This window comes from Cyclopterus lumpus, chromosome 11 (genome assembly GCF_009769545.1).
Source record: "Cyclopterus lumpus isolate fCycLum1 chromosome 11, fCycLum1.pri, whole genome shotgun sequence".
In the NCBI taxonomy this organism is placed as follows: domain Eukaryota; kingdom Metazoa; phylum Chordata; class Actinopteri; order Perciformes; family Cyclopteridae; genus Cyclopterus; species Cyclopterus lumpus.
The window spans coordinates 4112023-4256201 of NC_046976.1; the positions used below are offsets into that span (position 1 = coordinate 4112023).

Here is a 144179-nt window from a genome sequence, read left to right on the forward strand (position 1 = left end):
GCATTGGATTTAACCTGGATGATGGCTTGTGATACATCTATACATCTGAAGACAGTGGAGATGGTTGTGGACTTCAGGAAGAACACAGCCCCACCCGCCCCCATCACCCTGTGGGACTCCCTCGTCAACGCTGTGGAGTCTTTCCTCTTCATGGGCTCCATCATAACCCAGGACCTCAAATGGGAGCTGAACATCAGCTCCAACACTAAGAAGGCTTAGCAGAGGATGTTCTTCCTGAGGTAGCTGAAGAAATTCAACCTACCAAAGACAATGATTGTGCACTTCTACACTTCCATCATTGAGTCTATCCTCTGCGCCTCCATCACCGTCTGGTACGCTGCAGCCGGTAACAAGGACAAGGGCCGACTGCAGCATATCTGCCGAGAGGCTGATTGGATGCAATCTGCCGTCCCTTCAGGACTTGTTCGCTTCAAGGACCTTGAACCTAATTGGTAATTGCTGCATCGCCGTTGCGTTGTATCTTTCGGTGTTATTTGGTCTACTACAACAAAAAGGCAACAATATGTTGAGCACAAGAAAACACACAGTGAAAGGGTTAAAGTTGTAAGACGAATACACGGACAACTCCCAGATTGTCTAACACTAGTTAGCACTGGTTCAGTGGCTCCCTGTTCTAGTTCTGGATGTACTTCGAGACTTCCAGACCTGCAGCAGTGTATGCGTATGGGTGAGAAATCTAAGGTAAGCGTATATTTTTAAACTGTAAGCCTCCAGAACGGCTTCAATCCTCAGCGGGCACCAATCAGCCGGAACCTTCTGGCCAGACCATCATCGTTGTCTGTGCGAACACACGTCTGCTGATGTAAAGTGTCGCGTGCATATTCACGACGTGAGATATTCTACAGCAACGTTCGTTTTGTCTTTGTTGTACTGAATCCAGAGCTTCTGAGTCCACTGCAACCAGAAGCTGCTCCGACATTATTTACATTTTAAAAACCACAAAGAGGTCTAATGCTGCGTTCACACCAAAAGCGTTGCGAATATTTGCTTTACTCGCACGACAAGTTGTGGTTTATTTGCGTCATTCGTGCCTTAGAGGGGCGTGGCTTATCTCCGTGGCTTTACTCCGTGGAAACAGTTATCTTTTCCGCCATCCACCATGGAAGAAATAACCACTATTTTTACATTACATGTCATTTAGCTGACGCTTTTATCCAGAGCGACTTACAATAAGTACATTAAACCACGAGTCCAAACTCAGAACAACAAGAATCAAGAAAGTACAATTTCTTCAATAAAGTTAAACTACAAAGTGCTATCAGTAAGGGACATTTAAGTGCTACCAAAGTGCTACTACGGCGCTACCTTCCCTATTCAAGGTATAGTCGAAAAAGATGTGTTTTTAGTTTGCAACGGAAGATGTAGAGACTTTCTGCTGTCCTGATGTCAATGGGGAGCTCGTTCCACCAATGAGGAGCCAGAACAGCAAACAGTCGTGACTTTGTGGAGTGTTTAGCTCGAAGTGACGGAGCTACATGCCGATTGGCAGAAGCCGAGCGAAGTGAACGAGGTGGGGAGTCCTGGATGTGAGGTTAGACCATGTCCTGGATGTGAGGTTTGACCATGTCCTGGATGTGAGGGTAGACCATGTCCTGGATGTGAGGGTAGACCATGTCCTGGATGTGAGGTTAGACCATGTCCTGGATGTAAGGTTTGACCATGTCCTGGATGTGAGGGTAGACCATGTCCTGGATGTGAGGTTAGACCATGTCCTGGATGTGAGGTTAGACCATGTCCTGGATGTAAGGTTTGACCATGTCCTGGATGTGAGGGTAGACCATGTCCTGGATGTGAGGTTAGACCATGTCCTGGATGTGAGGGTAGACCATGTCCTGGATGTGAGGTTTGACCATGTCCTGGATGTGAGGGTAGACCATGTCCTGGATGTGAGGTTAGACCATGTCCTGGATGTGAGGTTTGACCATGTCCTGGATGTGAGGGTAGACCATGTCCTGGATGTGAGGTTAGACCATGTCCTGGATGTGAGGGTAGACCATGTCCTGGATGTGAGGTTAGACCATGTCCTGGATGTAGACCGGACCCGATTTGTTCGCAGCTGGCACGCAAGTACCAATGTTTTGAAGCGGATGCGGGCGGCCACCGGTAACCAGTGAAGGTCGCGGAGGAGCGGAGTAGTGTGGGTAAATTTCGGAGGTTAAAGACCAGTCGAGCAGCTGCATTCTGGATGAGCTGTAGAGGTCGAATGGCATTAGCAGGTAGACCTGCCAGGAGGGAGTTGCAATAGTCCAGCCGTGAGATGACCAGAGCCTGGACCAGAACCTGTGCCGCCTTCTGAGTGAGAAGGGGTCGTATTCTCCTGATGTTGTACAGCATGTACCTACAGGAGCGTGTTATTGCGGTAATGTTGGCAGTCAGGGAGAGTCCACAACGTTATACTTGTTGTGGACATCCCACAAACGTCGGAACATTAAATCATGTTTGGGTTCATATCATCATCCGTGGGCTCACACAGCTCGGTGAACTACATCTCTATAACTCTATAGCGCTACTAGAGCAGCAGCAGCCAGTTAGATTCACCAACGGCACGACGTCAGTGATGACGGGCGGAGCGTCTCAACGCTGATTGGCTTTCGCAACTCAGCGTTGGGCAAATAATTTAGCGTAATTCGCAACGCTTTTGGTGTGAACGCTGCATTAGAGAGTTTACAAATGTGCTAATGCTAATGAACTGTACAGCCGGACTGGGCGTCCTCTTTAAAAGCTTCCACTGAGTCATCTTATATCTGCAGCCCTGTGTTGAAATGAAGCAGCGGCGCCAACAAACATATTTGTTCAGCCTGCTCATCACCTTGAACAACACCGCATGACAGCGTTTCAGTTTACAGGCAAAGTGAAAATTAATACAGATTGGTATCGGGTAACTTTTTTTTTTTATAGGCATACATCTTTTCACGATAAGGCCGAAGCACGAGAATACAATGTGACACCACTTTGACTGGAAAGGTTTGCATGTAATTTAAATGAGGGCAGAGTGCAAGCAGCGATGTAAGATGGATATGAGTTGGTGTGAGATGGAGCGACACGGCCGATATGTTGTTGAGGAGTTTAGTTGTTTTCCTGTCGGGCAACAAAACAAAAAACTTGACTAGTCAATCAAAAATAAAGATTTAATGTTATTTATCAAGCCAAAACAACAAACATCCACTGGTTTTATAAATGTATTTATTTATTTTTACATCCACTGTTTTTTAAAATTTATTTATTTTTCTTAATATTTTCTTAATTATTTTATATCAATGTGAACAAGATGCATTCTGAAGACGCTCTTATGGGCTCTGATAATAATAATATCATATTATAGTCAAATTAAACCATTGGATAACATAAACTATTTGTCATTAAACTAAACATAATGGTTTGTTGCAGCCCTCATGTAGGTCCTGGGACAGGGATGTCGTATGTGTACAGATTGTAAAGCCCTCTGAGGCTAATTTGTGATATTGGGCTATACAAAATAAACTGAATTGAAATGAATGTAGAATACAATACAGTTGTGACATGGAGGGCAAACCCAGATGAATATACAGTGGGGCTTTGTCTTGTTTTAAATTGTACCCAAGTTTCAGTTTGCTGCCAAAGCCGATCCCGCATTGGGTTTTCTTAAAACACAGCTCTCCCTCTTAAAGCAGACGGGAGTCTAAAACTTCATTGCATGGGCTCGACCCTTATCTTCATACGGATCAACACCTGCGCTGCGGAAACCAACCTTGTGGATGTGAAGGACAAGTGGCCGGTAAGCGACGAGGGCGAGGGATTGAGACCACGCCGTCTGTACAGTAGGTCAGTCTGTGAACCGGCTCACCTGTCGCTATCTTTAACCGGATTAGCAGCAGAAGGATCTCGAAGGATCTCGGCTCAGCTCTTTACTGTAACAGTCGAGGCTGCCGGTTCCCATGAAAACTCGACTGGAATACAAGTCTCTCTTGTCTTGTCTCTAGAATTTGCACAATTTCAGGTCAGGGACGTCAAAGAGACACACAAGTCTCTGCCTCGAAGGTCACCCACTGGGTGATTTAAAGGGACGCTCTCTAGACGCCGAGGAGCTTATCAAACCGCTGCGACGTAAATAGAAACAAGCCGGACAACCTGAGTCGTCCTAAGAGCCGTGTGATCCTGATTGTGAATTGTTGAGTCACACATTGCGTGGACAGAGAGGTGAACTTCCCCTAAATATCCCAGTATTGTGAAAAAAGGTGGGGAAAATGGGGAATTTATGAAGAGTAAAACGGCATTATATATATATATATACTGTATGTATATATTTATATATATATATATATTTGAACTACAAACTTGAAACGATGAGCAGTAGGTACTATATTTTTATAGGTTCTGTGTGCCGGTTTATTTCCCAGCACACGGTTAATGTTTCACTTTACAGCTTTCAACTCTGACTCAGCCTCTTGAGAGATGCTCGCTAAAAGGAGTCGGACAAGAGAAGTGCATTCGCAAATCCCTTTGTCGCTCTCTGCGTCAACCATTTATCTTCAGAGTACAAAGACGTGAGTTTGTCAAAAAGAAGAAGAAGACCGCCACTGACCCACTTTGGATACCACAAAAAGAAAGCGACGCTCAATGCACTGAAAGATGAGAGGAAGGGAGGTTCAGGCCACACTATTAAACTATGTGACGGCTTCATTTCGGGCGGTAATGAGGACACCGCGCTTTGCTTGGATTATAGCGGAGGCATCTGGCCAGTCTACTCTCAAGGACAGAGCAGGATGGAAAATATAATATTTTAAAATAGAGTTCCCTCTTACTTGCATGTAATTCTCATGCTTTTTTATTTTTATTTTACAAGTCAGAAAAGACAGTAATGACACACATTACATCACACTTAAAGAGCAGATCATAATCTCTCTGCTAGAAATGTCCTCATCTGCCAATTCCTTCATCATAGCTTATTGTGCGAGTGCATAAGAGGGGTCTGTATATGTGTGTGTGTGTGTGTGTGTCTGTGTCTGTGTGTGTGTGTGTGTGTGTGTGTGTGTATGCGCGTGCAAACAGGCTTTTGTAACCGCAGGATGAGTTTGAATGTCCATCACACACGCGTTGTGCTGGGAAAGTTACACAACACCTCTCATGGCCGTACGGACATGACGCCCTACTGGGGGGGATTAGGGGCGTGAGGTGGGATACTGGGAGTTTAGGGCAAACTCAGACTAATGTATCTGTCTCATACATCGCTCGTACTTAAGGCTGTTAATCTGTAAATAAAGGCTTTTCACAGAATGTTACCTCATTTCCTCTTATGTATAGGGGACGGTAGTTGGCTAGTTTGGAAGTGTGGTGAACATCGTGTGGATGGATGAAAGCAGGTTGTGTTATACATGCTAACGTTTCATATTTACACTGCTAACAGACATTATTTAGCATGACGAAGACTAGGTAGCTCAGGCGTTTGCGAAAGTTGGTTCCAAGATCTTGTGTAGAGGGTGTTGCTGAGACAGAGAACGGTCCCGAACAAAGGACTTAAATGTTCTCCGGATCTTTCCTTCAGAAAAATGCAATTTTAGTGTCAGAATGTTAGGAAGATGTCTATTCTGTGAAAGAAAGACTCCAATATTTACTTTGGTGACTATGGAGCAAATTAATCTGTCAAAATTTGTGTTCACGTTCACTTCTCCAATCGGCATTAGTAGACTCTCAAAGGGGCGTGGCCTCTTTAATGGTAGCATGGCCACCTTAAGCCAATCAGCACACAGCACAAAGTGGAGCTAAGGTTTTGGATTTGTTTTGTAGCTGGTTGGTCGGAAGTACTGGACAACTTTTTGTCCTGATGATGGCACTAGATGAAAAGTTATGGTGTCGCCAAAGTTATTACAAGTCATCCCCGTCAACATGAGCGTCTTGGCAATCCATCCAACTGTTGGTGAGATGTTTTAGTCGGGACCAAAGTGGTGGACTGAGATACCGCTGGTGTGGCTAACAATTTTATACAAAGGTGAATAACCTTGTCAACACATCACTATAGGATAATTGTAACATAAGCTTTCATTTGCTTTACGTTTATAGTAATCATAGACGGTCATTACAGGGGAGAAGGAATACCTTTAAACCCCCATTAAAAAAAGTGTATTCATAATTCTGTGAAACAACATATTTATTAATCACTTTAAGGCGATTTGCTCAGTAACGTCTTGAAAATGTCCAACAGGCTTCATTAGTTGAGTGAGCTAAGAGCTACGAATCAATCGTGATTTAACATTCGTAGGAGGATTTGTCGTCTTTGAATAGTTGAATGTTTTTGAGTTTTTGCCAGATTAATTTATAACCGGGCTGAAGCTAATGATTATTTTCATTATCGATCAAGATTTCTCCAAAAGTCCAAAACCCCATAGTTTTCAGTTTACTGTTGTGCGCGATTGGAATTTGTGCTTTAAAAAAACAAAAATGTCCGATTGATTGTCTTCTTCTGTCAATCTTAAAAACTATCAATAATGAATCCAGTGAGTTCTGCAGAGAGGAGGGATCTGTTTTTTTTTTAGACAGCACCTTTTTCTTTCTTTTGTCATTTTTCCCCAAATAAGTCGGGACTGTTTTTTGCAGGTGTGTTTGACAGGACTACTTCTTCCAACAACAGGAAGTAGAAACGCTGCCAAGGAGCCGACGTTGGCCCTCCGAGTGTTTGAGAGGAATGTTAAACAACGAAGTGGCGCGTCACCGCGCAGGGCGTTTTGAAGCCAGGTGGACAGCTTCATGTCCTTCTGGGCATGAGGCGACGTCGCTGCAGCTGGACTTCAGAGAGCCGACGTTTTGAGGAGGACGAGGGAGCAGGTGCAGGCCTGAAGCAGCAAGTGGTGATGACGAATCACTGCACGTTTCCCCGGGAACATTTACATAATGTGTGTGTGTGTGTGTGTGTGTGAGACTTCCAATGATACGGAGCCACAGGAAGTGGTAACATGTGATCCATCCTTACTTTTAGATCTTCATTTTCTCTTTCACTATTTCCACAGGAAATGTTGGGGAATTCCTTTGAATTGTGTTTCGTCAAAATTAGAATTTCAGTGTCAGGATACGGCGGATTCAAGACCATATTTCTTTTTACATTCGGCAGTGTTTTTTAAATTTTTTTATTAGCACTGAAATGATTAGTTTATCAACATAAAACAGCAACTCTTTTGATAGCCAATGACTCACTTATTACACATGCTTGATCTAGCTTCTCCAATGTGAGTTTTTGCTGCTTTTCTCTGTTTCATATCTCTGTTGATTGGGATATAAAAACAAACTGTAAAGGTTTGTACTCAGTTTGGAAACTGGTGGGCATTTTGTGGTATTTCTGACATTTTATAGACAAAACAATTAATTGATTCAATGGGAAATACTCAGCAGCTTGATCAATAATAAAAAATCACCACACACATACACACCCAAGCAACCATATTTAAATTTAGCATAAATTAAATGGTATAAAATTGGAAAAGGTAAGACGTAAATATCTGATCAAAGAATATATGACCTTATAAAGCACTCGATGTTAATTTCCAAAACTAAGACGCTTCAGTACTATCTATACGGTGTGATTCCATTTCCGGCTCCATTCAACAATTTGTTTGCATTGATTGATTTTAAATGTCCCATAGGTGTGAATGTGAGAGTGAATGGTTGTATGTCCCTACATGTGCCCTCGATGGACTGGCGGCCTGTCCAGGGTGTCCCCTGCCTTCGCCCTATGTCAGCTGGGATAGGCTCCAGCGCCCCCGCGACCCTAATGAGGATAAGCGGTATTGAAAATGGATGGATGGATGGATGGATGATTGATTTTATCACTAAAATGAAGCCAGACAAAAATGTTGCCATTGTACATTTCGGCAAACAACAAATTCATTCAATGTCGACCTTTTTGCACAAAGCAACACAATAAAATGTTATGCAAAAAATTAGTACATGTCAGAGAAATGAAACATCGAGCTAATGTAGCTTGAATTTTGAGTTGTAAGCATGCGGCAAAGTCTTTTTGCCTTTTGAGGGAGACTCCTCTGGTTACAATAAATAAGTTTGCTTGTATAGAAGTCTATATAAAATTACTCTACTTCTCTCTTGATTTATTCCCTCAGTAAACATGAGTTTATCTCAATCTCTAGTTTAAGGTATTCTTCAATACAGCACGATATTCATTTAGTAAATTATGGTCCATTTAGAGTCAAATAGACCATACAACAGTATGCTTTAGGGCGGGGCTACAAGGTGATTGACAGGTCTCTACCACAGCTTTGTCTGGGAGTTGTCTGTTCTTCTTTGAACTTTAACCCTGTGTGTTTTCAGTTCATCAAACTAAAATTGTAACATGTTGGTCTTAAAAATATTCAGCAGTCGGTTGTACTTAGCTCCAACCTCTTGTGTCACTTCGGGTTGCAACAAACCAAGATGGCAACGACCACATCCCCAACTCAAGGCTTCAAAATGTTGTTAAAGACTAAACTGTAGATGGAGCCAGCACAAAAATACAATAATATATAATATATATATATATAATATATAAATATAAATATAATAATATAAATATAATAAATAAATAAAAATAGCCCCTGTGAGGTTGCATACTGCTGCTTAAACGCTTGTAATAGCATCACGTAATCAATAAGTCTCGGGTGTGTGTAAATATAAACTGACAGTGTGACAACAATCCCCTCAGATAAATCTGCTAAAGCACTCCTTCATTATCCACAAGGGGAAAACCCTCTGACACCGACCCGGATCAATGTCCTAAACACAAACTCTCTGTTTCCTGAAACCACACGGCTCGTCTCATGTGGCGCTACAAAAGAGAGCATGTGCAGTCACATTGCTGAACCCACAGTTCCAGATGACGGAGGAGTTGCACATTCTCGCCGCAGAATGGGCCTCTTGTTTGCCAACGTCATGTACATCCCATGATGGGATCTTTTGTTTTAATGTGCCGCTCACAGGTTCAGAAGACAGCCGGAAGGGAAAAATGAACTTTTGAGGAAATATTCTCATTGCTTTTCGGGGGAAATGAGGTTGGAGTCGATGATGTGAGGGTCTGCAGTCGCTCGCTGCGCCAGCAGCAAACAAAAGCAGGTAAACCAGCCGCGGTATGCAAAAGAGCAACAGGGACAAACGGAGCGCGACTCACTCTGGGTTCTCACTGACGGGCTTCATTTGAATGTATGAAAAGACCTCCAGCGTAGTCTTGTTCAGGCTTCGGCCAAACAGGAAATGCTGCGTTAGGCTCGACCTGCTTTGCATTTCGGCCTCGTACACGTTCAATTGAGCGTCTGCGTCCATCCACCTGACAGATGCTGTTTGTCTCAGACTCAACTTTATTGTCCCCGAAGGGGAAACCAAGAAAATACACAGACTTGAGCATAAGAAACACAAATCTGAATAAAATACACAACACACATAGGTGCAATACAAATATATAAAAAGTTCACATCAGAAAATGTGCATTAAGGTGAGAAAATAACCAACCTAATGACTTATTTGCATAATTGTTGGCTTTGTTTAAATGCCAATATTTTGAATGGATTAGACAAGATGAACTGGCCCAGGACAAAGGGAGAGCAGACCATAGATACACAGGTAAGGGCACAGGTGGAAACAATCATGGCAGAGGCAGCCAATCAGACCAGAGGAAAAACACACAGGGGGAGGAGCAAGTTGCCTGAAACGAGAGGAAAGTTAACTTTCAAAATAAAACAGGAAATCACGAGACAACATGGACACAAGACAAAACTGACTAAATTAACTTAACAGCGTTTCTTGGACATGACACTGACTCATTGTGCGTGTGGGGATTTGAACCAAATAGCATCATGGCTACCCATACTGTCCATATCTACATCATGGGTTGTTTAACTGTTACAGAGACCAGAATATTCACTTAATGTTTTGTGTTTTTTTCCCCACTAGTGTACCTGCTGTTTTGTGCGCAGGCAGGTGGTCGGAGCTCTTTGTTGTGCTTAGTTGTCTCGTATTTCTTTGAAAATCTGAATATCAAAGTCCTGACTGGCCGACCTGTTTTGTTGCTGACAAAGGCCGTCTGATCAACATCCAACCTGCTCTGACCCGCCAGAGGTTTTAGATCCTCTTACACAATGTATTCACATCACATTGTGCGGCTCCAGTGTTTTACTTAACTTAAACTGACATTCAGCGAGCAGGTATGTTAACAGAACGGATCAAAACACGCTTTGTGGGGAAATGAGGACAGACCTGGGGTCAGAACCTGCAGGATCTGCTTGAGGCCCGCGCCGTATTGCTGGAAAACCAGAACCAGGACTGCAGGTAGCAGACTGCCAGATGCCTGCTGCAGTAAAATGAAAAGGGACCGCCAGACTCATCACAAAATAGAAGTTCCTCGTAGTAACTTGAAGTAAACGTACCGATGCCGTTGCATTTGGATTGAAAACACATTTCCACTTCAATGGGATCACAACGCGTCTCTGACAACCTCACAATCCGTCCTCCATGTGTACCTTCATGTGGTGACGCATGTACATCTGAAACGTGACCCCGACAGCTTCAAAAGGGGAAACCACGAGTGAAATCTTTAACAATGTGTTTTATAAACGTCTTTGTTTTTATGTGAAAGCTTGATATGAAAAAATATAAGTGCCAAACACATTTCTAAAAGGGCAACATCTCCTCGTGAAATACAGAAGTATGAAGTAACATAACACTTATATATACCAGCTATGGCTGTAACCCATAGATATGTAAACTAGAGAATAATAATGCGTCAGTCCAAAACACAGCCAAGTAGAAAGGCCCATCACTGTTTTTTAAGTTCATTGGTCCATCGTGAGCTGGAAAATCTACATAAGCACTATTTCCTTTCTCCGACACCCTTTGAGTTATGTTCCCGGTTTCTCACATTAATAAATAACGTCCGTTTAGTTTGATGACTGCTGCACATTCGGCTCTGCGTTTACGATTAACTGATGCAGTCGTCACAGTGGAAGAGATGCTGCTGCTGCTGAGCTCAGGAAAGTTTCAGCGACAGTCACGCTTACATAACGCGGAGAATCGCTTTGGGCAAAGAACTTTATATGTACGCAAATTTGGATTTAGTTTTTTAGTTTTTAGACATTGGACTCATTACATTTTGGTGACTCTAAAATAAAGGAACAATAAGTTGAGGGGGGGAAGAAATGCAACAGTCCAACGAGGAAATGACAACCAAGTACTTCAAATGTGAGTAGTTATATGACCAAACAGTTCAATAATCATGACCCATTAATCCGGATTTAGTTTTGAGTCTCCTGATTACTTTTTGTTCTTTAATTTCCCCCCCTCTGTCACTCTTCATCTGCCTCAGACGTCACTGGGCTTGATTGCCAGTGTTTCTCTTACATAAAGCACAAGGCCAGCAGCGGCAGCAGAGAAAACACAAAATCCTTGCGAAAGACGAAAGCTCTTTATCTTCTTTCGGTTGAGTTGATGCGCGGCTGCCATCGGTTGGCCCGAGGCGTCGCAGTCAGTGAACGTGGCGGCTTTCATTTCTGCATAACCGCCGGTGTTTTCTTTACATCTCTGAGCCTTTTCATTTCTCTCTGAGTCGCTCACACAGGAAGGGGTCTGATGCTCAGACGATGGGGTTGCATAAGAAGTGTTTTTACTTATTTATTTCCTCTCTGAACTGAACTCCGCCGGTCTGCAACTGGGTTAACGCTGCGGCAGCCGGACTGGACGGAGTCATGCAGTGGGAGGAGATCGGAGATCTGATCTCAGAGCAGCAAGTTGTCCCCAACAGCTTTGACGTGACATTAAAACTGACACTTTTGGAGTTTTCAAACGCACATTAGTCATTAGCACATTATACATTAGTATAGTCGATTAATCAATTAACTTGGATAAATATTCGAGACATTTTTCCAATTCCAACTTCTCAAAATTTAAGGATTTGCTGCATGTTGTTATATATTAAAAATGTTATTGAATATCTTTGGGTTTACATAAGTCAGTTTATTTTAATGTTGTTCTGTGTTTAACAGAAAGATTAATTGATAACAAAATTTTTTGGCCAGATAAGTAAATATAATAATAATGATTTAAGTTGGCTTCAGCCTGAAACAGTTTGAGTATTTGTTTTAAAGTATTTTCTTTTATCATAGAAATACCCCCCCCCCCCCCCCAGCTAATAATTAGAAAGCGTTGTGGTTCTCATGGAGGTCCGAGGTTCTCATGGAGGTCCGAGGTTCTCATGCAGGTCTGAGGTTCTCATGGAGGTCCGAGGTTCTCATGCAGGTCTGAGGTTCTCATGGAGGTCCGTGTAACAGTTCAGCTCCACACCTTCTTTCTGTTAATAGTTGTTTTCTTTATCGGTTTGTCTATTAACTCTCTTGTCATTTCAGACCCGGTCATTCACACCTGATCATCCTTCATTCCCTTCACCTGGTTCTCACGCCCATCTCACCTGCAACCCATTCCCTCGTTAGTCACTCACTACTTAGGTTCCCTCACTTGCACTTGTCCTCTGCCAGATTGTCTTGTGTTTTGAGACCAAGTTCTCCAGTGTGTATTGGTCATATTCTGTTCAGTAAAGGACTATTTCTTACTACCTCCGTTTCGTCCATTGTGCTTGGGTCCCTGGTCTTCGATCCGTGACATTACAATATGGCCGTTAGATTGGGGGTGGAATCCAGATGACAGGCTGGCTGTGGCCCCGATTAGTGTACAGAACTCCCTCCAGAATACGGACGTGAACTGAGGACCCCGGTCAGAGACTATGTCCGTGGGTAGGCCGTGAAGCCGGAAGACATGATGCAGAACCAACTCCGCAGTCTCCTTGGCCGAGGGGAGCTTGGGCAAGGGCACAAAGTGGGCCATCTTGCTGAGCCGATCGACCACTGTTAGGATGGTGGTGTGCTTGTTGGACAGTGGGAGGCCGGTAACAAAGTCCAGGGAGATGTGCGACCAGGGCCTATGGGGCACCGACAGTGGTTGCAGGAAACCAGCGGGAGCCTGATGGGATGGTTTGTGCTGGTTGCAGACAGGACAGGCGTTGACGAATTCCCGGGTGTCCTTCTCCAGAGTCGCCCACCAGAACCTCTGCTGTAAAGCATCCCTAGTACGCTGGCTCCCAGGATGGCAAGTGAGTCTGGAGCTATGGGCCCACTGGAGGACCTCGGACCTCAGGGTCTGGGGAACGAACAGGCGGTCAGGGGGACAGGAACTCGGGCCGGGCTGGGACTCCAGGGCAGCCTTGACTCTTTCCTCTATCTCCCAGGTGATAGCAGCAACCAAGACGGGGGCAGGAAGGATATTGTCATTGCAAGGGGTGGAATCCCCCTTGTCCACAAACTGGCGGGACAGGGCGTCCGGCTTGACGTTATGAGTACCGGGCCTGTAACAGGGGGAAAAGTTAAACCGGGTAAAAAACAGAGACCATCTGGCTTGCCGAGAGTTCAGTCTCTTGGCGGACTGCATATATTCAAGGTTCTTGTGATCAGTCCAACACAAAAATGGCAGACTGGTCCCCTCCAGCCAGTGGCGCCACTCCTCAAGGGCCAGCTTAACGGCAAGCAGCTCTCGGTTACCAACATCGTAGTTCCTCTCAGCAGGTGAGAGCCGCCTAGAAAAGAAGGCACATGGGCGGAGCTTCTGGTCACTGGCAGCCCGCTGAGAAAGGATGGCCCCCACCCCTACCTCGGAGGCGTCCACCTCAACAACAAACTGTCTCTCTGGGTCGGGGACCTGAAGGATAGGGGCAGAGGTAAACCGGGCTTTAAGGGTCTGGAAGGCCTCCTCAGCCGAGGGTGACCACTGGAACTGCACCTTGGATGAGGTGAGTGCTGTGAGTGGGGCAGCCACGGTGCTGTAGCCACGGATAAATCTCCGATAGAAATTGTCGAACCCCAGGAATCGTTGTAGCTGCTTCCGTGAGTCTGGAATGGGCCAGGACGTCACCGCTGACACCTTGGCAGGATCCATCTGCACGATCCCCTGTCCAACGATGTAACCCAGGAAGGGGACAGAAGAGGCGTTGAATTCACACTTCTCGGCCTTAACGAACAGAGAATTCCTCAGACGTTGAAGGACGGCCTGGACATGGTGAATGTGCTCCTCTCGGGACTTCGAGAAAATAAGAATGTCGTCTAGGTAGACGAACACCTGCTTGTTTAACATGTCTCTCAGCACATCATTCACCAGGGCCTGGAAGACGGCTGGGGCATTGGTCAGACCGAAGGGCATAACAAGGTATTCATAATGCCCAGTGGGGGTGTTAAAAGCTGTCTTCCACTCATCCCCCTCTCGGATACGGACCAAGTGGTAGGCGTTACGCAGGTCTAGCTTTGTGAAGATGGTTGCCCCCCGGAGCAACTCAAAGGCAGAAGAGATGAGTGGGAGTGGGTAGCGGTTCTTGATCGTGATGTCATTGAGGCCCCTGTAGTCAATGCAAGGCCTAAGTGACTTGTCCTTCTTCCCAACAAAGAAGAACCCCGCACCGGCAGGTGAAGAAGAGGGACGGATGATCCCAGCAGCTAGAGAGGAACCGATGTACGTCTCCATGGCCTCTCTCTCAGGTGCAGATAAGGAATACAGGCGGCCCCTGGGTGGGGTAGTGCCTGGTTGCAGGTTAATGGCACAGTCGTAGGACCGATGTGGAGGCAGAGATGAGGCCCTGACCTTACTGAACACCTCCCGATAGTCATGGTATTCCGTAGGCACTCCTGACAAGTCCAACGCAGAGCTGGGGCAAGCGGGCCGCTGAAGTGCAGAAGCCCGTTTCAGGCAGATCAGGTGACAGGATGCACTCCACCCCAGGATGGCCCCTGTGGCCCAGTCAATGTGAGGGTTATGGCGGCGGAGCCAGGGGTGCCCCAGGATTAGTGGATGCTGGGGTGACCGCAGGATAAGAAACTTAATGGTCTCATAGTGGTTACCGGACAGAAGCATGCGCACTGGCGTGGTCTGGTGAGTCACTGTCCCTAGGAGGTGGCCGTCCAGAGCGTTGGCTGGAACAGGACAAGGGCAGCTGTACCTGCTCGATACCCAGCTGACGGACTAGGTCCTCATCAATGAAGTTGTCGTCAGCGCCAGAGTCAATGAATGTAGCGAGGGTCTGTGATCCATTCGCGAGCAGCAGCTGAGCGTGGAAAAGGGGTCTCTGGTGGGGAGAGAGTCTTGTGGTTCGGCTCACCAGTATCTCCCCTGCTACGGGTGAGCCACGCCCTTTTACTGGACACCGGGATATGAAGTGGCCAGCCCGGCCGCAGTACAGGCAAAGACCTCCCTGCCGCCGACGCTCCCGCTCCTCCCGGGTGAGACTGGTGCGCCCTACTTTCATGGGTTCAACCTCCCCTGGTTGGGACCCCAAGGTGAAGCTGGTGGCTGCTGGAGAAGTTCGACGCTGGGTGAAAACACGACGATCTGTCTCCCCCTTGCGTCGCTCCTGTCGCCTTGCCTGGATGCGTCTGTCCACTCGGGAAGTCAATTCTACCAAGCCATCCAAGTTGGCAGACAAATCAAAAGAGATCAGTTCATCCTTAACATAATCCGCTAGTCCCGTCAAAAACACCTCACACTGGTCTGCTTCGGAAGAGGGTTACAATACCTGGTTGACTGGGAGGGCTACGGTCCAGAGGAGAGATGCTGGGTCCCGGCCCGACACATCCTGGATGCCCCTCTCATAAGAGCGTTTCACCGCAGCCACCCTGATCAGCCCGCTAAGGGCTCTGGGCCCAAGGGGGCTACCGAGCCAGACGCTGTTTCCTCTCTCCCATTGGCAGCAGCAGACATTGGGGAGGATGAGGAGCCATCTTCTGATCTGGAGAACTCACCTGCCGATGAGGAGAGGGCGGAGATGTCTGAGGAGTATTAGTCCCCCCCCAGATCCCCTCTGCCCACCCGGTGTGGCAATTGTTTTGGGACGCCTGGAGCCGTCCCTTAGAGGGGGGATTCTGTAACAGTTCAGCTCCACACCTTCTTTCTGTTAATAGTTGTTTTCTTTATCGGTTTGTCTATTAACTCTCTTGTCATTTCAGACCCGGTCATTCACACCTGATCATCCTTCATTCCCTTCACCTGGTTCTCACGCCCATCTCACCTGCAACCCATTCCCTCGTTAGTCACTCACTACTTAGGTTCCCTCACTTGTCCTCTGCCAGATTGTCTTGTGTTTTGAGACCAAGTTCTCCAGTGTGTATTGGTCATATTCTGTTCAGTAAAGGACTATTTCTTACTACCTCCGTTTCGTCCATTGTGCTTGGGTCCCTGGTCTTCGATCCGTGACAGTCCGAGGTTCTCATGGAGGTCCGAGGTTCTCATGAAGGTCTGAGGTTCTCATGGAGGTCTGAGGGCCCGCTGCCGCTCTAATTGGACGTTAGCTCAAAGCGCTGCTGTGGGCTGATGCACATATTGTCAGCATGTAATTGGCCCACAGTGAGGCTGGAAGCTGTGGGTTTCTTTCTGTGATATGAAGGTCAGCCAGAAAATGGAGCAATAAAGAGAAATAAAACGGCAGCGTCGGCATACAGAGAATAAACGGAGTGATCTGTATTTGGCATCTTCTTTAGAGTGTGATACGGTTATGGATGAAGTCGTAAATACTGTGATATTTGTTCCCCTATAAAACCCAGGCCTCTGTCCTAATCCCACAGGGAGTCTTCTCATGGAGGGTTTTAACAGCAGATTACAGCCTAAGGCTCTCTGCTACATGATGCTGGATTTTGATTTATTTGATTTTTCTGTTTTTTTAAAAAAAAATATTTTTTACAGACGTCATGAAACGCCCAGATGGAAAACAGAAATAATAAAAACAGAAAACCAAAGCCGACAAGGTCAGGGACAGATGATGTGTCTCTCAGACTTCACCTCATGCAGGTAGCAAAGATGATAAAACACGATAAATAAATCTATACGCTGATTTACAATGCACACGTCACAAATAGTCTGAGAAAGTTATGTCGTTATGTTATTTAATTTGTGTAATCCTGGCACGTACACCCAGCTGTGCACGTTTTGTCCTTTAGTTCGACGGTTGATGTGAACGCAATTCTGTGTTCATTCAAGAGATGTTTTAATAATGTTATTTTACATGTTTTATCCATCGTATCACTTTAATTGTTCCTATTGGGTTTCTACTGAAGAAAGATGATCCTAAACATGTATTTCGTCAGAGTCTGTCACGGATCGAAGACCAGGGACAGATAGGTTACAGAGTCGGTCTGGAGATGGCTGACTTTTTAGACTTATAGTGGCAGATTTTGATTTTCACTATGAAACCCAATCTCCAGTCAGAAGGAGTCCTGCGCCGGGTTTATCCTGCACCCAAAATTCATCATCGGTGCAAACGAGCCGTAGTCGCTCTCTGGTAGGAGGTGTCAGCGGCGTCTGTCTGGACCGTGACTCACTTCCTCCGGACAGCTGACGGAGGAGAGCTTAAGGCTTCCAAGTATTCAGTGACGGTGATGCACCAAGACAGACGTGACACTTTAAGGTGGTTTTCAGTGACGGCCCCGATTCAGCCATGAAGTGAAAGAAAGACTCGACCCAAAATCGCTTTATTCAGCTTTTGAACCACACAAAGCATGTTATGGTTCTGATTTATATATTTTTGAAGGCTATACAAAACTTCCCTCAAACATGAGAGCTGTGTTCAGGGTCTTTGAAGAGATACAGAGGTCATCATTGTTACCCTGCTCTCTATTATCCATATTTTATTTTTACAGATATGCCTCATAGATCTATTTGATGATAAATTACAGTGCGATTGGAATGATATGTGAAGGTTCAGGTTGAGCTGAAAACAAAACCGTGAGCGAGGCGTTGGATCGCTGATTAATACACAAGACTGCTTTATTCACCCCAATATGAATAATACGTTTTACGATGTTTATTAGGAATATTTGTTTTGACGCAGAGGCATTAAGATACAGCGTAATGTAACACAACCTTTGGGAAGCCATCGCCATGTTGTCAGCAGTCTGAAAACCTCCTTTAATTTGCAGTTATTTGAGTAAATAGTGTGATCAGTACGCAAACTGAATACGGCGGTGTGCACTCCCACAATGCAATGCACAACGGGGAATATGGGGGAGCTACACACAGCTGGAACAAATGAAATAAACCAAACAACGTATCTTGACCCCGTTTTTTTTTTATGATACCTGCCGAAAAGTGTGTGGGGGGGGGGGGGGGGCAGGTATGAAAGAGCTCCGTCATTCGGGGAGGGCTTGAGTCTGATGCAGTATTGGAAAGTGTTATGAAAGAGGGCGCATCATCCCAAGGTCACCAGGCCGAGCCCCCGTCCCGAGAGCCCACCTCGGCCTGAGCTGAACACCTGAAGCCACTCTGTGAGCAAAAGAAGGCGTCGGAAGTAGAAATAAGTATCAGCGTCAACATATAGAATAGAATACAACTTATTTAAAGGAACAATTATTGCAGGAGGGCCTACTTCAGGAAAATATGTTTCATTGTATTATAATTATTGCAATAAAGAGACTATTACTTTAATGTTGCAGCTGGTAAAAGTGGAGCTCATTGGTGGACAAGTCTTAATCTATAATAGTACATAATAATCATGGTTTATTTGATGGTTATACTTTGTATTATTAATTACATCTACAAAGTAATTCAAGTTATCGACTAAACTTAGTGGAGTAAAACGTACAATATTTGCCCCTGAAATGTAGTGTGTGTGTGTGTGTGTGTGGGGGGGGGGGGATGTTAATGTCATAGTTTTACTTAATGTACTCGGATATTTTCCACGACGGCTGAGCTGAACATCTCTGCTTAATGCGAGACCTATTCTCAAGAGACAAGAAGCCAGATTTAAGAATCCTCGTTTTGGACGCTCCGTTGCCGAGATTTAAGATTAGGATTTTCATTATTCATGGCGATTGTGTAATCTTGTCCCATATCCAAAAACTGCACAGGCTTATTAATATATTAATACTCCGCGCTCCTCTCTCAGCTCTGCCGATCAGTGCCTCTTTGACACACGCCAGACGCAGAGACTCGGAGATCCCACGTGGCGCAGAACCACTTGATCGAATGTTCTTCGGACAATTTGGTTTTAATTCGTCCAAAGTGAACGTCTGCAGAGAGCATCTCTCTCTGTCTCTCTCCCCCTGCAGAGAGCCCCCCCCTCAGCCCTGCCTCTCATGTTCCTTGTTATGTAACCGTACCAGCAGAGTAATTGAATCATCCGTGTACTGCTGCACGACGTCGCTGGCCAAAAAGCTCTGGCATGATTTCCAGTGTTAAATGCCTGCTAAGTGTTGTAACCTCAGTCAATTATTGACGTACTACTGATTACTCTGTGTGTGGTGCCCCCCCTCCCCCACCCAGAGACACAATTAGTTAACAATATGTGGTGAATTGCTTCCAGTGGGTGGTGGATGTTCCCAAGGTCACAGTAAAAAGATGAATTGAATGCTCAGTGTGATTGGTTTAAAGCATGAGAGCGGTTTTAAACGTAGCCAATGAGGAGGACGCGGTCTCTCACGGTTGCTACTGGAGATGATGGTTTAGATCAATCTGTCATAAGTCAGTTGTACTAACTCTAATTTTTCACTTGCGAAGCATATTTCATCGTACTATTCAATCATACTCCGCTGTTACGGTTGCCATTTTCTTTTTTTTCTCCAATCTCACTCACTTGTCACTCCCGGCTCCCTTACGGTCTCGTATCGTGCCTAACTTTAGAGGATCATAACATATCGGGTATGCAATTAATCTGCAGACACTCGGGTTTAAATAAGTCCACACGTTTTCATGGATGTCAGTTTTAGAGGCACGACAAAGGCTGAAATGTTGCCCGCACCAGACGAGGTGAGGCTTGTTTTTAGCTGAGAAAGTCTTTTGCTACTGAAACAGATATTGATCACTTGAGGCCCCTTTAGAGGAGTCGGGAGTCAATCACAGTATAAAACAGTTGTGAATAACCTCAACCACGCGAGATCATCGAACACACATTCAGAAATGAGCACACAAAAATATTCGGCTGACGGGTCCAGACGTATGTGGGATTAGCTGCGGACAGACAGAACCTCTTCTGTCCTCTTTCAAAGTTTGAAAGATTTATTTCTTTTTTTAAAGATATTTTTGCAGTGAACAAAAAATGCCGTTGCTTCTCGTGCATCAAACATTGAAAGGCTCGAGGTAGAATATTGAAAGTAGTTATTATGTTTGTGGAGCGGTTATAGCCCCCATAAAACTGAAATACGTTAGTTTCCTGTGGAGATTCACTTACTGGGTCAAGGATGATGGGGAATTAGTTGTTTTTTTAAAAACAGACTTTGTGTGAAGACAAGAGGTCGAGCAGGTCGAGGGGGTCAATCACAGCTGCATTACGCAACTGCTTCACGTCTTTCTCAATTTTCTTTGTTAAAGATTCACAAAGGTCACCGGGTCATACGAGGAGGCCGGCAGGAAAGGAGCACTGTGGGAAAGTTTCAAGGCGTCTCGTTATTGATCTTTCAGACACCTCGCTGCGTGTCCCGACAAATGTTCTCAAATCTCACCTCGTTCGTTCTCCCAGAGGAATGCTCTTGTTTTAATGCCAAGAATGGGCTTCTGCGAATACTCCTGCTTTCCTCAAAGCCCAGGGATTCCTCAGATAAGACAGTTGGCTATTCTTCCGAAACAATGCCCAGTTTGTCCTCTGGGCCCCACGCCGTTTGTTCGGCCACCGAGGGAGGAAATCTTTCCACTCTGTGGCTTCCCCCGGAGAAAGCAGCTTTCTCCTTGTCTGGTTTTATAGACACAGGTGGAAGTGGGTCACCGCAGTACGCGTGACAGCGGTTTTATTATTGAGAACAACAATGCATCTGCGGTGGGGACGTTAACCCTCACACGGATTTCTTGCGAGTCAAAGCGAGTGGATTTATTTGGGCCAAGATGGTGCTCTCGTTTAGCATGTGTGCATCTTATTCGTGTCACCGCCTCCCGGTTCTGACATCAATGCAGAGTTTTGCATAAACGGAGACGACGCTGCTGTCAAGAGTTCCCGAAGCAAAGTTTTTGATTTTCTCTTTGATGTCACAAAATTGGACCCCGTGCTTAATTTAAACCGTGCATTCCTCATTTACAGGCATCACAGCCCGTCAATGTCTTTATTTAAATAGCACCGTGTCTTCGGTTGTTACGCCTGGTTTTGGTGCTGCTTTGCCGAACAAAGGAAAAGCACGTGGGAGAAAACAGTGATGAGCATGTTGTCTCTGCATGGATTCTAAATAACTTATTAAAAGCTTTTTAGGTCAGGCCTCAATATGCTCAGCCAATCTAAGTTCATCTGCAGGCCTGACCTGAGCTGACCTGACGGACACCACGATGATCCTTCTCCTGCTGGAACTCAACTCCTGCACGGACAATGACCACAGTGGTAATATCGAATGTCATGTTTGTAGACACGTGAGTCAAAGTGTACACGAGCAGGAGTTTTTTTTGTGTGCAATCAGACCAGAGTGATTATGGCCTGCACTTTGTAATTATCTCTCTAAAAGGAGTCTGCTGTTCTTGTGCTTGATTCAAATTACTAACCTAAGTATGTACCCATCCATACATCTGCCTGTCTGTCTGTCTGTCTGTCTGTCTGTCGGTCTGTCTGCCTGTTGGTCTGTCTGTCTGTCTACCTGTCTGTCTGTCTATATTTAAATTTAGCGACATTGCAAACTAAACATTTCCTGCCGCTTCAAATTAAAAGCACGAAAAGATACTTGTGAAACATGGGGGGGCTTTTATTGTGAAGCAGTCACGGTGCTCCTGGCAGGGATTGCTCATCAAAAACGCGGTTACGAAACAAGTCGGCAGCCTTTTGATTGCTTTGTTTTGACATCACAACTAAAGCTACCCGTGCCGTGTGCAGCATGAAGTCACATTGCAGGTGCAATTCTTCTTCTTTAATGAAATGGGACCAGTTTGTTTGGCTGTGCTGTAAACAGACACACCAGTTGCTCTTTCAATTCAATTCAATTCAGTTTATTTTGTATAGCCCAATATCACAAATTACAAATTTGCCTCAGAGGGCTTTACAATCTGTACACATACGACATCCCTGACCTTTGACCTCACATCGGATCAGGAAAAACTCCCCCAAAATAACCTTTCACAGGGAAAAAAGGGATACAAGCGGCCGAAATGAGCTTCCTCCGTAGGGTGGCCGGGCTCAGCCTTAGAGATAGGGTAAGGAGCTTGGACATCAGGGGGGAGCTTGGAGTCGAGTCGCTGCTCCTTCGTGTCGAAAGGAGTCAGCTGAGGTGGTTCGGGCATCTAGTCAGGATGCCTCCTGGACGCCTCCCATTAGAGGTTTTCCGGGCACGTCCAACTGGTAGGAGGCCCCGGGGAAGACCGAGGACACGCTGGAGGGATTATATCTCCCGGCTGGCCTTGGAACGCCTCGGGATCCCCCAGAATGAGCTGGAAAGTGCTGCGGGTGAGAGGGAGGCCTGGGTCGGCCTGCTGAACCTGCTGCCACCGCGACCCGACCCCGGATAAGCGGGTGATAATGGATGGATGGATGGATGGGGAAAAAAGGGAAGAAACCTTCAGAGCAACAGAGGAGGATCCCTCTCTCCGGATGGACAGAAGCAATAGATGTCATGTGTACAGAATGAACAGCATTACAAAGTTACATAAACACATTACATGAATATGACAATGTATGAATGGACCTCTAATCCATGAAACAGAAGGAGGTAGAGAGGAGGGGGCGGGGCATCAGCAGGGCCAATGCGGGACCGGCCCACCAGGCATCAGACACCTCCAGGTCCAATGGACCCTATGAGACGTGAAGTCACAATGACTCCGGGGAGGAAGCAGAGTTAATAAGGTGCAATGGAGAGATGTAAATTCATCCATAAGGAGAGAGAGAAGAGGAGATAGGTGCTCAGTGTATCCTAAAACATCCCCCAGCAGCCTATAAGCCTATAGCAGCATATCAAGGGGCTCGGCCAGGGCACACCTGATTCAGCCCTAACTATAAGCACTATTAAAGAGGAAAGTCTTAAGTCTATTCTTGAATGAGGTGACTGTGTCTGCCTCCCGGACTGAAAGTGGAAGCTGGTTCCATAAAAGAGGAGCTTGATAACTGAAGGCTCTTGCTCCCATCCTACTTTTTAGGACTCTAGGAACCACAAGTAGCCCCGCATTTAGTGAGCGCAGCTCTCTAGTGGGGCAATATGGTACTACAAGCTCATTAAGATATGATGGTGCATCACCAATCAAGGCTTTGTAGGTGAGCAGAAGAATTTTAAATGTGATTCTTGATTTTACAGGGAGCGAGTGCAGAGCAGCTAATACAGGAGTCATGTGATCTCTTTTCTTAGTTTTTGTGAGTACACGAGCTGCAGCATTCTGGATCAACTGGAGGGACTTAAGAGACTTATTAGAGCAGCCTGATAATAAGGAGTTGCAGTAATCTAGTCTGGAAGTAACAAACGCGTGAACCAGCTTTTCTGCATCTTTTTGAGACAAGATGTGCCTGATTTTTGAAATGTTACGTAGATGAAAAATTGCAATCCTTGAGATTTGCTTAACGTGGGAGTTAAAGGAAAAGTCTCGGTCAAAGATAACGCCGAGATTCTTTACAGTGGTGTTGGATGCCAGGTCAGTGCCATCTACAGAAACCACATCACCAGATAATTGATCTCTGAGGTGTTCAGGGCCCAGTAAAATGACTTCAGTTTTGTCTGAGTTTAACATCAGGAAGTTGCAGGTCATCCATGTGTTTATGTCTTTAAGACATTCTTGAATTTTAGCGAGCTGGTTGGTCTCCTCTGGTTTGATCGATAGATATAATTGAGTATCGTCTGCATAGCAATGAAAGTTTATGCAGTGTTTCCTGATAATATTGCCCAAAGGAAGCATATATAAGGTAAATAAAATTGGTCCAAGCACAGAACCTTGTGGAACTCCATGATTAAAATTGAGATCGATCTGATAAATAGGATTTAAACCAACTTAGTGCGGTACCTGAAATGCCAATCGACTGATCCAGTCTCTGTAATAGGATGTCGTGATCAATGGTGTCGAACGCAGCACTAAGGTCTAACAAGACCAGTACGGAGATGAGTCCTTTATCTGATGCAATTAGGAGGTCATTTGTAATTTTCACCAGTGCTGTCTCTGTGCTGTGGTGTTTTCTAAATCCTGACTGAAACTCCTCAAATAAACTATTCTGATGTAGGAAGTCGCACTCTTGTGTTGTATTTCTGAGTAACAATCTTAACGGTGTACAACTTTTGAACAGACAGCTAGTTTTTCTTTCGGTATTTTTAGTCATACAAAACCTCCTGCCTCCGTGATAATAGCAGCTCTTACTTCTTCAACCTGGGAAGGATATGTAGATGCAAGTGGCTTCTCCTTTGTCGCTCGGTAGCAAGCAGCTGGTTCACTTAACCAGACCAGAAATCAAAGGGTCCTCCGCTTCCACCGCCGCCTCCCGCCTTTCAAGTTTGCTGTGTGCAGCCTCGGGTCGGGATAAAAGAGCATCCTGCATCTTTCACAAGTACTGCCTTAATCACTGCTGCATCGCTGCTGCACGTCCCGGTGTCGGCCGGATGCAACGGGATGGGAGCGAGTTTATGCAAATGAAGAAGATCCCGTAACTATACATCCAAGGAGGCTCCAAACATAGCTTGGCTTCTCCAGGCAGCACATCAGCCAGCGGCGTGAAACGTGTGAAATACCTGCAGGCACCTGTGCCACACGCCCAACTTCAAAGTGTGAACGCCATTGCCGAGTCTCTGATTGCATGGGACATGTTTACTGGGACGCTGTAATAGTTGGAATAATCGGAGCAGATTCATGTCTGCTGTGAATCATGCAGTCATGAATATTTAAATGGGAGGCACAGCTTCTATTTCCAGACAAGCTTAATAAATACATTCAATAGGTGCTTTGTGAGATTGGGGAGCATTTCTATGAAGTGGTGCAGGGTTGCCGTGTTTTTGTGGGCCAACCCTGGAATTTTGCAATGCAATGGCTCCCTGAGCAAAAAGTCAATGGGATTTCTCCATTGGATTTTATTATTATTGCAGAAAATAAGCTCTGTGGCTAACAAGAGTTTTGGATACTTGCATGTTTTGATAATCTTCACAAATAAACAACACTATATATGATTTTTTAAACAATTGTCAGAAATAAAAAAGTTTTTAAAAAATCTGTGAAGGCTGACCATGCGGTGTGATGACGTTTTGTAGTCTCATTTAGCCTCTTGTTAGCATCTGCTTTTTGAAGACACTTAAAAGAGTGGTATTTACCGGTGTATTTTATCGTTGATCAAAACATTAAAATATCTTATCCTTGCATAAACGAGGGAGCCCAACGTTCAAAATGCGGACTAATTTCTGGGTTTCAGGTCTCGTTCTTGCAGCACTCTATTGCCTCCACACTGCTCTCAACATGGCGACGGTTGAGTCGGCTAGCTAACAGCGCTAACTAGCTGTTGTATCGATTGTATTACTGTAAATACAGGATTTTATTTTCATGTAAACAGCAACAATGTTTGTTTTGAGCCATAATGGTTCCAGTTTGTAGTTATTGTCGCCAAGTGGAAGATATTGTAGCGGTTGGAAATGTCTCCTAACTCTCCAAATATTTAAACAAGAAGGGTGACATGAGTTCTTTTTTACCACTTGGCTGTTAGTATTTACGGTCCTTATGATGTGAACATGAACGCAACATCACACCAGTCTTTCCTGTGAGCAAATCAAGGCGTATCTGTCAACTCTCGCTGAGTGATTCGCTTCGGTGAGACGGTTGAATACTTGGATGAACATGGACGTTTTTCCTTAAATATTTTGTGTAAAACAGGAGGGAATGATCATCGAGGCCCTCGTGCCTTTTAAGCAGGCCGGTCAACGGGCTGATCATGAGAGCGGAAGGTCGCTGATCTGAATCATGGGAACCAGAGGGCTGATCACTCGTGAACCGCCTCGACTCCTTATCTCACTAAATCATATGACAGAAGCAGAGACTCGAGAGGTTTACACTTTTACAGCATTCCTGACCTAGTTTATACGGACACACACACACACACACACACACACACACACACACACACACACACACACACACATACACTCAAGTGCAGGTACTTAAAAAGCTTTTTGTGAGCATGTGGATGATGATCTGCTTGACCTCCCAACACATATTCTGTGTCCTATTGAGCTTCTCAGGTCTTTTAACGATAACAAAGCTGAAATGCTGAAATCAGAGAATTCTTAAATAGAATATTCATCTATCCATCTCTCTCAATTCCATTCAATTCAATTTAATACAATAAATTCAGTTCAATTTAATTTAATTTAATTTAATTATATGGGACTTTAAAGTTTCCAAACAAAATGCATTTTTGAAAACAGAATGTTATAACTTGCTTAAATATATAATAAATAAATAGGCATTTATTTATTTTTAAAGCATTTTTTCTACTGGTGTTTCTGCCCATGAGAGCAGTTAGGTGAGAGCATTCCTGCACAGAGCCATGTGGAATGGAATTATGGGATATCCGATGAGAGACTTATATAATACAGTCGCCCGGCCTGTAACCTTTCTTTGCTTTATTAACTGTTCAGACACATGGGACTTTTTTCTTTAGATTATTGTGGGATAAGACCAAAGTTAATCTCCTTTATGAATGTTAAAGTGTGTTGTTTTCAGACATAAAAAATAAAAAATGTACACCACATTTCAAGATGTTAGTCAAAGCTCTGGTCGTTGCCCTTTGGGCCCCAGAGTTAGCACGTAGGAGTACTTGAGGCTCTTAAGTAAGAATTTAAAAATGAAAATTCCTGGGAGTGAAAACAAACTGTATGGTGTTGGTCTGTTAAGTCCCTTTTAGAGAAAAGATTCAGAATTCAGAGATGCCTCGAAGCTGGCATCAATAATACAGGTCTGATGACGGCAGTACTAGTCAGTCTACCAATTTGCTTCACACTGAAATCTCTCTACCGCTTCTGGATCAATTGCTATTTGTTACTGATATTCATGGTCCTCAGAGGATGAACCCTGCTGACTTTGGTGACCCTCTGACTTTTTTCAGGCGCCACCAGCAGGTCATATTCCTTTCACTTATCCAGTGATACAGTATATCTGAACATCTGTGTGATGAATCGACACAACATTTTGTCCAGATATTCATGGATCTCAGAGGATGAATCTTGAACATTGATGGTCTCTAATGCCACAATGAGGTTGACATTCATGGTTTTGAGTTAAATGTCTTGACAACTATTGGAAGCATTTACCACTAAACTTGTAATAACTTCCCCAAACATTTCATCAGATCAAATATATATTAACTTGTCCAATATTTTTTCCCTGACTACTTTAAAAACTAGTGATATTCCCATCAGCCTCAGTTGTACTTTGTTGAGTATTAATTAGTTAGTGCGTAAAAGTTATATTAGGTAGTTTTTTTAAGGCTGATATTTTCAGACCAAGGTCACTTGTAGCCAATATTTTGTCTTATCTTTTATTAGACTATTTGCGTGTTGAAAAATAACAGATCTTCAGTATCTCCAAATCATTTCTGTCCTTGTACCTTTGAAAAGCCTTTGTAACTAAATTTAGATGATCACGGGACACTGAAACTTTAGGATCAATCAAATGTGAAAATACGTTTCACTGCACATTATGTACCTGTAGCCAGGGAGGAAGATTCAACATGACAGTAAGTGCTTCTCTCTTAACAGCTGGGAGTGGGTGTCGGTTGGATTTCGGATTCATCCTCTGTGTGCCTTATTGGGATTAGCCAAACCTCTGTGCATAATTCTGCAGGATAATCTCGAGGAAAAAAAACATCAGTCAGAAAGAAAAGAAATGCTGCAACTCGCTCAGACTACAAGATAGCAAATGTGGAGTGGGAATATGAAGGGGACTGGTGAGAAAGTGCACAGGGGATTTCACTTAAATCTGACTTCATGAATGAATAAGCGGATTAATGGATGAAGAAGGGTATAATAACGTTCCCGACAAGAAAATAGTTTATTAGGTGAGCCCACTTGAATGACGGACACCATTATTCAGTAAACTAAGGGGCATCAGTGACATTCATACAAATACAACTACCCTACATTATTCTCTCTTTCAGCAGATAATGAAAAAGGGCACTTCAGAGGTCTGGACATAATGCGGAAAACACTGCAGAAAAATACAGAATTAGATATTTCGAATGCAAAGTCCATCCATCCATCCATCCATCCATCCATTATCAACCGCTTATCCGGGGTCGGGTCGCGGTGGCAGCAGGTTCAGCAGGCCGACCCAGGCCTCCCTCTCACCCGCAACACTTTCCAGCTCATTCTGGGGGATCCCGAGGCGTTCCAAGGCCAGCCGGGAGATATAATCCCTCCAGCGTGTCCTCGGTCTTCCCCGGGGCCTCCTACCAGTTGGACGTGCCCGGAAAACCTCTAATGGGAGGCGTCCAGGAGGCATCCTGACTAGATGCCCGAACCACCTCAGCTGACTTCTTTGGACACAAAGGATCAGCGACTTGACTCCAAGCTCCCCCCTGATGTCCGAGCTCCTTACCCTATCTCTAAGGCTGAGCCCGGCCACCCTACGGAGGAAGCTCATTTCGGCCGCTTGTATCCGAATTCGAATGCAAAGTAAAAAAGAGAAATAATGAAATAGATGGAAACGGAGAAAGGAGTCGAGTCGAGGATGTAAAGTGCTCGGTAGATGGTCGTGGTGTTGAAACAAAGTGCAGTGTCTTCAAATATGTTCCCAATGCATAAAGAGTAGAGATCAGTTTAGTACACAGCTCTACAGTAAAGAACAGTCTCCCAACACAATCTAGGTTTGAGTCTCAGTTGCAAGTTCTCTTTTATGGCAAAAAGTATTTTTATAGCCTTCTCTCTTCCCGGCAAAGTAGTCTCACATCGAGTTGGGCTCATTTTGTGTAACCAGCATTAAAGCAAGAAAGCATGGTTGAACTAGTTAGGTAGCTAAAGTAACTAGCGAGCCGTTAAATGAGTCAAATTGAACAACGTAATGCTACATCCACACACTTGTCACATTGTAGGAAAGCACATTGCTATCGCCGAGCAAACAACAACTTTGTTTGTACCATTTTCTTTAACCAGTATTCCATGAAAGCATGGCCAAATCCGCTAGTAGTCTTTAGCCCTCCGCTAGTTAGCATGCTCATTTGTAGCGGTGCAGCAGCTGTGACAGTCTAGGAGGTTAGCCGAAGGCTGAGCTATACTATTAGCGAAATTTTACATCCATCCAAACAATGCTTTGCCGATATTGTAGCTCGCTATAGCTCCCGGATCGCAGTTTATCATCTCAAATGTATGTGGTATCGATTCTGGCACCCGACAACACGGCAAGAGGACATTTTACTCTTTCTCTTTTGTCTCCAGTCCGTCTTTTGTTTGGCCTCGAGCTGACACCGTGATGTCTTGCCTTTGTTGGAGAGCAGACTGTACAGAGCTCACAGGGAATGAGAAAGGTAGTTTGACATTTTGTGTCTGCTTTTCTGATTGGCATGTAGCTATACATCCCACTCTGTTGACCAAGAAATGGTCCGTCAAAAAAACATGTTTTTACATCAATTTCTGTCCCCGGACAAAACATAACAAATAAGCTAATTTTGTTGCCTTGAACAGAGCCAGGTGGTAAGCTACGCTAAGTTAACTGGTTCCTGCCTGTAGCTTTGTCTTCATCATACAAACGTGAATTATATCAAACTTCTCATACTGGAAAATAATAAAGACAATGGTAAGCTGTTGTTTTAACTAAATACAGCATCAGGAGCTTGACTCTTAGTCAGTTTTTGTCTGTGAAATAATCATCTACTTTTATCTCACGAGTGACCTCAACCTCTAATGATATTAAGGACATTTGCGACACCTTCTCTATGTACAACTGAGTGAACGCTACACCATCACCAGATCTCAATAACAGCTGGAGGCGCGGCTACACAAACAAATTGAAATCAGGGAAAGTAAAACCCGGAGATATAAAACTTAAAGAGATTAAAGCGCTGATTTGTACCGACTGTACCGAGAGAAACTGACACAGTCTGTACTGATGGTGCAGAATATAAGCTCTTCGCAGCACATAAAGGCTTAATGCAGAAAAAAAAGAGCCACGTTGGAGGTTGTCTTTTAAAATGTGGCGGTCTTCAGGGCCTGGGTGTGTTTTCTTGTAGCCCAGTGAGTGTTTTTTTTGTCACAAGTGTTTCCGACATAAATATCAAAGTGAGCCGAGCGCTTCCCGGCAGCGCCGTGGAGGATTCCTGCAGATACGCTCTTTCCCCGACTCTGGCCCAAGTGTGTCCGGCTAATTATAGCAACTCGCCGCCCAGGACGGCTTCACACATCTGGTGTTATGTGCCTTTTGTCACTCCTCCGTTTGTGACGGGATCCCGCTGAACAAAGTTCACTAAGAGACAACACCTTGTTTTTTGTTATTTAATCTGGGCTCTCTGCTGTTTTTGCAGTGGAATGTGGCAGAAGGTCACGCAGCTTTACGCTCTATTTCAATGAAAATCACATCGCATCTCTAAGCTGTCAACGTTTATAGGAGTCGTGTGTGTGTTTGTGTGCGTATGAAGCTCGTAGCAGAGCTGCTGGGGGGTGTTGGGAGACGAAGGGCTGCAGTTCAGCTCGGGCCAGCAGACAGATGCAGTTGGATTCGGCCAACAGATGATAGACTTGAGGACAGATCCCTGCAGCCGTGCCCCTCTTTTCTCAATGAGAGCTGTAATCACCAAACCTGCCAGGAGGTCAGAGTTTGTGACGGCCTCATTGATCCGCTGCTGTCAGCTGATTCGTCTGCGGTGGGTAGTTTCCACCCGGCGTTTTCCACACAGCCGTTTGAAATACAATCTGCACAATCAGCGGCATGGGGTCCAACGCGCAGCGTCACACGTTATGTAACGTAACAGTTGATTTGATTTACCTCGTGATGACTGACGACGAGGGGGCCACACAATGACACGTCACCGTGGTTGCGAGCTGTTCACCTGACCGTGGTCTCACACTGCCGTCGCCCTTTTGGTTGGAAGTCAAGAATAACAGAATCGACTCAGGGAAGAAAACGGAGGCATGGGGGGGCGAATCAGTTGGAGGAGGGGGAGTTTCGCACAATACTTCTCAGATTGTAGTGACATAAATTGTGAAATGAAATCCCTCAAGGTTAAATCAGGGCAAACTACATTTCAGCCCTTCAACCAGAGAGAAAAGGATCAAGTAGAATGTCTCAAACATGTCTCCGGGCTTTTTGGCACGCCGTCCGAAGGCTCAGTCAAACAAGCATTTAGCTACATTGTAGACCAAAATCAATTCATTTGATTAGGCCAAAGTATATTGTCTGACCGTGAACCTGATAAGTCTTTGGACATATCTTTTATTGGGGGTGGTGCCAAATACGATACCAAGGTTCTCCATGGCCAGAATCACAAAAGAAACGGCGACCATATCTAATGATTAAAAGCAGTTCACGAACTATCACGGGTCATGATTTCTAAGTCTCAAGTCAGAGTGATGGTAGTTCAGCTACTACTCCTCTACCTGAGACAACAATGTGAATAACTCCATCATTGTCTGGCTGATGGAGCACAGCAGGCCTCAGGTCAGTATTTATAGACATTTGGAGAGCGCAATATCGAAGTAACTATCGTATTCTCTTTTTTAATAACATCCATTTTTTTGACTTCTGCTCCTCTGAATGAGAAGCCCGGTGTAGATCAGACAAATGCCCGGGCGCCATTAGCAGCTGGACTCCTGGCTTCGGTTGGAGCGACACCACCCACAGGTAGGCCGGGAAACAAACAGGCAATTATGAGCGGCAGATCAGCATGTTTGGTCCCCGGACCTCCTCCCTCTAACCTGGCCTGCTGTCAAGCTGCTCGCTCTCAGCACCCCCCCCCCCCCCCCCCCCCCCCCCCGCCTCTGCCTCCTCGCATCTACTTCACAATTACTGGCTGTCTGGCGGAGCGATAATCACTGCAGCAATCAAATCAGGCTCCAGATCCGCTCCTGTGTTTCTGCTCCAGTGTCTGCTGCTGCAGAACGGGATGTCAGAGTGTGTTTCGAGGGCCTTATCGGTCTTCTCCTCCCTCTGCTGCTCCATCCCCCAGGATGTCATTGAATGTGTTTATGTAACTCTGTAACGCTGTTCATTCTGTACACATGACATCTATTGCTTCTGTCCATCCGGGGAGAGGGATCCTCCTCTGTTGCTCTCCTGAAGGTTTCTTCCCCTTTTTCCCCGTGAAAGGGTTTTTTCTATTATTTGGGAGTTGTTCCTGATCCGATGTGAGGTCCTGGGACAGGGAAGTCGTATGTGTAGAGATTGTAAAGCCCTCCGAAGCAAATTCGTAATTTGTGATATTGGGCTGTATAAAATAAACTAAATTGAATTGAATTGAATTGATACAGCCAATAAACACCACTGGGAAAGGGTCGAGGCCGGTCCACACTGTCGCGCAACGCCGCAGAAATATTCAAATCCACAGTACAGAAATACTCAAGTACCATGGAAGTACTAATATTAATGCAAATAGTCAAGCTTCATGTGAAATAGATCCAGTCCGAGGCGAGGAAAGGCTCTTTTTCCAGCGTGTATCTAAGTGAGGAAGTAATTTTCCATCAGCTGAGATGAAATCTTATTATTACTGTGCCGGAACTAAAAACCCTTTTAAATCGTATTTGCCTTGCAGATAAACAGCGTGGCCCTCAAAGTGGAAGAGAACCAAAGGTGATAACTAACACTCCTCGTAAACTCTTCGCGTGTCGCTGGTATTTTTATGATTTTGTACTTCACGGGGCAAACCGGAGACACAATAAAAATGTGACCATAAAGCAATCAACGCCTCCCGCGTCGGGGAAGGAGCCTGTTTCCAAACATGTTCGAGTCGACCAACGATACAACTCATTGAAGTGCTCGTATCACCATATGCTGTTGATGAAATACCCCTTTCTGGCCTCGTTAGCTCGAGAACAAAATCCTTTGATCCACTTGAGCTGCTCGGGACACCAAGACTCTGACTAAGAGTTGATTCATCTCCACTCCCTAAAAAGAAAAGAACCGGTTGCATGTGCATTTGCCCCGGGGCGAACGCGGAGAAGCGAGAGCGTTTGCAGAGTCACGAAGCCGGAACACTGCGTCATGTGATCAGGCTATTAGAGAGGAATCTGGCCTCCCTAAATGATGTGGACGTAATCCCCGGTGCCATCGAGTGTGAAAGACGCATGCGAGGCCTGTGGGGGTGGGGTGAGACAGAGGGTATGAGGTGATTATGGTGGCACACATGAGGAGGGGGGGGGAGGGGGGAGTGTCAGTGACAAAGAAAGCCGAGAGGCTGAGTCACGGTGAAGAACATCCTGCGTGAGACGAGCGCAGTGAGGCCTGACGAGGCTGAAAATCGTATAATTGAAAACTTCTTAAGAGTATGATGCATCTGCTGGAGTACTACTACTACTACTACTACACACACACACACACACACACACACACACCAACACACACACATAGGCCATTCTTGGTCTCTGTGTCTGTTGTCATTCCAGGTTGTTGTTTCCAGCGGTATGGGGGAAGTACTCAGATGTACTTTTACTTCAGTAAAAGTTGCAAAACTGCTCTGAAACTACTCTGAAACTAGTACAAGTCCTGCATTCAGAAAGTACTGCAGCAGATTCCCTCCGGATAAATAAAGTGTTACCTTAGAGTATCAAAAGTAAAAGTCCTCATTATGCAGAATGGTGTCATGTCAGAGAGATATGATATAATATTATTCTGCTCTTATCACGAGCAAACAAAAGTAGGTTATCATTGTGGAGCCACTTTCAGATGCTTTTGTATACTACTGGGGAGATTAATGTTGGGGTACCGCTTCATATCACACACCATGTGTTTTTAATGTAAATAGCAATTCATACATTCATTTGAACTTAAAGGAAATACTCAATTATAGTACATGTACCTCAACATTGTAGTTAAATGCAGTGCTTTAGTAAATGTACTTAGCTACAGATTTCTTACCTCCTAAACTCCGAATCGCATTGTTTTGCTTTTCTCTTGTACTACATACAGCTGCTGCCCTTACACAGAATGTAGTGTTGCATGTGGTATGCATTCATGGGACGTGTGCTACTTCCTTGAACTTTGACCCTCATGCTCATATATTTGCTGCGCTAAAGGATTGTGGGTCAGAATAGCCAGAAAAACGTGATGGCCTGCAGAGTGCAAAACGCCACCGACATTCTGGTGTGTTTGTCCGTGCTGCATCTGACCTCCTATGTCCCGGGACTGCTGGTGAAAGTATTCACTTTCCCATCAGTAAAAACTGCTGAATCCTCGTTCCACGTCTTGCTTTCCCAGAAACCTCTGCTAGCTTTATGAAGATGTTTAAAGGTGACATTTAAAGTGGCACGCTTCCTATTAATGTTAATGTTGCAGCCCGTAGAGTCGGAGGTCATTTTGGTTCATGGCATTCATAATTCGTGATTTTCCCGGACCACTTGTATAAAGTATTTGCCTTCGTTTCTGCGATCAGGGATCAGGTGAAAAGGATTACGGGGCTCATTAAAAACCCCGGAGTCCGAATCAAACCCGCAAAGCCTCTCGGGCCGCCGCCTGGTTTCGTAAGAGCTTCAGCTCCTGAAGCAGCCTCGCATCGCCTCTGCTCGTGTTCCCGCGGCATCGGGACTCAGTCCACTGGGCCTCCTTGGATCACAACACAGACAAATACATAGTTTAAGGAAATATGAATATGTTGTTTGCCTGTTTGATGATTGCTTAGTAGTTTGAGTCATTTTTCAAGTAGAAATATCAAACATTTACAAGTTCCAGATTCTTCAATGTAAAGATTTCCTGCTTTTGCCTTTTTTCTTCTTCATTGTAAATTCAATACTTTTTGCACTATAAATTAGACTAAATTGAAGATTTCCTGTTTGGGGTCTGAGAACTTGTGATTTTTCTCTATTTTCTGACGTTTTCTACACAAAAATATTGTATGGATTATTTTATTATATTAACTACAGCATCTCTAGGGCGATGTGGCGCCTTCTGGATTGCAGCGACGTCGGTCAGCTGATACAACACACACACACACTCACAAGCTTGGTTAAGGCATTTTTCACATGCCGACTAAGTGGGATCTAATGCCGCTTACAGAACTTAAGTCTTTAAGTGTTAGGACCAACCAGACTCCTCTCTCTCTCGGCTGCTGGTCACCTTGATGCAGATCAGGGAGCAGTGACGTGGTCACCAAACAAACCGGGAGGGTGGATCACAGATCTGGTCCGGTGGTGTGGACAGCTGCCTGCGATCGGGCCGATCCTCTGACGTCCGCCGCTAGTCTGATTCACACGGAATTGATTGACCTCTCGGTCGCCCCTCAGCAAGGCCTCTGTAGTTGTTGCTACGCTTTGATTCCCAATCGGACACACGTTCACGTTCTGTAGAGATTTGATAGATTATTCATGTAAACACACCGATGGGTGTAGCTTTAACCTCGTTGGCCTCGAGATTTAGAGTGAACTAAAATACTGAATTGGATCAGGGGTTGACCCCCATGTTAGCGATGGCCCGGCCTCGGTGTCCTCAGCAGTAGCTGCTTGTTATGACACCACGACTGATATGAAAGTCATCTCACTTTTGGAGAAGCTTTTTGTTTTAAGAATCTGCCCAGAGGCTGAGATGTGCGGTGGAGCTCAATGTTCATGTTGGTTTTGCTTTGTAGGCCGCTGTTCCTATTGTTGGTGGTACCAGGCACGTGGTGGAAATACGAACTGGATGGCACACCGTGTTGGCAAAAAGGATAACCCAGCCTTTTCTTATTAACAGCTGCAACAGAGCCGGATTTGTTTTTAATAAGAGACACGGACTTTGCTGTAAACGTCTCCCGGGTCACGGCAAAAGAAAGAATAAAGGCCCAGGGAGGAGCAGCTGAAACGACTCGTGTTTTGGTCCAAACACAGATTCAGATTGTGCGTTTTCTTCATCAGCATGCGAAACACGTTGTCAGCTGGGCATCGCTGCAGTCAAACAAAGCTGAAATTCATCGCGGACGTCTGCCGATGGTGCGGGCCACGGTGGGAGGCCCGGGCAGGAGTCTGCTCCTCTATGGCGTGTATTGTTGCTCGCAGTCTGAGTCATCCACCACGAGCAGCCTCCTCGTGGACGCTCCCGACTCCCACCAGCATCGGCTGTCCACTGGGTTGTAACAGCCTCCTCCTACATGCAGTGGAGACGGTCTGTGGCGGCTTCAACCCACTTTATATACACCGTGTGGATGCATTTTACAACCAATTTGGTTAAATGTGTCCCCCCCCCAAAAAAATGTCTCTATTTGATAAGAAATGTTTTATAAATGAGCTGTAGTGTCCACTTTTCCATTCAGAAAATCATTGAAATGTCCAGTATGAGGAAATTCAGATTCAAACACACTACCGACATTCTTTGGTACTTTATTGCCCCCTGGTGGGAGACCCCATGAACTGCCGTAAAACCTCTGAGAACGTCATATAGACAGACTAGTTAGGAAGGAGGAAACGAGGAAGGAAACCTTGTGAAACAGGTTTTTAATGTGACGAAATGCTTGTTGGGAACAGAGTGTGGAGCTCTGCTTTGAAGGCTTTAAATACAATATATATATATATATATATATATATATATATATATATATATATATATATATATATATACGTATATTCTACATTATAGCTGTGTGACATATATAACCTTGTTGGGAAAACTGGATGTAATACAAGCCCAAGCATTAAGATATGTAGTGGAGCTTTTGAGCCTAGAAATGGGGGTAAATGCCATTGGAGTGGAGGAGACTGCAGGTCATGCATGACGTATTGGGGACATAACAACCATCTGACAAATGCTATTGAGCCATGCTGGGAACATGATAAAAAAAAAAGATAACTATGACTATGACAAGTCCCTTGTCATAACAAGGTGACTTGTTGTGTGCGAGGTGATGGCCATAGTTATTGCCTTACAACGGGCAGAGGACATCAGGCCACAGAGAGCGGGAATTGTATGAGATCACGTGCAGCGTTCATGAGTTTTAAATGTTGCCACTCCAGGGGATTTATTGTATGAAATACTACAGTCAAGTATTCAGCATCCATTAATGTGTCTGTGTGTTTGTTTTGTGTCCCTGTTGGAGTACAACGTCAATCAGTCAGAAGCTAAAGTGGTGATTACAGGACAAATCTAAAAAGCTACGGCACAACGACTGGAACAAAGGGGAGTAAAGGAAGATGTCTTTTTTTAATGAACCCTTGGTTGGGAAGGCAGGATCAAGTGGACGAGATAGGAAAGAGGAGAGGATCCTAACTATAAGGAATGGTCTTAACAATTCCTTCTATTCTATTGGATGGCAAAATACTGGAAAGTGTGCATTTTGTGAAGAAGAAGAAACTATTGTATTGCTCTGTCAAACATCAGTAAAGTACTAAAGAAACGTTCTCGTGACACTTCTTCTCTTATTGAGGGTGAACAGGACTAATGCGAGTCAGTGGTTTCCTTTAGTTTGGTTCATAGTTGTAAGTTCACCCTTTGGCCACCAGTGGGTGGCGGTAATGCACCCGAAAGCGGTTGGCCAACCAACAGTAAAAGCAAAAGAAGAAGGAGAAGAATAAGCCCTCGCGCGTCGCCCTTAAATACGTCACATCCGGGGAGATAGTTCACTTGAGCAGGCGGCAGACGCATCGAGAGGTAAAGTACTTGATAATTATCCGGCTCCATCCGACCCACATTTACACATGTGTGACGTTTGAGACCTCTTGAAACTTACTTTGAAGCGTGGAGTCGTGAAGAAACGGCGACATTGTTGATGAAGTGGTGTTTTAACGGGCTAAAGTCCGGAGGGGACACGCGGCCGGTGGACTTCTGCGAGCTGAACTCAGGTTTTAACAGTCGTTGTTTATTTTCTATTCTTAACAGACTGAAGAAATGTGCGTAACGTCCAACATCAAGATGTCGAGGTAAGAACCGAAGAAAGCATTTAGAGCCCAGCCCGTAGGCATGCGTTGCGTGCGCACGCCGCACACTGCATGCGTACACTGTTCTAAAGTTTACAGTTTTATTGTGTTCCGTATAACTTAAAGTGTGCAGAACTTATCCAGCGAGGTCCATCCTGCAGTGGTTGTGTCCTTTCCTGTAGTGTCTGCTAGAGAGACGAGAGGCCGTTTGAGGCCCTGCGGTGGCTCCGCGCCGCAGGGTTATAGGTAGACCTCCGACAACCGGCAGCGGGGTTACAGGAAGCGCCTGTTTACGGTTTACCGTGAACCGCCGCACGTTCGAGCCGAATTTAATTATGTTTACCGTTTTTCTTCTTAGTTATGAACACCTGGCTGGGGGGAGGGGATCCACGAACCAGCGTGGAGACCACGTGCCACGAAGGGAGCAGCCTGCAGGTATCCACGTCAGTTTAAGATTGTTCATCGGCTTATGACTGCAACTTTAATGGGTCAACAATACACTTCATAATAAGTAGGAGGCCTATTTACATTTAAGAGTGGGGGTCAACCTCTGATTAAGAAGTCCCACTCGAGGTGGTTGACCAATCAAATCCTCATGACGTTAATCAAGATCAGAATGTGATTGTACGACTTTGACATGGATATGTTCTATACATTTTCCTCCAGTTTAAAACGATTGTTAAACTGATTGCTTTATACTGTCAAGTCGACATGCTAATTTGTATCATTACTTCTCATGATTTCTTTATGTAGGCTGTTAAAGACTCATCCCTTAGTGGCACATTATAGTTGTATCCTTTTTTTATTGTAACTGCCCAGTACTGAGTTCGGTATTGTAATTTCTTTACAGGACAGCAGACATGAAGCCCTGCCTGGTTCAGACCACCTGACTTGACATCTGGTGCTCATGTATGACTGAGCTGAAAGGGTAAGTTTAGTTTCTTAATGTAAGGTCCACACATGGCCTGAAAGCAGCTGTTTGTCGTGTTGTGTACTTGCGACGCCACGTCGCATGCAGACCTTATCCAGCGAGGCCCAGCCTGCCGTGGCTCCGTCCTTTCCTTTAGTGTCTGCTAGAGAGACGAGAGGCCGTTTGAGGCCCTGCCGTGACACTTCGCGGCGGGGTTATAGGTAGACCTCCGACATTCGTTGTCTTGAGTTTCGAGCCGACGACCTGCTGCTCTAGTGACGTCTGACTCGACTTGTATCCCTGTCTTTGCTTCAACAGGAGCGGAAGAGTCAGCGCAGCACCCGGAGGCGTTTGGCAGCTTAAGAGTGCAAAAGTTATTAAAGTGGTACGTTAACCTGAAACTTCTTTTCTTACCAGTAAATGTGAAAGGTGATCGTAGACCATCAACCTGCACAGGAACCAGTGTCTTACGGTTATTAACTTTAAACATTTCTGATGGGTTTCCAGCCGTCAAATAAACAGAGCACATCTTGTATGTACAAGCACTGTACAATGTAACCATATTTATTTTCCAGGGTTTTGCAGCTTCCAGTTGGCCTCAATGAGAAGAGTTTACCAGCAGCTGTGTGGATCCAAGTTGTGGCTCCTCGTTGAACCGGCCGGCTGAAGAGCGTTCACAAACCCGACCGAACTTTGAAGCAGGTGAGGATGCAGCGCCCGCCCCCCTACAGACCGATGGCTTTTTTCTTTTTTTTTTTAAAGGCGAAGAATTCATTGTAACTTTTTCTTTACTTCCAGATTTCGTCAGTCGGAGAACCAGTTAATCTGCTGAAGAAATTGAGTCACATTTGTACTTGTGTATGATTGCATTAAAGTACATTTGTTTTACTCTATAAAATAATAAAGGAACCTATTCTCAATTGCACTCCTGGTCTTCATACAGGTTATATTTTGTCATGAACGGATTAGTTTAGCTACTGACGAGTTGGTGTTTGACTGTCTGAAGCCTGTGAAGGTGCATCAATAAGTAATCTGTCTCTTTCATTAACGGCATCAGTTTTATGATTTATGCGTTGATTGCTTGTCTCCTGATAGCAAAGACTATTGACCGCCACCGTGGGTCACTTTTCCAATCGGACTGTTGGGAATCGACTGATGAAAAATATGTTTTGCTTTCCAGCATACTTGTAGCCTCACTGTTCTTTATGGGTCCACTTTTGAGGTTTCAATATTTCCCAATTTGAAAACTATGTACCGTTTTGGCCATACCATTGTTAATACAAATGTATCCGTTTAAATCTAATGTGATCAAAGTAAAACTCAAACTAGAAACGTTTGTAAACGAGACCCTGATACGCTTAATGTCTTGTTCCAATTAAACAAGTGCAGCTGGTTATTTGGAACTGTCTTCAGACCTGCAACGAGCCAAAAATCAAGGGAGGAGATGTTGGACTGAAGCGGTTGCATTCATGTTTTTCAATCTAAATATAATCTGGTAATGCAGGAGCCTTAAATTCATCGCTTAAAAGGACATTTAATATTGACTGTAGGTTATTCTGAAACCCAAGTTGTAGTTTAGTTAAATATACACAAGGGGCTGGTATTACAACATGTGTGAAGTTACTCATTGATGGGAAATGTACAGGTATGCTAAATGAAAAATGTCCAGCCCAGTGTGGGTTACAAGCAGGCATCATAACCACACATTACAATAGGTGGTGAAACCTTTATTGTATTTGACTTAATTAAATCTAAACTTGTGCACCTTCATATTGCTGTTGGATGCTATCAAATGTGTTCCCAAGTTATAAGTCCTCACGAAAGGAATGCAGATCTATTAATAAAAAATAAAAAAAACCGAATCAGATTTTATTCTGAAAAGTATGAAGCGTAAACCTGCAGCGGAAATGACGTCACTTTCTGTTTCGTCCGCGACGCTACACAATGTAGTGAAACCTATGGAAGTGAGGGGAATGAAGTGTAAAGTAAGTTATGAATGTAGACTTGAAGTACACGCGGTCAGACAGTACTTCACTACCTTCTCTTTCTGACTACTTCTATCCGCGAAGTCTCCCCATCTACGGGCGATGGACTTGTTTTCTGTTTTTCTTTTAATGTTCAGAAGTTTATTAATTAGAAGTTGCAGCTGGATCTCCTTCGCTCTCTCAGAAACGCCTCAACACCGAAGTTTAATGTCGCCGTGACCTTTAACCTCTACGAGCATCAGCACACCGGACAACAGGTGTTTGACCTTTAGCTGTCGCGCTGTCTGCGCACGGCCTAAACACGCAGGAGGAGGAAGAGGAGGAGGAAGAGGAAGGAGGAGGAGGAAGAGGAGGAGGAAGAGGAGGAGGAAGAGGAGGAGGTGAGCTGCTGCTTCACATTTGAGGAGCACTTGTCTCTAAAAGCGCAACAAACAGACATTTAGACAACAAGACTGATCCTCAAAGTTTCATTCTACACACTAAAGTAATTCCTTCCTCAAATGGTTACTTAACGCCATTGATAAATTATATTAACAGTGGTACCGTAGACTATGTATATATATATGCTGCTGTCTTGGCCAGGCTTCCCTTGAAAAAGAGGTCATTGTATCTCAACGGGACCGACCTGGTTAAATAAAGGCTAATAAAAAATAAAAAAATGTTTATATAACATGCAAACACTCTGAAGACCATCAGGACCAAGCTCCGGACCTGGGGTGGCAGGGCCTTCTCAGCTGCTGCACCCCCCCCCCCTCTGGAACGCCCTCCACATCCACATCCGTCATGCTCCCCCTCAAAACCCACCTCTTCAAACTGGCCTTCACCTGCTGACCCCGGCACTCTACCCTCCACTATACGACTCATTCCTCAGAGCTTCTCAAGTTTTCTTCTTTTTTTTACCTGAAATGTTCTATTTCTTTGCTTGTTTGCTCTTTGTCTTTCTATTTTAGTTTAGTTTTGTATGTCTATGCCTTATGTAAAGCATCTTTGTGTGCTTTGAAAAGCGCTATATAAATAAATATATATATATATATATATATACATATATATATATATATATATATATATATATATATATATATATTTTTAATATATATATATATATGCACACACACATAGCTGAAGAGTTGGTGTTTGTGTTAGTGTTTGACTGGCCATATATATATATATATATAGGGCTTCTTGACTTTCAACGTCATTCTTCTTCATAGCAAAACTTTTCAAATCAATTCCAACATGAACCATGGGTACCTTGAGCACAGCTGAGTTGGCTGCCGTGCCTTTAATCGTTATATAATCAAAATAGATAGAATACAAAAGGGACAAATGACGGCTAATATTTGGTTATACAGGGAAAATGTAGCACTAATACAGCTCCTGCGTAACAAAGTCCAATCATGTCTCCACTTCCACAGCTGTGACGAGAGTCTCCCGAAAGAGCTGCGCCGTGCGTTGGAGGTGAATCGTCGACAGCTGCATTGAACATTGAAAGCACCCGAGTGGGTTGAGGTACCTGAGCTCATTAACCCTTCGCCTAGTCACAACTGTTTGTCTGCTTGACTCTTCACGTTGCCATGTTCTCCCCCTCTCATTCTCAGATGGATTTCCCAGTGGAGGCAACGGTGCTCTTGGGCGTTTTCCCCAACCAGGCAGCGGTGCGGGGCGTCCTCCGGTCGCATGGCCTTGCGTTGACGGATGTGGACGGCGACCAGGTGCGCGTGAAGGGATTCTTTCGGGACCTGAAGGCTGCGAAGGCCTCTCTGGAGCCGCTTCTCGGCTCACAAACCTCCTCGGCGGGCCCGAAGAATTCCTCCGGAGCTGTTTCCAAACGCCCCGGCGGCAACAGCGCCGTGACAGACGTCGGCAGAGGCCGAGACAAGCCTCCGTCCTCGCCCAACCACGCCTCCCCCCCGCCTTGGGCGCCTCCCCCCAACAGACATCCGTCCTCTCAGGAGAGCAGGGCCTCGTTTTCTCCACCACCAGGCCAGTGCGGCTCCTTCGGGCCTGGAAGGGAGTCCTTTGTCGTTGAAACAGATGTGTTGAGGTACGCGGAGCAGCTCCGGATGAAGGACATTAACAGCATCATGACCAGCCATGATGTGAAAATGGAGCGGAGGGAAGTCGGCGAAAGCTGCGTCATCATTTTACTGGGGAAGAGCGCCAGAGTGGCTGCCGGTAAACTACAGAGCCTCATGGATGATCTCAGCAAGTCACTGCGGACACAGGAGGTTCCTCTGAAGGACATGGACCGGGACGGCCATGCTCTCTGGAAGAGGATTCGGTACGAGAGAAGCATTTACCAGTCTGTGCTCGTGAGGCCGATGGCCGACAAGCTTCACCTGATAGGGCCGTCCGCTGCGAGCTACGAGCTGAAGCAGAGGCTGCTGGGCGGGTCGGTCGGACGTACGGGGAGGACGTCGGAGAAGAACTCCAAGAGGAGGAGCAGCTCTCTGCCGCCGATCAGGCGCAAGGAGAGAGATGGCGGCGCCACCGCCAGGCCGTCTCCTGTCGGGGCTGCTGGTTTTGGTCAAGGTGGAGCTGTGAGGGGGAGAAGCCCGTCCCATTCCCAGAAAAACACCCGGGCAGAAAGCGTTTATGTGCAAGAGACGGAAGACAAACGTCCGTCGAAAACCATCCTGAATTTTATAAAGGAGAAACAAATGCATATACAGAAAAAGATACAGAAAAAGAAAGATTGAGCAGTGCAGTTCTGTTCTTGAAGGTAGAGACAGCACTGAACATTGTTTTGGTCTCAGTTAACATTTTAAGTAATGTTCTTTGGGTATGCAGTCACGTGGTTTTGGACAGCAGAGCCCAGTACGAGACTCTTGAGGACAATATATTTGAGCAGTGAAGGAAAGGTTTGACTTTTTGCGGGGAATTGTGGTTTATTGCTCCTTTGCCAAAGAGGTAGAAGAGTGAAAATTGAGTAGGTCAGTGGTTAGCAGGTCTGTCTTTCAATCAGGGGGTTGGTGGTTCAATCCCCGCCCTAGTCGATGTGTCCTTGAGCAAGACACTTAACCCCGAAGTCGCTTTGGATAAAAGCGTCAGCTAAATGTAATGTAAGCTCTTGTCTGCAGCTGGTTAGCTTAGCTTAGCACAAAGACTGGATCAGGGGGGGGTGGGGCTTACACCAAAATAAGCAAATTATGTTGTTTAGCATTGTAAAATGTAAACTGTTCAGTCAGATTGATGTTGTTATGTGGTGTAATATACTAATATAGGCTCTGACCAATTGGTTTCTTCTGATGTCACACTTTTTATTCTAATCAAGCAACAACAACTTTGTGATCACAGACGGTTATTTTAAGCCTGTTGTTGTGTTGTGTTATTGCCAGTTGGTGGGCTCTAAATGTTGCTGATCAACTGAATGGCTAAATGTAAATTGGAAAAGCTGATGGGTAAATATGGCAATGAATTAAACAAATGAGCATTAAAAGAAACACTAACGTGAACAATGAAGATGATTTGTAGGACCTCTGAGTGGTATTTACACACGATAATGAGATTCGTGTGTTGGGGTTTGACCGTAGTTACCTCTGCGTCGCGTAGGGGTGTAAAAGTTTGAGGTGTGTTTGGCTAACAGAAATACCAGTACGCACACTGTACCTCACCGGCCGCTGCTCTGCGGCTCACTTTAATCGTCTTGTGGCGTGTGTTTGGCGAACGGCTGCCCGTGCACACACACTGCTGACTCAGCGGCTGCCACGCGGGCTGACGGGGTCGTCGCAGAGAACTGGCACACCTGAACGCATCATCCAGATGGAAACAGGAAGTGAAACGGCCCCCACAGTCGACTGAACTCATGCAGAGAGGAAGTGCTCGTGGCAGAGGAGGCCAGTGTACTTACAGAATGAGTGACTGCATGTGGGACTGGAGCCTGTTGCCCTCATACGATATCAACTGAACTTTAGGTTAAACGTCAGACTGTAAAAACACAGACGCGCTACAGTGGGTAGGTGTTCTGTATTTCTGACAAACCTAAATGTTTCAGCTTGTTGGTAAAGTCCCATTACGCATGAGTTTCCATCCAGTGCTCGTCTACTATGACTCAGAGGCCGTTGCTTTTAACCGTAATAACTAAAACACGGAGTCTGATCTGAAATCTGTCCACCCCCAGAGAGCTCGGCGCTGTGGGTTTCCCCTGTTGGTGTGGCATGTCAAAAGTGTTACCAGCCCAACAATACGTTATTTGGGCCTGAGATTTTCATCTTTGCAACATTATGTTTAAGCCAAAAGCAGGAAACATAAAGATAACGGTTTATTTGGAGGATTTGCCGACCAATTAAAGGTTTGTTCACACAAATTACTGAAAGCGTTGCGCATCAATCCCAACTCAAGTTCCTGGAGCCTTTATCCCCATCCCATGGTCTTCATCGCTGGGTTGAGTTTGCTCAGTTGTCATGGAGACGGATCACACGCAAGCTCAGTCTGTACTTCTTGTTTTTTTCTTCTTTTCTTCCAACTCTCCCAGTAAAATGATCTGTTCACCGTACACGTGGTCCACAAGAGAGAAACCGTCTGTGTTGCCTTGGTTACCAGGTAACGAATCAACAATCACAAAACGCTTAAGGGATAAAGAGGAACAATGGCTTTCGGGGAGTAGAAGAAAGATGATTGTCAATATTGACAACATGTTGGATGTAACAACGTCAGTTCAACTGCTGACTGCTGGTTCCCCAAACTCAATGTTTTTTTTGTTTGGATGAAAATCAGGTGTCAACCTTTTGTTCTGTGACCGCGTTGTAGTTCGGTCACAGCCTCACGTTAGCGTTTTACTTCTAAAGATTGCATTCGCTCTTCAGAAAAGTGGGGTTGAAAAGTTCAAGACAAAGGTCAAGTGTTAGTCAGAATTCCCGTACGCTCTCTGAACGTAATCCCACCCACCTACACACGTACATACACAGCTCAACCATTTGGCTCCAGCATTACAAAAAAGAAAGAAAAGAAAAGAAAAGAAAAGAAAAGGTTTCTCACGCTGCAGCTCGACTCTGGGAGTCGGGAACCCTCAGGGACACGTTGTGCTGCCAATGCCGAGTCAAGAAAGGAAATGCCACGATCCCTCCCGGGAGATAAAGGACATTTTATACCCCCAAAATGAGCAAGGTTAACCGCTTCTTATCTGGCAGAGCGCCCGTGTTTCCTGTTGCACAAAAGATGCACAAAATTCATGACAAAAGGCAAGCGAGGAAAAGCCTGTCGGCGAGAGTCGGCGCTCTGTTTAGGCCGTAAAAGGCCTCACGGCAGGAAGAGAGAGACAGAGGAGGAAGTGGTGTGAGCTCTCAAAGATAGCCTCCTGCTCTTTATATAGATCTGCATGAGGACACCGGCTGACTGACAGGGTGACGTGCTCTAGCTTGTAGACCACAGCTCTCTAGCACACCCTCAAATCCACCAGAGAGCTCGCCACGCCCACAGTACACACATACACACACACACACACACTCTGTCTACACTACCGGGCCCCAGAAGTCGACCGTACTTCTCTTTCTTCCTCCTGTAGCAGCTTTCTGTTCCTCTGTCTCTCTTGTCTGGCTTCTATTTTCTTCTTTTTTGTTTGTTTGTTGTGTGTGTGTGTGTGTGTGTGTGTGTGTGTGTTTGGTGAAGACGGGCAGGGATGGCGGAGCTGGAGGGCCTGGAGTTTGGGAAGTCCGACTTCGTGCTGCTGGATGAGGTGACGATGGAGCAGTTCATGGAGAATCTGAAGCTGAGGTAAGAGGCCTGAGATACTGTTCAAGAGGAGGAAGGGAGGGGAAGCCGCCGGCTGTCAGAGGGCAACGCTTCATGCATCATCGCATGTGAAGGAATAACAGTCACATATATGAGATTCAACACAAGGAAGATAAATGCATATATTCTTACACCTAACTGCCAAGTCGACATTATCTTGACGACTTGGCGGACGTGAAGATGAGACACGGAGCGGAACAGAGACCATCTTATGTGGATGCGCTACACACTGGCTGCCATGTGAAGCCAGTGGAGCACATGGGCAAACCTCACACAGCTGCTCTCACCGTGTATGTTACTTTTCTTTTTGTCTTGTTTTGTGACCTCTCTCTCTCTCTCTCTCTCTCTCTGTGTAATGCTTTGGGGACTTTACACTTGTCCGTCTATTTCATTATTTCAATATTTGATCAGAATTGTCAGCCGGCACTTAAGTTTGTGCTGATGTGCGTCGACTTCAATGATTTGCTCTGCGTTTCCTTTTTCTACTTGCGAGTTCAGGGGTTTGCATTTTTGTATTTTAAATTTTAGCGCTGTTTTCCTTTACTTGTAATCACCACCGGTACATTTGTCCCATTTCGGGGCTCTCTCTCAGCAGGATATCTCCAAAACTTGAAGCTTGGTAGAAAGAGAAGCCCACGCTGGTGATTTGTTGCCATAACTACCAGAGATAAATGTTTTCATGAACACAACGTCAGTGGTAGAGCTGATACCTAGAGGATTTGTGCTCCTGGCTTTCCCTCTAGCTCATATCGGATAGTCTCACATTGATGAAGCCACCTGTTACGTGATTGGTCAATAGACGGACTTCTCTATATCTGTTTGGCACCAAACCCAACTGTTACTAGGAGGAAAACAATATTTGCTGTGCCAGTGCTCGAACAATTTCTGCAATTTCTGCTTTCATTTGTAAGAAAAATAAAGATCTCTACACAATAGGAACAATCTGTGACTCAGGTGCAGCTATAATCGTCTCAGGCGGTGAACCTGAAGCAGCTTCTGCTTTCCTGATGACAACGCCTAGCTTCCCTCAGACCAAAACTAACGGTGCCTTCGGGCTCTTCTTGTCAGCTCAAACAATGAAAAAACTCAAATCCAAGGTTAAAAAAAAAACTAAATTAAATAGGGACAGTTGTCAACTATGTGTAAATAACATATACAGTCTATGGTAAACACCGGGGGGAACTGGGACGAGTCTACTTTTAGAGTTGTGGCATCTCCACTGGTGTCCGAAGTATTACAAATTCCATTACTGAAGTAAAAAGTCCTTGCATTAAAAAATTCAAAAGTAAAAAGTAAAGCGGTGAGACAAGAAGTGACGTTTAAGTACTCATGATGAAAAACAAGTGTTGATTCTAAGTTAACATGAAACATACTGTACATGTAGTTTGAGCGACACCACGCATCCCATTCTCAGCCCCGTCTCCTAGAAATGACGTTTCGGTGACGTTACGAGTGAGAAGTATTTCGTCGTGGATTACATTTTCTTTTGACGGAAAGTTTTCAAAAGAGTCCATTAAGGAGGTCTGGGTGGTGGATGGGTCTAAAACGACTTTCACCCAGGAGGCTGCTGTCCATGTCCTGTGCACAGCTGGCACGTTGGTGGTCGAAAACATAGCCACGTAGTTTGGTTTTGTTACAATTTCAATTTCACAAAGTCATTTGAAACTAAACCATAATGTGTTTTTTGTTGTTGTTGTTGTTGTTTTTACTTTGTCATGTTTTTGTTGTTGTCTTGTTTTGTTTCTAATTCACAACAAATGTTCTATTTTAGTTTCAAACTGCGACTGTAATCCTCTCTGGATTACAACTCTGTGGTCGCATGATATTTCCAGACTCTGCCGCATGAGCCACATAAATGATCCAGTAAACAGCTGACCAGTATACTATACCGGTTGTGCCCCGTCATGATGAATTTGTAAAAGTAACACTATTCCACTTGGCTTCTCTAGCCCTCTTCACACCAGCGCAACACATCCACATGAGGCTGTGACGCCCTTTTGAACCGCAAGTTTCATTTCCTGCTCTCGGTGTACACACACTTGTGTCACTTCCTGTCAGGAAGTTACGTGCTACATTAAGGTGCACGCTCTTTTATGGAGCTTGTAGGGTTTTTGTCACGGAGCGGTGGGAAAATGTCACTACTTCAATTAAAGATTGAATATAAAATAAATAAATAGTTCAATGCATTCCACATGTATAGAGATGTAAGTATGTACACACAGCATCTTTATTGTTTATGCATCCAGTATGTGTTTTCTTTTGTTTGGACAGGTTCGAGAAGGGCCGTATCTACACCTACATCGGAGAAGTAGTCGTCTCCGTTAACCCGTACAGGCAGATGGACATTTACGGCAAAGACACCATTGATGCGTACCGGGGCCGGGAGCTGTATGAAAACCCTCCTCACCTGTACGCGGTGTCGGATGCTGCCTACAAGGCCATGAAGAGACGGGCCAAAGATACCTGCATCGTCATATCAGGTCTGTTTCACACTCCCGTGCAGTGGGCACTCCCTGCTGGACTCCCAGAGTCCTGTGAAACCGAGGCTGAGAACTCGCAGATGGATAAAAGAGTGACAACTGTGTTGATCATCAGGGTCACCAGTGTGTGGCGCCAGATGAAAAGATATGTCGTTACCGACAGACACTGCATTGAAAGTTCCATTTTTTTAAATGATCATTTAATCTATGTTCTGGATTAGTTGATAGATTGTTTGTTCTGATACTGTGAGCCTAAGGTGACATCTTTAAATGTCTAGTTATGTTATGCTGGAAGTTTTCTCAGTCCCCGTGTCTGAGGAACCGATGCTCGCAAAAATTAGTGACATTATTGGGCTTTTCTTAATCAACCTAGCACGTTAAGCTAAATATTCAGAAAGAGTCACAAAAGAACGTTACTGCTAACGTGTGGAAAATGTGTTTCCTTTGCATATTTTGTATATTCACCTAACATTACGTTCATAGTGATCACGTTGTGCTGTAATGTATGTTTTAGGGGTAATATTAATCTAGCTAAATCTTCCTAATTAATAATAGGTGTGGCTCACTCGCAATAAAACGACTGCTAACCCTAAAATATATTTGTAGTTCGGGTTTTTGGTTCCCATGATAGCCAGAAATAGAATGTAATACACAATATTTTTACATTCAAATCATCAATTATATCCAATATATACAGTTATTTACATACAAATCCTTCTGTACATCAGCAGTATACTCGTTATTTGAGTGGTAATGAGGGTTGTTTATGGTAATGTGCAAAAGGACGTTTCCGAATTGTGCAAAGTATTAATATATTTTAATGCGTTGTTGTGAAACCTGTTTTGTATTTCAGGTGAAAGTGGGGCAGGAAAAACAGAAGCTAGCAAATACATCATGCAGTACATTGCAGCCATCACGAACCCCAGCCAGCGGGTGGAGGTCGAGAGGTGAGCGCGGCTTTCAGGTCGACAGAACTATGAGCTCATAACTGCTGTAATCCCAAACGTAGATCCAGAAGGGGTTTTATCCTTCAATCAAACTCAAATAAATAATTGGATCATGAGACTGTGAAGTCACCATTACTCACCTCCCTCTTTGTCTCATCCTCTGACTCCATTCTCACACGTTCTCCATCAATGGTTACCGCGCCGTGCCAAATCAGTGTGAAGAACGTGCTGCTCAAATCCAACTGCGTGCTGGAGGCCTTCGGGAACGCCAAGACCAATCGCAACGACAATTCAAGCCGCTTCGGCAAGTACATGGACATCAACTTCAACTTCAACGGGGAACCCACCGGAGGACACATCAACAACTACCTGCTGGAGAAGGTGGGGGCGGGCAGGATGACGGAGGGGCTTTGGCCGCAGCAGGGGACCCGTCACGGGGCCAAGAAACACACAAACACTTCGTTGTATATGCCGTTGGGGACATTACCTCTGAAGGAAAGTACAGGAAAGTTCTGCTCATTTAGTTTCTAAGTTACGCCTTCTTCCTCGAACATGAATGTTTGATGAGGTGATGACAAAGAGGTGAGAGGGAACATCCACGAATAGATGTATCTGTGAAGCCAATGTGCTGCTGCTGTTGCGCGTTAATAAGCGACTCGCCTGGGGGTACGCGATGCTGCGGTATTCATCTGGCACTCGGAGCTGGTGTGAATGGTGGTGTGAATGGTGGTGCCGTGCTTCATTATCAGAGGGCAGGAATGCTTTTTTTTTACACTCCGTCGCTGCAATCGGGAGACAACGTGGTGGCCACACAAACCGCCCATCAGTTTGTCTCCAAACAAAACTATTACACTTGAAACACTTGACTGCGTGATGTTCATTTCAGACATTTTGAGTCCCGCTATTGTGGAGTTTGAATGCATTTCCAGCTGTCTAAAACATCAGTGAGGTTAGGTTTTCAAATCCTTGAAAAATCAAAATCAAAGTGTGCACACTTTTAACATTTGTTGGTTCAGAGTGTTACTTTTTCTTTTTTTCGTTTGGACTTTTAAGAGCTCTCGTTATTTGTGGGTTTTTTACCTCGGAAACTCACACATCTGATTGCTGACCTCAGAGAGTTCCCTCTTGGGGTAGTTGAAAGCAATTTAGAGAAGAACTAAAGTAAGAACAGTCGACTCATGACTCAAGACGGTGTAAGAGAGTGTTAGGAGGACGGATGTTGGTTGCATTGCAATAATCTGTTCTCCTGTTTAAGTCCAGGGTGGTCCAGCAGCACGACGGGGAGAGGAACTTCCACTCGTTCTACCAGGTAAACTCTAAGCATACACGGAGCGATGAAAACAAAAGATTCTGATACTGTGGATTGCTGCTGCATTTTCTTTCTCAAATTGGATCTGAACGTGTATGTTTGGTGGACATTTATCACAGTTGCTGCGCGGAGGCTCAGATGAGATGCTGGAGTCGTTGCATCTACAGAACGACCCCGCGGCCTATATTTATACCAAAGAGGGAGCTGCAACTGCCGTGAGTTTGTTTTTGATGAACGTCTGTTGGTGTGAAATGAAACCGTCTTCTCAATACACACATTTGCAATGAGTCATTGGCAAAAAATGCAAAAATCCATCCAGATTGCCCCCCCCCTCTGAACTGCAGCTCGTATTCTTTTGACTGATGATGATAATCCCAAATCCCCTTTTCCTCCTTAAGACCTCCAGCAATGATCGCTCGAGCCACAGAGCGGTGATGAGTGCCCTGGAAGTGATCGGCTTCTCACCAGAGGAGATTAACTCCATTTATCAGATCCTGGCCTCCATTCTTCTGTTGGTGAGTTGAAGCTCAGAATAGGAATAGTTCATGTGCATAATGTAGGATTAAAAATGCTGTGAAAATATGTGTATATTTGCACTGCTGGTTCTTGAGCTCACCTGTGTGGGGGTCACGGCTCCGTGATGGTCTGTTTCTCAGGGCGACGTGCGCTTCGAGAGCGACGGCGAGAGCGTTCAGATCCTGGGACTCGAGGCCGTCGGCCACGTCTCCGAGCTGACGGCCACCGAGGCGGACAGCGTCTGCAAGAGCCTGCTGTTCCGCACGGTGGCCACCGGGGGCGGCGATGTCATCGAGAAGGGACACTCGGAGCAGGACGCCTGCTTCGGCCGAGACGCCTTCGTCAAGGTGCCGCGACACAAATCACACGGCTCAATGTACTTCGACAACGCGGCTCATCCAGGATGAGATCGACCACGACGAGGGTGTCGACGTCATCGCCAGTGACACCTCATTTTCACAGTTGTCCAGTTATTTGTAACTCTGTCAAACGTCCCCCATCCTAGGCTCTGTACGAGAGACTTTTCGGCTGGATTGTGAGCCGCATCAACAGCGTCATCGAAGTCAAAGACTACGACCCCGCGCTCCACGGGAAGAACACCGTCATCGGCGTGCTGGATATCTACGGCTTCGAGATCTTTGACAACAACAGGTGTGTATCCACCGCGTCTCTTTCGGTCACTAAGTGCAAAGAAGCCTCCGAGGCCGTTGCTCAGGCGTTTGTTCCTCTGCTGTCGGCCAGCTTTGAACAGTTCTGCATCAACTACTGCAACGAGAAGCTGCAGCAGCTCTTCATCGAGCTGATCCTCAGGCAGGAGCAGGGCGAATACCAGAGAGAGGGCATCACCTGGCAGCACGTGAGAAGCACACACACACACACACACACACACACACACACACACACACAAAACACAAGAAAATTGCCAGAAATCCTTATTTGTGGTATTTTTCATCCTCGACCGTATTGTCTCACGTGTTTGTGTCTGAGTGACTAATGGGGACAACCCGTATTAAAGTGTGATAATTATTCACGATCAAGTGTCATGTTACATAACTCGTGAAACTCATACAGAGGAGTCTGTAGATGTCAATCTGTATCCGGGCCTCGGATTTACAACTCGTACGTCATCGTTTGTGAATAACCACAAACAGTTGTATGTCGTATGTATAAATACGGTGTCACATTTCGACCTAAACGTCAAATCGCAATCCTCATATCTATTTGCGAAATTGTTGACATTTCGCGTCTCACAGACCACTAACACGTAGAAGGGAAGAACCAGTGCTCTCCACTAGGTGGCGCTAGTGCGCAGTTTAGCGATGCAAACCGCTGTTTAACTAAACGTTAGTCCAAAGACACCAGCCTCCGTGCACCCTCCGTGGCCCTGTTAAGCCTACGGGGTACTTCCCCGCGTCTTCCAGCAAAAAGTCCCACGACACAATAACGATAATAATAATAACATGCGCTGATTCTCTGGAGGGTTCTTCCCATAATGATGTCAGACACTTACCACAACAATCTGAGCCGGTCGGCAGCAGGACCAACACTTTGAGTGGAGTTACTTTGTCGGTGAGGAGTCGCCCCAGAGGCGATGACATTACCGCCCCGTTTAGCGGCTGCCGTCTGCAGCGTTCTCCCTCGATAGCGGACCGGCTTCATATCCTCAAAAATCAAAAACACGGGACCACAGGGTCCTGGTTGAAAAATACCAATGTTTATTCTCCTGGTATTTCTTTTTAGCACTCTATATATTTGCACACTTGTCCCACTTTGAACAACAACTGCTGTATAACACATTTCCCTATCTGTATAAATACTTTTCATCTTCCCTTAAAATTTGTTTTATAATGTGAAAATGTTTCCTATGAAAAGTTAATATATGGAAATACATTTCCCCCCCACACACACAGCACACACGCTCACTTAACAACCGTCCCGTTTCCGCGCAGATCGATTACTTCAACAACCAGATCATTGTGGACCTGGTGGAGCAGCCCCACAAGGGCATCATCTCCATCCTGGACGAGGCTTGCCTCTCTGTTGGCAAAGTCACCGACACGGTCTGCCTGGAGAGCATGGGCACCAAGCTGGCCCAGCACCCCCACTACACCTCCCGCAAGGTGAGAACAGATCAGAAACATGGACTGTGTGTGTGTGTGTGTGTGTGGGGGGGGGGGCTGAAACTAAAACCGTGTTTAAAAAGGGATCTGTTCATCTGTTTATCGTTTATCATATGGTGTACGTCATATTTGGTGTATGTAATATTTTGCACTCACAGTGTCTCCTCTTCATCTCCAGCTCAGCCCCACCGACAAAACCATGGACTTCCAGAAACACTTCCGTATCCGCCACTACGCCGGAGACGTCACGTGAGTCGCTCGCACGTTCGCGGTCCTTGTCGCGGTTCAATAACGAGTTCAGCGAAGTATGAAGAGAGGAATTCATAGAGGCATTGCAGTCAGCTGTGTCGCTTCATTGATGAGAAGTTATTGTAAATTATGAATGACTGAAAACAGTTCATTTGTGTCTGGACTTATAACCAGAACTCTGATCCTTCTGATTCGGACTGCACACAAAAGCAATATATTACGGTGTGACCTTTGCAGGGATCTGTTCCAAGCTAGGACGTTTGTACATTTACGTCCGTAGACTATGATGTGTAGGCCTGGATATCTTTGCAGCGGCGACAATATTCAATTTAGAATTATATTTCGACACCCAAAATGATTCACAATTTGAATATTGCGGTCGGCATTATTGCCATTTCTACAAAATGTAGGTTCATTTTTGCAGCTCCACTTCTGATCTTCCTTCGCAAAATGTATCCGGAGAGCTCGCAACTATCAAATTTATTACAAAATGTACGCGACAATCGGTCCACATGGACCCCACACTGAATTTAAACTGCAATATTGAACGAGCGTGTACACGTCTGTTCATGTGAAGACACACACGCACGCACACACAAACACACACACACACACACACACACACACACACACACACACACACGCGCACACGCACACACACAGTAAAGGGCATGCACAACACACGTGGCCCTGTGGAGGCGGGGAGACTGTTGACTGCACAGAATCGGGAGTCAAGTATTTTCCAAAAGCTGTCGAATATACTTTATGAATGCACATGAACGTATTTGACCACATTGAATAGAATTAGAATTAGTTGCTATTACACGAAAGAGCAGGCACATGTGTTTTGGCCACTTCGGGCTTTAAATTAGGATATTAAACCATCCCTTCCCTTTTAGTCTTAAATTATTATGATCCTTTTGGTAAATCATTATGCTTTTTGTCGTTTGATTTTCTAACACAAGATGTTCAGAGCTACTCCAACAGAATTTGTAGGACAAAATCTCAAACGTGACCCCATATAATAAATATATACTGTACATATTAAGGCTTTTTTAGCATTCATCTTATTCTGAAAGCAATAACTTTAGTTTAAGTTTAAGTTAAGGTCATTTGGTTCGTCAGTCACAGACTGAGAGGGGTTTGCCCACCGGATTTAAACGCCACAGTGGTCAAGACGTGGCTTTGGTTTCAGAAAGATCCCCGCGGCTCACGTGTACTGCCCTCAATCTAGAGAGGGGAAGGACACTAATATGTCAAGGGAGCACGGGAGGAGGAGGAGGAGGAGGAGGAGGAGGAGGAGGAGGAGGAGGGATGCAGCAAGCTGATGAGACACTTTTGGATGTGGCAGCAGCAGCAATCAAGAAGACGTGGAGGAGGGTTTTATTGAGGGTCCTCGACACAGGAAACACGATGTCGGACACACACTGAAACACAGAGCAATTTCATCCACCGGTTAAAGAGCATGTGTGACGGGCCTGCAGCGGGGATGACGGGTGGCCGACCCTGTCACTGCGCGTCCCCGTCACCCCGCCTCCTGTCGGTGGGGTCGCTCTCTGTGAGCTGTCACCCCTGGTACATCGCTCCCCCATCGCCATCCCCTGTCCCACCAAACCACATCTGAGTCTCCACTGGCTAAATATGCCCTCATCCCCCCCCACCCCCAGTACCACTCTCAACGCACTACCACTATCCCAAGCTTTGACCTACTTCGCTCCCTCCTCCTCCTCCTTCTCCTCCCTCTTTTCTCCCTCTCCTCCCTCTGTACTGCAACACTCACCTGACTCTCTTTGCCATCCACATGTCTAATTCCCTGCAGTGTTTCCGCCTGCACATGCAGCACTTTGAGCAGCCGTAAGATACGTCCTATTCCCCCAACCTAAGATACGTCCTATTCCCCCACCCTAAGATACGTCCTATTCCCCCACCGTAAAATACGTCCTATTCCCCCACCGTAAGATACGTCCTATTCCCCCACCCTAAGATACGTCCTATTCCCCCACCCTAAGATACGTCCTATTCCCCCACCCTAAGATACGTCCTATTCCCCCACCGTAAAATACGTCCTATTCCCCCACCGTAAGATACGTCCTATTCCCCCACCGTAAGATACGTCCTATTCCCCCACCGTAAGATACTTCCTATTCCCCCACCGTAAGATACGTCCTATTCCCCCACCCTAAGATACGTCCTATTCCCCCACCGTAAGATACGTCCTATTCCCCCACCGTAAGATACTTCCTATTCCCCCACCGTAAGATACGTCCTATTCCCCCACCGTAAGATACGTCCTATTCCCCCACCGTAAGATACTTCCTATTCCCCCACCGTAAGATACGTCCTATTCCCCCACCGTAAGATACGTCCTATTCCCCCACCGTAAGATACGTCCTATTCCCCCACCCTAAGATACGTCCTATTCCCCCACCGTAAGATACGTCCTATTCCCCCACCGTAAGATACGTCCTATTCCCCCACCGTAAGATACGTCCTATTCCCCCACCGCACAACGCGAGAAGTCTCACATCGCTCTCGCCGTGAGCTCCCTTTAAACCTCCTGCGACGCGGCCCTCTCCTCCCACCAGCCCTGACCTTCATACTTTGATAGACTTCCCTCTAAATCATTCTCGCGTCTCTGGGGGGGGGGGGGATCGCTGCCTTTTTCTCTCCACGCGTCCTCTCCTGTCCGCCCTCTCCCAGCACTGTCCTGTCCTGTCCTTGTAGATGAGTGTCGTGGCTCGTGATCTTGTTGTGCTGACTGCTCTTTGTGGGATCGGGTCAGGTGGTTTTTCGGCGCACCGTGAGCCAAGGGGACACATCTGTCATGGCCAGCCTCCGCTTCTTTGCCTCCTCCAGATGTGACATTCTAGGACACAGTCGCAGACAGGGCCACGCAGGGGGCATGTGACACGCGGTGTGTGTCCGTGGTTCTGTGTGTGTGTGTGTGTGTGTGTGTGTGTGTGTGTGGCAGAGAATTTGTAGAAGAAATCTCTCTCTGTGTCCTGTGTTGAGGTAATTGGACATTACTCGAGTATTTCCATTTTATGTTTATAGTATATATCTGAACCAACACACCTACTTTAGCAGGCTTTGATTTTTCATCTTTCTTCTCCCAAATAATCATCTTATGACCCACCGAATGTATCGTGTGACCCTTTATATTATATTATGTATAAAAAAAATACATCTGTACGTTTCCTTCAGTAGAATTCGTCATGCAGTATTTGTACAATGCTGTACTTTTACTGAAGTGAAGGATCTGACTACTCCATCCACCACTGTTGTATTGTGAGCCAGTGTCTTGGCTTGTGACCTGATTTCATTTTAATAATAATAAAGTTTGAGCAAAATACAATTTAAAGATTAGTTTAAAAAATTACTATTTTTTTGTCTCCCATTCATCTAGCGGGGGCTGGATCCCATGTTGGGAACCACTGGATTCAACTACCTAACTATACAGGAGATCAAAGTAATAATATAAAATAATACATCACTCACATTGGCTATTTTTCTGTGGAGCTAGTACGTTTTTTTAAAGCACATTTAGCTGATAGTACAAAGTAGGGTTTTAAATGCAGGATGCATTTTAGAGGGGTTTATTTGAGGCGACGCTTACACTACTCTCTGCCCCCCCCCCCGGGCTGGCCGGCTTATGTAACTGTACAACCGTGACCTCCCGCTGATCCCCAAAACCAACTGAGCAGTTTAAAATTAAAAGAAGTGAAAAAGGCAGACGGATTAGTTTGTAGACAGCTCTTTATCTTCTCCTCCAAAACGTGAGCCGCTGGGGGAATTTGAGCACGTTCCTCATTTGTAAATGGTCTAATCCCCCCCACCTGAAGACTGTGAATCATTGGAAGAAGATTGGAGTCCGTTGACATGAGAGGACCCTCAGAGACATGCTGTTTAAACTGTGACCACCTTGTGATCCTAACCTCTTTTTCTTGACACTCCTCTTTACTCCACAAGTGCTCTTAAGTGGGACATCCCTCCTTCTTTGGAGCTACTTCAATTACTCTCCCTCTCTCCCTCTACATCCGCCACAGATATTCCATCGAGGGCTTTTTGGACAAAAACAAGGACCTGCTTTTCCAAGATTTCAAGCGTCTCATGTACAACAGGTGCCAAATATCACGATGCTCTTGACAGTTCACAAACTGGGTTAAGTGTATAAAGAGTTCTTTGCACATCACTCCTCTGCTGACCCAATTAAGGACGCCCTTTATTGCCCCCCCCCCCCTCTCCCCCCTCCCCCTCTTGTAGTGCCAACCAAGTTCTGAAGGAGATGTGGCCCGATGGTCAGCTGAGCATCACGGAAGTCACCAAGCGACCTCTGACCGCGGCCACCCTCTTCAAGAACTCCATTGTGGCCTTGGTGGATAAACTGGGCTGCAAGGTCAGTGGTTTGGGTTTAGGATTTACTTCCTGTTCCCTTCCCTTTAACCCTGTGGGGAAGCTGTGGTCCTCTGGTCGGAATAATCAGGCTGATTATTTTACCTCCAAAAATCACTGCTACAGAACGCACATAATAGATATATAATCTACCAACAAATGGTGTTCTTTCTGCTTTTGTGTCCATACTTTATTTCAGAAAGTATTTAGGCAATATAGTTCAGATTAATTAATTGTGTCTCTGTTTTGATAGGCGATTGCCTTTCTGCCTATTATTAAATATTAACATATATTTAAAATTAGTTTAGCTAGCTTGGCCTATTTGTGGTATAACTACTGTAAATGAATTGCCAAAATGTTGGTTATTCTCAAAACTGTCAGAAAATCAGTTTTTTTAATGATCATTTTCATATGGTAATACAGATTATATTTCGACCAAATATGTAGTTTTGTGTCAAATCCAAGCCACCAGCGGTTTGACTTTGTGATCACATGTTCATGTTGGAGTTGGAGTGTGTAGCACAGACGTAGTAGATCTTCTCCCCAGTTGACGTCGTTGCCACCAGCAGGAAGATGCTCTGCACCAGTTTGCCTGTTCTGGTCCCAGTAAGGCCTCACAGGCTATTCTAAGGCTGCCAGTGCGTCTGTGTGACAGAAATGGGGAACGAGATGTAGCCGTCCAGCATGGAAACGCACATACACGGCGATGTGGTGTTTTTCAGGTGTCAGAGAGTCACAGTTGTTTTTTTTAGGTCGCTCGGCTTCATCCCGCGTGTGGGCTTGTTAGTGGCGTTGAAGCGGGGGAGGTGGACCACAAGCTGTGCTGCTCTCCTCTCCTGGCCTCATCTCATCTGAAGTCTGACATTTCGTGCGGTTATTTTTGGGACGGCATGCTGTCAGGCTGTCGCGGCAGCTCGTCTCGCCGTGGCTGAGGTAAAAGGAAAGGCAGCTCCCCTGGCAACCTTCAGGTCACGTTGAAAGAGCGGATGGTTTCCTCTGCCCATCTAGTCTGCCCCCCCCGCCCCCAATTAACTGAACTTGAGTTGAAACTGGGGCCACACAGTGCACATGCATCATCCAAAGTGTCTTTATTCCACCATCTTCCACGGACAGAGAGTGAGAGGCAGTGAAAACACGGTTGTCTCCCTCAGAGATCCCTGTCACGGCGCACACTAGGGGCTTTATCGCCCTCGCAGATGTGATGTGCGGTTAAACGCGCTGTTAATAAGTCGATGTGTTATGAGGCTCGGCCGCTCACTGTAGCGTCTGTTGAAAGTGTGATTAAGGTCAGTGAACTCGGTCCGCCAGTGTCGCGTCTCGGCTGGCGTAGTTTATTGACACGCAGCAGTGGTGAACGCAGCAGTGACGAAAAACACGTGCACAAAAATAAATAATCTCAAAGACGAGCACAAGTTTGTGCAGGTGTTATGAGCAAATATCGTCTCCATGGCGCAAACACTGAAAAGTGTTGGAAGTACGTGTGCACTGTGTCCTGCTATGGCAGTGCTTTTATTGTGGTCCTTGCTTTATAAGGACGTCTTGTAGTATATATTCATGTACATTGATACCTCAAGTTAGTTGCAGCGATGTGACGACGTGATATTTCATGGATCCCAGCTGGGAAATGACAACAAAGTAAAGAAAAAGGCATTTGGTGTCGTCTTATTGAAAGAAAAGAAGACCTCTCCACTCGTTTCCTTAGAGGATTGCCCGCATCTCTTCTGTCTTGTCTTTCAGGAGCCGTACTACGTGCGGTGCATAAAGCCCAACGAGATGAAGTCTCCGGTGCTGTTCGACGACGCTCGCTGCCAGCATCAGGTGGCCTACCTGGGCCTGATGGAGAACGTGATGGTGCGCAGAGCGGGCTTCGCCTACAGGCAGCATTACGCTCGCGTCCTGCAGCGGTGAGAGAACGTGATGCTGTGAAGCTCGAGTCCTGCAGCGTCCTCCTATGGTCAAGTCCTCCGTGACGAAGCTCAATTTAAATAGAATACACGATACAATTAGTCTCCAAATTACATTTAACAGCGGAGAACGATGATGCACGCAATCCTTTCCATTTAACTCTAAAATGCAGAGAGGACAGAAAGAGTTCAAGAACATGTACAAAATCAAGTAAAAACTGATTTTATTGTCTCCATTTGAGACTGAAGCTGTTTGTAGATTGCTGAGGGGAAATACTTAATTTTCATAATACTCCAGGGATTTTAGATGATGTGATGCAGCAGAGGCCAAGTTACCGTTGCTTTTAGTTCATTATATAGACCAAGATCCACGAGAGCCTACACCTCCCATAATGCAACTTGATAGCTTCTTTCTCCCTTTGTTCGTCGACCCACATCCGTAACAATCATTTGATTGACAAATCTCCAAACCCACAGAAGACATTATTTAATAGTGTAATAAAACAATAATATAGTAGTACTTCCCATAGCTAGTACATTGACTAGTGCCCCTTTAAATACAACCACTGACTTAAAAGCACCTTTTGTAGATGTACTGAACAGCACTCTTGTTGCCGCAGGTATAAAATGACGTGCGAGTACACCTGGCCCAACCACCTGATGGGCTCGGACAGAGAGGCCGTGGAGGCCATCGTCACCCAGCACGGTTTCCAGGACGATGTGGCGTACGGACACACCAAGCTGTTCGTCCGAACGCCGCGGTCTCTCTTCACCCTGGAGCAGGAGAGAGCCGCCCTCATCCCCATCCTGGTGCTCTTCCTGCAGAAGGTCGGCCACGCTACTATCAGTGTCGCCATTTTACTTGTCGCTTTTGGTCTTCATCCACGGCACGACTGGAAATGTGAAATATCAAATCCCCCGCGGATGTTTTTAAAGGCCGTTGGTGCCCTTTGATGAGGCTCTATCGATCCGGCACAGAGACCTCATTTAATGTCGCGAGCAGCGCCGTTCGTGTGATCTCAGTTAATCCTCGGCAACGTTATCTTCCCCAGTTCCCAACGGGGGCCTCTGGGTCTCAGAGTGGAGACCGCGGTTTGCCTCCTCCTCATGAATACGGGGCTCCTGGTTATGTTGGACTAAAATTCATCTGCCAGCTTGAATCCTAATTTCCTGTAGCAATGATGGGGATAATTAATGAGATCCAGAGCTACAGTTACTTTAGAGTCAATTACTTCACTCGCTCAACGAAACACCCTTCTCCCTTTTCTCTCTCCCCTGACCTACTTTGATGACTCTGCAGATAAGTCTGGCTCTTTAACTAGAGCAGGAGTTCGTCTGCAGCTCAGTGGGACTCTCTCACCGCTCCTCTCTCGCTTTCTGCCTTCAAAACATTCCCCTCTTTTTCCCAAAAGGTCTGGCGCGGCGCTTTGGCCCGTCGGAGGTGCCGTCGAATGAGGGCCATCTACGCCATCATGGGCTGCTATAAGCGCTACAAGGTGAAGGCCCACTTCAGGGAGGTGGAGAGGCGGTTCGCTAATGTGCGAAACCTGGCCGACTACGGAAAGAGCGTGGAGTGGCCGACCCCGCCTGTGGCTCTGTCCCAGTTTCACAACAACACAGTCATGCTGCATCGCAGGTCAGATCCCACAGAATGAAACACATGCCTCATAAAAAAACAACAATGCCAAATATTTCGGTTCAATGTTGAGTCTTTAACCATTTTTCACTTGAAACAAACTGACAGCAAAGTGCGATACGTCCAGGCGACAACCTCCGGTTCTGAAAAGTGAAGCTAATATGAAAGTGTCTTAAAACTTGCCTTCTCTCTAATGGCCACCAGGGGGCGAGTCCTCTGGTTACAAATAGAAATCTGACTGTATAGAAAGTGTATGAGTAAATGACTCTACTTCTCTTGATTTATTCCCTCAGTAAACATGAGTTTATGGTCTCAATTTCTAGTTTCAAGTCTTGTTCAATACAGCATGATGTTCATTTAGTACATTATGGTCCTTTTTAAGTCAAATAGACCATAAAGCATGGTATGCTTTAGGGCGGAGCAACAAGGTGATTGACAGGTTGCTGCCAGAGCAAATATGGTAATTTCCATTCAGTTCTGTAAAGGAATAGTTTTACATTTTGTACGTTAAATATGAAACTACAGTGAGACTACAAATAGTCGGAACCAGCTAGCTGTACTCCAGGCAGTAAATAGTTCAGCACATAATGGCCCTCAAGAAACACAACAAGCTGTTTGTACCCTTTGGTTTAAGTACACATTAAATACATTGGTAAACTTGAGAGGTGCCGCTAGGCAGACTTTGGCTAGTGTAGTTTATTTACTCAGTGTTGAACACAGCAGTGACAAAACAATCACAAACAACATGCTAAATTCAAAGTTTCTTTGACAGGTGATAAAACAAGAGTATCCACGGCGCAAACACTGAAACGTGTTGGAAGTACGTTTGCACTGTACTTTTATTGTGCTTTATTGCGTCCTTATTTTAATTTCCTTATTGCTGTATGCACACAAGCCAAACAATACAATACAATACAATACAATGCAATACAATACAATATAATACAAGCAGGCCTTTGGTGACCAGTCTTACCTCCTCTCCCAGCTGTCGCTTCTTATTGAACACACAGATGTTAAAGTGGCATCAATACTCTAATTTAGCATTGAAAACAAATAATTGTATTCTCCAGTTTCAATTAATTCTCAGTAACTTGGAGGATTCTCTGGGCGTGTGAGTTTTGGAACGCCACAGATATGTTTTGGCCCTGCAGAGAGAGTTTATTTGTATCCCCTCAGACATAATCTCGACTGTATTGTTGTTGTTTTTTTGCACCTTTGATGTATTATTCCGCCCACGTGACATGCCGCCTTGTTCCCATCCGTTGTTGTCAGGTGGTGGGCGAGGCAGATCGTGAAGAACATCCCTCCGTCTGACATGCTGGAGGTTCGGGCCAAAGTGGCGGCTCTGACTGCTCTGAGCGGAGACAGGAAGGACTGGGGAGTCAGCAGAGCCTGGGAGAGGAACTACCTCGCCAATGTAAGACCATTTACATCAAAATAATAACAGCAACTATTGATGCTATATGCCATATTGGTGCTGACACATCGCCATCACAATATGAATACACCATTTTTGTATTGCAAGACTAACGACAATACATAAACAGAACATAGCGTCAACCTTCACGATAACCGTGGCGACCAGTTGCCAAGTCGTGAGCGCGCATCCAAGAGGAGGCTACGAAAGTGGCAGACAATGCCCGGCGGGACTTTTTTATTATGATGCATTATGGTCAATAATGACGAAAAGCAGCTTCACAGATCCAGGGTTTCATTTGCAGTTGTGAGCCAGGGCGACATTTTTTACATTTGAAGTATCTTAACTATCTTTAAGTATTTCCCATCTTCCTCTGGTACCGGAAACATTTTCTAAGCCACAAGAGGACCTTAACGGTTCAGCGTGACAATGCTTATTCCCTGTGTAAGTTGGAAAATCCATTGCATTTTCTTTACTTGAATTCATCACAGCAAAACAAGACTTGAATGACCACCAGTGTGCCGGATGACAGACGTCCTCCCTGGTTGCAGATGTATATGGCGCATGTGACGACGCTCCTCACAGCATGACCAAAGGAGGGTGGTGCTTGTGAACACAGCCCTCCTTTAATGAATCCCTCAGTCGGCTCATTTAACGGCTAATCTGAGCTCGCTTGGTGGCCGGAGGCTCGGGAGACGCCTTCAGGGAGCCGAGAGCATGACTGAGTCACTGCCCTCATTATTTGTCAGACCCGCCGCCCTCCTTCGGGGGCTCCGGATCCACGAGCTTGTTGTTAGTTCCACAAAGACCAAAAGAAAAGTGCATGTAATGCGCGATGCGGGCACCCTGAAACGTGACTCGTGTGTGTGTGCCCGGAGTCAACTTGTCTGAGAACATAAAAAGGGGAAAGGTAGACCAATTAGTTCATGTTGTGTATTCTCAGAAACCTTCAACGAGAGAACAAGGTTGGCTTCGGGATTTTGAATTGCGTTGGACAAGAGTAATTCCCGTCACACACATCTTTTTTCCCGTAACCATTTACACCCATCTACCGTTATTTCATTTAAACACACGGCTCCAGAGGAAGTCTCAAAGGATCACGATCTGAACAAACTCAGCGATGGGTCCCAAAAACCCCCGAAGTGCGACGGAAAGCAAACCTTTTCGCCGTGTTTTCCCAAAGAGCAGGGCCATCTTTGAACGCGGTACACAGTTTTAAAAAGAGACCACAAACTGGACACGCCTCCGCTAACTCCTCCCCTTTCCAAGAATGCCGTCAAGTGAACCGTGAGTGCAAAACCGCGGTACGGTTGTTTCCGCCTCGCTCTGAAGCCGTCCGTTACAAAATAACTTTAGGGGCAACGGAACTCAGGCGGCGTCTCCCGTTGCAGCGTTTTTTTTACAATTGCGTCGGAGAACTACGGTGACCTTGAGGTCACGTCAAAGCAGCAAAAAGGCTCCCGGTAGAGCCAGCAAAAACACACGTCTTAGTCACGTTTGCCTTGAACAACTTCCGCTCTCCTCCGAAGACTCCCCACAAGATTTGCAGAGATTTGTCTGCAGAGATTTGATCCGTGAGGTCAATCGAGTTCTTCCACCTTCAGACTGGGAAATCCGTTTCTTCACGGAGCTGGCTTTTGTTTCCTGAACTTGGAAGCGTACCAAAATATCATCGAGTGCCCGAGCATTTGGATTTCCTCTCACTGGGCGCTGAGGAGCACGTCAGCACAACAAAGGGGAGGTTCTCATACATTGGGTCACATGCTTTGGTTTGTTCAGTATGAGAACATCTTTAGAAAGTATTTCAAGGGAACATTTTCAATGGGAGAAAAAAAAACCACTTAGGCAGTGGAATATATTAGAAAGGGTGTCGGAAAGTAAAGACATTATAGCGACGGCTCCTTTCTGTAGGAGGGAGGCTGTGACACGGTGTGAGATTAGTGGCCCCCGACTGCATTTCTCATCAGGCAGTTTAGCTCCAGTGTCCCCCTCCAACGTCAAGCACCGTGTCTGGTAACAGCAGCCCGAGGCCGCGAGCTTTGATCTGCTGCTTATGGAATTAAAGTGATTTAAAAAAAAAAAAAGAAGGAGGCTGAGAGGGGTCGGCCAGAGTTCTACGACTAATGACGAGATTCACTCCCACACCGGCATGCAGTGGCTGCCGGCTTCTGTGTAATAACACGGGCTCTTTCATTTCTGCAGGTGAGAGACTGCCCTCAGACCAGCTCCGGCTTCGCCCGTGTTACCAAGGAGCTGAGGAACAAAGACGAGTACAGTCAGGTCCTCTTCTCCGGCTTCTGTAGGAAGGTACCGTACGTCGGGGGAGGAAAACACAACAACACGCTGACATTTAAATGCCTGTTTCTGTCTTTTTGTTGCTTCCTTTTAGACTCTGGTTTGATTTTTCTTTCTCACCTGTTGCGTTCTCCGTTGCACCCCCCCCGCCCCCGCAGCCTCTTTTGTGTTGGCTCTCTTTTCAAGATTTCAGAAAGGAACATAAAGAAGTCAGATCAAACGTAATCAGAGGATTCATCGTGGAAGATTTCTTTAACCTTTCAGACATCCTTTTCCTTTTTAAAAGTCGCTGTGACTCCACCGAATGGAGTCAGCTGAGGCCCTGCTGGTTATTTCCCCTTATGATTAACTCTTATCATCTCCCCGTGGATAACAATGGCCATGATTTCCTTATCTGGGATTGCAGAGAGAGGGCTTCCACTAAATTCTGCAGCTTTATCCAAAGTACATTTGAAGATATGCAGGCTTTGATGAAATGAAATAAAACCAACATCACTGACAAACCCACGAGAGCTTTTGTCTTTGCGTCTCATCCGTCCATCGATCCTTTTGTTTTGTTTTGCTTTGTTTTGTGAGTGTCCACAATAAGATCCTACAAGTTGCAAATGAAAATACAAACGTGGAGCTTTCTCCTCCTCCTCTTTGCCCTCCTCTGCTCTCTCAGGTAAATAGATTCAACAAAAGCACCGACCGAGGCCTGCTCATCACAGACAAGTGCGTCTACAAACTGGAGCCAAAGAAGCAGTACAAGGTTCTGAAGAGGCTTCCCTTGGATGCTGTAAGTACTCACACGGGAGATACAGGCTCAGCGCTCCTCTGAAGCCGAAGCACTGGGTGTGAAAGCACAGGCTAACCATGCTGCTGAATGAGGGGGGCGTTTTCCTTCAGGCGTGGATCTCGTAGCTTTGTTAAAAGTAGTGATAAAGATAATTAGTAAACACTTAAATGTACACTGAATGTCTGTTCTGCACAACGGGATCGGTTGAAACCAGTGGAGGCTGGTGGAATTTATTTTTGGTATGGCCATCCAATCAATTTCAGCAAACATCCCAGTGTGATTCAATGCAAAAGAAGTATCAAACACGCATAACATATTTATTTATTCCAACACTGACATAATAAGGACATCTTATTCATACAATTTAGTATATTAATATATATATATATATATATATATATATATATATATATATATACTGTATATATATATATATATATATATATATATATATATATCATATAGTAATATTCAGTATAATATGATATATAAATACCATATAATATAAATATACAATATAAATATTATAAATATATTCTAATAAAATAAATCACATATATATATTAAATATAACGCGCAGCTTTTGGGCCAAATGACTTTGGCCTAAAGTTGAATCTATTTTAGGACGCTGATTGGCTACATTGTAAATCACTCATTTATATCTTTAATCAGTAATTGGCTAAACTGCTTCTTAGACCCGTCTCTTGTGGGCCAGAACGATTCGGCTCCAGCTCAGCAGATATCCTATTTTACAAATATTACTGGGTATATTCCATATCACAAATATTGACAATTTGTATAATTTATAAATATTATAAATATCATTATTATAATTTTGTTGTGGCTCAAGGTGTGTGGGGCCAGGCTCCGTGGCCCTCTATTGGCCAACCGCCGCTGGTTGAAGCTCAGAAAAAGTATAAATTCTATATATATATATATATATATATATATATATATATATATATATATAATTTATACTTTATATATCAATATATACAGTATATATATATACTGTATATATTGATATATAAAGCTTTTGATGTAAGGTTGTCACAGACAAAATGGCCCTGGTGGAAAAGGCCTGATGAACAAAACTCATATCACTTTCCACCTCATGAACTTTCCCAGGGGACCAAGAACCTTTTGAGGAGCTCAGGAACTTTACATTTCATATAGCTGACACTTTTATCCAAAGCGACTTACATTCACACACCGTAGACACACCTACAGGGAGCAATTCAGGGTTAAGTGTCTTGCTCAAGGACACATCGACTAGGGCGGGATCGAACCACCGATCCTCTGAATGAAAGACAGACCTGCTAACCACTGATCCACAGTCACCCTTTTGATTGGAGGAACCAGCGACAACATGTTTGTCATGTTTCGTCAAATTCTGCCCTTCGGCAACATCAACTTGTGAAGCGCTTCATTCCCAAAACATAGAAGACTCGTGGACTGATATGAAGACGAGGGTCGTACATTTCTTCATCTCATTTTAAGAAAGTGTGTGTGTCTACTTTTGACTCAAATGTGCTTTTGACCTGTGTGTGTCAATGTGTGTGTCTGTTAGTGGGGGCCGTGGCCGTGCTGTGACATATATGCCTCGCGTTAGAGATTCCTCACGTCTGAGGAGAACCGGGCTCATTTCAACGCCCCATCTGAGAAAGTGGATCAGGCATCTCTGAGGGCCGTTAGCTCTGAAAGGGAAGAGAGAGGAGATGACAGCTTTATTTAATCTGATGCTTGGGGTTCCTTGAAATAGCTTTGAGAGCAGGATTTTTTTTGTCGGTCACGTTGGAGGTACGCGACCCAGATGTATGAATGTTTATTGGATTAAATCCAAAGTGGCAGAAACGAGACAAAGACTTGTATCTCCGTATGTCGTGTCCGCACATCGGTAAGCTCCACACTCTGCATGCATGACGTTTACAGGAACGGTGGTTCAGATTACAAGATGTCGGGAACACATTTCCCCAGCTAGGACTTACTGCTGCTGTACACCATAACTATACATGTGCTACTGACCCTTTCATTTCCTTTGTCATATTTAGATTTCTGTATCATGATACCTTGATTTAAAAATCCATCATTGACTGTTCATTCTCCACTGTATCTACTGTATGCCACTGAAGGTTTATGTAAAGACCAACAACACCTACTTAGCACACAGTGAGTCAGCACAGCTGGACGTCCAGAAGTGGAGAGAGAGAGAGAGAGAGAGAGCTCAAATCATGCCACAGGGTTAAAACCATCATTATGCAGCAGCGGAGCGGCTAAAGATAGACAATACCATTAGGCTCTGCTGCTCAGAGTGAAGGATATGAGTCTCATCCAGGTCAGGAACAGAGAATAGAGAAGAAGCAGTGCAGCGCATTGTGTCACCAGACCCTTTGGAACAGATTCCTCGAGTCTGACCGTCATCGTGAAAGACTGAAATGTCACTCCGGTCACAGACTGGTGACCCAACGTGACAAAGCAACAACATCATGCATAACTGACGGTTTTTCAATGTTTTTACTGAATCGATTATAACAAACAAAGTCATGCAGAACAACTGAACTCTGTGACTCTGTCCTTGTTACAGAGTCAAAGTCAAAGTCAGCTTTATTGTCACTTCTTCCGTTTGTGCAAACATACAGAAGATCTGAAAGTACGTTTCTCTCTCGTCCAACATAAAGTGTATTGTAGTCATAATAATAATAGTAATAAAGTAATAAAGTGCAAAACAGCTAACAACAACAACAACAACAACAACAAAGAACATTTAAACAACATATAAATTAAGAACTATAAAAAACTTTAAGTCTGTATTATAGCAGCAGTCAGATGCACATGACGTCTTTGTAAAAAGCACCAAATACTACCAAAAGCTATTGGGGAATTATTTAGTTGTTTAATTGATCAATAGAAAATGTATTAGTAGTATGTAGTATGTAGTTTTGGGTGAATTTAGCATCGCTCTGTTCCTAACTGCACCCTCGTTACTATCACCTGTCCCTCGTTACTGTCCTTTGTCTCTTGTTACTGCCACCTGTACCTCGTCACTATCACCTGTCCCTCGTTACTGCCACCTGTCCCTCGTCACTATCACCTGTCCCTCGTTACTGCCACCTGTCCCTCCTTACTGTCCTTTGTCTCTTGTTACTGCCACCTGTACCTCGTCACTATCACCTGTCCCTCGTTACTGCCACCTGTCCCTCGTCACTATCACCTGTCCCTCGTTACTGCCACCTGTCCCTCGTTACTGCCACCTGTCCCTCGTCACTATCACCTGTCCCTCGTTACTGCCACCTGTCCCTCGTTACTGCCACCTGTCCCTCGTTACTATCACCTGTCCCTCGTTACTGCCACCTGTCCCTCGTTACTATCACTTGTCCCTCGTTACTGTCACCTGTCCCTCGCTACTATCACCTGTCCCTCGTTACTATCACCTGTCCCTCGTTACTATCACCTGTCCCTCGTTACTGCCACCTGTCCCTCGTTACTATCACCTGTCCCTCGTTACTGTCACCTGTCCCTCGCTACTATCACCTGTCCCTCGTTACTATCACCTGTCCCTCGTTACTATCACCTGTCCCTCGTTACTGCCACCTGTCCCTCGTTACTATCACCTGTCCCTCGTTACTGCCACCTGTCCCTCGTTACTATCACATGTCCCTCGCTACTGTCACCTGTCCCTCGTTACTGCCACTGTCCCTCGTTACTATCACCTGTCCCTCGTTACTGCCACCTGTCCCTCGTTACTATCACCTGTCCCTCGCTACTGTCACCTGTCCCTCGCTACTGTCACCTGTCCCTCGTTACTGTCACCTGTCCCTCGTTACTGCCACCTGTCCCTCGTTACTGCCACCTGTCCCTCGTTACTATCACCTGTCCCTCGCTACTGTCACCTGTCCCTCGCTACTGTCACCTGTCCCTTGTTACTATCGCCTGTCTCTCTTTGCTGTCACCCGTCTTTTGTCCCTCGCTACTGTCACCTGTCCCTCGTTACTGTCACCTGTCCCTCGCTACTGTCACCTGTCCCTCGTTACTGTCACCTGTCCCTCGTTACTGTCACCTGTCCCTCACTACTGTCACCTGTCCCTCGCTACTGTCACCTGTCCCTCACTACTGTCACCTGTCCCTTGTTACTGTCACCTGTCCCTCGCTACTGTCACCTGTCCCTCGTTACTGTCACCTGTCCCTCGCTACTGTCACCTGTCCCTCGCTACTGTCACCTGTCCCTCGTTACTGTCACCTGTCCCTCGCTACTGTCACCTGTCCCTCGTTACTGTCACTTGTCCCTCGCTACTGTCACCTGTCCCTCGCTACTGTCACCTGTCCCTCGTTACTGTCACCCGTCCCTCCTACTATCACCTGTCCTTCGCTACTGTCACCCGTCCTTTGTCCCTCGTTACTGTCACTTGTCCTTCCTACTATCACCTGTCCCTCGCTACTATCACCTGTCCCTCGTTACTGTCACTTGTCCCTCCTACTATCACCTGTCCCTCGTTACTGTCACTTGTCCTTCCTACTATCACCTGTCCCTCGTTACTGTCACATGTCCCTCATTACTGTCACTTGTCCTTCCTACTATCACCTGTCCCTCGTTACTGTCACATGTCCCTCATTACTGTCACTTGTCCTTCCTACTATCACCTGTCCCTCGTTACTGTCACATGTCCCTCATCACTATCACCTGTCCCTCCTACTGTCACCTGTCCCTCGTTACTGTCACATGTCCCTTGTTTGCAGTGGCCTTTCTGTTGTTGAACACTATAGTGCACATTTTTTATATATCCGTTCTGCACAACTTGATTAGTTGATGCCTTTTCTCACGGTACAAAAGCTCAGAAAAATCGCACTTGTTTTATTCTTTTTTGTCCTTTGTTGAAGGGACAGGTTGTATCAGGATCAGGCCTCGACGGTGTCGTCACACACTGTCGTCCCCGCTGGATTAATCCACTCTGTCATTATATATCTCATACATAGGGTTTCTCTTACTGTACTTAGGTAACATTTTTAGGTACTTTACCTGCCTATCTCTATTTTTTGCTACTTTATATTTTTATTCTGCAAATATTGTACTATATAAATACTTCACTACAATTATTTGACAGCTTGAGTTACTTTGCAGATTCAGAATATGAAAACAAAAATATGAATGAACTCATAAACTAGATAAATATAAACATCTGAATACTTGCGCAGTGAGTCTGTACAATATTCCAACATACCTCCTGACTTTCCCCTCACTGCACCTCCACCACACGTGCACTGCGCGCAGATTTTCTACGTACTGAGCAGAAATAATCCGCTGGCTTCATTCATGGCATGATTTTTGATCCTGGATATAGTGTGCCGCACGGTATTAAATGTACAGGTATTGTACAATGACGTTATAATCCTTCTCAAACAAATGACTTCCCAGTGCTCTAGTGTGTGACATTGACTGTCACCTCAGCAGTGGCTGAACAATAAGTTTTCTTACTAAACTTAAATTAGCAATGCAACATTAAACACTGCATGAGATATGAGAAGCCCTTAAACTTAAGGTAGTTTTACCTGCGTGAAGCCTGGAGGATGTTACACGGCGACTCCCTTAGCACATCCCTCGCTGTGGCCTCACTGACTTCGTGGCGTTTGTGTCTCTCCACAGTTTACGGGGCTGAGCGTGACCGCCGGAGTCGACCAGATGGTGGCGCTCCACACGTCCTGCCAGGACGACATCCTGCTGTGCCTGCAGCGCGGGGAACTGTGCACCAACCAGGATCGCGTGGGCGAGCTAGTGGGCGCCTTGGTGGACCACTTCACACGGTGAGTTCGCACAGCCGGGTCAAACCGTCCCTCTTGGCCCCGTTTAGTGCCCCCCCTCCGTTTCTCACTCAAGCTCAACCATAAACAACAATTCGATTGGAAAGAATGATGTGTTTCTGAGTCATATTTTTGGGTGGGACATGGACTACTGTATGGGCTCTGGGCACACTGTCAGCTTGTTGTTGAAAAATACTTGTTAGATATTTTTCTTTTTTAAGAAAAACAACAACTCTAGACCACTATTATGGGAATCACTCTAATACTATCATTTTGTTTAATTTTATAAAGAACCAAACACGTGTCTGCATCACTCATCAGGTCAAATAAAATAAAAAAAACAATTGGCAATTACTCCCAACAAAATAGTACAGAAGTTCCAGTTGAAGCTTCAAAATGTTTCTACAAAACAACATTTTCTAAAACTAACAAAGCGCAGAAGCTCTACAGATTATTTTAGCCCTGAACTTTTGTTTCTCAAACAAACATATTGCTTTGAAATCCAAGTCAATATTTTGCACATTTACAGGCTTTTGGGTTGTTCGTGAAGGCACATGACACAATCTTTTCATGCGGACAAAGAAAACATCTATTCCTTTAAATTGAATTTGTTTTGAGACGAGTCATGAGACGAGACAGGCTTTCATCATAACCATACGCTACAGCGGCGGATTACTCTCATTAGACAGCTTTAAGCAGAGAGGAGGAATGAATTAGAGGAAACACACGGCCCTTTTCGGGTCTCGGTGTCGCACGGATAACCGGCACGGCATCAGACTGATGGAGTTGCTGGTCAAAAGACCCCCCGGCTGAAACGGAGTCTATTAATGCTGCATAACAATTACGCAAATCATACTCTTGGCATTTGTCACTGTCATAGTTGTCGGTGTCGGCGCCCTGCTCTGAATCCGTCACGCTGACGTGTGTCACATTTATCACTCGCACCCTGATTTGTCATCGCTGTTTATGAACCCGATTCACATCCACCCACATTCATCTCTGCCAGACTTCATTTGAACGGCACACATTTTCACATGGAGCAGACTGTGTGTGTTGCACTGTGTGTGTGTGTGTGTGTGTGTGTGTGTGTGTGTGTGTTGTTATTCATACGGCCTGCTGAGACAGCACCCAGACGGTGATTGGTCTCCCAGAGTATTAATCCTGCCAGGACCCCAGTGAGTGACGTACATCAACTAACAGACACACACACAGTGGAGCTCGTCTGGGGACGGAGATGATGCCAAAATCCTCCAAAGCCTTTGACCTCTTTATAGTTGATTGATTCTTTTTGAGGTTTCAATCTTCAAAAAGTAGTTTGAAGGTTCATCCGAGAAAACAAGGTCCAAAGTACTTGGTGTTTACTATGAATTCTGCTCCCATTACATACAATTATGAGTATTATTATTACCTCGTGGTCACATGATACATGTACACAAACAAATATCATTTGATTTGTTCATTATAATATTTTTTTCTTAGCTCAATTCCTGTCTAGGATTCCTTATTAAGATCAATAAAGCACACATACAAATACAATCATACACATGGACTGAGCTGAAGAAGACCATGAGATGTGGCTGAAAGCTCTGGAAACACCCACTGATTGTGAAGGGAGAGTTGTATGGCCAAACTGGATCTGTGAGTGTTCATTTATGATAAAATACATTTTGCAGAGTAAACATTGCAGTGTGTGAGTTACTTTCATTATCGATTGATCTGGGGATTATTTTCCTGATTTTCTATAAAATGACAGAAAATAGTCAATTCGATTGAGAAAATAATTGTCAGATAATGAAATGAAAACTGCAGCCTTAGTGGTGTTGACGTACACTTGATTAGGTAGAACTACAGTAGGTAGAATAACTGCAGTCACAATGCGATGAAGCCAACCTTTTATCATTGTTATCATGTTCAGTTTGAGCAGCTGGGTGTCTGCTCGGCGGGCGGCCCGGAGGAAAGTCCACCATCGGGATTCAGTTGCAGCTCTCCGCCTGTCTTTGTGCCACCATCTGTGGTGAATGGAGGGGGTCGCGACCTCTACTCATGAGACAAAGTCAGGGGCGAGCTGTGTAAGTGTGTGAGCATGTGCGAGGAAGGAGGAGGAGGAGGAAGGAGGAGGAAGGAGGAGGAAAGGGATGACAATACACAAACACACTCCTCTTGTGCTTCCTTCTGTCAGGAAATGAGATCCCAGACTTTGGGAGTCACGCGTATGCACGTAATGTTTTTCTTCAGTTTGTGAGTTTTGGAGATTGGTCCGGGGAGGAAACAGTGAATGGAGCGATGTTGTTGTTGTTGTTGTTTTTTCTGTCTCATCTTTTGGAAATCAAACACGGGAGAGTGAGTCTGTGAGTCGGTGAGTGTCTGGTGGCACAGTGAGTCGTACAAAAGTGGGTCAGCGACGGCAGCGGTAGAGGCACAAGGTAAAGATCTGACTTCAAAGCCGCACCGCGTCGAAGCGAGCGGTCTGGTTTTCTGCCATGTCACATCCATCTCTCGCCCCCCCATCGCTCCTCTTTCCTGAACGCATCCCCTCGTCTCTCTCCCGCTTTCCCTTCCTGTCACCTGGGTCTGAGATGTCTGCATGAACTCGGCGCGTGTGTCGGTATGTGTCTGTTTACTGTGGTGTGTGTGTGTGTGTGTGTGTGTGTGTTTTGGAAGGGGGTTGGACTCGTAGACCATCTGCTGGGACAGCTGGGGAGGGGGGGCGGAGTATGAGTGGGCCAAAGGCAGGATTTAGGGTATGATCCGCACCGGCCTTAAAAGATTGAGGAGGATTCTTTACTTAAAAGGTAATTTGGGGATTGTATTATCTTTATTGACCGCGACCAGAAGACGGAGACGTCTCTGTATCTGGGATGCGGAACCAAAAACTGCAGCAGTTAGTTTGTGCCATTTTAAAAACACGCTGAAATGAATAATGCATGCAGAAGTTTATATTAACGATACAAATACATCAAGACATTCAGTGTTTGGACATTTTCTTTGCCAAGTCAGATATATTTAAAAAGAAAGAAAAAGGCATATTTGTCATCAAATATTTGTGATGCCTTCAAGGGAATATATATATATTAAATATAATATGTAAAATCCTGACTTATATTGTAGGATGTACGTTGTTGTGTTTCATTCGGCACGGCCGCTGCTTTTGCTCCACTTCACATTGGCGAAGGCGACAACAGCAGCCTAGTTTACTAACAAGGCCTTCGGGTCAGATGGTGCCTTGGCACAATAATAAATTAAAAGTGACGCTCCAATTGTGTGCGTATCAAAACTCCTCTCGAAACATGCACATATTTGTGGTTGAATCATCCGTTGCCTCGAGGCTGCGCACATGAACTCATCCCAACAGATGTGATTCGGGGTGACCAGCCAACACCTCACATGTTATGGAATGACACTTGATTAGCCCCCCCCCCCCCCTCCCCCGCCTTTTCTTTGCTAATTTTCTCTCGTTTCGTCCCCTCGCTGCTTCTCCCTCTGTCTCCAGCGTCGCCTTAATCAGCACTTTCCCGTTATGAATATGGGAAGACCTGGGACGGTATTGCATTAATAGCAATCTTCTGGGTCACACCCTCCCTTTTGCCCAGGGAAGTAGCGAGAAAACAACATGGTTCCATTAACCTCTTGTGATGTGGCCTCAATGGCCTGTTACGGAGGTCCAAAGGACTTGTTGACTTTCTCGTTTGACCTCGTTGGACGTCAACAGGTTCCTTCTAAATTCACTTTTTAGGTCGTGAACGACGTCATCCCGAAGCCTGAAATAGCCTCCTCTGCTCCTCTGCCCCCCCTCTTCCTTTCCCTCCCTCAGTGGCTGTCCTCAATGTGCTCGTCTCTCGGCCTCGGTCAGCTCGTCCTTTCGTCCGCTCACTTCCTGTCCCCCGTTTTGTCTTCTTCTTTTCGTGTCCCCCCCAACATTCAGGTACGATAGGCTGCTTGCCACTTTATTTTTCAACTCCACTTCAATTCAGATGGACACGTTGTACTTTTTGCTGCACTGCGGTTATCTTGAGTTACGAGTTGCTTTTTCCAAAGTTACGGGATTTTCCACGTAAGAAACATGAAAATCTACATCTGAAACAATGACAGCTGACATTTCCATGGTTCCATCTCCACGTTTGCAGCTTTTTCTTTTGATCATTTTAATAGTTTTGAGGTTTGTAGTGTTGGTTGGTCAAAACATTGTGAAGGTGTCACTTACCAATATATATATATTCTTATAGTCACTATTACCCGGAGCCCAAACAATCGATCAACGAATGGAGTAAAATAATCAGAAGTCGTCCTCTACACCAACTCCAACAGTAAAATCCTGTTCTACATGAACACATGAGTAATAATAATCATGTCATTTAAATGTATAACAGTCACACGGGACATTTTTCAGCTTTGAGAACTTTTACATTGATACTTCAAGTATATTTTTCTGATTATGCTTGCATACTTTTCCCGAAGCAACATTTTAAACGCAGGACTGTTGCGTACAAAAGTGTTTGTACCGTGCGGTATTAACTGACGTCAACTGAATGCTTCCTCCACCACCGAGAGTAACTATGGCAACAGCTTTTAAGCCAGGGGGACGTAAATGGTGTATATTAACACTGACCCATTTCCTCCCGTCCTCATACAGCTGGCAGGTCATGTGGCTCCGTGCTTTGAGCCTCACAGTGGAGCCTAATCAGTTGATTACAGTCATACAAACACATTAGAGTTCAGTATCTATGAGTGGAGCTGGCACCACATTTAGTTTCAGTGTTGTAATGTGTCCGTCTTTAATGCTCTTCTTAATATAGGATCATTCACAGTTTTCATGTCTGCATAAATAATAATGTTTGGGTCACATAGTGAGGTGCGACACATCAAGCTTTTATATATAATAGTTAAGTAATTAGTAATAGTTAAGTAAATAGTAATAGTTAAGTAAATATGTCAGATCAACATCATGCTGTGATCATTACTGAAATACAGATTTTATGAGCCTCCACAGCCGGTTTGTTTAGTCTCAAACGCGACTCGAAGTGGACACAAAAGACGTTTTACAGTCATATGACCAATACAATTTCACAGCTACTACGCACAAAACAAATTATGATTCCTCATGACTCATAAAAGCCTCATTCACACAGGATTGACATTAGAGAGGGAAGTAAATAATAAAACATTACAAAAGACGTCATTTTATCCGCTGGCAAATTACAAGAGCCGTGAGGGAAAATCATGTGACCGTCATAAAAGCACAAAACTAGCATTGTATTTAATAATTAGTATTACATTCATGTAACTTATTTAGCTGTAATTTCATCCTCAACACAATCGGTTAAAATGTGGATTAAACGGCTGTACAATTAACCAGTACTAGTCGTACATTAGTACTAGTCTATAGTACTAGTCATACATTAGTACTAGTTTATAGTAGTAGTTATACATTAGTACTAGGTACATTAGTACTAGTCTATAGTACTAGTCGTACATTAGTATTAGTCTATAGTACTAGTCATACATTAGTACTAGGTACATTAGTATTAGTCTATAGTACTAGTCGTACATTAGTACTAGTCTATAGTACTAGTCATACATTAGTACTAGGTACATTAGTATTAGTCTATAGTACTAGTCGTACATTAGTACTAGGTACATTAGTACTAGTCTATAGTACTAGTCATACATTAGTACTAGGTACATTAGTATTAGTCTATAGTACCAGTCGTACATTAGTACTAATCGTACATTAGTACTAGTTGTCCATTAGTACTAGTCTATAGTACCAGTTGTACATTAGTACCAGTCGTACATTAGTACTAGTCTATAGTATCAGTTGTCCATTAGTACTAGTCTATAGTATCAGTTGTACATTAGTACTAGTTGTACATTAGTACTAGTCTATAGTATCAGTTGTACATTAGTACTAGTCTATAGTATCAGTTGTACATTAGTACTAGTTGTCCATTAGTACTAGTCTATAGTATCAGTTGTACATTAGTACTAGTCTATAGTATCAGTTGTACATTAGTACTAGTTGTCCATTAGTACTAGTCTATAGTATCAGTTGTACATTAGTACTAGTTGTCCATTAGTACTAGTCTATAGTATCAGTTGTACATTAGTACTAGTCTATAGTATCAGTTGTACATTAGTACTAGTTGTCCATTAGTACTAGTCTATAGTATCAGTTGTACATTAGTACTAGTCGTACATTAGTACTAGTTTATAGTACCAGTTGTACATTAGTACTAGTCTATAGTATCAGTCGTACATTAGTACTAGTCTATAGTATCAGTTGTACATTAGTACTAGTCGTACATTAGTACTAGTTTATAGTACCAGTCGTACATTAGTACTAGTCTATAGTATCAGTCGTACATTAGTACTAGTCTATAGTATCAGTTGTACATTAGTACTAGTCATACATTAGTACTAGTCTATAGTATCAGTCGTACATTAGTACTAGTCTATAGTATCAGTCGTACATTAGTACTAGTCGTACATTCAAACTAGCAGACAGATGGAGAAAAACTGCTACTGAACCTCAGCCGTGACCAGAAGGCGTAACTTATAGGCGTAACCAATAAGTCTAGTTTTTCCCTCCGGACACTTGAATTGTCGCCTACTGAAAAGCTTGTCATGGAATTTCTTTCCAATGACTCCAACAATAAAGTGCCGACACCAGCTTTCACAAGAGATCTGTCGGGAGAGCGAAATCGTTCTGCTCGTCTTCAGTTGTCACACTCTTTTGCTGAGTTGATGAAACTCAAACAGTAAATGCAGCTCTTTGTTCAGTCAGTGACACTTGTAAATACAAAGCGTCTCTGGCGGACTGGACTTCCGTTACAGGAGGACAGGAGTCGAGGCAAATCCACCTGCTCCCGCAAGGGAGAAATGCTGTGCTGCAGTTTGGACTCATATTACCGATTCCAGCAGGAAGGATGATGTTAATCCGTTCAAAAAAACATATCAAAAGTGCCAGTGAACAGGATTTTCTGTTTAACAAACCCTTTTGTAGTTGAGCAAAAAAAAAAAGAAAGAAGAGAGGATGGGCGGCGTGTAGCGCACGGCTACACTGAACGCTTCACTTCCCATTTTCCCGATGAGCTCATCCCCACACGTTTACATTAAAGACACCCTGGCGAAGCAGACTTCACAAAGACATCCCGACTGGTGCCTCGCATCGTTAAATCTCTGGGACTTTCTTGTTCGACCGTCTCAAAGCCTCCCGGGCGCACTCAGGGAGTCGGCAACTGACCTCGAAACTACACCGGAATCAAAAGGCCTCTTTGTGGTTTCAAAACACACAGACACACACACACACACACACACACACAAACACACACACAAACACACACACATTTATTTATTTGTATCCACCTCAGGAGTGCAACAAATGAATTCCTCGGCAACATTTCCATTCGTCACAACAGTCCCATCATAGTGTCGAGCACTAAACTGCAATTTTATCGGTGTAACGGACTGTTTCTCTTCTTTCCCCGAGTTACCGTTCTATTGACGTTTGGAGCGACGCGATGAGTTCAAAAGCCGCCACTAACGTGTTCAATGCCCCCGGTGCACTAACACCCCCCGCCCCGACAGCGATCAATCGTCTCCCCCTCATTGATAAACAACTCCCCGTGTGAGCTCCCGCGCTGGTAAACTGATTTCTTCCATTATCTCAGAAACGTGTCGGCGGTCCTCAGAATTAATCAGCGCAGAGGAAATGATTGAAGCCAGTGGCCTCAAAGTACATCACACTTGATGACACACATCTGTGATTCAAGTCATGTGCATGCATGGGGCCGCGGTGTTGCATCTTAAAGCATATTTGCACCGTTTACAGAAGTCACTCTCCATGCGTTAGCTCTGCCGTTGTTACAGTGTGACTCATATCTTTCCCAGAATGCCCCCCTGAAGAGACTCAAGTCGCAGGGTGCAACTGGTTGTGATGGGCGCACAGTCTCTGATGATGGTGATGGTAATTTTCATGGATGATGAACGCTGTGACGCACAAGTGTCGACCCGGCGATGGCCCCCTCGCCGCCACCCCGTGGCTACAAAAACTTGGTCTTGGCCCACGTTGGCCCCGCTGCCGTCAGCGCTGCTGATGCTGCCGTTGCCCCAGAGATGGTTGCCAGGCAGCTAGGGGAAGTGCTAATTAAGATTGCGAGGGGGGGAAATTGCAGGCCTGCGTTAAGGAGTGGGTGTCGAGTCGGATGGGAATATAGTGCTGTGGGATGGAGGGGAGGGGCTTTAATGGATGGAAAGCTACAGGTGAGAGTGAGACGGCTGAATGTATTCATTAGGAAAGGACGAGTAGATGGAAACAAATTTCATTTCTGTCTTTCCATATAAAGCTGCAGTCAGCCGCCGATTAGCTTAGCATAATTAGCTAGCCTGGCTCTATCAAACTGTAACAAAATCCACCTTTTTAAAGCTCCATTAACGTGTTATATGTCTCTTGTTTTATCCGTACAAAAGTGTAAAACTGACAATACACTGGATTTAGTTTACCTCAATCCAGCAGAAGCACTCCCGTAAAAAGTGACGGTCGACTGTATATTTGATCGCAGCCTCGGACGGTCTCGGCCTCCCGCTTCGCGTTGCAGCACCCCAGGTCTTCACGGCTGATCGTCCACTGTCCTCGGGGCGCAGCCGGAGGCCTTCCTCAACACACTCTGCCGGTGTCAGGTTCCTCTTGTGGTGGCCAGTGTGTGACATCAGGATTGCTCACAAGATCAAAACGCCGCGGATGTCAGTGGGCTTCTGTGTTGGGGCTTGTCCATGCTGCGGGAGGGCGGGACAGCTGGTTTTGGGGGCTCAGCGAGGCGGTGCGAGGGGCCAAGTGGGAAACAGAGAGCGAGGACACACCTGTCGAAGTGACGATGATGAACAGTGACACGGATTTGGAAGCGGGCAGTTTTGGCACCCGGATAGCAACTAGTGGGACACCGTAAAGAGACTGTTGTTTTGTATTTGAAAGCTGAAATGCATCAAGGATATTGTTATTAACCCCCACCAATGTTTTATCTCTTACTGCATCTTCAATTTGAATTCAGTTTATTGTATATAGCCCAATATCACAAATTACAAATTTGCCTCAGAGGGCTTTACAATCTGTACACATACGACATCCCTGTCCCAGGACCTCACATAGAATCAGGAAAAACTCCCCAAAAATAACCTTTGACAGGGAAAAAAGGTAAGAAACCTTCAGGAGAGCAACAGAGGAGGATCCCTCTCCCCGGATGGACAGATGCAATAGATGTCATGTATACAGAATGAACAGCATTTACAAAGTTACATAAACACATTACATGAATATGACAGAATGTATGAATGGACCTCCGCAATCCATGAAACAAAAGGAGGTAGAGAGGAGGGGGCGGGGCATCAGCAGGGCCAACGCGGGAGGCCGGCTCACCAGGCATCAGACACCTCCAGGTCCAATGGACCCTATGAGACGTGAAGTCACAACGACTCCGGGGAGGAAGCAGAGAGAGAGAAAGGAGAGAGAGAAGAGGAGATAGGTGCTCAGTGTATCCTAAAACATCCCCCAGCAGCCTATAAGCCTATAGCAGCATATCAAGGGGCTCGACCAGGGCAAACCTGATTCAGCCCTAACTATAAGCACTATCAAACAGGAAAGTCTTAAGTCTATTCTTGAATGAGGTGACTGTGTCTCTCTCCCAGACTGAAAGTGGAAGCTGGTTCCGTAAAAGAGGAGCTTGATAACTGAAGGCTCTTGCTCCCATCCTACTTTTAAGGACTCTAGGAACCACAAGTAGCCCCGCATTTAGTGAGCGCAGCTCTCTAGTGGGGCGATATGGTACTACAAGCTCCTTAAGATATGATGGTGCATCACCAATCAAGGCTTTGTAGGTGAGCAGAATTTTAAATGTGATTCTTGATTTTACAGGGAGCCAGTGCAGAGCAGCTAATACAGGAGTAATGTGATCTCTGTTCTTAGTTTTTGTGAGTACACGAGCTGCAGCATTCTGGATCAACTGGAGGGATTCAAGAGACTTATTAGAGCAGCCTGATAATAAGGAGTTGCAGTAATCTAGTCTGGAAGTAACAAACACGTGAACCAGCTTTTCTGCATCTTTTTGGGACAAGATGTGCCTGATTTTTGAAATGTTACGTAGATGAAAAAATGCAATCCTTGAGATTTGCTTAACGTGGGAGTTAAAGGACAAGTCTCGGTCAAAGATAACGCCTAGATTCTTTACAGTGGTGTTGGATGCCAGGAAAATGCCATCTACAGAAACCACATCACCAGATAATTGATCTCTGAGGTATTCAGGGCCGAGTACAATAACTTCAGTTTTGCCTGAGTTTAATATCAGCGGCGCAAATTAATGATTCTAATGGATATGTAACTCTATACCCTAATTTTTTACAAAAGTAATATTTATGGTTTAAATAAACAATTTGATAGTATTTCCCAGCTTTGCTAAGCAATAGTTTTGTGTGAAAGGGTTATGTCCGTATGATGCTCTCACCTGGTGCAGCTCATAATCACATTGCCAGCACGATTGCATAACAGCGAAAACATTGCGTAATCTGCGTGAATGAAGTTTACCTTTCAGCGCGGGACATCGTCTGATTTACAGCCATTGTTCTTTGAAGGGGACCAGTCTGAAGGGGAGAATAGGACTCTAGCAGTCTGAAGCGGTGACCTTGGGCTTTCTTGCCAAAGGAGGGGGACAGTTGCCAAAGGTGAACCTGTATGCGTGAGCCAGCTCTGCTTATCAGACACATCATCGACATTCAGAGGCGTCCGCAAATAGCTTGGCTAATACTGCTCATGCGCCTGCTCTTGCAACGCCGCCAAATTGAGTTCAAACGAAGTGCGTCCACGGAGAGACGAACAACAATCCGAGTACATCCGCAAGAGAATTGGGAATATCCACTCATGCACTCGTAGTCTCCTGGGCCTCGGGGCTGTGACGTAGGCAGATCCGGTGTGAGGCTCTGTGTATGCACGCTGCAGAGGGCCGAACCATGTGCCGGGGCCAACTTGTGTTTGCGGGGTCGACGAGGCCGAGGAGGCAGGATCCCTGGGGGAGGGCCGAGAGGAAGCAGCGACTTCACAGTAGATCATCTTCAGCTGACTGTGCAGCGCCACGCTTCCCTGTCCCAACTGTCAGCAGAGGGATGGAGTTTGGCGGGGCGGTGGGGAAGGGGGTAAGGTGACGGCGCAGACACCTGCACTCCGGACGAGTCCGAGGTCAGTCGACATGATCACACAGCACGGGCGAAGTGGGAAGTGATCAATAACGTGCTCCGTGTTTGATCAGGCATTCAAACTCCACGATATGGTTTGAACCTGGATACTGCAGATGATTGACGGGGGAACCACGCAGCTTCTTGTCTTGATATCGGGTTGTCGTTGGGGAATTTGGTTTCCTTAAGAAACACAACTGCTCCAGTTTGGCAGTACTTTGGTTCGGTGTTGAGCTTCGGCATTAGGGAAATAAAAAATAGAAAACATTCTTCTTTGTGTCATAGCTTGCCTTCATTTTAAAGTAGGAAACAGGGATTTATCTCTTATTTCTAAGTGGGTAAATTCCCCCTCCCCAAAAAAACATTCCAAGCTAACTTAATTATCTAAAATGACCACTATTTTCACTCGTCATCCGATCTCATTGACAAACATTAAATATTATGTTTAGACATAACACAAATTCTCTCGTGGATGGGGCCTTTACTTTTGTTTCGGGGATTAGGAAACAAGGTGAAGATTAGGGTAAGAGGAAAGGAAAGGCATGTAGTTCACAGGCTGTGGAAATAAGCCTTTCAACAAAAAAAGATGATCAAGTATAGTAATACAAAAACGTGTGTTTTGTCTTTCTCTCTTTCAGTATAAGGAAAGTCCACTTTCCCGTGAAGGTTTGCCGTTCGGCCCTGCAGCTTCACATGCGGGGCAAACCAAAGAGCGTCACCGTAGAAACCAAACCGGGCCAGACCGGCGCAGACTTCAAGAAGAGCCGAGATGGTTTCGTCCTGCTCGTCCCCGCTAACTAACAGCTTGACCTCTGGACCTCGGCTGGACCGCAGCAGCTCTGCTCTTGTACACCTTGCCTTGAAAAGCAACTGTTATCCTGCAAAGATTGTTTGAATATTTAAAATGTCAACCCAGAGAGCAGAGTCTGTTTTCATAATCCTGAGCTGCAGGAATACAATGTTCATCGGCTGTGAACAGGGAAATGATGTCTCTGTAGAGACTCGGGACCAGACTGTCTTTGCTTTTAATGTTGTATAAGGTATTTGAAGGTATTGTCTTTTTTTCCAAGACAAGATGGAACCAAAACAGATGTGAAATGCACTTTTTGAATGACACATTTTACATCTCAATGCATAAAAGCAACCAAGAGAAAACCTTCCAGATATATTTTTGTACAATGAAATGAGAACAACTTTTTTTTGTGTGTGCCTTGTCTCCTCATGCTGTTGCCTGAACCAAAAACAAAAAAAAGGCTGACTGTGACAATTATTCAATTGCAGAAGTAATAAAAAGGGAAACGAGAAGAAAGAAAATAAATTATTCAAGGTTTCAAGCGAGCTCTCTGTGTGTTGATTTCTCCAGAACTCTTTGCTTCCCGAACAGACAAAGTGCTGTAGACAAGTCAACATTATACAGTGATTAAAATGCTAATTTTTCAAACGTGCTTTGGGCATTTGAAGGAAGACTAAAAACATTTTAAAAATGTGAATGGAAGAAGGAGCCTTGTGCTGTTCTGTGAGCGAGAGGATTTCATGTACGAATGCAATTCACAGCATTGGCTAAAGCTCCTGTGTTTTGTGTGTTACGCTTCTCCAACCTGCAGGAGGTGACATCCAATCCAAACCACCCTCTGAGCAGCAGCGGCTTGACTCAGTGACGTAAAAGCTGCTTCCTCTCGTGTCCCTTTGGTGTCCTCTGGATCCGATCAGCTGGGTTGATAAATACACACACAGACATCATTTTTGCAGGATTTACGGGGACTTAAGTCGCTGTGATTAGGAGTGGGTGACGTTCAGCGTGGTTTCAGTCGACTGGAATGTCAAAGAAATGTTGGTGTTCACATTCTCTTATTTATCTATTGTGGTGTCTTGCGTTAAGATGGGTTTAGATTTTTTTGTTTTGTTTTTGAGACATCTTATCTGTGAGATTTCAGCCTCAACGCGATGCAGGTGGAAACAATATTGGTTATGTTCACAACGTTGAAAGATCTTATTAAGACCCGAGTCACATATCATTTTATACGTGTGAATTAGTTTTGTTAGAAACTGAGCCAGTGTTAGCGAGCATGCTCACTGACTGCTAGCTTGGAGAGCCATTTCAGCTGTGAGTGGAGGCTAATGTTAGCAAACTAAAAGGGAAATACTGGTGTTTAACGGTTATTTGTCAGTCCCCGTCCTAATTGCTTTTTCCCACTCATTTACGAACAACCGAGCAATTAGCACTATGCTATAATGGTCCAAATGGTTCGCACAAAGTACTTGAATTTTAAGGGGGAAAAAATAACAAAAAACAAGATGGCAACCCTGGATTTTCAAAGACTTTCCCTTTCTTTGTTTTGCGAAACTTGCTGCCCGACGACCTATCGTAACCTTTTGCCATTGAAGTCAATCCCTCCTAACCTCAGCCATATTGCAAACACTGTTGTGTTATGCTAGTAGCAGCTAACTTAGCCTCGAGCCACTAGCAGGCTACAGAGGCCTGGTAAACTTGATTCTTTCAAACTCCACAAACCCAGATTTTTTATTACATTTTCAAAATCAGGCGAGTTCCCCTGTTTCATGGCAAAAGCTTGGTTTCAAACACAGACGATGTTTATGTATCGGTCCAACTTTCAGTATAGTTACTGGACATAAGAACTTTTTTTCCCCAATTTCTTGATATTCCAGTAAGGAATGAAACTCCTCGTATCTTCATCGTTCATCGTTCTGTCGTCCGCTGCCATTTTTCCTCCCATCTCTCTCCACAGTGACCTGTTAGTGTGACTTAGTGACGGCCAGCACCCACTGTGACTTGGCTCTCTGACACACTGCGATTCATCAAACCTCTGTGAGAGTGTGTGTGTGTGCAGATGTGTGTATTTATTTTAGATGTGAGTGACTTGCATAATGAGGAAACAGACCATAATGTTGCTAATGTAACTCTGAGACACTGTGCTGTGTTTATGTACGGCGCATTCACACCCATGAGTGTCAATTTCACACTTCGGAAAACAACCCTGCAACTCTTCAATCAACACTCTACTTAAAATAACTTAGAAAAAAAGTACATCATGTTCTTAGTGATGGCGAATGTGGAGCTGTGAAAATGTCGAAATTCGTTTCCGGATTTGAGTGCTGTGGTCTGGTTCTCTTCGTCATGTGCTTCAATGTGTTAAACTCATGTTTCGGGACAATGCACACTGGCTCAGGTTTATCTGTTTTAAATCCGGGCTCAATGTAGGAACTCAAATGTTTGATTTTGCTCATAATTTACCGGTTGAAGAATACGACATTAAGAACCGTTTAAAACCAGCTCAAAGCATTCATATGCAAATTCAAACTCAGCTTCCTCTTCTCCCTTTTGAAGTGCAAGCCCAACGACGCACTCCATGTAGCGTGTAAGCGTCACCCAGATTGGGGCCCCCGGACGAGGTTTGACACCAATTCGCACTTTTTAACTCCTGTAATTCACATGGCTGCAGTGTGATGGTGGTCGCCAGCAGGTGACATCGACGCGTGAACAACCTGGAGGAATTTAAAGGGGCTGGTTGTGTGAACACATAACAGATCCTGTCTTCTCCTCCAGTTAGATGTTGGATGTCAGCTGAAAGAAAGAAAGAGAAGAACATTGAAACCCGACCCCTTAAACCTTGATTGCATTTTTAGTAATGTGTGAAAGTCATTGTGTTATGCTAGTAGCAGCTAACGTAGCCTCAAGCCGCTAACTTGATTCTTTTCAACTCCACGACCCCAGATTCTTTATTACATTGATCTTATAAATAACCTCGTCGAGAAAAGAAAGTGTGGGTTTCTGGTGTGAAAAGTGCGCCTGAGAAGCCTTTGAAATCACATGTCCTGGATTTGTATTTCATGTCTCACGGGAATGCCGATACAGCCCAATGGTGGTGTTGTTGGTGCTGTGCATGTGGCAAGGAATCATGGGAAATCCAACTACAAACACTGTTTCCATGCCAGAATATCTCTTTATGTATCAGCACACCAGCACAACAGATAGCATTGGAGACTTCAAAAACCTGATCATAACCACGACTCTAGTATGTTTTTTTTAATGTCTATGACAATGTCCCACAATGCCCTCTGCCTTCATGTCCTAGTAACTAGGTGACCCAAGTCAGCAGCTGTGCAGCAACACATTCGCACTCCAGCACACTTTTTTTCTCTACTTATTCTGAGATCTCATTAGTCTAGAGAGAAGTGCGAGTAAACATCCGGCAGAAATAACCGCCCTCAGCCCCCTTTTGCTCTCGTGCCCCATTTTGACAACAAGTCGTGTTCAGTGGCAAAACAAAGTTAATTGCGACTCTGATTAAAAGTCGGGAAGGGGGGGCTGGCTTCGTTTTGTGGCCCGATCGGGTCAGAAGTCTTGCCACGCTGCAGTGGGAACTCGTGCTCAAGCAAATGATCGGGATTTGTTTATTTAAATGGCCTCTCCTCGGTCCTCTGTGGAGACTCTGCAGAGACCTTCAGCTGCTCGAGGATAAACTGGAAGCCACAGCTCTTCTCCCATTAACAGCTCCACCGATGTGACGTGTTGTCTGTCATCCTGATGTAAAGAGATACGATTTGCAAATTTGGTGCGGGATAGATGCAAATTCAAGCATATCCTCTCCACCACTGATTATTTCACACACACACACACACACACACACACACGCTAATCATCGGCTCAAACAAGGACATATGGATTCGCCAAAGCCGGATAGACACGCAAGATGTATTCATCATTCAGTTTTTTGGGGGCGGGGGGGGGGTTTTGTCATTCTTTGATAGATTTAGTTTGATGGCAGCTTGTGCAACAATTATTCCCCCAATTGTCTCCTCGTCACATCCAGAGCCGCTTTCCCCGCTGCCGGGCTATTTACTCCGAACATAATGTTTCCCAATCATTTTCTTCTCTGACAGCTCCGATCACATCCAACCTCCTCGCTGCGAGAGGCCTGCGAATGAAAAAGCCCGACTGACATTGCAGAAGTAAATATTGCAATCAGTTGAGTAGTCACAATGTAGTAATGCGGGTGAATCAATTCTTTTCATCCGACGTCTGTTTTGGATTGCTATGACGTTTTCTCGGCTTCTTCTCGCAGCGCTGTACAAGCAGGGTTCTTCTACTTCTAATCTAATCCGTCAGGGCTGGCAATTGTTGATGCAATCACTTAAAGCGGCGTGCAATTCCATTACAAAAAAGACTGGCACCTGGTCGGCCTCTCTTTAGAGATTAGCAGCCCTGCAGCGAGGATTTGGTAATGAGTTGGAGAGGATTTACCAGTGGGAATATAATATGTGTCCCGGAGCTGCTGTGTTGTTTTTCCCCTCTAAATCCTCTCAGGGGCAGGCCGGGCACTGGTTTGGTGAGCGCCGCAGGTTTTCCCAGCATCCCTCCGTCATCAGGCCATGGGGAGGTCACATGCTGGAGATTACAGTAACATGAGGGGGGAGATTGGTTTTTACTTTGGCTCGCTCTGAATCAACATGCCATCAGCCCTGAATGCTTACTAATCAGGAAATATCTGAGAATCCAGAGCACTCACACTTGAATCCTTTCTGAGCGTGTAAAACCATGTTTGAGCGTTCAAAATGATGCTGCAGTGGTGGAAAAGGTATTTACTTGAGTAAAAGTAGCAATACCAGATTGTAAAGGTACTCTATTACAAGTAAAAGTCCTGCAATCAAAATGTAACTTGACGTCAACACTTTTTGGGAAAGTACATTTCTCTTTCTTGCTTGAGTTAGATGAGAAGATTGATACCACTCATGTGTTTGGATGCTACACAGGAAGCCACATCTAGCAGCTGGTTAGCTTAGCATAACAATTGGAAAGAGCTAGCCAGGCCCGGTCGAAAGATAAATCAATTAGCATATTTAGCTTACCGATTGACATATATTCTTTTTTAATTTGTGCAAAAAGTGAAGTGTAAAATGTTGTGGTTTTATGGCTAGAGGTTTTCCTTCTGTCTCCAGATAGTGCTAAGCTAGCGTCTCCTGGCTGTAGCTTTATTTTCAGCATACATGTGACATTAGACAGGTGTCAAACTTCTAATCTAACTTTGTGTAAGTAAGGAATGAAACATAACCCAAAATGTAGACCATTTTCTTTAAATTCACTGACATTTCTCTCTATATTTTACAAACAAAAAAGTCTTTAATCATCTGTATGCGTGTTGTAGGTCTACCCCTATTTATAGTAAAGGGCTTACAGCAATGGTAATGTACAAATACATGTGGAATCCAAAAATAAATACAAATTAAAGCTGATATAACATTTACTGTAAAAGCACTGGCAACCAAATGTACTTATTTTCATGGTATGTATGTTGATGTTGTTGCTAGTCAAGGTGGTACTAATTTTAACTGCTTTATATACTTTTGGGTACTTTTCAAAACTTGTCTTATGATTGTATGTCAAATCTACTCTGGAATGTAATAGAAAAGTTTTAGAGTGGAAAACGAGTAAAGGACTACAAAGCACAAGGGGCTCAACATTTTGGTGAAGTAGCCTACAGTACTTACTAAAATACTGCAGTAATAAGATTGACTATTGGTTTTAGCACTTTATGAGGCTTTAATGGGACCTCTGATTGCTCTTCACAGAATTTGTCATCCATGTAGTGTCTTCTGGAGTCCCCTCCGACGGCGTCCTTTGCCCAGGACTTATGGGTGCATGACTGAGTGAACCATCTGTTCACTCAGTCAGGAGGTGCCAGCAGGCTACTACTCTCTAAGGTCCTAAAACTGTACCATTGATCTGTAAAGACTCTCACACTGCAGACTGACCCCCATATCACATGATTGTATTCCTTTCAAACTGAACTTTCTAAACATAACCCTGCAAAATAATGTGGTTATTCAAGAGAAGGCTCCTTGGCCACTCTGTTACGGATGTGGTAAGTAAGCTAGTTAGCTGTACATGCTAACGATTTCAGTGTATGTTGGAGTAGATAAACATACACTTAGACTTTCTTAGACTACATCCACATAAAAACACTGAAAACAAAAACGATCTTCGTTTACACGGGTGTTTTCAGCATCGTTTTCGCAATCACATGACCGTTTACGTAGACTGGGCATGCGTTTGACGGTGTGAACAGGAAGCAGATTTTTTACACACTGCAGTTGGTTTAGTTGCAGAAAATACTGCTGAAGAAGAACGTCAACGGTGAAAAGAGGGACCAGCGATGTATTAGCTTGGACCGACATGGTCAAACTGTTTTTGAGTCATGTGATTGGGCCGTGAAGAATCAGGGAAGGACACGTTGTGACCGCTAAGACCCAATCAAGAAGCGAACGTGTCTACGTCACCGTTTCCAAACTTCTCCGTTTATGCCCGTCCACACTTATGTATATAACATCCAGTGACAGAGAGGGGACTGTTTCTGAGCAGCAGGCGGCATCACAGTGTTTCCACCTGTGGTCGAGGCAGAGAGAGTGCACATGCTAGTGGCACCCACCAGGTACACCCTTAGGTAGACAATGATAGTGCAAACAGCACTGTTGCCATTGTAAGCACTGTTAGCATTGTTTGCACCGTTAGCATTGTTTGGACTGTTAGCACTGTTTCCACCGTTAGCACTGTTACCTGCGAGCTGCCGGCTCAGCCATCGCCATGTTGAGAGCCGTGTGGAGGCAATAGATCTGCTCTGAATTTCCCTTTCACCGGGTAATGTGAGACACCCCCTGTATCTAGGCAACAGAACACATTTGTGGTCATGTGACCATTATGTTTTCAAGCCCCTTCCATTCCACCCTTGCCATGAAGGAGAAGTTGGTGCTGGTGCTGTGGTAAGTATGTTTTTTCACAAAAATGTGTTTTTTGCATGTAAAAGTACATTTTGTTGTGTCAAAGCAAATTGATTCAGGTAGAACAACTTATATCATACATGTTGATGAACTTCCAACATAAAACCATGTGATTGATGCTAGCTGAAGATTAGCCTGAATTGCTAAGAGATGTGTTTTTTTCTAAAATAGTGGCTGTGGGGTAAAGTGAGATAAATGCTGTGGGGTACCCCACCATGAAGCACAAGTTAAGTTTAGTCTTAAACATATTTTAGTGTAATATTACATTACATATGTTTTATTTTTAATGTCATAAACATTGTAGAAAAGCATCTCAAAAGCATATCATTTTAGCTCGCCTAGAGGGGAGCAAATGTAAAAAATGTCTCACATTACCCCGCTCTCCCCTACATTTGAAGATTGTGCTGCCAGATGTTGCTGTTTGGAAACGTTTTTAAATTTAAAGCTGACATACGCAGTAACTAGTAGTGAGATTGAACTAGAAAAGTATTAGATTTAAAACTTGAATTGATAATGGATGCCAAGAAGCATTGAGAGAAGGTTTTTTTGTTTTATGCTCCCAGAGGGCTGATAAAAGGCAGCGAACAGCAGCTGAGGCTTTCAGGAAGCCACTGGGAACACACTGAACCAGTATAAAAGTGTGACACTGGGAGGCAGGGAGCCGGGTGATTTGTGTCCTCAGAAGACAGGAGAAAGCTGGAGAGGACTCAGTCAGGCTGTGGCAGCCATCTGCAGCGATGCCTCTTCATCTCATTTAATCAAAGCGTCCCGAGGCCTCACCTCCCTCACCTCTCGGCCCTCTGAGGAGTCCCCAGCCTCTGCCGCTGACCCCGGCTCCGACCAGCGGCATATGGTTTTTACCCGGCTGTCCCCTCACTCCGGCATTGTGAACAGATTACAAATGGCATTTAAATAATCATTTTGCAATGCCATCAGACAGAGAGACCAGACAGATGCATCGCGCATCGCCAAATAAGCTGCTTTGACTGAAAAGTCCTTTTTGAGTCTTAGTTTTATGGCAGGCATCTGTTATATGATAAAAGCTAAATGTGTCGGTTGAAACTGAAAACCCTCGTGTTTTTATTCGAGGGCATTTGTGGTATTTTACAGGGTTGTGACCTGTATATTAAACTATGTGCAGCTGTGCATGCGTGCGTGCGTGCGTGTGTGTGTGTGTGAGAACCCAGAGAGTAGCCCACAGCTTTTTTCATTTGCTTTTGCACATTTTCCTATTTTCCACATTTCCAAAACACTTCTGAAAACATATATGTCACCACCATTTCTTTCAGAGCACTTGTTCTGCAAGCATATTTAGCTTGTATTAAAAGGAATTAAATGCTTCAATCTGTGTTTAAAAAGACATAGTTCTTACTGAACGTATTGGTACTTTAGGTAAAATATACTCAAGTACTCATGGGGAATAGCCTCTTTCAGAATAGTACATTTAACACTACTGTATTAGAGTTAGTGATGCATCAATCACAGCTGGTAACGGTTTGTTCATACACGACTGGGTAGCATAATACATAATAATACATCGGGATGTATTAGTTGATTCATATTTGGTATTAATATTCTGAATATGCAAAGTAACTAATGTTGTCAAATTGTAGCATATAAAGTAGCAAAACGGAAATACTCAAGTAAAGTACCTCACATTTGTACTAAGTACAGTACTTGAGCAAATGTACTTTCCACCACTTGGCAGAGAACTAACCAAGAGAGTTTATGTATATAAATAAGATAACATCCAGTGACAGAGAGGGGACTGTTGCTGATCAGCAGGCAGCATCACAGTGTTTCCACCTGTGGTCGGGGTAGAGAGGGTGGTGATTGACTGCTCGGATGGAGCGCAACCCCCCTGCCCCCACCCCTCTGACAGGAAGCCAAAAGGCCATCTGCAGCGCCCGGGCCATTGTGTGGCTGTGCATTAAGCTATTTTATGTCCCACATGGATTTACTGCCAGTCTTAAGTTAGCGGGATGGCAGGCGGAGAGTATTTCATGTGCACTGCGCGGAGAACAAAAGGCAGTTTTTTTAGTGAAGCGTGCGAGTGCTTGCAGATGGAAGAGCTGCGCATGTCAGAAAAGAGAGAGACACAGGCTCAATTTCAACTCAATACTTTATTAAATAATCAACACAGTAAATGTCATTGTGATGAAAAAAACAAACAAAAGCAAAACAAAAAAAATGAAACAGTCACATTTGTTTTTCTTCAAGTTTCCCCACCCCATCAACACTATTTCACTTGTAGCTACACGCGCACGCACTCGCACATTTTAGTGGCTCTACAAAAGTCACTCGAGGTGATGTGCCGCTTCATTTTGGTGTGACAGTAACAATGACGGCTGAGGAAGGTCACTATGGAAACGTGGACCGAGGAGGAGGAGGAGGAGGTGATGGACACAAGACAGTTATATATTTATCTCCGTATTAACATCTGTCCGGTGTTGCGATGAATGCAAAGTTGTGAAACTTGAAAGGCTTTTTGCATCGAGGAAGAAGCTCCGATCAGTGAGGGCCGCAGGCTGAGCTGGAGCTTCCTGCGGCGGACCGCAACAGAAACAATGGCTGCCTCTGTGTCACCAGCTGGTGCATTGATGAGAAAGGCTATTGATAGCCACGAGCTCGATCGGTTCTATATCTACACTGTACTCTGGGCGGTGATATTCTAGTTTGAGGTGGATGACACACCGTGGCCATGTCTAAATTAGCAAATGAAGTCTGGTGTGAGACAGTTTTATCCAAAATAATAAAAAAAAGATGTTAACTTATAACTTCATGTCACAGCTCGTATGAATTTGCATGCTTTGCTATTTCAGGACTGTGCCTGAGAAAACGAGAGTCGACCATTTATTATTCTGTCTCTATTGTGTCTAAACATGAACGGACCACCACAATGCTGATATAGTTACACCTGCTGTCATAAGAGAGACTTTAATACTGTTGACACGTTTTCTACGCGGGAACACTCAAGTGAGATCCGGTTGGAAGTTACCGAAGAAATAATCGCTCATTTAAAACATTATAAAAATCAAACAGAGGCAGACGTAAAAAAAAGAAAAAGAAGAAGAAGAAAAGAAAACGTTTCTAAACTACCTGGCTCGCATGCGCGCTACTACACGGAAAGATTATTTATTTTTGTTCTTTTTTCCTTCTTAACAGCTCTTTTTGTTACAAGCCCACATATTTACATCATCAGTTGACGGTGTGCCATTGACTTCCATCTCACACCAACCTCCAGCAGCAGCATACTGAAATAACTTAACACAACTCATAGAGCTGTGGCGACTTAAAGGAAAAGTCTTGTGGTATGTTTGTATTTCTTATTGTCAGCAACACAACCAACACTGTGTGTTCAAAGCCAGATAGATCCTAATTCTCTGTGCCATACAGCTCGATTTGTGTCCAAAATCTATTCAAAACACATCAATGAGCCACAATGTTGAACTTGTGCCTTCACAACGATGAATGTGGGCACTTTAGTTTTTTTAAATCCATCCCACATAGAGCGTCCTGCTGCTGTAAATACTCAGGGAACCAAATGTGTGTTCATCCGCAGCTAAAAATAGTCCCCAACGAATGCATTTTCTTACTGCTGTTTGAGTAACGTTTGCTCAAATCTACAGTGCCCAGCCTTTTTAGGAGTGCACTTGGACTTTTTTTAAAAAATACAATTATACGTTTATAATATGTTTTTTAAACGTTTTTTCTCTTTTTTTCTTTAGTCCGAACAAAAACACAGAATTGTCTGAAAGTACTAAAATACTATCTAATGCTTGTTGACATTAAGAAAAATAGAATAACACCAGACTTATCCATTACATCTTTTATCACATTAAAACCCAAAAGTCTTAATACAGAGCAAAGCAAAGTTGAAGTCCCAATTGAAGGTCCTATCTGCAGAGAAAAGGTCCAAATTGCACTAAAACTTCTGTTTAATCTTGTTCTAATAACTGGAGTCAGTCGGCAACAAGAAGCATAAATCATCCGCAGAGAAGTCACAGGCATCATGTGTCTGTCAGTCGGGTATGTAGAGCTCCGGGATTCAAGCCCGGGGGTTTGATTGGATGAACAGAATTAAAGGTCCAGTTGGGATGCGTGTTAATTGGCTCGGGGGGCGCTCCGCTAACGGTGTGAAACGATTGGAGGAACAGCTTCGTGATTGGACAGCGGTACCAAACTGAGGGGACAGTCGCCTTCTTGGTCAAGACCACATTACGTCTCATTTGGCAAATTAAAGTTCAATTAGGCCCCAACGGACACGGTTCCTCGGTGTCTGTGCCCTTAACGGGCATGAAGAACGAGCCACAAGAGTTTTTTTCTCATGAGAGGGAGCACACCGTGCTGCTGAAAGAAAACCCCGCCGCAGATTTATTGGTCACCGATGTGAGGGAGGAAGTTAATATTGTCTAACGCGCCGTACCGTATATTTTGATTAAATTAACGTCCAGGTCTACAGGAAGCGCATGGTGGAGGCAGATGTTACCCTTCACTTTGACCCGCATTCTCACGCGCACACAACCAACCCAGTGCCAACAAACGGCTCCATTCTGCCCTTCCTCGTCCTGACAATGGCTGGCGGGTGTGGGGTGTCAAATCTAATGAAACGGGCCGGGAACAACAGCTGTGTGTGTGTGTGTGTGTGTGTGTGTGTGTGTGGGGACGGGGTTGGAGGGGTGGAACGAGGACGGAGGGCGGGTGGGAGGGGGGCTGAGTTAAGACACAAGTGTCCTTGTCAAAGCTGGGGCCAGGGAGAGAGAGAAAGAGAAAGAGAGAGAACCCAAAATGGCTGCCAGTCAAAGCTCCAGAAAAGGAGACTGAGCATGAATCACCACCATCTCCTCTGGCTGACTGACTGTAGCTCATTGCCAGATCCCTCAGGCGGGCAGTGAGGCAGGCCCGACTCCCATAAGCCGCAGGGGCAGCCGGGTTGAGCTTTGGGGTCTCTGAGGGCCTCCGGTATGTTGGAGCAGGATTTTGAAGGGCTGCCATGGAAGTGTGACACTTCAATCTCATCGGATCCTGAATCATTTACTTATTTCCTCATGTTTTCATCCCTCGCTTCCTCTCTCTATTTGATTGGTCGGGAGGATTAGGACTGGATTACCCGAGGAAGGGGATGTGGAGCAGAGTGCGTTTGTTTGCGTACAGTTCGAAATTTATGGGGACTCTTGTCTATCATATGACCTTGTGGGTATACTGTGACAAAGTGGGGGGCTTCACAATGAGATTAAGGCTTTGCCACATGCTATGGTGGGCACGAAGCAGCTTCCTCCACCGACAGCTTCCTTCTGTAAATTAGGGGTTCCCAAACTGGGCGTAGGACAGAGGCCACAGGAATTAATCTGAGGGGTTTCACGAGGATTAGATGAGGAGAAAAGCTTCAAATAAAACAATTCCTCTAATATTAGTTTTTTTACTACTGGTTAATTTGAACTTTTAGCATTCCCTCTTCAGTAACTTCTAATAAACCAGTAAAAGTTTAATTTTAAGGGGTCACAAGCCAAAATGGTTGGAACAAACTGCCCTACACAGGTAGGGCTCTTTTTATTTGGATACAATCTATATATTTATTCATATTTAATTAAAAGAACCATGTACAAAAAAATGCAGCATAGTCTTTTTAAGACTCTCCAGCTGAAAAAATAAATAAAATCCAGCTGAAACTATATTGAATCGGATTTGCTCCAGAAGGAAAGTCCACAGAGGTGAACCACGGGGCTCATCTGTGACCACCTCTGCACATTGAAAGCACTGGAAGTGGATCAGCAAAGGCATTCGAGCACAAATGCCAATGGTTCATTCAAGGGAGTAATTCCGCAAGAGGCGGGAGCTGAGGGAGGGATGAGAGGAAGCGGGCCTCTTGGTGGCAGATGAGGAAGTGCAGCTGCCTGACTAAGAAAGTGGGACGAACTCAAAAGAGACCACGACAACAAAAACCAACAACTTGGACCCTGAGGTCTGCGTTTCATTCATGCACCGAGGAGAATAAACGCGACAAAGTATTTAAATGTGTCTGTGTGTGTGTGTGTGTGTGTGTGTGTGTGTGTGTGTGTGTGTGTGTGTTTACGGTCCAGCGCGGTCTAGTAAACCTGGATTAGCTCGGCAGGGCTGCCGAGTGGACAAGAAGTGGGGGGCAGAGGTTGAGAGAGGGGCGGGGCTGCGGTAATCTGCTAATCTCATTAACACCACAGCCTGTGGGTGCCCTGTCAACAAGACGCAGGCAACAAAGGATGGAATAAACAGCTGATGACCCCGGCTGCCGTCCACTGCGCAATGCCGACACACACACACACACACACACACACACACACACACACACACACCACGTCAATTCTACTTCCACCAGGAAACACTCCTGAGATCAAATTCAAGTGGACAGACACAGAGGCAGATTTGAGTAAATATTTTTTTTTTTAAACCCAAAAAACAGCAACTGTCCCCTCAGGCTAGACGACCCCTTTAAAAAAAGACTCCACAGAGCACTCACTGCCTGTTCGTTGTGCTTTAGTGATTACACAGCGCACAGCAGGACCAGCAGGACCTAACATGGACCTCTCAGCTGTCCCCGTCAGTCCGAGTCACTTTTCACTGCTGGCACATGGGGGGCTAGTGTGGGGGGCGAGCAGCGGATGTCAATATGGAAAATGTAACTCGGCCTCGGTGGATTATTTTGTCTGCTTCACCCTCCTGTAGAGTCCGCTCGGACGTTTTAGAATTGAAGGCGTCTTCCTGCAACGGCAAATGCCGGGAGGCCCGGCGGGGCAGCTGGGACGACTGGGACCAGACACAGAAGGGACAGGTGGACCAAATGGTCCCTCAATTCAAGTCGACTCAGGTGGATAATCCAGGGCAAAAACAACAACAAAAACACAGCTGTGAGCTTCTGTTAGTCAATCACCTGGGGGGGGGGGAGGGGGGGAACAACAACAACTCCTTATTTCTATCTGTGGATGGACGGGACAATGGCAATGAACACGGATGGAATGATTCAATATGTCTACGTAGCTCTGTCAGGGTAGGCCTTCACTGCTCCTGCAGGGCCGCAGAACAACAACAGGGACAGCAATCTGTTGGAGACAAATGTATTCGAGTGTACAAAAAAGGCATGCGGCCCAACTCCCTCTCACCGATCCAGCACCCGACTGTAGTCCTGGGGGCCGCAGCCGCCCTCGCTCTTCAGTTCGGCAAATATCTGTGTGAAAAAGTGCGGATCCGCGTTGATGCGCAGCATCTTGGCGCTGGTGGCGTCGATGATGGCGAGGCAGCGGTCCCAGAAGGCCTCCTTGCCCGCCTCGACCAGGAAGGGCTTGAGCGGGTACGAGATCTCGTTGCCCATGTAGGAGTAGGACAGGTAGAGGCAGGTGAGCAGGATGGCCTGCAGCTCGTGCTCCGACGCCACCACGTCGCCGTCCACCACGTCGCGGCACAGCATGTAGACGAAGACCACGTTGGCCGGCGTGACGAAGGCCTGGTCCTGCCAGCCCTGCAGCAGCAGCGAGCGGTCCACGGCCCGCAGCCACAGCACCGGGTCGGCGGGGGACAGGTGCTTCAGGCGGTAGCAGCGGCAACACAGGAACTCCCCTAGGCAGCGCAGGAGCTCGCTGGTGGAGGCCTGGACGATGACGCGCTTCGGGGACGACGAGGCCATCGTCCCCTGGGGGACCTTTTTCACAGAGGAGAGCTGCTGGGGCTTGCCGTAGCCGCATCCCTGGCCCCTGCCCATGCCCAGGCCGTAGCCGAGCCCCAGTACCGCCGGGCCCTCGTAGCTGGACAGGTTGGCGCACGACAGCGACTTCTTTACATTCTCGTGGTTGAGGTGCAACAGGGGGTCCTTCTGGTAGATGTTGATGTTGTTGTTGTTGAGGGGGTCCCCGAGGCCCCCGGGATCGCCTTTCTTGGAGTTGCCCTTCTTCTTCGTGGAGGCCACCAGCCGCTTCCACGTGAACGCCGGGAGGAAGAGGGACTGGCCCCTCTTCAGCCCGCGGTCCTTCTGGCTGTTGAGGGAGCGGCTGCTGATGCTCGGGTATTGGCTGAGCGAGCCCGGACGGTTGTCATAGTAGCCTGACTTCCGGGACCCGGGGGACAGCGACAGCACAGTGCCCATGGTGAGACGGAGCTCCGCAGGTTACAACCGCCTCGCTGCTGCTGTGTGGAGAGGGGACGACGCCTTCGAAGCAAAGCTCTCTTTTTTACTTCTTAATATCCAGCAGATGTGAACTCTCGACAGGGAAACAGCACGGAGAGATGAGTGCAGGCATGTCAACGAAGACCTGCAACGTTAAAATGAGGAGATCATTTGAATGCACAGTGCAAATAATAACATGTAATCTCATTTAACATCCATACGGTCACGTATTAACCCCCCCCTGTGCGGACCCCAGTACATGTCAGGCTTATGCTGGGCAGCCAAACGTGATTAAAAACCCCACTTGACTTTATTTTAAATTCTAGAGGACATCCCCGATTTTCCAAAGACACCAAACACGTCAGACTGAATATTTGGACAAATGTGCATGGATAAAATTATGTAAAAGCATTTCTATTTGAATGCAGTCGGGTGTTTTGGACAGAATATATGTGCGATGCTGTAAAACTGTTTGTTTCAACCTCTGAGGGGAAGCTGGGGTTTAAAAGGTTGATCAACGATTTAATCTACGGGCTCCATATTCTCTGGAACCTGTAAAGATGGATTAAAACATATTAAAAGGACTCTTATCTTTGGCCGAGTGACTACATGCAGGAGCCAGGTTGGTGAATAGTGCGTAAACAACACATTGGAGGCGTTTTACGCACATGAATCCCTACTATATGTAAAAAGAAGAAAAAAAAAATCAATTAAATAACAAAAAAAATCTTTATTTTATTGTACAACATTAATCTTAACGATAAATCTCGCTTTGATGCTCACCTATGCGTACGAGATTGTCCGAGGTACCGGGAGATTGTGTTGGTGTTGGCGCAGTCCACAGTGGCGCAAAGAAAGAAAGGAGCGCAAAAGAAACGCGCTGAGCCCAGAGGTGGCAGCGATCTGGGTTTTTTGTGCAGAATTCAGAAGCAAAGAAGAAGAAGAAGAAAAAAAAAGAAAAAGTCACTCTATCAGAAGGTTTGACCTACTCTTCTTCAAAGAGATGTGCAAAGTGCGGAACAACGCGTCGGTCCTCGCCCGGCGGGGTGCAGGTGTCATCCTCCGCTGCACCTCGAACCCTCAGGCGAGAATGATGACGATTATTGTGCCTCCAGTTGCGCGTGAGTCTCCATGTCCGAGGGGAGAACTTTCACTGCGTCGGAGTCCTTTCAATGCATTCCATCATCTCAAGATCCGAGCGCTAGAGGTCTCCTCGCGCTTCTGTTCCAGGTCGAGGTTTTTTGGGGGGCTCAGCTTTGTGTCCACGCGCTGAGCTCTTCAGTCGCCCACTGACCGGGGATCGGTCCCGGCGGTCCGACCTCTGAACCGGCTCTCCTCACGTTAGAGGCTGAGCAGCCAGTGAGCGCACAGAGCGGCTCCTCACACACCACCTCCCCGCGACACTGACTCCTCCTAACGGGGGCTCAGCTGCCTCCCGACACACACACACACACGCACGCGCACGCACGCACACGCACGCACACACACGCACGCACACACACACACACACGTGTATACATTTTTATTTATTTATTTGATTAAAGTCAAATAAAATATGAAATAAATTGAATTAAATTCAACAATTAAATAACAGTAATAATAGTAAGAAATAAAAATACAATTAATAACTGATTACTGAATTATAATCAAATTGTTAATAGATAAATACAACATAGATTAGACTTTAAACACAACACAAAAAAGTATATTTGACCAGCTCTTCCAGAGCTTTACTGGTAGCCACATTGAACTATAACACGTAGCTGGAGATGAACTATCCATAGCAAACACAACGTAAGGATTATATAAAGGGCCAAAAGGCTTTTTATCGACTCCAAAAAGACTGTTTTTTTTCTTTAATGCCCCCGTTCACAACATTTGTATCAAAGGTATGAAGAATAATCCAGACGTCTGCACACTCTCACATTGTACCAGCAACATGGAAAAATACAGACATTGTTCATCCCCCAAAAAACCCTGCCCTAAAGAATATAAGGATTTCAGAGCAGTTGCTTTGACCCTTGCGGTAATGAACTGCCTGGAAAGAAGTATGGCGAGCAGGCTGAGGAAGGCCCACAAATAAACTCATAGCAATGTGGTCCAGACACTACAGCAATCAGTAGTACGATGCACTCAGACTAGTTTGTTCCTTTCAGTCCCACTGCGACAACAACGTCCCCCTTATTGTATCTCAGTTGGCTGCTCGGTAAGTACACTGTTGCATGAATCTTTACGCCATGCTCTGCACAAAGTAGCGCTCGTCTCTCAGCGACATCAACTGCACATGGTGCACAATGCATGACGGACAGAAAGAAGCTGTGCAATATTGCCTTCAGAATCACACAGAGAGGTAGAAGCAAGCTTCAGGTTGATTTATAGGAACATTAGCACGCAAATGTCCCGTAAGACTCATGGGCTGTTCACACGCCAGCGTTGCTGTGCCGACCGTGTGGTGGAGTAAGCGGCGAGCTCTTGTGTCTGGGACACCGCTTAGGGAACGATTAAACTTGATGAATCAAATACAATTGAAAAGGGAAATATCGGATTATGAGGAAGTGATGGTGAGTGACCCACACCTGGGAGGGTTTCACTGCAGGTTGGAGGGAGTGAGCCTCCGTCACGTGGCTCTTATTATACACCAGGCTCCATAAGTCCATCCTGTGTTCTGGGCGTGGAGCGGCTGCAGTGTAAGAGGACCAGATGCAACGTTTGGATGAGGGAAGGCGATAAAAGAGGAAGGAAACCATCTCGGCTTCCATTTCAGCTTTGGCTCCGTCTGCGAGACTTATTCTGGTATTCAGTTTACTGATGGAGACAGTGCATTATCACAAATACACGTGTTTCTTGTGCTGTATTTGTCATGAAGCACAGTGCTGTGGTTTATAAGTTCATAAGTGTAACTACTGGCTTAATTAACAGTTAATAGATGATTTACTAATGCTTAATAGATCATTTATTGTTTACCAAATTTTGGGTCGAAGAAGAAAATAATTTGAGTGGTTGAACGGCTACCTGGACCAAAATGTGTTCATTTCCAACTTAGCGTCAAGTTTACTTGACTAACACTTATTACTGTTATTATTGTCAAATAAAAAGAACCCACCTTATAACCGATCTTTACAAAGACTCCATCGTCTGTACTGGCGCTTGGATAGAGGAAGATCTGTTGGATTGCGTCTCCACAATTCCCCTAAGATGGGAAATTGTGGGAAACCAGAGAATAAACACGCAGGAACAGACGGATGAGATAAGAAGGGTGGTGGTGTGCATAAAAATGCCAAATAGAAGACATAAACACAGGAAAAGAAATGTGTAAATAAGTGTGTTATGGTATACAAAATGAAACACGAACAGAGCACATTACTCGTTCAGCAGCGCCAATTGTTCAAAATAATACAATTCCAATCGGCCCCCCGATCAATACTGATCTCACTCTTGATCTGGTTCTTTGTTTCACGGAGCAAGATGATCGGAGTCGTCTTTTCTTTGCACTCCAGGTCCAGAAACTGTAAACCTGTGCAAACACAACAGAACTCATCACGCCTCTCTGGATCTCTGAAAGATTACTGAATAAAATACTTCTCCAGAGTGTCTTTATCGGGAGCCCTTTGGATTAAAACCAGTCACCTGGTTGATCACAAACCACTAAACCGCTGTCAGACTCACAGCCGTCCACATTTATTCTCACTGTGTCCTCCACCAGAAGAGACAACCCATGTCTCAATGTCGTTTGACCTTGAGTGACCCCGATGCCACGTTTGTTATTGTTCGACTGATGAAACGTATGAGCAAAGAAAAACTAATTCGGGGAGTTGAGAGAATCTCTTTACGGTTAGTGTTTAGTCAAATAAAGCATCAGGTGAGTAAAAAAGATGTAAAGTGTTCAACGGACATATAAAGTTATCTCACCCCCCACCAAAAAAAATAAAACAATCTAAAATCTAAATTCATCGGTGACGAAGAAAAACAGAAGAAAATAAAGAAAAGACCAACGTGACCAAATATGTGATATGATCAAATTCACACACCATACGAGCATATATGCCCATTGTTATTAACAAGCATAGCAGAGTATACTAAATTACAACTGAGACATTTAAAGTTTGTGTTGTGATGAATCGTGTGAAATGCAAGTGATTAACATTATACAGTTTGTGGATTACTCTCTCGTTTTAACCCAAATTAAACCAGCGAAGGACGAGTTTCAGCCTGATGGAGAAGATGCAGACGTGACAAGCCGAGGCAGTCTTCTTCTGGCATAAAGCCATCTTTGTTTCTCTCTTCTGTTTAGGTTGTTTTTTTAATACGTCAGTGTGAGCTGGCGAGCTGTATAGGGGAGATCTCCTCATTCAACACACACGCACGCACACACACACACACACACGCGAACACACGCACACACATGCACAAATTATACTATTCCGACTCCGTCCTCATTTTCTCTGCTGCTCTTCCCACCAACAGCTGCAGGACTCACAGCATCTCCTGCACAGCTGACCCGGATGAAAAGAGCTGTTGTCGTCCACTGATGACCCCGCCCTCCACACACACACACACACACACACACACACACACACACACGCACACACACACACACATCAGCACTTAACGGTAACAGACCTGAAGCAGGGAACAGGAGCACTGGTGGCTGTTTGTGTCTCCATAATCCCCCCTTTTGACTTTTTATTTTTTAAATCCTGAGATTAAATGTGGATGAATGACATGAAACTATTTTCCTAAGCGTTTGTTCAACTGAGTCAAACTGATATTGAAAGCTGTCAAAAATGTCTGGACAGATGGACGGACACAGAGAGCCACACACTCTTTCTCTCTCACGCACACACGTGACCAATCTCATTGCTAAGAATCTAATGATACTGTATCATATATTACAGTCCCTATCTTCGTAAAGGAAGTGAATACTTCTGGTTAGCTCTGAATTGTGGGTCATAAATCGTTGTCTGGTATTGTTTGCTGTTTTTTGACCTAGTTGCATTATGTAATTGTGATTTGGCCTGTCATGTCCCACAGCAGCAGGAGAAGATGACTGGTCGATAAAACAAATTGTTTCCTGCTTTGTTTTTTTTCTGAACCAGGGCTTACAAATGAGGCCCGGCAGCTGTATTTTCCTTTCATCCACATCGGAAAACGCGCGGTGCATCCGTCTTGCTCTTCTGTCACACGCCCACGGATCTTATTTAATTTCTTATTTTTATAGATGTTTTTGAAACTGAAATGAAAGAAGGAGCTCCTGATTCCTCTGTTAATTCATGTTCATTTTTTCGAGGGTGTAATTATAGCTTCTGTTTTTACTGCCTTTCTGAATATGCAGTCTGCTCTAATGGAGCCTAACTTGTCTTGTTTGCCTGAAATTGGACATGTTTATGAAGCCATATAGTGTCGGTATCCCTGCAACACAGAAACATTAGACACATTATAGACTGTATTTACAGTTTAGAACAACTCATACTGATTTGGACATGTTTGCATATCATCAGTTCAGACATGCATACACTGTACATGGCCTACTTCATATATATCACTTATATATTTGTTTATCATTTACAGAAACCCTTGACTACATTTTGGACATTGTTGCTATTGATACAAAAACATTTTAAATATAAGATGAGCCTTTATTGATCCTCTATGGGGAGATTCAGGTGCTGCAGCAGCCCAAAGGCAGACAAAGGAGAAACAAAATACAAATGAACAAAATAAGAAGAAAATACAACCAGTATAAGAAAAGATCAAATATGATCCGACGAGAGCAATTAAAAACAGAATTTCCAGGTAAAGTGAAGCATCAAAACAAAAATGATGAACAGCATCAAGAAGAAGACAAAGAAAAACAAGAGCAAGAGAAACGGGATGTCAGACATCAGAAAGGAGCGAAAAGCAGGGCAGTGACTTCACAGGGGGGAAAACAACAACAACATGGAGGCCTCGGTGAAAGGAGGCCTCCGACATACAGGGCGGGGGGGAAGGGGAACGAGAGGGACGAGACAATATCGAGGCCACGGGACGGGACAATGAGCTCAGACAGGTTCACCTGATGACACATCTGTCTGTCTGACTCATCTGTCTGTCTGACTCATCTGTCTGTCTGACTCATCCCGACTCTCTAATCTCACTCTTAAAGACCTGACAGACGACACAGAGAGGAGAGACAACGCACGCCACCGTGGGATTACATGATGATGATGATGATGATTCCGTCTTTTATTAGATATCAGATAATGACCCGATTTATTGTCAGGTCATTTGACTTGATGGACGTCCCTGGTGCACTGACCATCGGTTGACAGCTACATTTGATGGACAATACAGAGTTCACAATGTACAATCACAGGAGTATATATTTACAAAACGGAGATCACAAGTGCACACATTTATGAATGATTTAAGTCTGGTTGCGGCTGTTTGAATAAATTGGAACCGCTCGCGATCTACTGTGTGGCCTCATACTCTTCTGCATACACGCGGCGATACCGCCCTCTAGCGGACAATTTAAGTCTATGCTGGGAGAGTTTTTTTTTGTGGCAGGTTTAAAACGCATTATTATTATATGATTATGATTTACCCTTTAAGGAGAGGTGGGGGGGGGGGGGGGGGGGGGGGGGGTGGACACCGTACAATACGACGTTTGACAACACGGAGGCAAACAGAAAAATACTTTCTTCACATTGCAAAACCAAATCGGTGAAACAATACTAAAACTAAGCGTAGTAAAGTAGGTCCACGTTCACTGGGGCAGAACATTTGCACACATTCAAAAAAGTGACACTCCCCTTGAGGCTTACCCCCCCCCCCCCCCCCCCCCCCCCGCCCCTTGAATCCTACAAAACGCCCCTGGTAAAATTAATTATATAACAATTAAAAAAATTAAAGTGCATTTACTCAAAACTTTGAGGGACTGGTACAAAGAGGCCACAAACATATTGTATAGTCCTTCTCTACTAGATTTTAGAAATATGTTGTACGTTTAACCCAACCACATTTATTTCACATATTTGACATTTTTGTTAAAGTACTAAACATAAGGAGTTTCTCCTAACATAATTAAAGCGATATAACCGACATGTTACCTAATTTGCTCTGACATACTTATTTGGGCATCTGAAAATCTATCAAATTAACCTGGTCACACCCTACATGCCTAACCTGTCACACATGTCTGCTACACAACAGTATATAAAGTATATAAAATAATCATTAAGATTGGTTAAAAGAGGAGTCTGAATGTATCCACCAATGTGGCCGAGGCAGTGCTTTGAATGGGTGGTGTTGCATTGGACTGAAATAAAGCTGTATATGATATTTTGTCCACCTGAATGCAGGAGAAAACATTATTATTGTTATTGCACCACATTTTGACACAATGCTATCAATAACAACAGCCTCCCAAAAAGAGTTGAAACAGCACCCCTCTGACATACAGATTATAATTCAGGGTTTCACAATTTAACTGGACACTCGCTTGATTTTCATATTATCAATTTGAATCTAAATGCATAAGGAAGATTGAGCAAAGCTAATGCCATGCATATTGCATCACTGACAGAGTGAGAGAGAGAGAGAGAGTGAGAGACAGTCAGACAGTTAGTTAGTTAGTTATAGAGTTCATTTCTGTGGCAGGTCCTTAACACAGAGGTTACCTGCTGCTTCTTCTTCTCATTTAGAGGCATGACATCATCATATCAGCTGTCTGTGTTCACGTTACGTTGCAGAAAGTCACTTTTGTCTCAGATTTGTGGTCGTATCATTTTGTGTGAACTCCATCTGGCACAATGCACGTCTCAGCCGTGACCTTGGCAATTATGAGATGCCCTTGTCATCTCATAAATAATAATTTCCTTTTGATATCGTGACATCTCAAATGTTTCATGGATCTATTTAGGCCAGTATGTACCTGGCAATACTCTTTGAGCCGGACCTCTGTTTGTTGTATAGTAAAAACACAAATGTACCTTGTAGTTATTTTCAATACATTTCTTTATTTTGTAGAAATATTGTACAGGCAGTGTACATGAACATTCTGTATTTTGTTCATTGTATTGACAAATAAAATACTTTAAAGCTTTTGGAAGGATTATTTCTTGTTCAGTAGATGGTTTAGATGGTTCTGCTTCTTCAGCAGATGGAAACAAACTACGTCCTCTGTGCTGGTGGGGACGGGACCCTCCTCGTCCTCTCGGCTGGCGGGTGGGGCGGGTGGTGTCGGGGTGGAGGGGCAGGGAGGACCTTACTCACTGGGTCTCGGACTCTCTGGGGTGCTGTGAAGGGTTCAGAGGTCGGCTGTGGGTCTGGGACGTCCTGGGTTAACGAGTTGGTTGATGTCCACCTTCAGCTTCCTCAAGAGAGAGACAAAAGCCCAGAGGAGTCCTGCCCTGTGAGACACAAACACAAGAGATGAATACTTTTGTACTCAACTACACAGCATTTACATTGTTGTGTTGAATCTGGCCTCAAATGATGGAATCGTATGACTGATACTTCTGTAGTCTTGGAGAGGAATTACTTACTCAGCCCACTGAAAGAAAGGCGACTGCCGCTCTCCATCTGGTCCTGTGGTCCTCCGTCCTTCTCATCTGGTCCTGTGGTCCTCAGTCCTTCTCATCTGGTCCTGTGGTCCTCCGTCCTTCTCATTTGCTCCGTCGTCAAGGAGACCCTGGATGTTGCTTCTTGCGTCACGCCCATCGATACCTGAGTAAAAGAGACTTGGAGACTTTTCTTAACGTTAGTAGTTTTTATCACACATCTGTCTGGTTCAGCCACCTTCACCTGACTATAAAAATAAACAGAGAGACTCAAATGAACACCGGGAACAAATCTGATTTAATGCAGAGAATACAAGCACAGCTCCTACTGCAGTCGTACAGAGACCGGATAGTCCGGCCCATACTCCCGCAGCACCTCCCACAAAAACCCCAGAGGAACCCAGATGAAAGCCATCTCCAAGTCCACAAAACACATGTAGACTGGTTGGGCAAACTCCCAGGACCCCTCCAGTAGTTTTGCGGGGGTAAAGAGCTGGTCCACTGTTTCACGACCGGGATGGAATACGCACTGCTCCTCTTAAATCTGAGGTTCGACTAACGGTCGGAGCCTTCTCTCCAGCACCTCGGCATCAGCTTTCCACGGAGACCTGAGTAGTGTGATACCCCGATAGTTCGAGCACAGTCGAGAAATATGGAGTCGGCAGACGGCGCCCTTTCCCGGACCCCTCCCACCGACTCCAAGAAGGCCGGATACTCTGAACTGCTGTTCGGTGCATAAGCACAAACAACAGTCAGATCTTTACTCCCCCGCAACCCACAGGGAGACGACCCCCTTCTTCTCTGGGGAAAACTCCAACATGGCGCCGCTGAGACGGGGGCTCGTGAGTCCAGGCGACGTAGCTAAAGTCTGAAAGATGAACAATTCGAAATACTACTTACGGATTTTTTTAGGTGAGAAGTTGGTTGTTTAGACATCAAATCTGTGGTCGGTTTGACAAGATTAAGCCTCCTTAAAAATGTGCTCCGACGATTTGGTGGTTTGATGGTAAAAATACGTCACAGTGAAGAACCGGAGTAAACTCATTAGCAAGAACAGCTGAGGTGATGATGTCATCAAGTGAGCTGCTGTTCTAATTGCAGAATGACCGTACTGCGTCCTCCCGTCGATGGGAGTCTGGACTCCCAAGTCCAAACTCCGAAGTACACAAGTCCATACTTGGTGTACTTGGTATTGAGAAACCTCTGGACCGGAGGTCTTCTTTGTGGAGAAGCTGAGGCCTGACGTGGAGGGTGGAGACTCCTTGTAGGCCTCTTCTCTGTTCCTCTTGGTGTAGGACCCGAGGCCTGAAGTGGAGGGTGGAAACTCCTTGTAGGCCTCTTCTCTGTTCCTCTTGGTGTAGGACCCGAGGCCTGAAGTGGAGGGTGGAGATCATGGTCGTTTCTCAAAATGCGTTCTCGTCTGTTCTTGTGAACTTGTGAAACATCATGAGTCTGTCAAGTTGTTCCAATTCAAAGTCCCCGTCTAGCCAACCACGGTCCAAATACCCGGATGTGACTTGCTCCGCCCACTTTACCGGCGATGCATCGTAAATGAAATGTCCGTAGCTGGGACAGCCAAATATCCCAGAATGCATTTCGCACCAGCAACAGTGAACAAATGTGGAGAAGACAACAGACAACTGAAAGTTACATTTTGAAATACTTTATCATTTTTTTTAGGCGAGAAGTTAGTTGTTTAGACATCAAATCTGTGGTCGGTTTGTCAAGATTAAGCCTCCTTAAAAATGTGCTCCGACGATTTGGTGGTTTGATGGTAAAAATACTTCACAGTGAAGAACCGGAGTATTGAATGACTGTACTGCGTCCTCCCGTCTCTGGATCTCCAAAGTACACAACTGGGGGCGGAGCTTCTTCAGGATGTTCCCGACTAAAACCTCTGCTACAGGATGAAACCTATTGCCAACCCCGCCAGACGCGAGGGAAGGCTGTCTGGCGCTTCATCAGTCCTGCCAGACATAAAGGTTTAAAATCCTGCAGCAAACAGGCTGTCGGTCTCAATCCGAGTCGCTGTCCTCATCCCACTGCCAGTGTGTTCTGTTTGTGGAGGATCTGAGGCCTGACGTGGAGGCTGCAGACCATGGTTGTTTCTGAAAATGCATTCTTGTCTGTACTTGTGTACCTTTTTAGGTGAGAAGTTAGTTGTTTAGACATCAAATCTGTGGTCGGTTTGACAAGATTAAGCCTCCTTAAAAATGTGCTCCGACGATTTGGTGGTTTGATGGTAAAAATACGTCACAGTGAAGAACCGGAGTAAACTCATTAGCAAGAACAGCTGAGGTGATGATGTCATCAAGTGAGCTGCTGTTCTAATTGCAGAATGACCGTACTGCGTCCTCCCGTCGATGGGAGTCTGGACTCCCAAGTCCAAACTCCGAAGTACACAAGTCCATACTTGGTGTACTTGGTATTGAGAAACCTCTGGACCTCCCTCCTCTTCTTTGTGGAGAAGCTGAGGCCTGAAGTGGAGGGTGGAGACTCCTTGTAGGCCTCTTCTCTGGTCCTCTTGGTGTAGGACCCGAGGCCTGAAGTGGAGGGTGGAGATCATGGTCGTTTCTCAAAATGTGTTCTTGTCTGTACTTTACTCTGGTGGACTTGTGAAACATCATAAGTCGCAGTAAAAGTACTGTTCCAAAGTTTCTAATTGCAGAATGACTGTACTGCGTCCTCCCGTCTCTGGGACTCCAAAGTACACAACTGGGGGCGGAGCTTCTTCAGGATGTTCCCGACTAAAACCTCTGCTACAGGATGAAACCTATTGCCAACCCCGCCAGACGCGAGGGAAGGCTGTCTGGCGCTTCATCAGTCCTGCCAGACATAAAGGTTTAAAATCCTGCAGCAAACAGGCTGTCGGTCTCAATCCGAGTCGCTGTCCTCATCCCACTGCCAGTGTGTTCTGTTTGTGGAGGATCTGAGGCCTGACGTGGAGGCTGCAGACCATGGTTGTTTCTGAAAATGTATTCTTGTCTGTACTTAACTACCTTTTTAGGTGAGAAGTTGGTTGTTTAGACATCAAATCTGTGGTCGGTTTGACAAGATTAAGCCTCCTTAAAAATGTGCTCCGACGATTTGGTGGTTTGATGGTAAAAATACTTCACAGTGAAGAACCGGAGTAATGAATGACTGCACTGCGTCCTCCCGTCTCTGGGACTCCAAAGTACACAACTGGGGGCGGAGCTTCTTCAGGATGTTCCGCACTAAAACCTCTGCTACAGGATGAAACCTATTGCCAACCCCGCCAGACGCGAGGGAAGGCTGTCTGGCGCTTCATCAGTCCTGCCAGACATAAAGGTTTAAAATCCTGCAGCAAACAGGCTGTCGGTCTCAATCCGAGTCGCTGTCCTCATCCCACTGCCAGTGTGTTCTGTTTGTGGAGGATCTGAGGCCTGACGTGGAGGCTGCAGACCATGGTTGTTTCTGAAAATGTATTCTTGTCTGTACTTGTCTACCTTTTTAGGTGAGAAGTTGGTTGTTTAGACATCAAATCTGTGGTCGGTTTGACAAGATTAAGCCTCCTTAAAAATGTGCTCCGACGATTTGGTGGTTTGATGGTAAAAATACTTCACAGTGAAGAACCGGAGTAATGAATGACTGTACTGCGTCCTCCCGTCTCTGGGACTTCAAAGTACACAACTGGGGGCGGAGCTTCTTCAGGATGTTCCCGACTAAAACCTCTGCTACAGGATGAAACCTATTGCCAACCCCGCCAGACGCGAGGGAAGGCTGTCTGGCGCTTCATCAGTCCTGCCAGACATAAAGGTTTAAAATCCTGCAGCAAACAGGCTGTCGGTCTCAATCCGAGTCGCTGTCCTCATCCCACTGCCAGTGTGTTCTGTTTGTGGAGGATCTGAGGCCTGACGTGGAGGCTGCAGACCATGGTTGTTTCTGAAAATGTATTCTTGTCTGTACTTGTCTACCTTTTTAGGTGAGAAGTTGGTTGTTTAGACATCAAATCTGTGGTCGGTTTGACAAGATTAAGCCTCCTTAAAAATGTGCTCCGACGATTTGGTGGTTTGATGGTAAAAATACTTCACAGTGAAGAACCGGAGTAATGAATGACTGTACTGCGTCCTCCCGTCTCTGGGACTTCAAAGTACACAACTGGGGGCGGAGCTTCTTCAGGATGTTCCCGACTAAAACCTCTGCTACAGGATGAAACCTATTGCCAACCCCGCCAGACGCGAGGGAAGGCTGTCTGGCGCTTCATCAGTCCTGCCAGACATAAAGGTTTAAAATCCTGCAGCAAACAGGTTGTCGGTCTCAATCCGAGTCGCTGTCCTCATCCCTCTGCCAGTATCTTCTGAAGGTTGCGCGGTCCCCGTCCTCTTCTCTGGCCCTCTTGGCGGAGGATCCGAGGCCTGACGTGGAGGGTGCAGAGTCCCCGTCGTCCTCTTCTCTGGGCCTCTTGGCGGAGGGTGCAGACTCTTCTGGCCTCTGGAAGGGGGGGTTGGGAGGACGGTGGGGAGGGTCCTCTTCGTCCAGTCCCGCACCGAGCATGAGGAAGAAGAAGATGTCCATCTCTTCTTCCTCGTCCTCGGTGTCCCACTCGTCCTCGCTGTCCCAGTCGTCGTGCTCTCCCTCGTCGTCATCAAATAGGACCTGGGGAGGGAACCCAGCGCGACCCGCACCCACAGCCGGTCCCACAAATACAATCTCAGCCTCAACTTGATTACCTTCGTCGTCTAATAAGGCGATCCCGATGGGGTCTCTTGCAGGGCGCCCCATGATGTAGTTCACACCAGCTAAGAGGGAAAGGTTAAAACCGTAAGGATTTATCACAATAAATATTTCTGATTTTTGTTTTTAGCAATAATATATTATTATTATAAATAATAAAAAACGACAGCATATCCTTAAACTAACAACAACAGACCACATACAAGAGGCCCGTGCCTTTAAACATTTAACAGTGATATCAAACATATGTGCAGTTCTTCCTCTGTTAGTTTAAACATGATGAGGTCATCAGAATAAAGTCATGATGCTTCCATGTGACACATAATGATAAACATTGTTGTTAATACATTTTGTTAATATTTAAAAAATCGTTTTCACAAAGATGGACATTTTGACTACATAATATAGATTTATTCCAATGGCAATAATCATAATAATTATTATCGTTATTGATATTGTGAGCATTACTATTTGTATATGTCCCAAACAACAAGGTAGGGTTCATAATTAATTAGTTTCACATGAAGAGGGCTTCATAAAGTTTGGTGTACCTTTCACGCACGGCTTTTTGTGGTCAATTAACGGACAGTTGAGCTCTCGTGAGCTCTCAAAGACATTTATTCTGGACCAAACAAGTGTCAGGACTTCGGTGTTTGTGAAAAAACCGATTAATGGTTAGCAATAAACGGCATGAACGTGTTTAATGTACATAAACCACGTGCGTCATGACGCACAGTGAAACATGGCGATATTAATCCAACATGACCACAGTAACCTCTTTCGTTTATAACTCATCATTCTCCAGTTCACGAGGTGCATCTCAGAGCGCGTGGAGGAGACGCTGGAGGCAGCGCGCGCACGTGCACTCCCATACAGTTACTTAACAGATCGCTCTCTTGTCCCCGTGGAAACAAAGCACCGCAACAACGAGCAACGTGCATTTCAATGTTAAATGTTAAATAAATCACTCGTTTAATATGATAAAGTAAAAGGAGCACATGTGTGTACAATAAGTTACGTTTCAACAATCAAAACAAAGCAACTCAGGGTCGCGTGCAGGTCACGTGACCGCTGGATTCTATCCGAACACCCGAACGTTCCATATGGTTTCCATGGAGCATAATTTATGCATTTTTCATATTGGATTTTAGAATTCTATAAATATGGCTCAGGCGCCATCTTTTTTCTGTAATTTCAATATTAATATTCGACGTTTTGATTCCTTCAAACCAAAATAACAGGGTTTTGGAACCTCTACACTAATTCTTAGCACATTCCGCACATCTCCCGAAATTTTAAAGACATTCTGCCCCTCAGAAATCATTTTACAGGAGAAAATCATCGACCGAGTGTCACTTTTCACAAATATCTTTTTTCCCCAAATTGCCTGACGTCATTCTGTGAATTCTTAACCTTAAAACTCAAAAAGTTTGACTGATTTCTAAACTGAGAACAGTTTTAATGATTTAACGGGATACATTATTAATAAAAATGATAAATTAAACATAAAAATGGTCTTACCTGCACAGTTATGGTCCAAGTCACAGCCCGGTCCCTTCAGCAGGGGCTCGTTGTCGGTCTGGAGTCGTCGGAAGGCCTTTCTCAGGGTCTCTGATGCTCTCGATAGTCGTGATCTAGTAGTTCTGTTCGCCAACAAGTTTAGTTTCCAACAAAAAGTCTCAGTTCAAAAATCAAATAGTTTTCCTTCACAGTTTTGGGTTCACAGGAGGGTTCTCAGGGTTCCGCTCAGGTTAAAGTCCAAAGTGCAAAGGGACGAATCAGAACGTCCGCGGCCCTTAAATACCTCGGTCCGGTTACCATGGCATTGACGCACGGGCTTGCGTGCGATTGAGCAATATATAGAACGAGAGTATAAGAAGTATTCGTTATTTCCCCACATTTGTCAAATATATATTTGTATCTGATTCATACTAGAGTTATTATTATTGTATTTGTCGGTGATCTGTTGCTATTCAGTAAAGCTATGAGCTGTAAAGCCAAACGGGATGGTACATGAAATATACTTTATTATCGTGCAATATTGTAGATTAAAATGATGCTCTCGTTGTAATTTAGGCGTATTTGTGTGTTTTGAAAAGCGCTATATAAATTCAATGTATTATTATTATTATTATTATTTATTTATCACGCAGCATATTGAGCGTTATTATGTGCTTTACGTTGTTGCACATCTACTACTAGTTTATGATTGGCAGATGTATGATAAATAAATGACGGGCTCAAGTTTATGGTCTTCCGACTAAACTACTTCATTTATTTGACAGATAACCACTTTGCAGATTAAGAGACATTTCCCCTCTCAACTTCTTGAAACTGTTAGGTAGAATGTAGAGGTACAATTATTACTGTTATTATTATTTCTGCATTTGACCAGAAACAAAGAGTAAAGTCTAAAGTCTATTGTTCTTCTTCTTTTACAGTAGGGCCAACCTATTCTACCGGGAGACTTGGGGAAAATAAGACACAAATGAACATCAGAAATAGGATATTGTTGTCTCATTTTACAACTGGAACATCTCCCCGCTGAAGGTTTATTTCCCAGGGTCGCGCATGTCCTCGGCATAACGGGAACAAGTCACTTCTTACACGTCATTTGCACGTAATATATTTGCAAACTCATTCGTATTATTATCTATAGTATAGATAAATGGAAGAAATATATTGTGCACAATTATTTATACGATTATTATTTATATTATATATTATTATATGTTATATACTATGTTTTCCACCGCGAGACAAGACGCTGTCATTTAATTGGCTGAAGAGTCAGAAACACTCCGTGAATCGTGACCGGCAGGAGTCACGGTGAGATACTAAATACGACAGGAGTTAATAAAGCCTCATATTAGTATTTCGTTTGGTCTCAGCATTGATATGTTGACCCTGTTGTGCTTTGTAGAAAGGAAAATGACACCAAAAAAGAAAAGAGATATCCGAAGTGTGTTCTCCAGCCAGAGGGTAAGTAGCTACCAAGAAGCCCGAGTTGTTGTTAGTTAGGGTTAGCTAGTAACGTTAGCAGGCTAACTACCACACAGTGCAAACCTGCATCCTTTGGAGATGATGCATTCAGGGAACTCAGAAACTCGGTGCAGGTGCAGTGCAGCAGGAAGCAGCAGCTGGACCACCAGCGCTCCAGGTGAGGTCTTACATTGAAAAATGTTTTTTTGAGTAAAGCATACACCATAAAAAAAAGTCCCAGCCTTCTGCTTAAACGGTTTTAGTAACTGGACAAACGTCATTGAAAGCTTTAATCACCATCACGCTGTAGCAACACATGCATTGGAGAAAACAGTTCACACCCAACTACGACGTGGAATGTCTAAAACACAACAGGAGTCAAGGCCCTGTGTAATTAAAATTATGATAGATTTATTTAAAATGTTCTAATTTCTTTTGTATTTTTTTCACTACACAACTGGTAAAAGTTGTTTATATATATTTTGGATATAGAATATACTGTTACTGTGTATTGGCATTTTAGCAGAACTTTCTTATTCATTTATTTATTATTATTATTATTATTATTATTTGTTTGGTGCAGAATACTGTTTTGTATTTAAACTAAGGTTTTATTACTGTTATTATGTTTAAATCAGTTCCAAGTTACACAAATGTTAATATATTTTAATAAAGTTTGCCTGTTCAACATAATATTTACTATGTTGTTTTTATATGGTGGGGGGCTGACAGTGTCCCTACCATTGCTGAGCCAAACCTACGCCCTGGCTTGACTGCAGGGTGCACGACCTGCAGCGACCTGGTGACCCGTGAGCTGCTCAGACCCTCCAACCACCTGCAGGTACGCTCGTTTGGGTTTCTTATCACTTGTGTTGAAAGCTACTCGAGTAAAACCACCAAAGTAAATAACATTAAGGTCTGAGTACCTTAATTAATGCAAAATCCATGTATCTTCATATGTTCCCCGTTTTAGGGCCAGGGTCAGTCTTCTGGATCTTACACAACTTACCAATCGGGTTCCTCACCAGTTCCGTGATGCTCTTTCACACAAACACTTTGTTTTGGTTAAACTTGTATAAATTTTTTTTATCCACAGGTCTATAAATCATCCCAATTTCCTCGAGCTGACTTCTTTAGGAAGTTTACTTTGTCTGATCGATAGTCCAGAACCTAAATAACACTTAATTATATAATGCAGAGAAGCAGCACACTGACACAAAGAAGAGGGAACCAGCAAGTGTCCAGTCTTGTGAATAGATTATCAAAAACAGTATTTCTGTTGATTGTCTTATTGATGAATTCAATCTTTTCAGCACTGATCATTTGCATACATCATCTGTGGAGAAAGACTCCGCTCGACATCAAAGGCCCTGCAGATTGGAGGCTGTCTGCCTCTGTTACGGGTTTCCAATGTTATTTTTGGGGATCAGCAATTTATAATATGTATGCCAATGCACATATGTACTTCCAATATCTTGAAGTCACGGCATATCCTAGATGGATAAATTGTGCTGTGACATGGAGTTTATGTTGTTTTCTTTTATTAAGCATTAAAATATATATTATAAATGTTTTTTCTTTTGACATTGTCCGAGGTGTCCCAGGACATCACCCAGCACCACCTGTGCTGCACTCACACAATGTCGCTGATTGAGAAGTGCACGCGCTTCCACGTGCACTAAGCCCAACACCTCTGCGAGGAGCGCATGTCAGCTTTTGAAGCCAAGATCAACAACGAGAACATTGTGCCTCCAGAGTCTTAAAGAAATGTACCAGGACGTGGCCGTGCGTCCAGTCTGCTGCCCCCTGGAGGCGGAGCTTCGCCAGTACAACGTGCTGCTGAAACTCAACGACGGTGACGTCCTCCGGTCAGTCCATGGAAGCACAAGCTTCTTCAAGCTGGTCAAAGGAGCCTCCTCCCTCGCCAGCTGCCTCCTGCACCGACACTTCAATCAGGTCAGAGACGGTTTCCTTTATTAATGAAACGGAGAAAACCTTTTGCTTACCACTTGTCAAAAGAGATTTCACTTATCTGGATGTGCTCTTTGACTTTGGGAATATGAGAAAATATGAGCATTAATGACCATAACCATAGACACATCCATTTCCACCATGTTTTTGGGAATAACATTGTATAAATCAGGCTTTGAATGATATACATGGACAAATCCATCTGGAAAAACCTTTAGAATATAGAAAGGAATGAAACTGGAAAGTTTGATGTAAGTGGAGATTTGTAAAATAATGATAAAGATCAGGACTGTCTGTGCTGACGTTGCGAGTTCGTGCCATAATGTCCGTGGAGTTTCCTCCCTGTGTCTTCACTGAACTTTTCCTCGTGTCTTTGCTGACTTTTTTGTGTGGAGTATTTTCTTGGATTTTTTTGGGTTTGATGTTCGATCACCCGTTGACTAAGGGGACACTTTGAGTTTTTTGTGTTTCTTTTCCCAGCGACTTGTTGTGCTCAATAAACTACGCCGTGTGTTCGGCTAGAACTAAACCTTCCTGTTGTCGTGCGCTTGGGGTCAGAGACAAACCATAACAACATGTGAATATAGAAAAGATAATATCACCACAAAACTTCCCCAGTTGATTACATACTTTAGGACAATTATCTAGTATTAATAGTTTTCTAAAATTAGATGTTTGTATATGCAAATGAGGCATTATCTAATACAAATGTTTGGGGAATTTAGGGAAGATCTAAAAATACAAATGGACAAAGTCTTAAACTTGAGTATTTCATTTGTATTCTTCTTTACTCCACTGCTTGTCAGACGAGTAGAAGTATAAACCACTTACTTAAGATTTATTTTTTCACCACTGTGTAGGAATGTGTCTTTATTCTAAGCTGTTTTAAATCACTCGGTTGATGATTATTACTTATTTCCTACATTTGACATTGCTCTGATTCCATTGGACTCTGTGCACCAACTGAACAACAGTATAAAACAGACACAATAAACCATGGTAGTATACAGTAAGAACAACGCGTGTGAATGATTTCAGATATAGAATGTCCTAGGAAATAATATACTTCTTAGACTTCTAATGTACAAATATAGAATAGAAACTTCCGCTGTTTCTGTTAATGCTCATCAATTGTATGACATGTATCTGGTGTTCATTTCTAGTCCCCCATTCTCTCCACAGAGTGTGTTTGTGTCTGGCTCTGAAGCTGCCCACACGGCTGTAAATGCACCCCCTTTTCACAGCAGCCACTTTGACACGTCATAGCAGGGAGAACCCAGGTGAAGAAATGACCATTATGACCCCCCTTCTGTTTACAAAGAACCCTCGGGGCAATTTGGGACAGGGGATCTCTAGTGGCCATCAACCCAAGAGACAGAGAAAAGTAGGACGAGAGAGTGAACCGGCCGTTGAGATGTGATATTCTCTTTTTTTAAATGAAGGCGCATGGAAATAAAATGATGAGAGAATTACTAAAAACTGTTTTGAACTCGTGTCTTTTTATTCGATTGCTAAGATCTGTAACATAACGTTTTGAATGTGTGGCACTTTATTTCTAATAAAATACCTAAAACAACAAAAGAAAAAAATGAATTTACAACAAAGAAATGCAGAAATGTACTAATGTAAGATGTAAAGAATTTGAAGCAAAATGCTCGAGAGTTGATCTCATTAGAATTCGTTTTTTATACATAAAGGCTACTGTACACAGTTTCTATGGCCTCCCAATTCTGACTAAGCTTCTGGCAAAATTAATTGTATAATAATAATTAAAATGTATTGAAAAACATCCTGATATTTAGAGCCGTAAAGTAAAATAGTGGTGGAAAATGAAAGTCCATTTACTCAACTTTGAGTGACTGGTACAAAGAGGCTACGAACATATTGTATAGTCCTTCTACAAGATTTTATAAATATGTTGTACTTTTAACCCCACCACATTATATTTAACATATTTTCAATTTTTGTTAACGTACTAAACACGAGGAGTTTCTCCTAACATAATTAAACCGATATAACCGACATGTTACCTAATTTGCTCTGACATACTTATTTGGGCATCTGAAAATCTATCAAATTAACCTGGTCACACCCTACATGCCTAACCTGTCACACATGTTTGCTACACAACAGTATATAAAATAATCATTAAGATTGGTTAAAAGAGGAGTCTGAATGTATCCACCAATGTGGCCGAGGCAGTGCTTTGAATGGGTGGTGTTGCATTGGACTGAAATAAAGCTGCATCTGATATTTTGTCCACCTGAATGCAGGAGAAAACATTATTATTGTTATTGCACCACATTTTGACACAATGCTATCAATAACAACAGCCTCCCAAAAAGAGTTGAAACAGCACCCCTCTGACATACAGATTATAATTCAGGGTTTCACAATTTAACTGGACACTCGCTTGATTTTCATATTATCAATCTGAATCTAAATGTATAAGGAAGATTGAGCAAAGCTAATGCCATGCATATTGCATCACTGACAGAGAGAGAGAGAGAGAGAGAGTGAGAGACAGTCAGACAGTTAGTTAGTTAGTTAGTTATAGAGTTCATTTCTGTGGCAGGTCCTTAACACAGAGGTTACCTGCTGCTTCTTCTCATTTAGAGGCATGCCATCATCATATCAGCTGTCTGTGTTCACGTTAAGTTGCAGAAAGTCACTTTTGTCTCAGATTTGTGGTCGTATCATTTTGTGTGAACTCCATCTGGCACAATGCACGTCTCAGCCGTGACCTTGGCAATTATGAGATGCCCTTGTCATCTCATAAATAATAATTTCCTTTTGATATCGTGACATCTCAAATGTTTCATGGATCTATTTAGGCCAGTATGTACCTGGCAATACTCTTTGAGCCGGACCTCTGTTTGTTGTATAGTAAAAACACAAATGTACCTTGTAGTTATTTTCAATACATTTCTTTATTTTGTAGAAATATTGTACAGGCAGTGTACATGAACATTCTGTATTTTGTTCATTGTATTGACAAATAAAATACTTTAAAGCTTTTGGAAGGATTATTTCTTGTTCAGTAGATGGTTTAGATGGTTCTGCTTCTTCAGCAGATGGAAACAAACTACGTCCTCTGTGCTGGTGGGGACGGGACCCTCCTCGTCCTCTCGGCTGGCGGGTGGGGCGGGTGGTGTCGGGGTGGAGGGGCAGGGAGGACCTTAATCACTGGGTCTCGGACTCTCTGGGGTGCTGTGAGGGGTTCAGAGGTCGGCTGTGGGTCTGGGACGTCCTGGGTTAACGAGTTGGTTGATGTCCACCTTCAGCTTCCTCAAGAGAGAGACAAAAGCCCAGAGGAGTCCTGCCCTGTGAGACACAAACACAAGAGATTAATATTTTTGTACTCAACTACACAGCATTTACATTGTTGTGTTGAATCTGGCCTCAAATGATGGAATCGTATGACTGATACTTCTGTAGTCTTGGAGAGGAATTACTTACTCAGCCCACTGAAAGAAAGGCGACTGCCGCTCTCCATCTGGTCCTGTGGTCCTCCGTCCTTCTCATCTGGTCCTGTGGTCCTCCGTCCTTCTCATCTGGTCCTGTGGTCCTCCGTCCTTCTCATCTGGTCCTGTGGTCCTCAGTCCTTCTCATCTGCTCCGTCGTCAAGGAGACCCTGGATGTTGCTTCTTGCGTCACAGCCATCGATACCTGAGTAAAAGAGACTTGGAGACTCGTTAGTAGTTTTTATCACACATCTGCCTGGTTCAGCCACCTTCACCTGACTATAAAAATAAACAGAGAGACTCAAATGAACACCGAGAACAAATCTGATTTAATGCAGAGAATACAAGCACAGCTCCTACTGCAGTCGTACAGAGACCGGATAGTCCGGCCCATACTCCCGCAGCACCTCCCACAAAAACCCCAGAGGAACCCAGATGAAAGCCTTCTCCAAATCCACAAAACACATGTAGACTGGTTGGGCAAACTCCCAGGACCCCTCCAGTAGTCTTGCGGGGGTAAAGAGCTGGTCCACTGTTTCACGACCGGGATGGAATACGCACTGCTCCTCTTAAATCTGAGGTTCGACTAACGGTCGGAGCCTTCTCTCCAGCACCTCGGCATCAGCTTTCCACGGAGACCTGAGTAGTGTGATACCCCGATAGTTCGAGCACAGTCGAGAAATATGGAGTCGGCGGGCGTCGCCCTTTCCCGGACCCCTCCCACCGACTCCAAGAAGGCCGGATACTCTGAACTGCTGTTCGGTGCATAAGCACAAACAACAGTCAGATCTTTACTCCCCCGCAACCCACAGGGAGACGACCCCCTTCTTCTCTGGGGAAAACTCCAACATGGCGCCGCTGAGACGGGGGCTCGTGAGTCCAGGCGACGTAGCTAAATTCTGAAAGATGAACATTTCGAAATACTACTTACGGATTTTTTTAGGTGAGAAGTTGGTTGTTTAGACATCAAATCTGTGGTCGGTTTGACAAGATTAAGCCTCCTTAAAAATGTGCTCCGACGATTTGGTGGTTTGATGGTAAAAATACGTCACAGTGAAGAACCGGAGTAAACTCATTAGCAAGAACAGCTGAGGTGATGATGTCATCAAGTGAGCTGCTGTTCTAATTGCAGAATGACCGTACTGCGTCCTCCCGTCGATGGGAGTCTGGACTCCCAAGTCCAAACTCCGAAGTACACAAGTCCATACTTGGTGTACTTGGTATTGAGAAACCTCTGGACCTCCCTCCTCTTCTTTGTGGAGAAGCTGAGGCCTGATGTGGAGGGTGGAGACTCCTTGTAGGCCTCTTCTCTGTTCCTCTTGGTGTAGGACCCGAGGCCTGAAGTGGAGGGTGGAGATCATGGTCGTTTCTCAAAATGCGTTCTCGTCTGTTCTTGTGAACTTGTGAAACATCATGAGTCTGTCAAGTTGTTCCAATTCAAAGTCCCCGTCTAGCCAACCATGGTCCAAATACCCGGATGTGACTTGCTCCGCCCACTTTACCGGCGATACATCGTAAATGAAATGTCCGTAGCTGGGACAGCCAAATATCCCAGAATGCATTTCGCACCAGCAACAGTGAACAAATGTGGAGAAGACAACAGACAACTGAAAGTTACATTTTGAAATACTTTATGATTTTTTTTAGGCGAGAAGTTAGTTGTTTAGACATCAAATCTGTGGTCGGTTTGTCAAGATTAAGCCTCCTTAAAACTGTGCTCCGACGATTTGGTGGTTTGATGGTAAAAATACTTCACAGTGAAGAACCCGAGTATTGAATGACTGTACTGCGTCCTCCCGTCTCTGGATCTCCAAAGTACACAACTGGGGGCGGAGCTTCTTCAGGATGTTCCCGACTAAAACCTCTGCTACAGGATGAAACCTATTGCCAACCCCGCCAGACGCGAGGGAAGGCTGTCTGGCGCTTCATCAGTCCTGCTAGACATAAAGGTTTAAAATCCTGCAGCAAACAGGCTGTCGGTCTCAATCCGAGTCGCTGTCCTCATCCCACTGCCAGTGTGTTCTGTTTGTGGAGGATCTGAGGCCTGACGTGGAGGCTGCAGACCATGGTTGTTTCTGAAAATGCATTCTTGTCTGTACTTGTCTACCTTTTTAGGTGAGAAGTTAGTTGTTTAGACATCAAATCTGTGGTCGGTTTGACAAGATTAAGCCTCCTTAAAAATGTGCTCCGACGATTTGGTGGTTTGATGGTAAAAATACGTCACAGTGAAGAACCGGAGTAAACTCATTAGCAAGAACAGCTGAGGTGATGATGTCATCAAGTGAGCTGCTGTTCTAATTGCAGAATGACCGTACTGCGTCCTCCCGTCGATGGGAGTCTGGACTCCCAAGTCCAAACTCCGAAGTACACAAGTCCATACTTGGTGTACTTGGTATTGAGAAACCTCTGGACCTCCCTCCTCTTCTTTGTGGAGAAGCTGAGGCCTGAAGTGGAGGGTGGAGACTCCTTGTAGGCCTCTTCTCTGTTCCTCTTGGTGTAGGACCCGAGGCCTGAAGTGGAGGGAGGAGATCATGGTCGTTTCTCAAAATGTGTTCTTGTCTGTACTTTACTCTGGTGGACTTGTGAAACATCATAAGTCGCAGTAAAAGTACTGTTCCAAAGTTTCTAATTGCAGAATGACTGTACTGCGTCCTCCTGTCTCTGGATCTCCAAAGTACACAACTGGGGGCGGAGTTTCTTCAGGATGTTCCGCACTAAAACCTCTGCTACAGGATGAAACCTATTGCCAACCCCGCCAGACGCGAGGGAAGGCTGTCTGGCGCTTCATCAGTCCTGCTAGACATAAAGGTTTAAAATCCTGCAGCAAACAGGCTGTCGGTCTCAATCCGAGTCGCTGTCCTCATCCCACTGCCAGTGTGTTCTGTTTGTGGAGGATCTGAGGCCTGACGTGGAGGCTGCAGACCATGGTTGTTTCTGAAAATGTATTCTTGTCTGTACTTGTCTAACTTTTTAGGTGAGAAGTTGGTTGTTTAGACATCAAATCTGTGGTCGGTTTGACAAGATTAAGCCTCCTTAAAAATGTGCTCCGACGATTTGGTCGTTTGATGGTAAAAATACTTCACAGTGAAGAACCGGAGTAATGAATGACTGTACTGCGTCCTCCTGTCTCTAGATCTCCAAAGTACACAACTGGGGGCGGAGCTTCTTCAGGATGTTCCCGACTAAAACCTCTGCTACAGGATGAAACCTATTGCCAACCCCGCCAGACGCGAGGGAAGGCTGTCTGGCGCTTCATCAGTCCTGCCAGACATAAAGGTTTAAAATCCTGCAGCAAACAGGCTGTCGGTCTCAATCCGAGTCGCTGTCCTCATCCCACTGCCAGTGTGTTCTGTTTGTGGAGGATCTGAGGCCTGACGTGGAGGCTGCAGACCATGGTTGTTTCTGAAAATGTATTCTTGTCTGTACTTGTGTACCTTTTTAGGTGAGAAGTTAGTTGTTTAGACATCAAATCTGTGGTCGGTTTGACAAGATTAAGCCTCCTTAAAAATGTGCTCCGACGATTTGGTGGTTTGATGGTAAAAATACGTCACAGTGAAGAACCGGAGTAAACTCATTAGCAAGAACAGCTGAGGTGATGATGTCATCAAGTGAGCTGCTGTTCTAATTGCAGAATGACCGTACTGCGTCCTCCCGTCGATGGGAGTCTGGACTCCCAAGTCCAAACTCCGAAGTACACAAGTCCATACTTGGTGTACTTGGTATTGAGAAACCTCTGGACCTCCCTCCTCTTCTTTGTGGAGAAGCTGAGGCCTGAAGTGGAGGGTGGAGACTCCTTGTAGGCCTCTTCTCTGTTCCTCTTGGTGTAGGACCCGAGGCCTGAAGTGGAGGGAGGAGATCATGGTCGTTTCTCAAAATGTGTTCTTGTCTGTACTTTACTCTGGTGGACTTGTGAAACATCATAAGTCGCAGTAAAAGTACTGTTCCAAAGTTTCTAATTGCAGAATGACCATACTGCGTCCTCCTGTCTCTGGATCTCCAAAGTACACAACTGGGGGCGGAGCTTCTTCAGGATGTTCGCGACTAAAACCTCTGCTACAGGATGAAACCTATTGCCAACCCCGCCAGACGCGAGGGAAGGCTGTCTGGCGCTTCATCAGTCCTGCCAGACATAAAGGTTTAAAATCCTGCAGCAAACAGGCTGTCGGTCTCAATCCGAGTCGCTGTCCTCATCCCACTGCCAGTGTGTTCTGTTTGTGGAGGATCTGAGGCCTGACGTGGAGGCTGCAGACCATGGTTGTTTCTGAAAATGTATTCTTGTCTGTACTTGTCTACCTTTTTAGGTGAGAAGTTGGTTGTTTAGACATCAAATCTGTGGTCGGTTTGACAAGATTAAGCCTCCTTAAAAATGTGCTCCGACGATTTGGTGGTTTGATGGTAAAAATACTTCACAGTGAAGAACCGGAGTAATGAATGACTGTACTGCGTCCTCCCGTCTCTGGGACTCCAAAGTACACAACTGGGGGCGGAGCTTCTTCAGGATGTTCCCGACTAAAACCTCTGCTACAGGATGAAACCTATTGCCAACCCCGCCAGACGCGAGGGAAGGCTGTCTGGCGCTTCATCAGTCCTGCCAGACATAAAGGTTTAAAATCCTGCAGCAAACAGGTTGTCGGTCTCAATCCGAGTCGCTGTCCTCATCCCTCTGCCAGTATCTTCTGAAGGTTGCGCGGTCCCCGTCCTCTTCTCTGGCCCTCTTGGCGGAGGATCCGAGGCCTGACGTGGAGGGTGCAGAGTCCCCGTCGTCCTCTTCTCTGGGCCTCTTGGCGGAGGGTGCAGACTCTTCTGGCCTCTGGAAGGGGGGGTTGGGAGGACGGTGGGGAGGGTCCTCTTCGTCCAGTCCCGCACCGAGCATGAGGAAGAAGAAGATGTCCATCTCTTCTTCCTCGTCCTCGGTGTCCCACTCGTCCTCGCTGTCCCAGTCGTCGTGCTCTCCCTCGTCGTCATCAAATAGGACCTGGGGAGGGAACCCAGCGCGACCCGCACCCACAGCCGGTCCCACAAATACAATCTCAGCCTCAACTTGATTACCTTCGTCGTCTAATAAGGCGATCCCGATGGGGTCTCTTGCAGGGCGCCCCATGATGTAGTTCACACCAGCTAAGAGGGAAAGGTTAAAACCGTAAGGATTTATCATAATAAATATTTCTGATTTTTGTTTTTAGCAATAATATATTATTATTATAAATAATAAAAAACGACAGCATATCCTTAAACTAACAACAACAGACCACATACAAGAGGCCCGTGCCTTTAAACATTTAACAGTGATATCAAACATATGTGCAGTTCTTCCTCTGTTAGTTTAAACATGATGAGGTCATCAGAATAAAGTCATGATGCTTCCATGTGACACATAATGATAAACATTGTTGTTAATACATTTTGTTAATATTTAAAAAATCGTTTTCACAAAGATGGACATTTTGACTACATAATATAGATTTATTCCAATGGCAATAATCATAATAATTATTATCGTTATTGATATTGTGAGCATTACTATTTGTATATGTCCCAAACAACAAGGTAGGGTTCATAATTAATTAGTTTCACATGAAGAGGGCTTCATAAAGTTTGGTGTGCCTTTCACGCACGGCTTTTTGTGGTCAATTAACGGACAGTTGAGCTCTCGTGAACTCTCAAAGACATTTATTCTGGACCAAACAAGTGTCAGGACTTCGGTGTTTGTGAAAAAAACGATTAATGGTTAGCAATAAACGGCATGAACGTGTTTAATGTACATAAACCACGTGCGTCATGACGCACAGTGAAACATGGCGATATTAATCCAACATGACCACAGTAACCTCTTTCGTTTATAACTCATCATTCTCCAGTTCACGAGGTGCATCTCAGAGCGCGTGGAGGAGACGCTGGAGGCAGCGCGCGCACGTGCACTCCCATACAGTTACTTAACAGATCGCTCTCTCGTCCCCGTGGAAACAAAGCACCGCAACAACGAGCAACGTGCATTTCAATGTTAAATGTTAAATAAATCACTCCTTTAATATGATAAAGTAAAAGGAGCACATGTGTGTACAATAAGTTACGTTTCAACAATCAAAACAAAGCAACTCAGGGTCGCGTGCAGGTCACGTGACCGCTGGATTCTATCCGAACACCCGAACGTTCCATATGGTTTCCATGGAGCATAATTTATGCATTTTTCATATTGGATTTTAGAATTCTATAAATATGGCTCAGGCGCCATCTTTTTTCTGTAATTTCAATATTAATATTCGACGTTTTGATTCCTTCAAACCAAAATAACAGGGTTTTGGAACCTCTACACTAATTCTTAGCACATTCCGCACATCTCCCGAAATTTTAAAGACATTCTGCCCCTCAGAAATCATTTTACAGGAGAAAATCATCGACCGAGTGTCACTTTTCACAAATATCTTTTTTCCCCAAATTGCCTGACGTCATTCTGTGAATTCTTAACCTTAAAACTCAAAAAGTTTGACTGATTTCTAAACTGAGAACAGTTTTAATGATTTAACGGGATACATTATTAATAAAAATGATAAATTAAACATAAAAATGGTCTTACCTGCACAGTTATGGTCCAAGTCACAGCCCGGTCCCTTCAGCAGGGGCTCGTTGTCGGTCTGGAGTCGTCGGAAGGCCTTTCTCAGGGTCTCTGATGCTCTCGATAGTCGTGATCTAGTAGTTCTGTTCGCCAACAAGTTTAGTTTCCAACAAAAAGTCTCAGTTCAAAAATCAAATAGTTTTCCTTCACAGTTTTGGGTTCACAGGAGGGTTCTCAGGGTTCCGCTCAGGTTAAAGTCCAAAGTGCAAAGGGACGAATCAGAACGTCCGCGGCCCTTAAATACCTCGGTCCGGTTACCATGGCATTGACGCACGGGCTTGCGTGCGATTGAGCAATATATAGAACGAGAGTATAAGAAGTATTCGTTATTTCCCCACATTTGTCAAATATATATTTGTATCTGATTCATACTAGAGTTATTATTATTGTATTTGTCGGTGATCTGTTGCTATTCAGTAAAGCTATGAGCTGTAAAGCCAAACGGGATGGTACATGAAATATACTTTATTATCGTGCAATATTGTAGATTAAAATGATGCTCTCGTTGTAATTTAGGCGTATTTGTGTGTTTTGAAAAGCGCTATATAAATTCAATGTATTATTATTATTAATTAATCACGCAGCATATTGAGCGTTATTATGTGCTTTACGTTGTTGCACATCTACTACTAGTTTATGATTGGCAGATGTATGATAAATAAATGACGGGCTCAAGTTTATGGTCTTCCGACTAAACTACTTCATTTATTTGACAGATAACCACTTTGCAGATTAAGAGACATTTCCCCTCTCAACTTCTTGAAACTGTTAGGTAGAATGTAGAGGTACAATTATTACTGTTATTATTATTTCTGCATTTGACCAGAAACAAAGAGTAAAGTCTAAAGTCTATTGTTCTTCTTTCTTTTACAGTAGGGCCAACCTATTCTACCAGGAGACTTGGGGAAAATAAGACACAAATGAACATCAGAAATAGGATATTGTTGTCTCATTTTACAACTGGAACATCTCCCCGCTGAAGGTTTATTTCCCAGGGTCGCGCATGTCCTCGGCATAACGGGAAGAAGTCACTTCTTACACGTCATTTGCACGTAATATATTTGCAAACTCATTCGTATTATTATCTATAGTATAGATAAATGGAAGAAATATATTGTGCACAATTATTTATACGATTATTATTTATATTATATATTATTATATGTTATATACTATGTTTTCCACCGCGAGACAAGACGCTGTCATTTAATTGGCTGAAGAGTCAGAAACACTCCGTGAATCGTGACCGGCAGGAGTCACGGTGAGATACTAAATACGACAGGAGTTAATAAAGCCTCATATTAGTATTTCGTTTGGTCTCAGCATTGATATGTTGACCCTGTTGTGCTTTGTAGAAAGGAAAATGACACCAAAAAAGAAAAGAGATATCCGAAGTGTGTTCACCAGCCAGAGGGTAAGTAGCTACCAAGAAGCCCGTGTTGTTGTTAGTTAGGGTTAGCTAGTAACGTTAGCAGGCTAACTACCACACAGTTCAAACCTGCATCCTTTGGAGATGATGCATTCAGGGAACTCAGAAACTCGGTGCAGGTGCAGTGCAGCAGGAAGCAGCAGCTGGACCACCAGCGCTCCAGGTGAGGTCTTACATTGAAAAATGTACTTTTTTTTGAGTGAAGCATACACCATAAAAAAAAAGTCCCAGCCTTCTGCTTAAACGGTTTTAGTAACTGGACAAACGTCATTGAAAGCTTTAATCACCATCACGCTGTAGCAACACATGCATTGGAGAAAACAGTTCACACCCAACTACGACGTGCAATGGCTAAAACACAACAGGAGGCAAGGCCCTGTGTAATTAAAATTATGATAGATTTATTTAAAATGTTCTAATTTCTTTTGTATTTTTTTCACTACACAACTGGTAAAAGTTGTTTATATATATTTTGGATATAGAATATACTGTTACTGTGTATTGGCATTTTAGCAGAACTTTCTTATTCATTTATTTATTATTATTATTATTATTTGTTTGGTGCAGAATACTGTTTTGTATTTAAACTAAGGTTTTATTACTGTTATTATGTTTAAACCAGTTCCAAGTTACACAAATGTTAATATATTTTAATAAAGTTTGCCTGTTCAACATAATATTTACTATGTTGTTTTTATATGGTGGGGGGCTGACAGTGTCCCTACCATTGCTGAGCCAAACCTACGCCCTGGCTTGACTGCAGGGTGCACGACCTGCAGCGACCTGGTGACCCGTGAGCTGCTCAGACCCTCCAACCACCTGCAGGTATACGCTCGTTTGGGTTTCTTATCACTTGTGTTGAAAGCTACTCGAGTAAAACCACCAAAGTAAATAACATTAAGGTCTGAGTACCTTAATTAATGCAAAATCCATGTATCTTCATATGTTCCCCGTTTTAGGGCCAGGGTCAGTCTTCTGGATCTTACACAACTTACCAATCGGGTTCCTCACCAGTTCCGTGATGCTCTTTCACACAAACACTTTGTTTTGGTTCAACTTGTATACATTTTTTTTATCCACAGGTCTATAAATCATCCCAATTTCCTCGAGCTGACTTCTTTAGGAAGTTTACTTTGTCTGATCGATAGTCCAGAACCTAAATAACACTTAATTATATAATGCAGAGAAGCAGCACACTGACACAAAGAAGAGGGAACCAGCAAGTGTCCAGTCTTGTGAATAGATTATCAAAAACAGTATTTCTGTTGATTGTCTTATTGATGAATTCAATCTTTTCAGCACTGATCATTTGCATACATCATCTGTGGAGAAAGACTCCACTCGACATCAAAGGCCCTGCAGATTGGAGGCTGTCTGCCTCTGTTACGGGTTTCCAATGTTATTTTTGGGGATCAGCAATTTATAATATGTATGCCAATGCACATATGTACTTCCAATATCTTGAAGTCACGGCATATCCTAGATGGATAAATTGTGCTGTGACGTGGAGTTTATGTTGTTTTCTTTTATTAAGCATTAAAATATATATTATAAATGTTTTTTCTTTTGACATTGTCCGAGGTGTCCCAGGACATCACCCAGCACCACCTGTGCTGCACTCACACAATGTCGCTGATTGAGAAGTGCACGCGCTTCCACGTGCACTGAGCCCAACACCTCTGCGAGGAGCGCATGTCAGCTTTTGAAGCCAAGATCAACAACGAGAACATTGTGCCTCCAGAGTCTTAAAGAAATGTACCAGGACGTGGCCGTGCGTCCAGTCTGCTGCCCCCTGGAGGCAGAGCTTCGCCAGTACAACGTGCTGCTGAAACTCAACGACGGTGACGTCCTCCGGTCAGTCAATGGAAGCACAAGCTTCTTCAAGCTGGTCAAAGGAGCCTCCTCCCTCGCCAGCTGCCTCCTGCACCGACACTTCAATCAGGTCAGAGACGGTTTCCTTTATTAATGAAACGGAGAAAACCTTTTGCTTACCACTTGTCAAAAGAGATTTCACTTATCTGGATGTGCTCTTTGACTTTGGGAATATGAGAAAATATGAGCATTAATGACCATAACCATAGACACATCCATTTCCACCATGTTTTTGGGAATAACATTGTATAAATCAGGCTTTGAATGATATACATGGACAAATCCATCTGGAAAAACCTTTAGAATATAGAAAGGAATGAAACTGGAAAGTTTGATGTAAGTGGAGATTTGTAAAATAATGATAAAGATCAGGACTGTCTGTGCTGACGTTGCGAGTTCGTGCCATAATGTCCGTGGAGTTTCCTCCCTGTGTCTTCACTGAACTTTTCCTCGTGTCTTTGCTGACTTTTTTGTGTGGAGTATTTTCTTGGATTTTTTTGGGTTTGATGTTCGATCACCCGTGGACTAAGGGGACACTTTGAGTTTTTTGTGTTTCTTTTCCCAGCGACTTGTGCTCAATAAACTACGCCGTGTGTTCGGCTAGAACTAAACCTTCCTGTTGTCGTGCGCTTGGGGTCAGAGACAAACCATAACGACATGTGAATATAGAAAAGATAATATCACCACAAAACTTCCCCAGTTGATTACATACTTTAGGACAATTATCTAGTATTAATAGTTTTCTAAAATTAGATGTTTGTATATGCAAATGAGGCATTATCTAATACAAATGTTTGGGGAATTTAGGGAAGATCTAAAAATACAAATGGACAAAGTCTTAAACTTGAGTATTTCATTTGTATTCTTCTTTACTCCACTGCTTGTCAGACGAGTGGAAGTATAAACCACTTACTTAAGATTTATTTTTTCACCACTGTGTAGGAATGTGTCTTTATTCTAAGCTGTTTTAAATCACTCGGTTGATGATTATTACTTATTTCCTACATTTGACATTGCTCTGATTCCATTGGACTCTGTGCACCAACTGAACAACAGTATAAAACAGACACAATAAACCATGGTAGTATACAGTAAGAACAACGCGTGTGAATGATTTCAGATATAGAATGTCCTACATTATCATATTAGGAAATAATATACTTCTTAGACTTCTAATGTACAAATATAGAATAGAAACTTCCGCTGTTTCTGTTAATGCTCATCAATTGTATGACATGTATCTGGTGTTCATTTCTAGTCCCCCATTCTCTCCACAGAGTGTGTTTGTGTCTGGCTCTGAAGCTGCCCACACGGCTGTAAATGCACCCCCTTTTCACAGCAGCCACTTTGACACGTCATAGCAGGGAGAACCCAGGTGAAGAAATGACCATTATGACCCCCCTTCTGTTTACAAAGAACCCTCGGGGCAATTTGGGACAGGGGATCTCTAGTGGCCATCAACCCAAGAGACAGAGAAAAGTAGGACGAGAGAGTGAACCGGCCGTTGAGATGTGATATTCTCTTTTTTTAAATGAAGGCGCATGGAAATAAAATGATGAGAGAATTACTAAAAACTGTTTTGAACTCGTGTCTTTTTATTCGATTGCTAAGATCTGTAACATAACGTTTTGAATGTGTGGCACTTTATTTCTAATAAAATACCTAAAACAACAAAAGAAAAAAATGAATTTACAACAAAGAAATGCAGAAATGTACTAATGTAAGATGTAAAGAATTTGAAGCAAAATGCTCGAGAGTTGATCTCATTAGAATTCGTTTTTTTATACATAAAGGCTACTGTACACAGTTTCTATGGCCTCCCAATTCTGACTAAGCTTCTGGCAAAATTAATTGTAAAATAATAATAAAAATGTATTGAAAAACATCCTGATATTTAGAGCCGTAAAGTAAATAAGTGGTGGAAAATGAAAGTCCATTTACTCAACTTTGAGTGACTGGTACAAAGAGGCTACGAACATATTGTATAGTCCTTCTACAAGATTTTATAAATATGTTGTACTTTTAACCCCACCACATGTATTTAACATATTTGCAATTTTTGTTAACGTACTAAACACGAGGAGTTTCTCCTAACATAATTAAACCGATATAACCGACATGTTACCTAATTTGCTCTGACATACTTATTTAGGCATCTGAAAATCTATCAAATTAACCTGGTCACACCCTACATGCCTAACCTGTCACACATGTTTGCTACACAACAGTATATAAAATAATCATTAAGATTGGTTAAAAGAGGAGTCTGAATGTATCCACCAATGTGGCCGAGGCAGTGCTTTGAATGGGTGGTGTTGCATTGGACTGAAATAAAGCTGCATCTGATATTTTGTCCACCTGAATGCAGGAGAAAACATTATTATTGTTATTGCACCACATTTTGACACAATGCTATCAATAACAACAGCCTCCCAAAAAGAGTTGAAACAGCACCCCTCTGACATACAGATTATAATTCAGGGTTTCACAATTTAACTGGACACTCGCTTGATTTTCATATTATCAATCTGAATCTAAATGTATAAGGAAGATTGAGCAAAGCTAATGCCATGCATATTGCATCACTGACAGAGTGAGAGAGAGAGAGAGAGAGAGTGAGAGACAGTCAGACAGTTAGTTAGTTAGTTATAGAGTTCATTTCTGTGGCAGGTCCTTAACACAGAGGTTACCTGCTGCTTCTTCTCATTTAGAGGCATGACATCATCATATCAGCTGTCTGTGTTCACGTTACGTTGCAGAAAGTCACTTTTGTCTCAGATTTGTGGTCGTATCATTTTGTGTGAACTCCATCTGGCACAATGCACGTCTCAGCCGTGACCTTGGCAATTATGAGATGCCCTTGTCATCTCATAAATAATAATTTCCTTTTGATATCGTGACATCTCAAATGTTTCATGGATCTATTTAGGCCAGTATGTACCTGGCAATACTCTTTGAGCCGGACCTCTGTTTGTTGTATAGTAAAAACACAAATGTACCTTGTAGTTATTTTCAATACATTTCTTTATTTTGTAGAAATATTGTACAGGCAGTGTACATGAACATTCTGTATTTTGTTCATTGTATTGACAAATAAAATATTTTAAAGCTTTTGGAAGGATTATTTCTTGTTCAGTAGATGGTTTAGATGGTTCTGCTTCTTCAGCAGATGGAAACAAACTACGTCCTCTGTGCTGGTGGGGACGGGACCCTCCTCGTCCTCTCGGCTGGCGGGTGGGGCGGGTGGTGTCGGGGTGGAGGGGCAGGGAGGACCTTACTCACTGGGTCTCGGACTCTCTGGGGTGCTGTGAAGGGTTCAGAGGTCGGCTGTGGGTCTGGGACGTCCTGGGTTAACGAGTTGGTTGATGTCCACCTTCAGCTTCCTCAAGAGAGAGACAAAAGCCCAGAGGAGTCCTGCCCTGTGAGACACAAACACAAGAGATGAATACTTTTGTACTCAACTACACAGCATTTACATTGTTGTGTTGAATCTGGCCTCAAATGATGGAATCGTATGACTGATACTTCTGTAGTCTTGGAGAGGAATTACTTACTCAGCCCACTGAAAGAAAGGCGACTGCCGCTCTCCATCTGGTCCTGTGGTCCTCCGTCCTTCTCATCTGGTCCTGTGGTCCTCCGTCCTTCTCATCTGTTCCTGTGGTCCTCAGTCCTTCTCATCTGGTCCTGTGGTCCTCCGTCCTTCTCATTTGCTCCGTCGTCAAGGAGACCCTGGATGTTGCTTCTTGCGTCACGCCCATCGATACCTGAGTAAAAGAGACTTGGAGACTTTTCTTAACGTTAGTAGTTTTTATCACACATCTGTCTGGTTCAGCCACCTTCACCTGACTATAAAAATAAACAGAGAGACTCAAATGAACACCGAGAACAAATCTGATTTAATGCAGAGAATACAAGCACAGCTCCTACTGCAGTCGTACAGAGACCGGATAGTCCGGCCCATACTCCCGCAGCACCTCCCACAAAAACCCCAGAGGAACCCAGATGAAAGCCATCTCCAAGTCCACAAAACACATGTAGACTGGTTGGGCAAACTCCCAGGACCCCTCCAGTAGTTTTGCGGGGGTAAAGAGCTGGTCCACTGTTTCACGACCGGGATGGAATACGCACTGCTCCTCTTAAATCTGAGGTTCGACTAACGGTCGGAGCCTTCTCTCCAGCACCTCGGCATCAGCTTTCCACGGAGACCTGAGTAGTGTGATACCCCGATAGTTCGAGCACAGTCGAGAAATATGGAGTCGGCAGACGGCGCCCTTTCCCGGACCCCTCCCACCGACTCCAAGAAGGCCGGATACTCTGAACTGCTGTTCGGTGCATAAGCACAAACAACAGTCAGATCTTTACTCCCCCGCAACCCACAGGGAGACGACCCCCTTCTTCTCTGGGGAAAACTCCAACATGGCGCCGCTGAGACGGGGGCTCGTGAGTCCAGGCGACGTAGCTAAAGTCTGAAAGATGAACAATTCGAAATACTACTTACGGATTTTTTTAGGTGAGAAGTTGGTTGTTTAGACATCAAATCTGTGGTCGGTTTGACAAGATTAAGCCTCCTTAAAAATGTGCTCCGACGATTTGGTGGTTTGATGGTAAAAATACGTCACAGTGAAGAACCGGAGTAAACTCATTAGCAAGAACAGCTGAGGTGATGATGTCATCAAGTGAGCTGCTGTTCTAATTGCAGAATGACCGTACTGCGTCCTCCCGTCGATGGGAGTCTGGACTCCCAAGTCCAAACTCCGAAGTACACAAGTCCATACTTGGTGTACTTGGTATTGAGAAACCTCTGGACCGGAGGTCTTCTTTGTGGAGAAGCTGAGGCCTGACGTGGAGGGTGGAGACTCCTTGTAGGCCTCTTCTCTGGTCCTGTTGGTGTAGGACCCGAGGCCTGAAGTGGAGGGTGGAGATCATGGTCGTTTCTCAAAATGCGTTCTCGTCTGTTCTTGTGAACTTGTGAAACATCATGAGTCTGTCAAGTTGTTCCAATTCAAAGTCCCCGTCTAGCCAACCACGGTCCAAATACCCGGATGTGACTTGCTCCACCCACTTTACCGGCGATGCATCGTAAATGAAATGTCCGTAGCTGGGACAGCCAAATATCCCAGAATGCATTTCGCACCAGCAACAGTGAACAAATGTGGAGAAGACAACAGACAACTGAAAGTTACATTTTGAAATACTTTATCATTTTTTTTAGGCGAGAAGTTAGTTGTTTAGACATCAAATCTGTGGTCGGTTTGTCAAGATTAAGCCTCCTTAAAAATGTGCTCCGACGATTTGGTGGTTTGATGGTAAAAATACTTCACAGTGAAGAACCGGAGTATTGAATGACTGTACTGCGTCCTCCCGTCTCTGGATCTCCAAAGTACACAACTGGGGGCGGAGCTTCTTCAGGATGTTCCGCACTAAAACCTCTGCTACAGGATGAAACCTATTGCCAACCCCGCCAGACGCGAGGGAAGGCTGTCTGGCGCTTCATCAGTCCTGCCAGACATAAAGGTTTAAAATCCTGCAGCAAACAGGCTGTCGGTCTCAATCCGAGTCGCTGTCCTCATCCCTCTGCCAGTGTGTTCTGTTTGTGGAGGATCTGAGGCCTGACGTGGAGGCTGCAGACCATGGTTGTTTCTGAAAATGCATTCTTGTCTGTACTTGTGTACCTTTTTAGGTGAGAAGTTAGTTGTTTAGACATCAAATCTGTGGTCGGTTTGACAAGATTAAGCCTCCTTAAAAATGTGCTCCGACGATTTGGTGGTTTGATGGTAAAAATACGTCACAGTGAAGAACCGGAGTAAACTCATTAGCAAGAACAGCTGAGGTGATGATGTCATCAAGTGAGCTGCTGTTCTAATTGCAGAATGACCGTACTGCGTCCTCCCGTCGATGGGAGTCTGGACTCCCAAGTCCAAACTCCGAAGTACACAAGTCCATACTTGGTGTACTTGGTATTGAGAAACCTCTGGACCTCCCTCCTCTTCTTTGTGGAGAAGCTGAGGCCTGAAGTGGAGGGTGGAGACTCCTTGTAGGCCTCTTCTCTGTTCCTCTTGGTGTAGGACCCGAGGCCTGAAGTGGAGGGAGGAGATCATGGTCGTTTCTCAAAATGTGTTCTTGTCTGTACTTTACTCTGGTGGACTTGTGAAACATCATAAGTCGCAGTAAAAGTACTGTTCCAAAGTTTCTAATTGCAGAATGACTGTACTGCGTCCTCCCGTCTCTGGGACTCCAAAGTACACAACTGGGGGCGGAGCTTCTTCAGGATGTTCCCGACTAAAACCTCTGCTACAGGATGAAACCTATTGCCAACCCCGCCAGACGCGAGGGAAGGCTGTCTGGCGCTTCATCAGTCCTGCCAGACATAAAGGTTTAAAATCCTGCAGCAAACAGGCTGTCGGTCTCAATCCGAGTCGCTGTCCTCATCCCACTGCCAGTGTGTTCTCTTTGTGGAGGATCTGAGGCCTGACGTGGAGGCTGCAGACCATGGTTGTTTCTGAAAATGTATTCTTGTCTGTACTTGTCTACCTTTTTAGGTGAGAAGTTGGTTGTTTAGACATCAAATCTGTGGTCGGTTTGACAAGATTAAGCCTCCTTAAAAATGTGCTCCGACGATTTGGTGGTTTGATGGTAAAAATACTTCACAGTGAAGAACCGGAGTAATGAATGACTGCACTGCGTCCTCCCGTCTCTGGGACTCCAAAGTACACAACTGGGGGCGGAGCTTCTTCAGGATGTTCCGCACTAAAACCTCTGCTACAGGATGAAACCTATTGCCAACCCCGCCAGACGCGAGGGAAGGCTGTCTGGCGCTTCATCAGTCCTGCCAGACATAAAGGTTTAAAATCCTGCAGCAAACAGGCTGTCGGTCTCAATCCGAGTCGCTGTCCTCATCCCACTGCCAGTGTGTTCTGTTTGTGGAGGATCTGAGGCCTGACGTGGAGGCTGCAGACCATGGTTGTTTCTGAAAATGTATTCTTGTCTGTACTTGTCTACCTTTTTAGGTGAGAAGTTGGTTGTTTAGACATCAAATCTGTGGTCGGTTTGACAAGATTAAGCCTCCTTAAAAATGTGCTCCGACGATTTGGTGGTTTGATGGTAAAAATACTTCACAGTGAAGAACCGGAGTAATGAATGACTGTACTGCGTCCTCCCGTCTCTGGGACTTCAAAGTACACAACTGGGGGCGGAGCTTCTTCAGGATGTTCCCGACTAAAACCTCTGCTACAGGATGAAACCTATTGCCAACCCCGCCAGACGCGAGGGAAGGCTGTCTGGCGCTTCATCAGTCCTGCCAGACATAAAGGTTTAAAATCCTGCAGCAAACAGGTTGTCGGTCTCAATCCGAGTCGCTGTCCTCATCCCTCTGCCAGTATCTTCTGAAGGTTGCGCGGTCCCCGTCCTCTTCTCTGGCCCTCTTGGCGGAGGATCCGAGGCCTGACGTGGAGGGTGCAGAGTCCCCGTCGTCCTCTTCTCTGGGCCTCTTGGCGGAGGGTGCAGACTCTTCTGGCCTCTGGAAGGGGGGGTTGGGAGGACGGTGGGGAGGGTCCTCTTCGTCCAGTCCCGCACCGAGCATGAGGAAGAAGAAGATGTCCATCTCTTCTTCCTCGTCCTCGGTGTCCCACTCGTCCTCGCTGTCCCAGTCGTCGTGCTCTCCCTCGTCGTCATCAAATAGGACCTGGGGAGGGAACCCAGCGCGACCCGCACCCACAGCCGGTCCCACAAATACAATCTCAGCCTCAACTTGATTACCTTCGTCGTCTAATAAGGCGATCCCGATGGGGTCTCTTGCAGGGCGCCCCATGATGTAGTTCACACCAGCTAAGAGGGAAAGGTTAAAACCGTAAGGATTTATCACAATAAATATTTCTGATTTTTGTTTTTAGCAATAATATATTATTATTATAAATAATAAAAAACGACAGCATATCCTTAAACTAACAACAACAGACCACATACAAGAGGCCCGTGCCTTTAAACATTTAACAGTGATATCAAACATATGTGCAGTTCTTCCTCTGTTAGTTTAAACATGATGAGGTCATCAGAATAAAGTCATGATGCTTCCATGTGACACATAATGATAAACATTGTTGTTAATACATTTTGTTAATATTTAAAAAATCGTTTTCACAAAGATGGACATTTTGACTACATAATATAGATTTATTCCAATGGCAATAATCATAATAATTATTATCGTTATTGATATTGTGAGCATTACTATTTGTATATGTCCCAAACAACAAGGTAGGGTTCATAATTAATTAGTTTCACATGAAGAGGGCTTCATAAAGTTTGGTGTACCTTTCACGCACGGCTTTTTGTGGTCAATTAACGGACAGTTGAGCTCTCGTGAGCTCTCAAAGACATTTATTCTGGACCAAACAAGTGTCAGGACTTCGGTGTTTGTGAAAAAAACGATTAATGGTTAGCAATAAACGGCATGAACGTGTTTAATGTACATAAACCACGTGCGTCATGACGCACAGTGAAACATGGCGATATTAATCCAACATGACCACAGTAACCTCTTTCGTTTATAACTCATCATTCTCCAGTTCACGAGGTGCATCTCAGAGCGCGTGGAGGAGACGCTGGAGGCAGCGCGCGCACGTGCACTCCCATACAGTTACTTAACAGATCGCTCTCTTGTCCCCGTGGAAACAAAGCACCGCAACAACGAGCAACGTGCATTTCAATGTTAAATGTTAAATAAATCACTCGTTTAATATGATAAAGTAAAAGGAGCACATGTGTGTACAATAAGTTACGTTTCAACAATCAAAACAAAGCAACTCAGGGTCGCGTGCAGGTCACGTGACCGCTGGATTCTATCCGAACACCCGAACGTTCCATATGGTTTCCATGGAGCATAATTTATGCATTTTTCATATTGGATTTTAGAATTCTATAAATATGGCTCAGGCGCCATCTTTTTTCTGTAATTTCAATATTAATATTCGACGTTTTGATTCCTTCAAACCAAAATAACAGGGTTTTGGAACCTCTACACTAATTCTTAGCACATTCCGCACATCTCCCGAAATTTTAAAGACATTCTGCCCCTCAGAAATCATTTTACAGGAGAAAATCATCGACCGAGTGTCACTTTTCACAAATATCTTTTTTCCCCAAATTGCCTGACGTCATTCTGTGAATTCTTAACCTTAAAACTCAAAAAGTTTGACTGATTTCTAAACTGAGAACAGTTTTAATGATTTAACGGGATACATTATTAATAAAAATGATAAATTAAACATAAAAATGGTCTTACCTGCACAGTTATGGTCAAAGTCACAGCCCGGTCCCTTCAGCAGGGGCTCGTTGTCGGTCTGGAGTCGTCGGAAGGCCTTTCTCAGGGTCTCTGATGCTCTCGATAGTCGTGATCTAGTAGTTCTGTTCGCCAACAAGTTTAGTTTCCAACAAAAAGTCTCAGTTCAAAAATCAAATAGTTTTCCTTCACAGTTTTGGGTTCTCAGGAGGGTTCTCAGGGTTCCGCTCAGGTTAAAGTCCAAAGTGCAAAGGGACGAATCAGAACGTCCGCGGCCCTTAAATACCTCGGTCCGGTTACCATGGCATTGACGCACGGGCTTGCGTGCGATTGAGCAATATATAGAACGAGAGTATAAGAAGTATTCGTTATTTCCCCACATTTGTCAAATATATATTTGTATCTGATTCATACTAGAGTTATTATTATTGTATTTGTCGGTGATCTGTTGCTATTCAGTAAAGCTATGAGCTGTAAAGCCAAACGGGATGGTACATGAAATATACTTTATTATCGTGCAATATTGTAGATTAAAATGATGCTCTCGTTGTAATTTAGGCGTATTTGTGTGTTTTGAAAAGCGCTATATAAATTCAATGTATTATTATTATTATTATTATTTATTTATCACGCAGCATATTGAGCGTTATTATGTGCTTTACGTTGTTGCACATCTACTACTAGTTTATGATTGGCAGATGTATGATAAATAAATGACGGGCTCAAGTTTATGGTCTTCCGACTAAACTACTTCATTTATTTGACAGATAACCACTTTGCAGATTAAGAGACATTTCCCCTCTCAACTTCTTGAAACTGTTAGGTAGAATGTAGAGGTACAATTATTACTGTTATTATTATTTCTGCATTTGACCAGAAACAAAGAGTAAAGTCTAAAGTCTATTGTTCTTCTTTCTTTTACAGTAGGGCCAACCTATTCTACCAGGAGACTTGGGGAAAATAAGACACAAATGAACATCAGAAATAGGATATTGTTGTCTCATTTTACAACTGGAACATCTCCCCGCTGAAGGTTTATTTCCCAGGGTCGCGCATGTCCTCGGCATAACGGGAACAAGTCACTTCTTACACGTCATTTGCACGTAATATATTTGCAAACTCATTCGTATTATTATCTATAGTATAGATAAATGGAAGAAATATATTGTGCACAATTATTTATACGATTATTATTTATATTATATATTATTATATGTTATATACTATGTTTTCCACCGCGAGACAAGACGCTGTCATTTAATTGGCTGAAGAGTCAGAAACACTCCGTGAATCGTGACCGGCAGGAGTCACGGTGAGATACTAAATACGACAGGAGTTAATAAAGCCTCATATTAGTATTTCGTTTGGTGTCAGCATTGATATGTTGACCCTGTTGTGCTTTGTAGAAAGGAAAATGACACCAAAAAAGAAAAGAGATATCCGAAGTGTGTTCTCCAGCCAGAGGGTAAGTAGCTACCAAGAAGCCCGAGTTGTTGTTAGTTAGGGTTAGCTAGTAACGTTAGCAGGCTAACTACCACACAGTGCAAACCTGCATCCTTTGGAGATGCATTCAGGGAACTCAGAAACTCGGTGCAGGTGCAGTGCAGCAGGAAGCAGCAGCTGGACCACCAGCGCTCCAGGTGAGGTCTTACATTGAAAAATGTTTTTTTGAGTAAAGCATACACCATAAAAAAAAGTCCCAGCCTTCTGCTTAAACGGTTTTAGTAACTGGACAAACGTCATTGAAAGCTTTAATCACCATCACGCTGTAGCAACACATGCATTGGAGAAAACAGTTCACACCCAACTACGACGTGGAATGTCTAAAACACAACAGGAGGCAAGGCCCTGTGTAATTAAAATTATGATAGATTTATTTAAAATGTTCTAATTTCTTTTGTATTTTTTTCACTACACAACTGGTAAAAGTTGTTTATATATATTTTGGATATAGAATATACTGTTACTGTGTATTGGCATTTTAGCAGAACTTTCTTATTCATTTATTTATTATTATTATTATTATTATTATTATTTGTTTGGTGCAGAATACTGTTTTGTATTTAAACTAAGGTTTTATTACTGTTATTATGTTTAAATCAGTTCCAAGTTACACAAATGTTAATATATTTTAATAAAGTTTGCCTGTTCAACATAATATTTACTATGTTGTTTTTATATGGTGGGGGGCTGACAGTGTCCCTACCATTGCTGAGCCAAACCTACGCCCTGGCTTGACTGCAGGGTGCACGACCTGCAGCGACCTGGTGACCCGTGAGCTGCTCAGACCCTCCAACCACCTGCAGGTACGCTCGTTTGGGTTTCTTATCACTTGTGTTGAAAGCTACTCGAGTAAAACCACCAAAGTAAATAACATTAAGGTCTGAGTACCTTAATTAATGCAAAATCCATGTATCTTCATATGTTCCCCGTTTTAGGGCCAGGGTCAGTCTTCTGGATCTTACACAACTTACCAATCGGGTTCCTCACCAGTTCCGTGATGCTCTTTCACACAAACACTTTGTTTTGGTTAAACTTGTATAAATTTTTTTTATCCACAGGTCTATAAATCATCCCAATTTCCTCGAGCTGACTTCTTTAGGAAGTTTACTTTGTCTGATCGATAGTCCAGAACCTAAATAACACTTAATTATATAATGCAGAGAAGCAGCACACTGACACAAAGAAGAGGGAACCAGCAAGTGTCCAGTCTTGTGAATAGATTATCAAAAACAGTATTTCTGTTGATTGTCTTATTGATGAATTCAATCTTTTCAGCACTGATCATTTGCATACATCATCTGTGGAGAAAGACTCCGCTCGACATCAAAGGCCCTGCAGATTGGAGGCTGTCTGCCTCTGTTACGGGTTTCCAATGTTATTTTTGGGGATCAGCAATTTATAATATGTATGCCAATGCACATATGTACTTCCAATATCTTGAAGTCACGGCATATCCTAGATGGATAAATTGTGCTGTGACGTGGAGTTTATGTTGTTTTCTTTTATTAAGCATTAAAATATATATTATAAATGTTTTTTCTTTTGACATTGTCCGAGGTGTCCCAGGACATCACCCAGCACCACCTGTGCTGCACTCACACAATGTCGCTGATTGAGAAGTGCACGCGCTTCCACGTGCACTGAGCCCAACACCTCTGCGAGGAGCGCATGTCAGCTTTTGAAGCTAAGATCAACAACGAGAACATTGTGCCTCCAGAGTCTTAAAGAAATGTACCAGGACGTGGCCGTGCGTCCAGTCTGCTGCCCCCTGGAGGCAGAGCTTCGCCAGTACAACGTGCTGCTGAAACTCAACGACGGTGACGTCCTCCGGTCAGTCCATGGAAGCACAAGCTTCTTCAAGCTGGTCAAAGGAGCCTCCTCCCTCGCCAGCTGCCTCCTGCACCGACACTTCAATCAGGTCAGAGACGGTTTCCTTTATTAATGAAACGGAGAAAACCTTTTGCTTACCACTTGTCAAAAGAGATTTCACTTATCTGGATGTGCTCTTTGACTTTGGGAATATGAGAAAATATGAGCATTAATGACCATAACCATAGACACATCCATTTCCACCATGTTTTTGGGAATAACATTGTATACATCAGGCTTTGAATGATATACATGGACAAATCCATCTGGAAAAACCTTTAGAATATAGAAAGGAATGAAACTGGAAAGTTTGATGTAAGTGGAGATTTGTAAAATAATGATAAAGATCAGGACTGTCTGTGCTGACGTTGCGAGTTCGTGCCATAATGTCCGTGGAGTTTCCTCCCTGTGTCTTCACTGAACTTTTCCTCGTGTCTTTGCTGACTTT

General features: G+C 44.5%; 3 protein-coding genes, 2 long non-coding RNA genes and 2 other non-coding genes across 10 annotated transcripts; 5 read left to right on the forward strand and 2 right to left on the reverse strand.

The window, feature by feature from the left end:
* Positions 1-37570: 37570 nt before the first annotated feature.
* Positions 37571-39751, forward strand: LOC117738654. The gene is made up of 7 exons (XR_004610098.1): positions 37571-37650; positions 37879-37919; positions 38275-38351; positions 38767-38844; positions 39145-39211; positions 39402-39528; positions 39625-39751. It is a non-coding gene; the product is annotated as an uncharacterized LOC117738654 (long non-coding RNA).
* On the forward strand, positions 38044-38179 carry LOC117739919. Its single transcript, XR_004610481.1, has one exon. It is a non-coding gene; the product is annotated as a small nucleolar RNA SNORA9 (small nucleolar RNA).
* Positions 38929-39064, forward strand: LOC117739918. The gene has a single exon (XR_004610480.1). It is a non-coding gene; the product is annotated as a small nucleolar RNA SNORA9 (small nucleolar RNA).
* Positions 39752-40727: 976 nt separating the features above from the next.
* Positions 40728-44273, forward strand: LOC117738653. Its single transcript, XM_034544653.1, has 3 exons — positions 40728-40811; positions 42227-42320; positions 42410-44273. Exon 3 carries the CDS (start codon positions 42410-42412, stop codon positions 43508-43510), a length of 1101 nt encoding a protein of 366 aa, XP_034400544.1. The 5' UTR covers positions 40728-40811; positions 42227-42320; the 3' UTR covers positions 43511-44273.
* On the reverse strand, positions 42060-46088 carry LOC117738655. The gene is made up of 2 exons (XR_004610099.1): positions 45789-46088; positions 42060-43447 (listed from the first exon to the last, which is right to left on the reverse strand). It is a non-coding gene; the product is annotated as an uncharacterized LOC117738655 (long non-coding RNA).
* Positions 46089-46240: 152 nt separating this feature from the next.
* Positions 46241-84929, forward strand: myo1g (myosin IG). Of its 4 annotated transcripts, XM_034544648.1 has the most exons (22): positions 46243-46523; positions 48813-49021; positions 49875-49968; positions 50184-50349; positions 51224-51277; positions 51397-51492; positions 51676-51792; positions 51934-52140; positions 52299-52444; positions 52535-52649; positions 53743-53913; positions 54092-54162; positions 58209-58283; positions 58426-58558; positions 60292-60458; positions 61079-61286; positions 61871-62094; positions 63367-63511; positions 65714-65818; positions 66471-66584; positions 72223-72380; positions 84230-84929. In XM_034544648.1, the coding sequence occupies exons 1-22, from the start codon at positions 46429-46431 to the stop codon at positions 84390-84392; spliced, it is 3033 nt and encodes a 1010-aa protein (XP_034400539.1). In that variant the 5' UTR covers positions 46243-46428; the 3' UTR covers positions 84393-84929. The 4 variants fall into 4 exon arrangements, with proteins under 4 accessions (XP_034400541.1, XP_034400539.1, XP_034400540.1 ...); XM_034544649.1 differs by lacking the exon at positions 58209-58283; XM_034544650.1 differs by lacking the exons at positions 60292-60458; positions 61079-61286; positions 61871-62094; ... (3 more) ...; positions 72223-72380; positions 84230-84929 and adding an exon at positions 59307-59524 and having other exon boundaries at positions 46241-46523.
* A 13585-nt stretch (positions 84930-98514) lies between these two features.
* Positions 98515-99495, reverse strand: si:dkeyp-92c9.2 (uncharacterized protein LOC571482 homolog). Its single transcript, XM_034545451.1, has one exon. It carries the CDS (start codon positions 99493-99495, stop codon positions 98515-98517), a length of 981 nt encoding a protein of 326 aa, XP_034401342.1.
* Between the last annotated feature and the right edge of the window lie 44684 nt (positions 99496-144179).

Coding starts and splice junctions, on each gene's coding strand:
- LOC117738653 (XM_034544653.1), top strand. CDS start 42,410: ATGGATTTCCCAGTGGAGGCAACGGTGCTCTTGGGCGTTTTCCCCAAC.
- myo1g (XM_034544648.1), top strand. CDS start 46,429: ATGGCGGAGCTGGAGGGCCTGGAGTTTGGGAAGTCCGACTTCGTGCTG. Junction 46,524..48,812: donor ATGGAGAATCTGAAGCTGAG/GTAAGAGGCCTG, acceptor TTGTTTGGACAG/GTTCGAGAAGGGCCGTATCT. Junction 51,793..51,933: donor TGGCCTCCATTCTTCTGTTG/GTGAGTTGAAGC, acceptor TCTGTTTCTCAG/GGCGACGTGCGCTTCGAGAG.
- si:dkeyp-92c9.2 (XM_034545451.1), bottom strand. CDS start 99,495: ATGGGCACTGTGCTGTCGCTGTCCCCCGGGTCCCGGAAGTCAGGCTAC.